The following is a 125599-nucleotide window of genomic DNA, read 5'->3' as shown; positions in this document are numbered from 1 at the left end:
GTGCCGATCATATTGCCCGTCAACCTTTGCACTTCCGGAGTCCGTATCCCTCTATTCCCATCCTATTCATGTATTTGTCAAGCTGCTTCTTAAACACCACTATCGTACCTGCTTCCACCACCTCCTCTGGCACCGAATTCCAGACACTCACTACCCTCTGCGTAAAAAAACTTGCCCCGCACATCTCCTCTATAGTTTTCTCCTCTCATGTTAAATCTATGTCCCCTAGTAATTGACTCTTCCACCCTGGGAAAAAGCTTCTGACTATCTACTCTGTCCATGCCACTCATAATTTTGTAAACTTCTATCAAGTCGCCCCTCAATCTCCGTCGCTCTAGTGAGAACAATCCGAGTTTCTCCAACCGCTCCTCATGCTTGAAACAGAACTCTTGGGAGAGAACAGGGCGGCAGGATTAATTTTGGAATTGCTTTCACACAGAGCTGATACCGACACGCCATCCTGACTTGGAAATATATCTCCGTTCCTTCACTGTCACGGAGTCAAAACTTTGGAGCTCCCTCCCTAACAGCACTGTAGGTGTACCTACACCACATGGACTGCAGCAGTTCAAGAAGGCAGCTCACCACCACCATCTCAAGGGCAAGTAGGGATGAGGCAATAAATGCTGGCCCAACCAGTGACACCCGCATCCCATGAACAAATAAATAAAAAAAGCAATACTTCTTGCCTGGGGTGAACTTTAGTGGCAATCAACCATGTTTTTATAACATATACCAAAAATCACAATGCTGACTTATACTCTAATCAACATATTTTCAAAATGATTGAAAATAAACTTTTGGGAAAACATAGGATTTCATAAATAACAATAAGCTTAGTACTTACAGTAACAAGTAATCATTTAATGTGAAGATAGAGTTGCAACAAAACAATGTATCAAAAAAACAAGAAATGGATGAATATAGTCCTTGAATAGAAGTTGATCAATCAGTGGACAAGCTCAAAAAGGCATAGTGACAATAGAATTCACCTGGCCTGCAGTTTGGGTCATTGTCCTAACTGGCTGTAATTGATTTTTATTTGAGCTACAAAAAAATTATTTGAATTCTTTATTGTTTCCACTGAAAACGTACTACAAATAGTGTGGTGAGAATGTTTCATCCTGCATGTCTGACCATTGAGGCATATCCTTCTACTCGGTACACTCGCATTTGGTGATGGATGAACATTGCCCAGAACATTTCCCTTGACCCTTCTGATACTGAGTCACAAATACTACCATTGAGCCCTTGGATAAAGAGATAACAATGTTTACAAAAAAATAGAAAACAAATGATGGAAGGAAACCATTTATTGGCTGTAACGGGAGTAGGATTTGAGAGACTTATTAACCCTCACCTCCACGAGATTTTCTTCTGGGTTGCAGAAAAGCACCTCTTTCTTCCGATTAATTGATTATTTCTGTGATAATTTATCCTGGCGCTTCAGTGGGCACTGGAAGGGATATAATTTTGCTGGGGCAGCAATAGTGGCTTCCTACCCTGCAACTGGAACTGACTGAAAACCTGGGCACTCTGGCTTGAATGATCTCAGAATCTGGACCAAAACTCCTGCTGGTTTGCTAGGGAGCTCCTTAACATAATGCTCAAGACATGGCATTACCTACATTGTGATTCTTAGCTCTCCCTCTGGGTTAATTAACACTGGTGTTTATTAACAATGGGAAATGTCCACAACAAGGGTGACATTAAGTGGGAGGTTCCTGCCCATTCATTGCCAAACCACTAATCCACCCAAAGCAAAGCTCCCACTGCGCCCCACCCCCTCCCCATCTAGTATTCTTCCAAATATAGAAACACATTAGAAGTGGGACTAAAACATAATACATCCAATTTAAAAGTTATAATCTCTACTTTCCTTTTAATTTGTTTAGATTTGTTTCCTAATTGATAATAAAATATACATTATGGCTTGGGCACATTACATAGGCAAATTTTTATAGCTTTACATATAGTTTTATATTTCAATCTCTGCAATAAAATGAATCTTAAATTTGAGTAAAAAAAGCTCTAAACTTTTTACTTGACCTGGTCATCACTCAGATTAAGTTTGTTTGCCTGTCTCAAATTCCTGGTTTGATTAACCTCACATTCAACAAGATTCCCTCTGCTTGTCAAAATACAGCTTCATTTTGTATTATTTACCTAATAAGATGTCACATTTTGCAGACGATTTCATTTCTCAGTTATTCAATCGGCTGACGGTAAAACTGTCAGCCAATACCTGAGGTATCACAGCTCCCTGGAAGACATTGCCATAACCTGTTGCATTGCTTTGCCCCCTCCAACAGACAGAAAGCATGTTCAGCTGATTAGTTGTAAAATACTGCACTACACAGCAATTGTAACAAAAATACTGTTCACATGATGAATTTTCTGGCAGATTAATTTCCTGTATGAGTGAAGAGGAGACCACTTGGAAAACAATACCACTTGCAATGCAGCAGACCCCTAAATAAAATTTTAAATGGTTTATCTTATTTTATATCTAACTGAAAGTAAATCTCATTGCAAATATGTAACACTGAAATCAGCGTGTTGTTAATTTTGTCAGTGGCCGGGTGTAGATCTTATAAAATGTCTTACAAGGTTACACTGTGCTCCAATGTTGCTCTGTGATTTATTTTTACCGTTGTTCTTTTATCTATTTATTTGGATATGTGTCTTTCTCTTCTGAAAGGGATGAGTTCTCAAAGAGAAACGGTTCCACAGCTATGAACTGCTCCCCGTTACCTTTCATAAGTGCCCAAGGGAGGCAATGGGCTGGATTTTCACCCTCGAGGTGGCTGGTGGGAGTTGGGAAAATTCCTGGCTTGACCTGCCCACCTCGGGAGAGAGTGCCAGGAAAGACGGGATTTTCTTTGTGGGGGAGCGGGTGTGGGGGGGGTGGTGGGGGGGAGGGTGCAGGCTGCAGTTGAGCCAGCCAACCTGGGAAAGAATTTGGAGGCAGTCACAGGGACTGCCAGGTGCAGAAGTGGGCTGTTTAAAAGGCCCACCTCGGTGCTGTGGGGCTTGGTCCCAGTTATAATGAAAAATGTAAGGCCCTCTAGCCCTTGCCACCCCACACGCTCCCCATGCCCCTTCCATGCCACCTCATGCCCCCTAGCCACTCCCCATGGCTCCTTATGCCCAAATGCCAAGGTTTGCCCCATACCCACCCCCAACGCCTTTCAGCCCCCATTCCAAGGTATGTCCACTACCCACCCCCTCTGACTCCTCATGCCCCCATGCCAAGCTATGGCACCTCCGTACCCATTCACCCACTGTACACTGTGTCAAACCAATGAACCCTATAGTGACAATAGGATGTGTAAAACTGCTTTTAAAAAAACAGATATTCCTTGATAGCTTTCCACTTCCTTGAAAAAAATCTCTTTTACTGCAGGTCAATAAAAGTGTCAACCATCTAGACCCTTTAAAGTATCATAGCTGAAATTGCAAGCCCTTGAGATTTCTTTATCTTGTGTATGTAAATAAGCATTGTGCAATAGACAGAAGAGATCAGAATGCCAGACCTGTCAATCAAGCAATGTTTTCCCTGTGGCTCAGGTATTTCAGCACTTTAATGGATGCCTGGGCTCTCAGCCAAGAATGCATTATGAGGCTTGGCTGTCACATTTCCTACATTACAACCGTGACTTGCAAATTACATATTGGCCTTTATTGCAAGGAGTGAGAGTACAAGAGTAAGGAAGCCTTGCAGCAATTGTACAGGGCTTTGGTGAGATCATACCTGGAGTATTCAGCTGATTTGAGTTGGTCTAAGTTGAGTGGAATGCCTGATGTGGTGGCTATGGCTGCAGCTAAGGGCAATGCGTCCCACAAAGCATCGAAACAGTCGCTGACTAAAGTCATCAAGAAGCTGCCCAGAAAGCGGAGGAAATCTCTCAAGCAGAGCTATTCCACTTACGTGTACAGGGTGCTGACCCAGGTCCACCCTTCCACCAGGATCTCGTCCAAGGCCATGAGTGTCATGAACTCCTTTGTTGTCGACATTTTCGAGCACATCACCTCTGAGGCCTCTCACCTCATTCACTACAATAAGCAGCACACTATCTCGGCCAGGGAGATCCAGAGCGCTGTCCGCCTCATGCTGCCAGGAGAACTAGCCAAACACAAAAGTGGTCGCCAAATACACCAACTCCGTTTAGGTCAACCATTCTAAAGATTAATAAAACAATCTGGAGTACTGTGTATAGTTTCAATCTCCAAGTACGGAAAGTATCTCCAAGTAAGGAAAGATCTGATTACCTTTGAAGTAGTACAATGAAGGTTCACTACATTGATTCTTGGGCTGGGAGGGCTGTCCTATGAGGAGAGATTGAGTAGGATGGGCCTTTGTTCTCTGCAGTTTACAAGGGTGGAGGTGATCTCGTTGAAACATGTGTAAGGTTCTGAGAGATTTTGACGGGGTAGCTACTGAGAGGCTGGGTGAATTTTTCCCAGGTAAGGGGAGGAAGGTTTGAGTTCATGTTGGAAGTTAAATGCCCAAAAAGTGATGTCAGGTCAGGATCACCTCGACTGGTTTGAAGTGGCAGGGTAACTCTTTTGAGTTATCAACAGATCGCATGTAACTCTTTCGAGTACATTCACAGTTCTTGGTTTCCGGGAGTGGGACATGAACCCACAACCTTCTGATTCAAAGGCAAGGGTGCTATGAACTGAGCCACAGCTGACACCTCGTTCGACTGGTTTGAAGGTGAGCCTTTGTAGCTGGTGGGTAATTGGGCATTTGAATATTCAAATAGGTCATTAAACTATGTTTTAATGAAGGATTCTGGCTTTAACAGCCAGTGGACCTGTTTTCTGAACTGTCAGCAGCTTACCAGGGTCACCAAGGTGACTGCACAGCCAGGAGAGCTTTCTCAGTGAAACTGTCAGGCTGGGAAACCTTTTGTCAGTGAAACCAAAGAGCTGCAACCATGGCCAAGTGAAAGGCTGCTGAGCACGTCACTCCTTCTCAGAGAGCGCTTTTAGTGCTTGATAGGTAATGGCCAACTTCTTGGAAGTTACTTCATGTAACTTGCACTTCATTCACCTTCGGCTCTACTTCCCTCCTGCTGGCCTTCACTATATAATTGGAGCAGCTTAAGCAGCCTTATCTTACAGCTCTGATGATGAAGTAGAGGAGCAGCAACACCAACAGCATCAGCCACAGCTGCATTCACCTCAGCCACATGCCACTCAATAGGATAGAGAAATCAAAGGAGGTGAGTCCTCTAAAGGGTCTATAGGCAAAGGATCCACTCTTTTGACATGTGTGAGCACCAGTTCTCCAAGAGGCTCAGATTTTTAGGCCAGGTCATTGTGATGTCTGCAGTCTCCTGGAATGAGACCTTCTTCACAATGGAACTGGTGGGCATGCCTTGTCTGTGGCTATAAATGTGCCTGTCACTCAACTTTCCCATCCTTCAGAGACCCTGGGTCCTCTTGGTGCACTGTCTGCAGGTTGGAGGGATCACAGTCCTGCTGCTGACTTCCTTTTTCACTCCCATCCATGCCTGCTTGGTTTGAGAGACTGTCCTTTTCTTCCCACCCTCTGTAGAGCTCATCTCACTGCAGCCCCTCAGAACCTGCAGCAGGACCCCCAGGCAAAAGTGAGACACCCAGGGAACAGCCTTACCAAGTCTCCTCACCATCTTGTGGTTGCTGCAGCCTCAACAATCCAAGTGCTGGTGTGCCCTTGTGGCCCATGTAGTGGTCCCTTTAATTAGAAATTCTTCCTTTGGCAGATCTAGCGCCTCATCCCACCTGCCCTCCCTGATTGCATGGGCAACCCAGAAGCAGGATAGCAGTACCATTGCTCAGTTAAAGACAAACAAAAAGGCACATTGAAGATTCCAAAGGGTTCCCGACCCGTTAATGGTCTCGCTATTTGTCCCGTCAGTTTAAAGGTCCTAGTCTCAGGTAAGGGGTTGGCCATTTTGGACTGAGTTGAGGAGAAAGAGGGTTGCGAATCTTTGGAATTCCCTACCCCAGAGAGCTGTGGCTGCTCGGTCATTGGTTTAATTTAAGACTGAGATCAATAGACTTTTGGACTCGAAGGGAATCAGGAATATGGTGATCAGGTGGAAAAACAAAGTTGAGGCTGAGGATCAACTCTCATCTTACTAAACGATGCAGCAGGCCTGAAGGCTGTGTGGCCTATTCCTGTTTCTATTCCATTTGCTCTTGTCCAACACAACTTCGTTCTCCAGGATGGCCTAATGATGGAGTAGGTGGAAAAGGCTGCCCACCTACAAGGGGGAGGGCAGAAAAGGACATTGACTATTGCTCAGCAGAGATCTTCATTGAAACCTTTTGAAGAAGGGAAGACCCATAAAGTGGTCTCTCATAGACAAGATGCCCACCTATAGCCAGCCAATACACTAACAGTCATGTGCATCAGTGCAGTAACTACAATGGTGCAAGCGGTGCAGTCACATCAAGGCTTATGAGGTATGGGGATCCAAGCCATTGGCAGCAGAAAGTCAGGAGTACTTAGCTGTAATATTGTGTAATGCTCTGATGCTACTGACCAATGAAACAAGGTGCTGCAGTCCCCCTCACCATGATAATGGTATGCAGCTTGTACAGGAACTAATAAAGATGCTTCAAGGCATCCCTTAATCAGTCCCTTCACCCCCCCCTGTCAGCATTCCGTAGGGACTGTTCCCTCTGGGACACACTGGTCCACTCCTCCATCACCCCCTACACCTCAACCCCCTCCCACGGCACCTTCCCATGCAACTGCAGAAGGTGCAACACCTGCCCCTTTACTTCCCCCCTCCTCCCCGTCCAAGGGCCCAAACACTCCTTTCAAGTGGAGCAGCATTTCACTTGCACTTCCCTCAATTTAGTCTACTGCATTCGCTGCTCCCAATGCGGTCCCAGCTACATTGGAGAGACCAAACGCAAACTGGGTGACCGCTTTGCGGAACACCTTCAGTCTGTCCGCAAGCATGACCCAGACCTCCCTGTCGCTTGCCATTTCAACACACCACCCTGCTCTCATGCCCACATGTCTGTCCTTGGCCTGCTGCAATGTTCCAGTGAAGCTCAACGCAAACTGAAGGAACAGCACCTCATCTTCTGATTAGGCACTTTACAGTCTTCCGGACTTAACATTGAGTTCAACAACTTCAGATCATGAACTCTCTCCTCCATCCTCAACCTCTTTCCAATCCCCTTCTTTCCTAACAATTTTTATATTCTTTTAATATATTTTTCTTTTCCCACCTATTTTTACTATTATTTTTAAATTGATTTCCATCCATTGTTTTATCTTCACCTTTCAGCCTATTTCAATCCCTTCCACATCGCACCCCCACTAGGGTCACCTGTCACTTGCTCATCCTGCTTTCCACCCTTAATGTCACCATTACCACATCCTTCAGCTAATATCACCACCGTCAACACCCCTTTGTCCTTTTGTCCATGACATCTTTGGCAATCTTTCCTTTGCCTCTACCTATCACTGGCCTTCTATCCAGTCCCACCTGTCCCACCCACCCTTAAACAGCTTATATTTCACCTCATTTCTATTTCCCTACAGTTCTGATGAAGAGTCATACGGACTCGAAACGTTAACTCTGTCTTCCTCTCCACAGATGCTGTCAGACCTGCTGAGTTTTTCCAGCTATTTTTGTTTTTGGTCCTTAATTAGTCTATTTGCCTTCATGTACATAGTTTCAATTGCATGATAACCTGGGACTACTATGTAAAACTTCTCTCAGCCGATTCAATGCAGTGACTGGAGGTGGGACATGAAAATAAAGCAACAGTGACTTGGTATCCTTGAGCTTTGACTAATTATACTGACATCTAACCACTGCACTCTTTCCCATACCAAACAGATAACCACCTCTTAGTCTCAGCATGGTAAATACTGTCAGAAGAACTTGCCGTGGATGTGTATTATATTTGTTCACCCATTCACTTAACGAAGCTGATAGGTGTGAAGTAAACCACAAGGTAGATGATTGTCAAGTCAAATCATTTCATAAAATGTTTCAAGGTTTTCAGGTTATGTTAAGGGAATGTGCCTATAGTTTTACTTTGCAGTGTGAATGTAATTGATTATAAATGTGCTTTTAATGGGTTTAATTCACACAATCAACAGCCTTGCATAATTTGTTAGGCAGAAAACAGGTGTGGAAGGGCAGAAAGCTAGTTAAGATTAGTTTTGGTTACTTAGGTTAAGCCACATTTCCTGCAAACCAGCCATTTGAATTTTATACCATGCATATGAATGATGTGGATGGAGAATTGCATACCCATGTTTACTGATGACACGGAGTTGGAGACAAAGCACCTTGTGTGGATGGTGGCAGGAAGTTAATAGACAGACCACGTGAATGGGCAAAGTTTGCAGATAGATTTCAACATGGGGAAGTGTTTCCTTTGGATCTCAGAAAGATAAATCAGAATTTTTTTTAATAGTTTGCAACCATCAAAAATCCATTCTTGGGATGTGAGCAGCCCTGGTTAGGCCAGCATTTATTGCCCATCCCTAATTGCCCTTGAGAAGGTGGTCGTGAGCTGTCTTCTTGAGCCACTGCGGTCCATGTGGTATTCATAAACCCACAGTGCTGTTAGGGATGGAGTTCCAGGATTTTGACTCAGCGACAGTGAAAGAACTGCGAGATAGGGTAAGGATTTTAGGCCCTGCCAGGGCAGGGAATGGAAGCAGATGGATAAGTTAAAAATACGAACATACATACATACAAACATACGAATTAGGAGCAGGAGTAGGCCACTCTGCCCTCAAGCCCGCTCCCCCCATTCAATAAGATCATGGCTGATCTGATTGCAATCTCAACCCCATATTCCTACCTATCCTTGATAACCTTTCACCCCCTTGTTAATCAAGGATCTATCTAACTCTGCCTTAAAGATATTCAAAGATTCTGCTTCCACCACCTTTTGAGGAAGGGAGTTCCAATGACTCACAACCCTCTGAGGGAAAAAAATTTCTCCTCATCTCTGGCTTAAATGAGCAACCCCTTATTTTTAAACAGTGACCCCTAGTTCTAGATTCTCCCACAAGAGGAAACATCCTTTCCACATCCACTCTGTCAAGACCCCTCAGGATCTTAAAGGTTGCGATCAAGTCACCTCTTACTGTTCTAAACTCCAGTGGATAGAAGCCTAACGGGGCCTAATCTAACCATAGTGCCAGTTCTCTGTCCCCATCCCACCCTGAGGCCATTTTCCTGGATGCAGAATGGAGGGGGTGTGGGGTTGGCGAGGCAAAAGGGCCACCCAACTGCAATTGGTGGGTAACCGATTGATCTAATTTAAGGCCCATTGAGGCCTATTGTTGAAGATTGACTGGGATTTTCCAGTTGGCCTCCAGGTCCACACAGGCGAGTTGTTGCAGTGGAGGACCAAAAGGATTTAGGTGTCCTTGTACACAAATTACTAAAAGCTAGTACACAGGTACAAAAAATAATCCAAAAGGCTAGTGGAATACTGGCTTTTATCCAAATGGTTTTGAATTTAATCATGAGGAGGCTCTATAGAGAGCCTTGCTCAAGCTTCATTTGGAGTGCTGATTCAGTTTGGGCACTGATCCTTAGGAAAGATGGGCCAGAACTTGCGAGGAGTGGCAATCACAGTCGGATTGCCACTCCGCTCTTTTTTACTTCTCTTAGCCGGGAGCTGTACATTTCTCACTCGATCTGGAAATGTGCAACGTACCGGCTTCTGGGACTCTTCAGTGCAGGGCAGCAGTATCGGCAGAAGTGAAGACATGCCCCCTTTTGAGGGCTCTAGCTTTGTAAAGCAGTAGTTTTAAAGTTCCAGGCCACTTTGAGAAGCCAAGGAGAAGGTCAGTGTGTAGTGGGTAGGATGGGCTCGGGGTGGGCGGGGTGGGCTGGGGAGTGTGTTAAGATGAGTCGGGTGGGGTAGGATGGGTTGGGGGGGTTTAGGTAGTCGGTCAGGCGGCGTAGCTGAGGTGATCTGGAAGGTAGACAGGGGGGCGTTGGGTGGTAGGATGGGTCAGGTATCGGGGAGTCAGTCAGGGAAAGTTGGCAGGGTAGTTGAGGGGGTATGGCGGTAGTCAAGGCATGAGGAGTGTAGTCGAGGTCTAGTCAGGGTTGGGGGCTATTCGGGAGGTGGGGAGTGTAGTTGGAGGATATGGGGGAGTCAGGGGGTAGGTTGGGTTGTGGAGGTCAGGTAGTCAGTCAGGGGAGTAGTCGGGAGGGGTTGGGAGAGTAGTTGGGGGTGGGGGGCTTGTCAGGTGGTTGTGGGGTAGGATGGGTTGGGGGGTTCGGGTGGTCAATCGAGGTGTAGTGGGGTGTCAGGGGGTGGGGGTGTAGCCAGGGATAGTCACAGAGTGGGGGAGCAGTCAAGGGATAATGGCGTGGTCGGGAGCGTAGTTGCATTGTGGGGAGTAGTTGAAGGGGACGAGAGAGTAGTCAAGGGTCGGGATGGTAGCCTGGGGTGGGAATGGTTGGAGTTGGGGAGGGTAGCCGTGGGGTGGGGTGTTGGATAGTTGGGTGGGGTGAGGGGGTTTAGTGGTAGAGTGAGGGGTGTAGTTTGGGGGTGGGAGGGCTGGGTCGGTATCCCTGGTCAGGGGGTGGTTGAGGGAGGGGTGCTCCAGTGAGGGGTTGGGGGTGTCAGTAATAAAGTTACCCAGGATTTATAAGTGGTTTTAGTCCTTGTAACTTTTCCTGGGTAACTATTTAGCTAAGGGAGTCGAAGCCATCCAAGGTCTCCAATTTAAATCAGAGTTTCGGAGAGTTCCCGGTGCAGCGTAATTGCCGATCGGAAGTGTGAATTTCCTGGGCAATTCCCACGCAGTCCTTGGATGACGACTTTGGCGGTTCCCCCAGCACATCTTCTGGGGTACCTCCCAGGTACAACCCCCCGGAGATCGGAAGTTCTGGGCAATATATTTACATGTTAGTACAGAACTTGAATATTGCTGAAAAGAGAGACATGATGCCAAAGCTTTGCATCTTGCACTCACCAGGACAAATGCAAGAATGTCAAATTTCAAATGATCACAACTGGTGAAGAGGGTGCTGATTGGTTGGCAAGTCGGCTGTAATTGGCTGAGATATTGCATAGAGAAAGCAATGGGGAACCATATGCTTCCTGGTAATCCAAAAAAGGCGCAAGGCTTGAACATCTTCCATTTGTTTGCATAGAACAGGTCCCTGTGTATGAATGTATGATGCTTCTAGCAAGCGTAAATGAGCCACATTACGAGATAGACTGATCATCTTAAATTGGACGTCAGTGTAACTATTAGCTTACTCAGGATTGTTCAGCAACTGCAGCCCAATCACGAAATCAAATCCAACAATATGCATTTTGTTTTGGATTTCGCAAGTGCGGGCTGGTTGAGTACGGTCTGTATTCTGCCTATTACAACCAGAGGAACACGCTGTTTGATCCAATCAGCCAATTGTTGGGACATATGACCTGGATACCTAGAGTCGCACTGGCACTGAAATTCATACACTACGTTGCTCTAATGTGTGGTAGGCAGAATGCTTTTTTGGACTGACGGCAGCACCATCTTTGTGGATAATACCACTGGAGTTGCTACAGTAGCAGCGTGAAAGCTGCTTGATTCTAGGAATTCTGTGATTCTGTGAAACAGCTTGTTTAAACTGTTGTTCAAATCTTTGAGATACTTTGCCTTTCCAGGCTATTTTGAGGTAGACCAGCACTTTTCAGGTCCGAACATGGCAGTGTTTGGCCCATTTGTGACTTTGTGCGATATACAGCAAACAATAATCTGATCAGGATAGCCATTGTCCCACAGGATAGCTTTGACATGCTCTATTTCTGTGTCAAGCTTGCAAGGTGAGCAAATATCTAGGGCCCTACTTTGCAAGATTGCTGATAAGGCCAATCTTATAACACATGGGGCTATATAAATTCACCAGAATAATCCCAGGGATAAAGGGTTAAATTATGAAGATAGGCCTCATAAACTTGGCTAGTTTTTCCTTGAGTTTAGAAGGTTGTGGGGTGATCTAATCAAGGTCCTTAAAATTACAAAAGGGATTTGATAAGCTAGACAAGGGGAACCCATTTCTTCTGGTGGGTGAAACCAGGGCAATGGGACAATAATAAAATCAGGGTCTGGCCATTTAGATTGAAATCATTAAGTACTTTTTCACACAAAGATAGTGGAAATTTGAAACTTGCTCTACCAAAAGACTGAGATTGATAGATTTTTAGTGGTTAATGATAGCATAAATGGAGTGGAGGTATGGACCAGCCATGGTCTAATTGAATTGAGGGATAGAGTCAAGGATCTGAATGGCCTATTACTTCCTTATGACACAATAGAAGGGCTTTTGGGGAAAACAATAAAAGGTAAAAGTCCAATACAGTAATCCATTGTTTAGCAATGTGTTCCCAGAAAATGGTGTTATAAATAAAAATGCAGTAAATGAAATTAAAAATTGCCATAAGATAACATATAATAAGGGCGGGTTATGTTCCTGACCTGCGTCCTCTTCCTGTTGGATGCAGGGATCCAACTCAGCAGAGTGGGAAATGGCAGAGAAGTTACTGGGTCTCGGTGTCTACCTCAGTCCTGCAGCACAGACGCAGAGAAGATGAGGAATGAATGCAGGACTCGAAGTCCAGGATCACAACTGGGCTTGGGATCCCAGTACCTTTACTGGCTGTTAGTGGGTGGGGCCCTGGGAAGGCTGCAAACACAGCTCTGGCCATAGTTACTGCCAGGAGAGACCGCGGGCAGATAGCCAGAGCAGGGGGACAAGGACAGGAAGAATCCATCAACTGGAAGAGGCCAGGAATCAGCCTCTGTCCCATCACGAGAGGCCAGGGGGTTCCCCATCTCACCAGGAGAGGCTGGGAATGGGTCTCTGTCAGACTGGAAGAGGCTAGGGTTGGGTCCCCGTCCCACTGGGAGAAGCTGGGAATGGGAACCCATCTCACGGAGAGGCTGGTAGTGGGTCCCCGTTCCACTGGGAGAGGCTGGGAATGGGGTCTGATACATAGAAAACACAGAAACATAGAAAATAGGAGCAGGAGTAGGCCATTCGGCCCTTCGAGCCTGCTCCACCATTCATTATGATCATGGCTGATCATCCAACTCAATAGCCTGCTCCCGCTTTCTCCCCATATCCTTTGATCCCTTTCGCCCCAAGAGCTATATCTAACTCCTTCTTGAAAACATACAATGTTTTGGCCTCAACTACTTTCTGTAGTAGCGAATTCCACAGGCTCACCATTCTCTGGGTGAAGAAATTTCTCCTCATCTTAGTCCTAAATGGTCTACACCATATCCTCAGACTGTGACCCCTGGTTCTGGACTCCCCCACCAACGGGAACATCCTTCCTGCATCTACTTGTCTAGTCCTGTTAGAATTTTATAGGCTTCTATGAAACCCTCCCTCATTCCTCTGAACTCCAGTGAATATAATCCTAACCGACTCAATCTCTCCTCACATGTCATCCCATCATCCCAGGAATCAGTCTGGTAAACCTTCGCTGCTCTCCCTCTATAGCAAGAACATCCTTCCTCAGATACGGAGACCAAAACCGCACACAATATTCCAAGTGTGGTCTCACCAATGCCCTGTATAATTTCAGCAAGACATCCCTGCTCCTGTACTCGAATCTTTTCACAATGAAGGCCAACATACCACTGGGAGAGGCTGGGAACAGGTCCCTGTCCCATCAGGAGAGCTCAGTAATTATTCAAGAACAATAGCATGAGCACTCCCTTGAGTCTTTCCAATGCGCTAAACTGAACATTGTGGTCAGCATGGCTGGCAGCGCTATTCCCATAGCCATAGCTATTAAATTTTTCAATGGATACAGCAAATATCACTGTGAAATCATGTTTATTTAAACTCTGGCCATTCCCAGTGTACTCATCTCAGTCGGTGGATTCGGAACCCCACAAGAGCCCCCAATTTGTTACAGTCTCTGTAGAGACCAATAACTTTAAAAAAGATATTCAAGTTTGCAATGACTGAAAGGATCATTGAACAACTTTAAGACTTTTATTGTAAGAAAAATCTAAAAGCAACATTGACTAAATACTATTTCGTAGATACCTTATACTCTAAACTGTAGAAAAAATCCTTGTTAATGCTTTAATGTGTCTGAAAATCTCCCTCCATGTTAAAATCTATTCTGTCCCTTAAGTAGACACTCTATTCTCCCACAACTAGTCCAACATGATTCTTAGCTCCCAAGGGCTTGTTTCCCATCTTTTCTATTTCTAGCCAGAAAACCTCTAATCTCCGCATTGTCTTTTACGGTGAGGGTTACTCTGGAGATTCCTCCCTCTAGCCAAAGCTAGGTGAATCTTCCAGCCTCATTTAAATCCTCATGAACATGGTCTCTTCAATCTGAGCACAAGCTCCCAAACGCATTCTTGCATGGTGAACCAAAGAGATTAGCTGCCTCTATCTTTTGGTTCTCTCTCATTCGCTCAGAGTCCAGCAGACTAACACCGTTCATGAGGTTCAGGGATATTTTAAGAAAACACCCTGTAAGCTGATCCTACAATGGCTTTCTATGAACTCTCCACTCTCAAAGCCCATCTCCAGGGCAATGTGAATCACATGGGTCTTGTATCCAGGTAGGAATGCTAATGAGCTATCATTTAGACTCCAAAATTCATTCTATCTTGAAACTAAATAGACAGATTAAAGTATAACTATTTACAAAACTCAACATTCCTAACATTTTCCTGGGGCTTTGGAGACCTGGATTTTCACTCCCAGATCAATTGCGCAGAGTTGGGACATTTCTGGTATCCGCAAAACCGACCCTGGAAAAAGCAGCTCAGAAGTTGGGATATTTGGTCCAGGCAGGCAGGCTGGGTTAGAAGTCCAGTCCACTGTCCTCGGAATGACTGCAGTTGCAACCGGGTGCAGAGGCGGGCTGGCAGAAGGCCTGCCTCTGTCCACTGCCACTGTGTGAAAGATTGGAAAAAAATAATAAAACAAAAAAAATCCTTCCAGCCCTCACACTTCCCATGCCCCATCCATGCAAGCCCATGCCACTTCATGCCCCCCAACCACCCCCATGGACCTCCAAAGCTCTCTACCCAACGTCTTGGACCCCCATACCCTCCATGCCAACCTATACCCCTATACCCACCCCCATGGCCCCTCATACCCCTAGGCTACCCTGTGCCCCACTATCCACCACCCCCAGCCCCTCATACCCCCTATGCCAACCTACATCTCTGCTCAATCCCCATGGTCCTTTACAGCCCCTACGCTAACTTAGTGTTACCTCAGGCCAACCCATGCTTCCCACCCACCACCCTTTGCTCTTACCCTCTGCATTTTAACTCATCTAGTATCCACCATGGGCAAATCTCAGGAGCATTGCTGATATAAAATTAAGTTATCTGTCTATTGATGACATCACTATTTAAATTTTTTTTTAAAAAAATTCAATACATAGAACTTCCTACAACTAATCTCTTAAGAAAGAAAACAATTCTTCTATAACCACTTGCAGTTGTCAATCAAATTACTCACTTAACAGGCACCCCACTGTGATAATGTTAGGTTGTAAAATCAGTAATGCAGCACAAGTCCTGTGATGATAACCCTCAGGCTCATGTCAACATACAGAGTGAAATAGCCTGCACTGATTTTTTTTAAAACTCCATTCTTTTTTAAAAAATTTAAAGCCCAACAGAGTTAAATCCCTTGATAGCTTTGACAGTTCCAATGAGCTTTGACAGTTCTTTGACAGTTTGGCAGGTCTTTGACAGCTTTGACATTTCTTTGACATCTTGATCGTTCTTTGATATCTTGACAGTTCTTTGATAGCTGCACTTTTTATGCACATTCATTTCTTTTAACAACACCACTGGTCACCTCACCTCTCCCAAAGGGTACCTTACCTTTCTGAAAGGGTACCTGACCTCTCCAAAAGGTGTCCCAGGACCATATCCAAAGGGGTACCTTACCTTTCCAAAAGGTTACCCTGGCTATCCAAACAAGTCCACAAGGTTCAGACCTGCTCCTATTTCAGGCCTTAGAGTCTAGTCACTGTCAACACAGGTGCTTTGGCCATTGTTTACAGGTGTGAACACCTTGCACCTTCCTCCCTGGCCCCCTTTAATCTTTAATCTCCAAGTCACCCGTGCTTGCTGTCAGCAGAATTCTGAACAGCTCTCATGACACCCTGAATGCCTCCATTTTACCCTCAATTGAAGACACAGTCCCAAAACATAACAATCTTATAAAACTTCACATTTGTAACTTTACAAAGTGATTCAGAATGTTCTGAGGATATGTTAGATAAAATGTAAATATGTTCTTTAAGATCAGTGCACCATTGCATTGCAGTTTTGCTACGTTAAATGCGCTACACAGATACAAGTTTTTGATTAATGTTTACTGTCTGTGATTCACATTCTACCTGTAATCCATTTATCTAACAGCACTTATCAGAAGCCATGAGGAAAGTAAGGAAATAAAATGTACACCAGGTGAGGAACTGCAATGGCCACCACCAACAGTGATTTGACTGCAGTACCACTGATGGAGCTGGCCACGTTTTGATGGACATAACTGTAAGACTGAGCCTGTGTTATGTTGTAAGCAGTATCATGACAGACCGGGCATTTACTTCCTTACAGATCACAGGGGTCTTGGAATTAGATAAAGCCTGATCCCAGAGGCTGACTCAATCACATAAACATACCAGATTCCAAAATATTGTCCTTTCAATCTATATCTCCAACCCCACCTGTGATAAGCTAGTCTGGCAGTGTCACCTTTGTGCCATCGCTTCTGGATCATCCCTGTGTATTTGCATACATTCCACGCACTGATTACATCTTATATCTGGCATCAAATTACTACCCAGCCACATTAGCCATCAGCAGCAAGCCAATTTGAGACATGTTATTTACAACAGACAGAAGTGAATCACGTCCATTCTCAGCCAGGAGTGCAAGTTCAAAATGGTTGCAGTTTAAAGGCTAGAGATTGGCTTTGGTGGCAAAAATTAACAAAACAGATTGACATTTAAACAAGCACCTGCTAATATTTTATTTTTTATATGTATTCCTCTCTCTCCTACAGTGTACTGTTTAAAACATATATGTTTTGATTATGAATCTACTGTATCCCTATTCAATTTGTTTCCAGTTCCCTCCAGATTAGCCAGAGTGGCAGACAACAACAACTTATATTTATATAGCACCTTTAAAATAAAATAAAAAATCCCAAGGTGCTGCACAGGAACATCATAGAACAAAATATGACACCAAGCCACAAAAGGAAATATTAGGTCAGATGACCAAAAGCTTGGTCAAAGAGGCAGGCTTTAAGGAATGTGTCAAAGGAGGACAGGGTGGTAGAGAGGTGGAGAGGTGTATGAAGGGAATTCCAGAGCTTAGGACCTAGGCAATTGAGGAAGTGACCACCGATGGTAGAGTGATTAAAATCAGGGATGCTCAAGAGGCCAGAATTAGAGGAGCACAGCTATAGTTATCGCATAGAGATGTGGAGCTGGAGGAGATTACAGAGCTAGGGAAGGGCAAGGCCATGGAGAGATTTGAAAACAAGGATAATAATTTTTAAATCAAAACACTGCTTGACCGGGAGCCAATGTAGGCCAGAGAGCACAGGGATGACAGGGGGCATTTGTCTCTCACTCTTCCACACACTGCCTTAGAAATGGGTCAGGCTTCAGGTGAATAAATCCACAGCTACCGCCTGTTCAAAGACTTTAGATTCAAAATGGAGGCCTTGCACGCAACTTTACTTTTCAGCATTTTTCTCAGTAAATAATTTTATTGCTTGTTAGGGCCATTTTTCCAAGTTGCAGTGCCAACAGGGAGCCTTGTCCACCCCTGGAGCACATCATTTTAATCAATGGAAAATGAAGAAGCAACACATCTCCGACTTTGTCGTGCGCAGTGTTGACAGGCACAGCTCCCCACTGGCAACACAAGCTTGGAAAATTATCTCCATGTACATTTTTATTTAGCATCAGTGATGGTAGAAACTCTTTGATCCGGAATGAAAGGTGCCAGCCATTCATTATATTTACACTTGCCCACAGATTTTCCATGGGATTTTGCACCGGAACCTGCAGAAATTAGAAATTAGAAATCCATTTCGCCAAGGAACCATACCTCGGTTAGATTCCCCTTCAACCTTCTAAACTCAGGTGGCTGAATTTTATGTCCCATGGCCGCGTGCACACACCCGACCTGATCGGGAGTAAAATCGCGCGAGAAGGCACCGGGCGAGGGTCGGAAGCGCGCCCGTCAACAATTAAGAGGGCAATTAAGCCCATTAACAGCGTAATTGTCTCCAATTTCTCATGGCCCGCCCAACCTTACGGTTGGCGGACGGGTGAATTGGCCAGGTGTCCTTTAGATTTTTCATCAAACCTCATGCATGGGTGGGATGAAATTTCCGTCACTAAATAAAATAAAAGTAAACGTGGACAGCATTTTTATCGGTTATATTTTCAGGTGCTTGATTGTGATGCATGAACATTTTTTTTTTGCAGCTTTTTAAACCTTTATTTGAGCATTTTCAGGTCAGCAGCTCCCTGAGGCAGTTGTCTGCCTTCAGGGAGCTCTCTCGAAGCGCTCACCCCTGCACCCACCCTGACAGCGCTGAACTTTTCAGCGTGCATTTCACGCTGATGGCCGTTAGTTGGCCAGCCAACGTGAAATTGCAATCGAGGCTGATCGCGGTCAGGGGCCCGTTTCCTGACCGCTCCCAGGCCCGCTGATTGGGTGTGCTCGCCAAAGGTGAAATTCAGGCCAAGGCAATACTAGCCAAGTTTATCCTTACAGTTTAGCCCTTTAAACAAGGGTTAGTAATTATTTCGGCTCGAGTGCCAGTTAACAAGTATTGGCGGGCTCTTGAGAGCAGGACACATAAAATCAATTGCGTTAACAACAGATACCGCTAAAATTTGTCAAGGCAATTATTATATAAAGAACTCTTATTGTCATTTCCATACATAATAAAAGTAACAACACTTATTAACGTGCTACCATAGCAATGTGTAGCTCTGCTTGTGGAATCTGAATCTGGGCTCACGGCTGCTCGATGTCATACCAATTTAACATGGTTTAACTTGGGTCAAGCGTTATTGGAAAGAGTGTGGGAACTGAGAGCTGAGATTGGTTTCTCTTTTTTAAAATGTAAGAAAAAAATTCTAATTTCCCACAGTCGAACGATTGGCTCTGAGTTTGCATTCGCTGCAGATGTTGTGGGTCACGTGAAAAATCGGAGTTTAAGATTGCAAGGGAAGTGGCAATTTGCTCGTGCTATGCATTTCCATGTCAAGTCATTAATGATTATACCACTCCTTATCTCCCTTCAGATAGAAAACAAGCAGTTCAGCCATTTTCCCACTTAGCGATAGATTACTGTTTGCAATCAAAAGCTGAAAAAGTACATGTCCATTTGAGGATTTTAGAATGATTAAAAATTGACCTGTCTTTGGTATCCTTTACCAAAGCTTGATGCTGATAATCCTCTGAGCTCCCCTCTGAATGAACAGAGATTTCTAATAAAGGCTCATGTCTAGATGATTTTTGTGCTGTTGGGATAAATGTACATTTGTGAGCAGACATTTTCTGTGATGAAATTCAATTGATCAAGGCATAGACCTTCGATGAGCAATGACCATCTCGCAACGATGCTTCACATGGCAACAATGGAGATGATGTCTGACTTCAATTCTCTCTGGTGAACACTTCACTCTTTCCAGTGACAGAGTTTCTTTATTTTTCTTTAATCCAGTTTTGAGCTATTATGCAATTGATTCTATACAAACTAACCAGAAATTCAAAACAAAAATTATTCTTGGAAATTAGATATTCTATATTTAAATATTGATAAATTAATATTATATTTAAATATTTTATAGTAAATCTTCAATCATTAACACATGGGGAGCTGGACTAGCTCAGTGGGTAGCTTTTACTTATTTGCTCACAGGATGTGGGTGTCGCTGGCTGGGCCAGCATTTATTGTCCATCCCTAGTTGCCCTTGAGACGGTGGTGGTGAGCTACCCTCTTGAACCACCGCAGTCCATGTGGTGTAGGTACACACATAGTGCTGATAGGAAAGGGTATCCAAAATATGAACCAGTGACAGTGAAGGAACGGTGATATAGTTCCAAGTCAGGATGATGAGTGGCTTGGAGGGGAACTTGCAGTTGATGGTGTTCCCATGCCTCCGTTTGGAAGGTGCTGTCGCAGGATCCTTGGTGAGTTGCTGCAGAGCATCTTGTCGATGGTACACACTACTAGCTCTGTGCCTTGGTGGTGGAGGCATTGAATGTTGAAGGTGGTGATGAGGTGCCAATCAAATGGGCTGCTTTGTTCTGAATGCTGTCAATATTCTTGAATGTTGTTGGAGCTGCACTCAACCAGGCAAGTGGGTTCCATCACACTCCTGACTTGTGCCTTGTAGATAGGTGGACAGGCTTTGGGAAATCAGGAGGTGAATTATTCGCCATAGAATTCCTAGCCTCTAACCTGCTTTTGTAACCACAGTATTTATATGGCTGGTTCAGTTCTGTTTCTGGTCAATGGTAACCCCCAGGATGTTAATTGTGGGGGATTCAGTGATTGTTAAGCCATTGAATGTCACTGGGAGATGATTAGATTATCTCTTGTTGGGGATAGTCATAGCTTGGCACTTGTGTTAAGCCAATGTTACTTGCCACTTATCAGCCCAAGCCTGAATGTTTTCCAGGTCTTGCTGCATATGGACATCGACAACATCAGTATCTGAGGAGTTGTGAATGGTGCTGATCATGGTGACAATCATCAGCGAACATCCCCATTTCTGAACTTATGATGGAGGGAAGGTCATTGATGAAGCAATTGGAGATGGTTGGGCCGAGGACACCACCCTGAGGAACCCCTGCAGTAATGCCCTGAGATTGGGATGATCGACCTCCAACAATCACAACCATCTTCCTTTGTGCTAGATATGACTCCAACCAGTGGAAAGTTTTCCCCTTTATTCCCATTGACTTCAGTTTTGTTAGGGCTCCTTGATGCTACACTCAGTCAAATGCAGCCTCGATGTCAAGGCAGTTACTCTCACCTCAGCTGTCGAGTTCAGCACTTATTTCCATGTTCCTCAGAGCTAGAAGGCCCTAGGTTCAAGTCCCACTCCAAGACTTGTTGGCCTCTGAAAAACCCAGCCACTGGTGCACACAAACCAGAGTGTATCAGTACTGGTCCCCAGCTCGGATAAATGGGAAGGGTTAATTAGCAGCAGAAAGGGCATCCAGCAGTAAAAGCACCCACCAAACCCAAAAATGATGTTTGACATGAAGGGTGATTGTGGTTTCCCCATGTAACATGAGAAAAGGGAAAGGAAGGTTCACTTGTTATGATATGATTTGTTTCTTATCGATTATTGTTAAAATTATGCATGGAATTCTCCCAGATTTGCAATAAGCTCAGTAGCAGGCGGGTAAAACAATGTTTTACCTGCTGGCCACGATGACGGGTTTTCACACCGTATCATCCCAAACCCACGGCATTATTTATGCATTCCTGGGAAAAGCGCCATTTCCATGGCAGGCGGGCTCCGATTCGCCTACCACACCGTCACCTCACCGCTTCATCACATCAGGCACCATATTTAAAGTACAGCTGCGCTCAGTGCTTCCAGCCCAGGACTGCAGCAAAGAAGACATGGCCCCGAAAGGGAAGAGGACTGCAGCTCTCGAGTGCCTTTTGGATGCCGTGGAGACCCGCTGTGATGTCCTCTACGCCCGCTCTGGCCGCAGGAGGGGCAGCTACATTACCACTACGGCTTGATAAGCGATGGCAGTGATGATCAGTGCCAATGCTGCACAGAAGAGGTTGGCCATCCAATGCAGATAGAGGATGAATGATCTCATCCATGCCGCTAGGGTAAGGCAACCATCTCATCGCTCTAAGCTCACACACTCAAGCACAGCACACATTCATTGGCATCTCACTCACTGCCAGCTCAAGGGACATCACCACCCATTCTCACACACACACCCTCACATGTCCATCTGGCCTCATCTCTCTGGGGACTGCCTCCTCAGACATCACCATCTTGAGGTCACTTGCACAGATCATCAAGTGCCCCCACACACACCCTAGGTTACCCTTCTACCCCAGTACAGCCCTCATCCTGCAGTCTCTTCCCGTGACTGAGGCCAAATCACCCCCTTCACCAAGAGGATCGATTGTTGTAAAAACCCATCTGGTTCACTAATGCCCTTTAGAGAAGGAAATCTCCATCTATACCTGGTCTGGCCTACATGTGACTCCAGATCCACAGCACAGTGGTAGTAGTGTGTACCATCTACAAGATGCACTGCAGCATCTCACCAAGGAGCCTGCGACAGCACCTTCCAAACCTATGACCTCTACCACCTAGAAGTACAGGCAGAGGCAAGGGAACACCACCAGCTACAAGTTCCCCTCCAAGGGACACACCATCCTGACTTGGAACTATATCACCGTTCCTTCACTGTCACTGGGTCAAATTTTGGAGCTCCCTTCCTAACAGCACTATGTGTGTACCTACACCACATGGACTGCGGTGGTTCAAGTGGGCAGCTCACCACCACCTTCTCAAGGGCAACTAGGGATGGACAATAAATGCTGGCCTAGCCAGCGACACACATCCTGTGAGCAAATAAGTAAAAGCTACCCACTGAGCTAGTCCAGCTCCCCATGTGTTAATGATTGAAGTTTTATTTATTTATATAAAATATTTAAATATAATATTAATTTATCAATAGTTAAATATAAAATATTTAATTTCCAAGAATAATTTTTGTTTTGAATTTTTGGTTAGTTTGTATAGAATCAATTGCATAATAGCTCAAAACTGGATTAAAGAAAAATAAAGAAACTCTGTCACTGGAAAGAATGAAGCCTCTAATGGGCATTCACCAGAGAGAATTGAAGTCAGACATCATCCCCATTGTTGCCATGTGAAGCATCGTTGCGAGATGGTCATCGCTCATCGAAGGTCTATGCCTTGATCAATTGAATTTGAATGTCTGCTCACAAATGTACATTTATCCCAACAGCACAAAAATCATCCAGACATGAGCCTTTATTAGAAATCTCTGTTCATTTGGAAAGGAGCTCAGAGGATTATCAGCATCAAATTTTGGTAAAGGATACCAAAGACAGGTCAATTTTTAATCATTCTAAAATCCTCAAATGGACATGTACTTTTTCAGCTTTTGATTGCAAACAGTAATCTATCGCTAAGTGGGAAAATGGCTGAACTGCTTGTTTTCTATCTGAAGGGAGATAAGGAGTGGTATAATCATTAATGACTTGACATGGAAATGAATAGCACGAGCAAATCGCCTCTTCCCTTGCAATCTTAAACTCCGATTTTTCACAACTTCACCAGCGAATGCAAACTCAGAGTCAATCGTTCAACTGTGGAAAATTAGAATCTTTTTCTTACATTTTAAAAAAGAGAAACCAATCTCAGCTCTCAGTTCCCACACTCTTTCCAATAACGCTTGACCCAAGTTAAACCATGTTAAATTGGTATGACATCGAGCAGCTGTGAGCCCAGATTCAGATTCCACAAGCAGAGTGCCCGTAATTTAATTGTTTTGCTTGAATGTAGTTGGCCACTTTTCTAACTGTGTTGACAACTTTGCTTAGTTTTCTAACACTTTTACAGAAAACCTTTTGATGCATAAAGCAATGTAAAAAAATAATTTTCTGGATTTATTTCTCTGACTTGGTTTTGAATGCTGTATATAGTCCAACATGTTCTCCTTTCAGAATTGGGCTTCCAAAGGTGGTCACACTCAGCAGCTTTTTCCATTTTACTCCTAATTTTGACATGCACTGACTTACAGCTTCCAATAAATCTTCTCCTGTTATACCTCTCAGGGACTGCATTGATGCCAATTCTTCTGTCAACTCAAAAGTTTCGGTGATTCCTCAAAAGAAGATCAACAAGGCTGTGTTTTTGACACCACAACTCTCATTGAGTGCTAATGCAATGCAGGAAAAATGTTTACCTTACTTTTCAACTCAGGTCCAGCTACTCAAGACATCCTTGCCACCTCCCACATAGTTTGTCCTGACTACCAAATATCCAGACTTGCTTTTCTTGTCTGGCACAGCATCATGGCAGATTCAGCCATCCATCCCTTCATAAATTCTCATTCAGAGAACTTGTGTGCAACCACATAGCTCATTCTTGGACTTACATCCTGTTCCACTGATTGTTTTGTGAAGAAAATTTGCTCTTTTTGCATCCAAGCAACATAGGTCATCCACTTTCTTTGCTTTTTCTTTGGCAGACAAACACTTTTGGATCAAAAACAAAAATAAAAATACTTGGAAAGACTCAGCAGGTCTGACAGCATCTGCGGAGAGGAACACAGTTAACTTTTCAAGTCCGAATGACTCTTCAACAGAGCTAAGGGAAAATAGAAGGGAGGTGAAATATAAGCTGGTTTAAGGGAGGGTGGGACAGGTAGAGCTGGATATAGGCCAGTGATCACTCTATCACTGTCCCTCTCTTCAGCTCTACCTGCCCCACACCACCCCCCACTTAAACCAGCTTATATTTCACCTCGCTTCTATTTTTCCTTAGTTCTGTTGAAGAGTCATACGGACTCGAAAAGTTAACTGTGTTCCTCTCCGCAGATGCTGTCAGACCTGCTGAGTTTTTCCAGGTATTTTTATTTTTGTCTTTGTTTTGGATTTCCAGCATCTGCAGTTTTTTGCTTTTAAACACATTTGGATGCATATTTAGTGTCAAAGTGGCAACTCAAGTTTTATTCCTTGAACGCTCGCACTTCCTTTGCAAATTAAGCGCAAAAGCTTTCCACCCACACCAGTCAAGAGTATTTTGAAGTTAATTCCTTGCTGAATATTCAGCACCTACCTTTCTTTTCTTTGATGAGCTTATTCCCCAATTTGGGTCAGTCTTCGAGTATATTATACTGGTTGGACCTGGCAACACCATAATGTAGCCACATCAAGGTCAATGAACCCCAGCGATGCTCAGTTTGTACGCAAATGCTGTAGCCCAGAGGGTCACTTTGTTATTTATATGTGCAGTGGTGACCCATTATATATTATGTATGTCCTTCAACATTTGCTAAACACAGTGGCTGGCTGGATAGAATAAATTGATGGACCAGATGTGGCCTCAGGCTGCATTTTGCCCAGTACTGCTTTAAACCCTTTTATCATTCCGGTGAATCTCCACCATATCCCATCCAGGGCTAATATATCTTCCCTGAGGTTTCATATACCAAGGGTCTGTATAAACGAAGCATTGCTCCCTCACATTTGAATTCCAAAACACTGAGATAAGGCCAATTCCTTAGGGGGAGGCGATGGCTTAGTGGTATTGTCACTAGGCTAGTAATCTGGGGACCTGGGTTTGAATCCTGTCACTGTAGATGTAGCAATTTGAATTTAATAAAAATCTGGAATTAAAAAGTCTAATGATGACCATGAAATCACTGTCAATTGTTGTAAAAACCCATCTGGTTCACTAATGTTTTTTAGGGAAGGAAATCTGCTGCCTTACCTGGTCTGGCCTACATGTGGTTGACTCTTAAATGGCCTACAGTTGTATCAAACCGCTACAAAGCCTCAAAAAAGGATTGAAACCGGACGGACCACCCGACATCAACCTAGGCACCAGAAACGACAACGGCAAACTCAAAACTCAGCCCTGTTGACCCTGCAAAGTCCTCCTTACTTCATTCCCTCCACCACTGACGCACAGTGGCAGCAGTATGTACCATCTACAAGATGCCCTGCAGGAATTCACCAAGGCTCCTTAGACAGCACCTTCCAAACCCACAGCCACTACCATCTGGAAGGACAAGGCAGCCGTTAAATGGGAACATCACCGCCTAGAATTTCCTCTCCAAGTCACTCACCATCCTGACTTGGGACTATATCACCATTCCTTCACTGTCGCTGGGGTCAAATCCTGGAACTCCCTTCCTAACAGCACACTGGGTGTACCTACACCACATGGACTGCACGGTTCAAGAAGGCAGCTCACCAGCACCTTCTCAGGGGCAATTAGGGATGGGCAATAAATGCTGATCCCAGCCAGTGAAGCCAACATCCCATAAATGAACTTTAAAAAAAATCCCATTAGCCTTTCTATTACTTTTTGTACCTGTGCACCAACTTTTAGCAATTTGTATACCTGAATACCCACATCCCTTTGCTCCACATTTCCTAGTCTTTCACGATCAAGAAAATATTCTGACTTCACTTTCTCAGTTCCAAAGTGACTGGCCTCACAATTCCCTATGTTAAACAGCTCATCAGCCATTGTCTTGGACATACTCTTAAGCTGTCCAAGTCCCTTAGTATTTTCCTGTTCCCTTTCATAAACAATATGTGCCTCCTCACTTGTGCTGTCTGCAAACTTGGATACACAACTCTTGTTTCCTTTCTTCCAAGTTATCAATATATATGATAAAAAGCTGAGGGATCCCTGAGGAACACCATTTGTCACATTTTTCCAATCAGATAGAACAATCCCTTTATCCCTACTCTCTGTCTCATGGCTCCCAACCAATTATGGGCTGAAGGAGATTTAGATCAAATGCTTACACCAAGTAAAGAGTCAGCCTCTTTCTTCAAAGCCTAAGCCACAGTGAAGGCGGGAGTCCTTTCTGTGAAACATAATCAAGGCAAATGACACTCTTTAATACTCCCCACTCTGTAATGCAATTAGCTATTTAAAGTGATTGTTTGATAAAATACTGTAGCTGTTCAATTATATAATTAGTTCATAGAGGCAATCACTTTTGACCACATACAAATTTACAAGCATCATTGTAGAATATAGGGCAGACGATTATCTCATATGCTGCTGCACATTATTATTTGGGCACTCTGCAGCTTCTGGTGTTAGTGGGTAATTTTTGGAGGTCATTCCTGGCTCTCAGCCTCACTGGCGATGAGTGCGGTTAGCAAAATGCTGTGGTCCATCTCCTTTACTACACTTGTTGATAGCGAGACTCCGCACTGGAAACAAAGCCATGCAAAGTGCCAAATATGGCACCAGGAAAATGCAATTTGCCAATATTTACCGACACATGTTTAGCACATTTTTATTTTTAAATTTTCTATTAAAGTCACAGACAGGCGAAAATCATAAAAATGCAATAAAGGTTTATCCTGCCAATTACAGGATGTGTTCCACCAGTACCTGAGCCAAGTGAATTCATCCGCTTGCAGACTTGTGTCTCAATTCCAACTTTCACACTCAAAAGTAATATAACTTAATATCTTTTTACAACAACAACAATAACATCAACAAGCTTATCAGTGCAATGACGGCAGGTAGATTTGTACATTTCACTTTGACTAGCAATTTACATTGGCTTAAAACACACTGCGGTTCAGTGGTAGGACTCTCAGCTCTGCTTCAGGTGGTTGGGGATTCCAGCCCCACTCCAGAAGCATAACCTAAGACTGTTTCAGTGCTGTGCTGGAGAGTGCTACTCTGTCAGAAGTGCCGTCTTTCAGGTGAGACATTAACCTGAGGCACCATTTTCCCTCTCAGGTGGGCATTAAAGATTTTAAAGCATTATTTTGAAGAATAGGGAAGTTCTCCCTATTCCTATTCTTAATAATGGCTTGGGCATTATTTAGCACTAAAACAGGTTATCTGGTCATTATGTGACTAATTTTTAACTATCTGTTCAAAAAACGTGGGCATCACTGGCAAGACCAGTACTTATTGCCCATTCCTAGTTGCTCTTGAGAAGTTGGTGATGAGCCGCACTCTTGAACTGCAGCAGCCCGTGGTGAAGGTACTCCCACAACGTTGTTAGATAGGGAGCGTCACCGAATCCTACGCTTAAATCAAAACTGACTGGTCTCTGCAAGTTTATGCTCGTCAATTTTCTTTGTAGCAGTCTGAGACAACTGAATGTCTTCCTAGGTTATCTCAGAGGACAGTTAAGAGCCAGCCACATTGTTGTGGTTCTGGAGTCATGTTTGAAGAACATTAGTGAACCATACATAGACAATCTGATGGTTTCATTGTCATCCTTACTGTTTTTTTTAAGGTCATCATTAGCTTTTTATTCCAGATTTATTTTCTGAAACAAATTCACAAACTGCCATGGTGGGATTTGAACTCACATCTCACGCAGATTATAAAGTAACATAACCTCCACGCTACCGCACCCAATGTTTGTGAGACTTTGCTGTGCATCAATTAGCTGCTGTGTTTCCTACATTACTATAGTGACTTCACTTCAAAAGTACTTAATTGACTGTAAAGAATTTGAGATGTCCTGGGATTGTGAAAGGCGCTTTACAAATGCAAGTGTTTTGTTTATTTTCTCATTGGCATATTATTCATTAGTGCGGGAGCTTTTCAAGATTGTTTTCCGAGTACTGCTTTATATTTTTGCTGCAATAGTTCTGGTATGCTATGGAAATCATTCATTGTCTTGTTTAATGGGTACATGTTTAATAGTATTTTAAATTAACATGCATTGGTCTCTGAAAAGATAAAACACCAAGTTGAACATAAAAATAAAAACAAAAAACTGCGGATGCTGGAAATCCAAAACAGAAACAGAAATACCTGGAAAAACTCAGCAGGTCTGGCAGCATCGGCGGAGAAGAACACAGTTGACGTTTCAAGTCCTCATGACCCTTCAACAGAACTGTAAAAATAGGAGAGGGGTGAAATATAAGCTGGTCTAAGGGGCAGGGCTGGTGGGGGGGGGGTGGTGGAAGAAGTGGGGGGGGTGGTGGTTGTTGGGACAAGCAAGCAGTGATAGGAGGAGATAACCAAAAGATGCCACAGACAAAAGAGCAAAGAGGTGTTGAAGGTGGTGATATTACCTAAACGAATGTGCTAATTAAGAGTGGATAGCAGGTCAAGCAAGGTACAGATAGCTCTAGTAGGGGTGGGGTGAAATAACACTAAAAGGGCATAAAAGGTATAGATAAATGATGGGTGGAAATACATTTAAAAATAATGGAAATAGGTGGGAAAAGAAAAATCTATATAAATTATTGGAAAAAACAAAAAGGAGGGGGAAGAAACGGAAAGGGGGTGGGGATGGAGGAGGGGGTTCAAGATCTAAAATTGTTGAACTCAATATTCAGTCCGGAAGTCTGTAAAGTGCCTAATCGGAAGATGAGGTGCTGGTCCTTCAGTTTGCGTTGGGCTTCACTGGAACAATGCAGCAAGCCAAGGACAGACATGTGGGCAAGAGAGCAGGGTGGAGTGTTAAAATGGCAAGCGACAGGGAGGTCTGGGTGATGCTTGCGGACAGACCGAAGGTGTTCTGCAAAGCGGTCACCCAGTCTGCGTTTGGTCTCTCCAATGTAGAGGAAACCGTATTGGGAGCAACGAATGCAGTAGACTAAGTTGAGGGAAGTGCAAGTGAAATGCTGCTTCACTTGAAAGGAGTGTTTGGGCCCTTGGACGGTGAGGAGAGAGGAAGTGAAGAGGCAGGTGTTGCATATCTTGCGTTCGCATGGGGAGGTGGCGTAGGAGGGGGTTGAGGAGTAGGGGGTGATGAAGGAGTGGACCAGGGTGTCACGGAGGGAACGATCCCTACGGAATGCCACCGGGGGGGGTGAAGGGAAGATGTGTTTGGTGGTGGCAAGATGCTGGAGGGGTGATAAATGAGGACAAGAGGGACCCTATCATGTTTCTGGGAGAAAGGAGAAGGTGGATGCGCGGGAGATGGGCCGGACACGGTTGAGGGCCCTGGCAACTGCCGTGGGTGGAAAACCTCGGTTAAGGAAGAAGGAGGACACGTCAGAGGAACTGTTTTTGAAGGTAGCATCATCAGAACAGATGCGACGGAGGTGAAGGAACTGAGAGAATGGGATGGAGTCCTTACAGGAAGCGGGGTGTGAGGAGCTGTAGTCGAGGTAGCTGTGGGAGCCAGTAGGCTTGTAATGAATATTGGTGGACAGTCTATCACCAGAAATTGAGACAGAGAGGTCAAGCAAGGGAAGGGAAGTGTCAGAGATGGACCATGTGAAAATGATGGAGGGGTGGAGATTGGAAGCAAAATTAATAAATTTTTCCAGGTCCCGACGAGAGCATGAAGCAGCACCGAAGTAATCATCGATGTACCGGAGAAAGAGTTGTGGGAGGAGGCCGGAGTAGGACTGTAACAAGGAATGTTTCACATACCCCATAAAGAGACAGGCATAGCTGGGGCCCATGCGGGTACCCATGGCCACACATTTTATTTGGAGGAAGTGAGAGGAGTTAAAGGAGAAATTGTTCAGTGTGAGAACAAGTTCAGCCAGACGGAGGAGAGTAGTGGTGGATGGGGATTGTTCTGGCCTCTGTTCGAGGAAGAAGCTAAGGGCCCTCAGAACATCCCGGTGGGGGATGGAGGTGTAGAGGGATTGGACGTCCATGGTGAAGAGGAGGCGGTTGGGGCCAGGGAACTGGAAATTGTTGATGTGACGTAAGGTGTCAGAAGAATCACGGATGTAGGTGGGAAGGGACTGGACAAGGGGAGAGAGAAGGGAGTCAAGATAACGAGAAATGAGTTCCGTAGGGCAGGAACAGGCTGACATGATCGGTCTGCCGGGATAGTCCTGTTTGTGGATTTTGGGTAGGAGGTAGAAGCGGGCCGTCGGAGGTTGGGTGACTATCAGGTTGGAAGCTGTGGAGGGAAGATCTCCAGAGGAGATGAGGTCAGCGACATTGGAAACAATGGCTTGATGTTCAGTGGTGGGGTCATGGTCCAGGGAAAGGTAGGAGGAAGTGTCTGCGAGTTGACGCTCAGCCTCCGCGAGGTAGAACATAGTCTACAATCACCTTCAGGGTGTCCTATTGTGCTTTATAACCTTTTGAAGTATGGATCAATTAAGCCTGAAGTTAGGAAGAATTCCTTTACTTGAAAAGCAATCGGTACTTGGAATGGATGTCGAGGAAGAACAGTCGAGGCGAAAAGCTGAGTCATTCAACAGCCAACTAGCCAGCTGTGACAAGACGACTGCTGTTTCTTTTCTTTCCAGATCATTTAAAGTGGCCAAAATGGCAATGGCCTGGATCTTGTGGTCAGCGGGAACAGATTCCACCCCTAGCGGCAGGTTTACCATGAAACAAACTATGCAGTGGCACAGGGCCCCCAAACAACTGGAGCCCCCAAATGACAGGAGCCCCCAAACGACAGGAGTCCCCAAACAACTGGAGCCCCCAAACAACAGGAGCCCCCAAACGACAGGAGTCCCCAAACAACTGGAGCCCCCAAACAACTGGAGCCCCCAAACGACAGGAGCCCCCAAATGACAGGGGGCTCCAAAATGCAGGACAAATCTGACAAATGGATTGCAACCTGCCAACGGGAAAGCAAAATCACCTTTGTCTGCTGCATAATGCGTGCGCAAGGGAGTGATGGTCTAAATCAAGATACATTTACTGGTTCCCTTTGCAAAGATAGACTGTAGGATGCGAGTTGGGCATAGGCTAAGATTGTCACATTTTGTCTTGCGGGTGCAGCACGTGGCCCGGTGATGGGGGTGAGGGAGGGGGAGCAAGGTCACGGGGTGAGAAGGGGCATGGGCGCCGCAGACATTGGGCGTTTGCCAAGAGCAGGCGGAAAATGGCTGCCATCCACTCCTCAGCATCACAACAACACTTTGCCACACTCGGTCCTGTACCACCCCTCCCCTCCCCTCCCCCTCCAAGGCCCCAGGACCCTCCCTTCCCTACCTCAAAGCTCCAGGTCTTCCCTTCCCCACCCCTTGAGGCCCCGAATCCCCCCTTCTCTCCAACCCCCCACAGGAACCCCCCCCCTTGCCCCCTCAAGGCTCTGGGACCCCCACCCCCTCCCTCCACATCAAGGCCCTAAGATAAGAGAAAATGTTCTTTTTCTTAGCTGGGTCCTGGTGGGGGGAGGAGGAAAAAAGTGCACAGGGCCCCACTAACTTTAATTCCGCCATTGGATTCTACATTGAGCCACAGAGAGCCAAAACCAGGAATATGAAGTAGGATCTTTAATTCATTGTAAAATCATGTACAGAAAACAAAATAGAGGGTATAGAAAGATGGGTTTAATAAAGAAAGATAAAAAAGACAGAAAGAAGTTTTTTTTTAAATCCAACATTAAAATATGAAGGAATGAGACTCCACACTTTCTAAATTAGGAAGTATTGTGGCTCAGTAGGTAGTGCCCCTGCCTCTGAGCAAGGAGCTCTAGATTCAAGTCTCACTCTAGGACTTGTTGGCCTTGGAAGGAGTGTTCGTGAAACAGGTTAATAATCAGCCCTGCTAAGACTTTCCCAAAAGGGAAAAAAACTGTGTGAAAATACAGAACCAAATCAAACCTTCAGTGTAAGAGAGGTTAATTATATTCAACACGGCATTTAAAAAATCACTTATACCTGAATGTAGCAGCCCTCACTTTTTCTGGTAAAAATGGGCAAGTACAGCAAATTGACATCCTTACACAAATTTCAATGCCAAGTTTATCAGTGAGGTACCAACTTGTGGAGGAACAGAGAAAATCAGGCAGCAACTTCCGTAGTTCCCTATTTAGCTGGGCACATGTGACTTTGGAGGTTGCTGTCCGATTTATTCTAAAGTAACTGTGAGCAATGATAACTTTACCATTATTCATAAGGCAAAACCAAGGCCATTTTCTGTTACTTCAAGCCTTTCCTCCGTTGCCCAGCAAAGTGAATGGCCCTTGCCTAGGAACCAGTCATAGCTAGAGAATCCCTTGCAATGGCTTCACATTCCATGCCCACTTCTGGAGTGCCGCAAGTCTCTTACAATGGCCCTGTTCTATTCCTCATCCACATGCTCCCCCTCAGTGACATCTGCTGAAAAATGTCAGTTTTTACATGTCACCGAAAACACCCAGCTGTACCTCCCCAACGCCTCCCTTGACTCTTCCATTTCCTCTATGTTGTCAGCTAAGTATTGGGAAAATTGAAGCCATTGTCTTCAGCCCCCATCAGACAAACTCTGTTCCCTAAACATTGATCCCATTCCCCTCACTGGCCACTGTCTCAGGCTGGACCAGACTGTTCACTACCCTGGTGTCCTACTTGACCCCGAGCATCTGACCCAATATCCTCACCCTTTACAAAAACCTTCTACTTCCACCTCAGTAATATCGCCCGTCTCCGCCCTGGCTTCAGCCCAATCTCTGCTGAAATACTCATCCACGCTTTGGTTATCTCCAGATTCGACAATTAGAATGCTGTCCTGGCTGGCTTCTCACCTCCCACCCTCCATGATCTTGAGCTCATCGAAAATTCTGCTGCACTTATTCTAAGTTGCATCAATTCTTGTTGCATGTTGATTAGTCTAGCTTCAGAAGGGTTACTGAGGCGTTGGTATGTTCAAACAACAACTGATTTATTCATGCAACTAGACTATGTACATCTATCCATGACTAGGTGTTATACCATTGAAGCCATGATCATTATCTTTTTCAACTCTTAGTCATGTGTCCTGTTATATCGTCATTTTGGGAGGTGCTGGTTACATAACCACACACATTAACCCTTACAAACTCTAAAAGTATAAAGTCCTGTTTACCTCTCATCCACTGTGTTTACTCACCTACATTGGTTCCTGTTCCACCAATGCCTTGATTTTTAAGTTCTCATCCTAGTGCTCAAACCCTTCCACGTCCTCACTACTTCCTGGGCCTGAATCTGAATGGGTTTTAAGTGAGTTAAATCTCTCTCCCATCTCAGTAATCTCCTTTAACCCTAATAACAATAATAACTTGCATTTATATCACCCCTTTAATGTAATAAAATATCCCAAGGTCCTTTACAGGAGCGTTATTAAGCAAAACATAACACCGAGCCACAAAAGGAAGTTTGAAGCCAAATGGCTAAAAGCTTGGTCAAAGAGATAGAGCTCTGAAGAAGAGTCATAGGCGCTCGAAACCTTAACTCTGTTTCTCTCTCCACAGATGCTGCTAGACCTGCTGAGTTTTTCCAGCATTTTCTGTGTTTATTTCAGATTTCCAGCATCCGCAGTACTTTGCTTTCATTTACTTTGGAGAAGAAAGGGAGTTTGGAGATGGAATGGTACAGAACGGTGGTGGTTTTTTTTGAGGAGAAGGGTGATGAAGGCAGATTTAAAGGAGAGATGGACAACACCTGAAGAGTCAGAGCTGTTTACAACGTCGGCTAAGGTTGGGACCAGGAGGGGAAGTTGGGCGGTCAGCAGTTTAGTGGAATAAGGTTGACAGAGCAGGAGGTGGGTGTCATGGACAAGATGTCGGAAAGGGCATGAGGGGAGACAGAAGAGAAAGATGAGAATTCAGGGGTAAGGCAGGGGCATTAGAGGAGATTTGACCTGGTGGGTCAAAGGCAGCTGATTGGATGGTCTCAATATAAGTGACAAAGAAGCCCATGAGTTCCTCGCACTTATTGTTAGAGATGAGGAGGAGGCTCTGTTGTTTTGGGTCATCTTGGAAGACGTTAGGTGGTTTATTCTCGGCAAGAGATTTGGCTGGAGGCAAAGATCCTTTTTCAAAGTAGCCTTTATCTACATACTCAACTATGTACAGGATTACAAAGCATTAGGACAGAGCCACTGCTCATCTCAGATTCCCTTCATTCCCTTCTGTGTGACATCATTATTACATAGCTCCTTACGTACATATTCAGTAGCTACTGTTAGAGTAGTGTTAGACTTAACCTTTACAGAGGCAGGGGAAGAGAGTTGAACGAGATGGTTTGTAGTAGAGAAAAGAAGCCGGGGGTCATGTTTGCGTTCCAGAAAGAGCCTGTATTAGTGAGCAGCCTTAGCAGACGAGAGCAGGTCCCGATAAGTGTCCAGCCAGGTCTGGCAGTGGATGGCTAAACCAGTTGTCCACCATGACCTTTCAAATCTGTGTCCCATGGACTTAAGAGAGTGGAGGTGGGAGCCAAACAAAGGTGAGACAGAGTAATGGTTTTACTGGGGACTAGGGTATCAAAGGTGGAGGTGAGGGTGTGGGTGAGCCAATCAGTAGCTGCAGAAATGTTGTGGCAAAAGGAGGGTCAAAGGTGAGATAGTTGGGATTTTGAAAGCACAGTTGTAAGTGAATTGAGGGTAGATCTTTTGGGGGATGAATACAGAAGGAGATACGTTTGGGGTGTGGAAGGAAGGTTTGGGTGGTGAGTGATACAAGGAAGTGACCAGGGATGGTCTTATCTGTGACTCAAATGTTGGGACTAGCAAGATCACATGAGATGGCAAGGTGAAGGGGATTGCTGTGTCTATGAGTTGGGGAGTTTACACGGAGGGAGAGATTTAGAGGGCAATAAACTCAGAACCAAAAGAGCATGAAATCACCAAGAGTGAGTCGTTCCATGCAGAGGCTGAGGGAAGAAAACAGTGAAGATTTCTCAATGTGAAAATTATTATTGTACTTGGGAGGGTGGTATATGACGAGGATTTTGAGTAAGAGGTGAGAGGAACGGAAATAGATGAAAGTGCCAGAGGAGTAGGGGGCCCAGGTGTGATCTAGTGATCAGAACCACACCACCTTGGTCTTGACAGGTCAAGTGATAAAGATATAGACAGGCAAGGAGGTGTCATCAACACTTTTGAGCGCTGTGTTCGTCAAATTCTGTTCTCTCCTGTGCGTCCTCCACTTCCTTTGTCCCACTATTGGCATCTGTGCCTTCAGCTGCCTGAGCCCTAAGCTCTGGAATTCTTTCCTTAAACCTTTCCTCTTTCTCCTCCTTTAAGGTGATTATTAGAAGTTACCTCTTTGAACATGCTTTAAATCACCTGTCCTATGTTTCCTTCTTTGGTTCTATGTCAATTTTTGTATGATCATGCTCTTGTGAAGCGCCTTGGTGTGTTTACCTATGTTAAAGGTGCTATATAAATGCAAGTTGTGATTGTGCAGTCTGAGTGAGCCCTTTGCCCACCTCACACTTCAGTAGTTGTTGACAGGCCAGCAGTATCACTAATGTCCTGCTGGTGGCAGTATTGAGCAGGGCAACTCACAACTGTTCAGTGACTGCCATCAGCAGGAATGTGATGGTATTGCAAGTTTATAATCCCGGTCAAATGCAAAGGTCATATAAGTGAAATTGAATGGTTGTAAAAAAATCGAAGTACTTATTTCAAAGAAATTATGCAATAATTATACACTCATGGCCACAGCCTGTCTGAACAGTCCATTTAAAAAATACAGGAAGCAACATGATGGTACGGCGTCAGAGCTTAATACAGGACACCAGCCATGGCAGCACATGGTTCAGGTTCTCTGTGTCCTCTACACATCACTCATGCTGCTGAGTACCTAGTGTCAATCGTGCTGCTGTGTGTATGCATAAAGGGCAGGCCAGTGACAAGCTCCAGAGTCCCACTCCACAAAGACTTGAGTGCACAATCTAGGCTGACACTTCAGCGGCACACCGTAGGAGTGCTGCACTGTCAAAGGTGCCATTCTTTCAGATGAGGTGTTAAATCACTGCCCTCTCAGGTGAATACAAAAGATCCCACGGCACTTCTTGAAGAACAGCAGGGGAATGCTCCCTAGTATCCTGGCCAACATCTATCCTTCAATCAACAACTAAGAACATTATCTCGTTATCTATCTCATTGCTGTTTGTGGGATCTTGCTGTGCACAAATTGGCTGCCACAGCTTCTATACGTTGACTGTATTTCAAAAGTGTTTTGTTTGCTGTGAAGTTCCTTACGAGGCTGAGGTTGTGAAGGTTGCTATATAAATGCAAGCTCTTTCTCCTGTAAAGGATAGAGAAACAGGAGAGCTGAATTTGTGGAAACCTGGCAGCAGGGAGGCAGTCTGACTTCCGAGGGAAGAGAGTAAAAATCGCATCATTCAACACAATTGAATTTTCCGGGCGCTGTTGGGCCGAGAGTTTGTGGGAGCGATAAATTAAACTTTATATGTGGCCAGCGTGTTCCGCAGTGGGCTCCTGAGTGGCACACAAAACAAGATGTTTGGGCCATAGTGGATAAGTGCATCACCTGGTATAGTGCCAATTCATAAAGATCAGCGCAAAGCAGTTGGTATGATTAGTTTGAAGATATTCACCCCTTGTCACCACAGATGCACCGTTGCAGCAGCAAATAACAATCTGTAGAATGCACTGCCGGAACTCTCCAAGCTTACTTCAACAGCACCTCCCAGCCCCATGACCTCCACTGCTCAGGCCAAAAGCTGCCATCTCATAGCAACACAAGGAATGGCTACTTGACCTCAGTACCAGAATATGCCCAGGCTCCATGTGCTTGTATCCAAACAGCACTTTCTCAGGAAGCAGAAGAGACATAGTGTGCATGTGTATAGTCAGATGGAGATTTATTTTAAAAATTGAAGGTGGTGAAGTCATGGGGAGGCAGTGACATCATGAGGAGACAGTGGTGATGTCACTGGACTGGACTAGTAATACAGAGGTCCAGGCTAATACTTTGAGGATATGGGTTCAAATCCCACCACGGCAGCTGGTGGAATTTAAATTCAATTAATAAATCTGGAAGTATAAAGCTAGCTTCAGTAATAGTAACTATGACGGCTATCACTGATTGTTGTAAAAACCCTCTACTTCACTGATGCCCTTACTTGGTCTGGCCTACATGTGACTCCAGGCCCACAGCAATGTGGTTAACTCAGTTCAAGGGGAATCAGGGATGGGCCTTGCCAGGTGCCTGCATCCCATAAAAAAGTAGTGAAGTTCTTAATTTTTAATCACTAATTTTTATATATATAACGATTAGGGTTGGTGGTTTTTATAAGGAGCTAAGATTGCACTTGCAATTTCACCACAAAAGAACTTAGAATTTGGAGCCAGCAGAGATGTGTAATTATAATGAAGGAGGTTTTAAAAGTTAGCTGGGCAAATTGTGCTTCTGACTTATATCGGGAGAAATTGTGGCACCAGCCAGCGATCCCCACAGGACATTTCATTAACTTCATGTCAAGAGCACAGCTTTATAAAATTTACCACTTGAAAGTTTGATTAACCCAGTGTTTATTTTTGTACCATTTGCTCCTCATGAGTCTAATTTGGAATCGTGGAAATTGTTTATTAAAGAAGTTCCAGTCTCTAATGGACTTCATTGCTTTTATTTACACTTTTCATTCAGATTAACACTCTACTGTAGTTTGAGGACGTATTTTTTAAGCTTTTCACCACTTCTGTGCTTAGATATTCAACCCATTGTCTTCTTTCTGAGACAGTGGCCAACATGCTTTATTTGTGACATCGCTCAGTGGTTCTCTGCTCCTTTATTTTCTTCTCCATTTAGGGACTCGCTTAACATCCAGTTTGCAGTTCTGATGAAAGGGCACACACAGCCAGCATCTTAACCTTATACAAGTGCCGACTCTGTGTATTTGCAGCATTTTCTCCTCTTCTTTTTCAGATTTCCAGTACTTACCAGTTTTTTTCTCTTTCCATTTGTCTTGCAGTTAAACACTTAGCGAGGGGAACCCTGAAAATGCAACTCTGGCAATGCAACGTCGCTAACGCTCAACAACACAGCATCTTTTGCTTTATTGACAATTATCAAAATTAGATTTTAAAAAAGTAACTTCAATTTTCCACCAAAGTCCAGTTTAGTTGATTCAGCATTGTGTTGTCTCTCTCAGAATTTTAACCCAGCTTTCTCGAGGTGGAGCATGGTATAAGGATAGTTCTTTCTCCAGTGTCCTGTCCACGCCTTACCATCGGTCACCATGGAAACATTCTTCTGCGTTTCAATATTTAACACAGCTTAGCTTTACAATGACACTGATTTCTAATTAATTTTTTATACACCAGTGTCTAATATGTTTTACGCTTGCCAAAAAGTGCAGCTATTTCAGCATGTATGTAAATATTTGCAAATACAAATATTTAAAATCACCGATTTGCACCATGTGTTGACACTGGCTGTGCTTGAACTGCATTCTTTTAACATTTGCTGTTGTGGTGGAAGACAATGCTATGTGCCTACATCTCTGGTACAGGAGTAGACGATTCAGCTCTTGAAGCCTGTTCCGGGCCATTCAATTAGATCATGGTTTTTTTCTGCTTGTGCCACAGCACCAGAACGACTCTTATCAAAGTCATAAATGACATCCTATGTGACGGAGAGAAAGGCATCACAGAATTGTTATGGTGAAGGAGGCTATTCAGCCCGTCATGCCTACACTGGTAAACTATCCCTCCTCGTCCTTCTCAACCTGTCTGTTGACCACATAATCCTCCTCTAATGCCTCTCCACTGTCATCCAGCTGGGTGAGATTGCACTCGCCTGATTCCATTCTTATCTAATTGTCACCAGAGAATGACTTGCAATGGCTATTTTTCCTGTTCCTGCAGTTTCCCCATGATTGAGCCTTAGCACCTCCTGTTTCTCTTCTACATGCTGCCCCTTGGCAACATCATCCAAAAGCACAGTGTCTGTTTCCATGTGTACGCTGATGACACCCAGCTCTACCTCACAACCTCTGCCGACCCTGCCATTGTCCTGGAATTCAGGCTGCTTGTAAGAGACATGAAGTACTGGATAAGCAGAAATTCCCTCCAACTAAATAGTGGGAAGACTGAAGCCAATGTCTTCAGTCTCCGCTACAAACCCCATTCTCTAGCCACTGACTCCATCCCTCTCCCTGGCAACTTTCAGAGGCTGAGCCAGACTGTTTATAACATTGGTGTTCCGGCCACATTTCTGCACCATCGTGAAGAACACCTATTTCCACCCCAGTAACATTATCTGACTCTGCCTATGCCTCAACTCATCTGCTGCTGAAACCCTCATCCATTCCTTCATTGCCTCTAGGCTTGATTATTCTAATACATTCCTGGCCAGCCTCCCAGATTTTATCTTCTGTAAATTTGAGGTCATCCAAAACAACACTGCCCGTGTCCCATTCACCTATCACCTGTGTTCATTGACCTACATTGGCTCCTGGTGAAGCAACACCTTAATTTTAAAATTCTCATCCTTACTTTCAATCCCTTCATCAACTCATCCCTCCCCTATCAATGTAATCTCCTCCTGCCCCACAACCCTCCAAAGTCTCCACGCTTCTCTAATTCTGGAATCATGTACCCCCGATTTTAATCATTTCACCATTGGTGAATGTGCCTTCAGCTGCAGAGCTCTGGAATTCTCTGCCTCTCTCTTTCCTCCTTTAAACACACTGCTTAAACCCTATCTTGTTGACCAAGGATCCTGATGTCTCCTTATGTGGCTTGGTATCAAAGTTTGGTTTATAGTTTGTTCTTCCATAACAGCTTGGGCTATTGTATTTGTATAATGCCTCAAACATAATAAAAGTTTTATTGTCACCTCTAATCCAACCTCATCTGTCACGCTCCCAACTGCCTCCTCCAGCCCCGCAAAACCACTGGCTTCATTATGATTTGACAGGGATATCAAACGTTGTCAGTTTGCAGAGAGAAGCAACTGCTGGTGAAGGTCCATATCGCCAGCTGATGGAACCATTAGGCAACAGGGCAGGCCATGGTCACGAGGGTGGGAGCAATGCATTTCTGCATTTTAAGGTACGTTATGCTGCATGCAGGCAATGAGTTTGTAGTGCCCGTTGTCCATCTAGTGAGGGCACAAACCCAAGCTTATCCAATAAATGTACAACTTTCAGGGGGTGGGGGGAATGGGGGTGGCAGAGAATAAACGTGCCTTTGAGGTCAAGGTAGCTCCAAGTTGGAAGTTTAGAACCAAGTTAAGCCTTCACAGAAAACCTGGTTACTCAAAACCTGCATCAGGCTGGACCACAGTTGATGACTGACCCCGCAGGACTGTCTCATTCATAGAACCTGTAGAGGTAAACCCATCATTAAGGACTGGGAGTTTACTGACTTTGCTCCAGGTGATCCTGTAAGGGTAGGATGGTCCTAGCTGGACAAGCAGCAGTAACTTTACTGATGATCATCTCTGGGAAGCTACACATTTTTTAGTTAATAGAACATTAGCAGTACCTTTGCACACAATTGGAGATCACCAATTCACAGCTCCTGCTGTGTCTGCACTTAAATTAATTGGCATATTTGTCCCGATGGGGAGAGATTATAGTCATTACAGGCAATCAGGACCCCCTGCAACTAGGTATAGATTTCTCAGTAATTTCGTTTGGAAATATAAACACGTTAATGGATTTCTGTATTTGCCAGGCAACTGGTTGATAAAACTAAATAAACACCACCTTTTGCTCCTGTTAAGTTCCATTTTATTGTTCATTTGTGTTGGTTGGACTTGATGTCAGAAAGATGACACCAACACTTACCTCAAATGGTTCAAAGGTTTGGGCTGAATTTTGTCCCACATGTAACAATTAATCCAAAAACTGCATGCACTTTTCTTTGGGTAATAAACAATAAGGTTCAACAACTTTAGATCATGAACTCTCTCCTCCATTCCCACCCGCTTTCCGATCCCCCCTTTTCCAATAATTTATATATATTTTTCTTTTCCCACCTATTTCCATTAATTTTAAATGTATTTCCATCCATTGTTTTATCTCTCTACCTTTTAGCCTATTTCGATCCCTCACTAGGGCTATCTGCACCTTGCTTGTCCTGCTTTCTACCCTTAGTGTCACCATTAGCACATTTCTTAGCTAATATCACCGTCAACACCTCTTTGTCTTTTTGTCTATGACATCTTTTGGTTATCTCCACCTATCACTGGCCCTCTATCCAGCTCTACCTGTCCTACCCCCTCCCCCTTAAACCAGTTTATATTTCACTTCTTTTCTATTTTTCCTTAGTTCTGATGAAGAGTCATTCGGACTCGAAACGTTAACTGTATTCCTCTCCGCAGATGCTGTCAGACCTGCTGAGTTTTTCCAGCTATTTTTGTTTTTGTTTTGGATTTCCAGCATCCGCAGTTTTTTGCTTTTATCTTAAGGTCATGTCCTGGTTTTGGAAGGATGGAGGCATCGGTTTCCAAATAATTTTCACCCATCGATGACTCCACTCGTACCTGCTACCACCCAGTCAAGCCGTTAATCCGGTGTGAATCTTTTAACTGGCGACTGGGATGGCTTGAAGAAAGTGACAAGCTGCCATGTGAAAGCAAGTTTTTATTAATTCACTTGGGTTCTTTTTTTTATAAACACTTTCAGACTCACTGAGATAAGTTTGAAAGGTTTCCTTTATTTGCTTTGCCTGTGAGTAACTTTGAAATTACATGTTAATAAATATTGTCAGCTGACAACGTACCCAAATCTCTTTTACCCAAATCCTTCTAACACGATAAACAGGTTATCAAGCTCCAGTTTTACCCTTGTGCCATCGGTGATGTTACAATCTATTGTAAGCACCATTTCTGTCAAGCTGCTAGAAACATTGGATAGATAAGGTAGATAAGCTTGTTGCCAGCAACTGTAGTTCAGCATCATTACCTAGGTACCGAGTTAACTGCTGCTGGTTTGCTGGTGATGAATTACATTTGGACCTGCAAATATTTTCGGGAGTAGGTGCGGCAAGGTGGGTGTGGACCCCCACACTCATGATCTCCTACTGACTACAACTGTATTCCTGGGACTGAGGTCAGTTACATGCACGAGGTGGGTTTCCAGCCTCCACTAAGGACAGGTGCTAGTCTGAGGATGCCGAGTTGCTGTGGGGGCAAGGGAGGGGTGGACCTGGGGGATGCAAATGAGCTGGGTGTGAAAAGGAAAATCCAGTTCAATGATGCGCTCTGTGCATAGCCTTGTTCCGACAGTATTTTCACAGGTTCCTTCTGTCTGTCAGTCCTACAGCTCAGTTCCCTTGCCCGGCCTCTCAGCTCTGGAGTCCATCAACCTGGCAGCTCTGCACTGGCATATGCAGAACCCAAGAACTCTCACAAAAGAGCAGTTACTGCCTTAAAATGTACATCTTTGATTAAAAGGTCCCAGTTTAGAAAGGATTGGTGCATTGGATGAGAATAAAATAATCTGATTCTTCTGGAATTGACATCCAGATTTAGTTTTTTTTTGAGGGGCACTGTGTTAAATCTTTAAACTGATCTTACCAACTGTCACATGTTAACTTACAACAGCAACTTCACTGCGTAAGCACCCCATTGGCTGTGAAGTGCTCTGCGAGGTCATGAAAGGCGCTATATAAATGCAGAGCCTCCTTTTTCTCAGTGTGACAGCAACGTATTTCCTAGCAAGGTGAAACTTTGCAGTTGAATCACCAGAAAATGGAAGTAAATATTTTCTCTTTTTTTTTTAAACCTCCCAACTGTTTAAATGCTGCCTTCAATTGGGATTAAAGACATTATTAATTGGGTTGTTTGTGCAGCCTGTCCCAGCCTCATGGTGTGAGAAGAGTGATAGGCTGTGCACTGCCCACCATGCCAGCGGCAAGTCAAACTTCCGCACTTGTGCGCGTATTTCAAATGTATTTATTTGCGTAGAGAATTCCATGACCACAAACTCTTAAGTAGGAAGCCCAAATGGAAAAAAAAAGGAAATGAATTTTCTCCCCAAACTTTTATTGTAAAGTTACAGCAATGGTAGCAAAGTCAAAAAAAAAACATCTTATAAAGGGCCAACGAGGAAAGACCTATAAACAATATCGTGCCATGGAGTGTACATTGCCCATGCAGCTCCTCACAAGTGAGGCAAGGAGTCAAGAAATAAATAATAAATAGCAGCTCAAAGCAAATGGAGTTCAGACAAGTGCATCATTTCCACAAGGAAGAGCAAGAAAGACAAAAGGATTTAAAAGACAGTAATATCAGGAATGTTAACAAGGCAATGTCCAACTTCTGCAGCATTTCCACCTTCAACCACTAACTTTAAATCACAGTACAGCCACAAAAAGCTCACATAGCAACAATATCTAGCAAGTTTATTGAAAAAGTGCCACAATATATTTAACATACTTTGTTGTGCCAAAATTAAATATTTTCTTAAAAAGTTCTAGTGAAATATTCATATTCCTTGTTCCCTTATTCATTTTAACAAGTATTTTATGGGATGTCACAGATAAAATATAACCCATGTTTTTAAAAAAAAAAGTCCAAGGACCCTGAAATGCATAAACTGCTTAGCGTCTACTGGGGGTGAAGTTACCATAGCTGCGTGTACACACGTGCACACAGTCAAATCAGTGTACTCCTGTAAACATGGAGAATTTCAAGAGGAACTAAAAGATCCTCTATTCTCATCCTTTCCCATGCACTCATTGCATTTTTCTTTCACTTCCCTACCCCTGGACAAATTAACTTGTTTCAAGTCCATCTTAAAGGAACCTCACTGCCATGAGAATTCATCACCAAAAACACCATTGCAGCCCTAGGCTCGGTACTAATCAACCAACCACTCACCAACGAAATAAAGGGGAAATTGGATTGCTTTGGAATTCGTTAAGTCAAACCGGATTTTTTTTTAACATAAGAAATAGGAGCAGCAGTAGGCCATTCGGCCCCTCAAGCCTGCCCAGCCATTCAATAAGATCATGGCTGCTCTGCCCCAGGCCTCAACTCCTCTTTTGTGCCAGCTCCTCATAGCCCTCAACCCCCCCGATATTTCAAGAATCTATCGGTCATTGATTTCCCCATCTGCCTCATTGAATTTTACCACTGTGATGACCACATTGCAGTACAGCACAATGTATTCTTTGCATAGGATGAAGCACAGGGGGTAGCTCATCGGCCCATCATGCCGATGTCAGTTCTTTGCAAGAAGCTTTCCAATTAGAGCCACTCTCCAGGGCTATGGGAAAAGAGCTGGGAAGTTTTCCTTTCCAACGATCTATCCAAATCCTTCTGCAAGCAGAGGGCCCCACAGGATAGAGCCAAAATTGTCTTCATTTTTGATAATTGCTCAAATTAGTTAAGGTATGGTACAGAACAAGTTGCACATTCATACTATTCTTTACTGAAAAATAAATCACCCAGTGACTTGGGTGCATCTGACCTTCAGAACTCTGGACAGAGCACCAGTAAGACTGTATAGAAGCAGAAGACATTCTTTCTCGTTAACTTGTCCTATTTCTCTCCAGTTCCCTCTCTTGAAAGTGATGACTCCTGGTTGGATTCACTTCTAATACATCTCAGTCAAAACAGCCAAACTCCATGAGCCACTTCACTCAAGAATCTCGGCAGAAACTCAGCACAACAGGCGGGTCTGATGCAGTCCACACCATGCTCATACAAGCCTTCCATTAGAAGTCACTGAACTGCATGCAGTGGTCTTTCCTCCCAAATCAAGGGGAGGGAGCCCAATTGTAATGCCCCACCAAAGCCTCAACCAAATCACCAGCCCAGGGATTGAATGTGGGGCCATTTGGCACAGTATGGCTCAGCAACACACGGCACACCTATTTACAGAAGCTTTAGCCCCACCTCTTTTTTTTTTACATTTGTGTTCAATACAAAATTTCAGAATGCGCCCATTTAGTTATATTTTCCTCATCACTTTGATCCATGCGCAAGATAGCAGCTAGAAAATTTTGACGAGTCCAATTAGCTGAACATGGGTTTGCACCCTCCCCTCCCATGCGTGAATGCAAAATGTCTGGGCAACAATCTTCAAAACTAGAACTGGACTGTTAAATTAAAGACAGCACAACAAAATACCCCTCATCGGCATCAATTTACAAAAAAAATATTCAGCTAAACAGTACAAGTCTATCAAATTAATCTGAACAGCTATATTCTTGAGTGGTAAATGGTACATGTGTGCAGCATACTGGGAATGGTGAACATTTAAAACAAGAAGATTCAAAATAGTTAAAATAAGGGGTAAAAATTGCAGTCTTAATTTGTAAACAAGCAAAATTCAAAAACATAATTGTTTTTTTTTTACAGCCATCAGTCCCATTGATAAGACACTTTGCAGACACAAAATGGGCCTGTGAAGGGCTTTTAAAAATCCCACACAAGCTGAACGTTGCCCTTTTAAGAGTACAGTGTTAGTTTTTCACAGTTAAAGAATAGATCTCGGCCACAGCACAAGAGTCCCTAACTCTTCTATAAGTCGCAGTCTCCTCCTCCAGAGAGCAGCCCGTGCAGACACATTAAAAGAAGCTAGAGAGAAAAACACAATGAGATAGATCGTCAACACAGGAAGGTAGTTTGGACACGTACAGAGGACAGGGTAACAAACAGAAATCCCGAGAAAAAAAAAAAATAATGGCTGGTGTAATGGGGCGGGCAAAGAGGATGATGAACTTTGAAAGGTGAAAACATGCAGTGCCTCCGCTCGCCATAAAAGGGTCCCTTACTAAGAAATCATTTCTCGAGGGTCACACTTTCAAATAAATAAAGACACCATAGGACTGAGGTGCAACAGCTTTTAATAGCTTAAGATATCGTAAAACATCAGAATAATCTTGTGAAGTACGTGCAAGAAAAAGCAGTGGAAAAAAAAAACTAAACCCAACTAGGTGAAGATTACAAAAAAATTCAGTGCAAGACCTGCACAGATGGACCGAGAACAAAACGTATAAAATTTTGTACATGGCATTTTTCCATGGAGTCTCTAAGCAACATAGAACCATCTCAGATTCCATCTGGCTAGAATGACTGACCTGAGGAAATACAATGTCTCACTATTAAAATACCTTAGCAAGGTTGGAATGGAATGCTCAAAAACATTCAACTTTGCCACATTTACAAAATAAATACTGTGCAATTTATTTTTAAAAACACAATACCCAAAAGCGACGCACTTAATGCAAGTCACGTGGGACTAAAAAAAAAACACATGCACTTCTTTTTTGGTGTACAATGTTAATCATTTAAATTCTGTGAAATAAAGTCTTTACTTTGAGCAATACAATACAAAACAAGCTTTTGTTGATGACAAAAAGCTGAGCACAAGTCTGGCTTCGTGTTTAAAAGGCATAGGCCACAGCCGGTGTGCCGCATCAGAAGCTGCCCCCATCTAACATTGGCCACTACTTACAAGAGGAAAAAAAAAACCAAAGGAAAACATGTTCCATAATGACTGAGGGCCTGTAATTATTCAGTGCAGAGCCAAGGGTTACTGTAAGGAAAGAGTGCACAAATATAGACAAAAATGAATGGCAAACCTGGGAAACCTGTACGAGTCAATTCACATTTATTTGTATTTTGATACCTGCATCGGCTCAAACCGTTAGTTTGCACAACATTAGTCATCCCTTCATATTGGAAGTGCAATAAAAGAGGAATTTTTAAAAAAACACACAAGCGCGCGCACACGCACACACACACACACACACACGATGCCCTTTCAAGCTAAACACTCCCACCCCACTTCACCCCCTGGCATCTAAACGTTTGGACCTTTTTCTTAAAGTAGAATTGAACAAAAAAAAGCTACACATCAGTGCCACACGCTGCCTCGAAAAAGAGAGCAGGAGCAGTTACAAAATAGCTTCACATTATTGAATTGAAACAAGTTATCAAACTGAGAGTTAACCAAAAAAAAAAATCCCGTTTTAAAAATCGGAGAAAAATAACCAACAAAAATACTACTCAGTGCCTTAGTAATAATGAGTATACCCTACAAACTTGCATCTATTGCACTTTTTACTTGGCCCACAAATTTGTAACTTCCAGATTCGCCTTCTGGGATTTTTAAACAAATGTAAATCATCTATTTTGCTCAGTATTGTTTCATTTCCCTCATGATGTTAACATGCATTTTGAAACGTGCCTGAAATGAAACTCAAGTCCTATTATGTCAAGTTAAAAAAAGAAAACAAGGATTTGTTAGATATTATTATTACATGGTTCAATAGCCTAAAACAGGAGCAGCAAACACAGGCAGCAAAAGGCAAAGAGACATAAATGATGACAATTTCATGCAATTGCTTCCTGAGTATTCTAATGCACCTGAAAACCATAAAAGGTCTTATGTTGAAATTACTGAGTTGTACACAGTCTCTGATGCTCATTTGGCAGCTTGTGTGGTACCATGCTAGTACTGAAGTGGTAAACTGGGAGTCCTTTTGTCAGTTCCATACTATTTATTGCTGGATTCCTTCATTCAGCACAGCCACAGTGTCAAGTTTGTACACATGTTTACATGGAGGTGGGAAGGGGAGGGTGGTGGAGAATGGGTGGTCAGGAGAAGGCGGGAGACAACAAGATGGGAATGGAAGGGAACAAGCGTCAGAATGCAACTGGGAGCAGAAGGGAGTTCATTCCCAACTTGCGGAGGGAAGGATTCTACAGGAAGCCTGAACTGAAAATGAAAGAAAAGTAGGATTAATTTTTCATGAGTTACTTCAAACTAGATGAATGTTCAGCCAAGTACTATTTAAATAGTAAATAATGAATGAGCGTAGTTGTACATGTTAAACATGAAAATGAGTCATTGAACAAAAAAGAAAGCAAACATCCAATACACACAGCAGTGGAACTGAGCTTGCAGGTGAACTAAGAAAGTTCTTCAATTATATGCACACTTACTTCAGCTATTCAACTATCCTAGGTCTAGCAACAAAATCAATCTTGGTCGAAAAGTGGAAGGAGGAAAAAGAAATTCTGCCTGATGTTGTGAGTTTTACTATCTCCAGTCCTGGCGGAGAGAGGTCTTCACCTCAGCAGAGTCAGGTGGTGGCAGGTCATCCCTCACTCCAGAGACCTGAACATGCACTCTAGACAGTGCTAAGGGACTGCTGCATTGTCAGAAATGTCGTCTTTCAAATGAGACGATAAACTGAGGCCTGCCCTTGAGGCCTATCAGGTGGGCACAAAAGATATGCTTCGGTTGTATAAAGCCTGGTTCAGACCCTACCTGGAGAACAGTCTTCAGTCTTGGGCACCAAACCTCCGGAAGGGTACAACGGCCTTGAGAGAGATGCAGCACCATTTACCCAAATGATGCTGGACTTAAGAGGGTTAAATTATGCAGACTGGTTGCATAGACATGGCTTTTCCTCCATGGAAATGTGATTGAGGGGTAATCTAATCTAATGTATCTATGGAGAAAGTATGGGGGGACATCAATGATAAGGGCACAGAATCCTAAACCTTGAGAGGCGCCACTCAGGGGCAGGAACAGCAAGTACTCTTCTGCATGGGGTGTAGTAGAAACATGGAACTCTTTCCATACTTCTCCCAACTAAAGGTGCTGGATACAAGGATACTCGTCACCTTTTCAAAATCGAGCTTGATTTCTTACTAAGTAAGGATGTCAAGGGGTATGGGGTGAAGACTAGGAAAATTGAGCTGAGCAGCCAATTGAATAGTGGAACAGGCCAGAGGGGTTGAATGATTTACTCCTGCTCCTATTTTTAAAATGAATAAAAAACCCATTTAACAAAAGTTGAAATGCAAGGATCACCCAGCATTAAAATGGTGTAGCAGTATTGAAAGGGGAAGGGGGCGTAAGAAAATTAGAAAACGCAAGAGGGATGTTCAAAATTGACACTTATTTTGACACTTGTTCTAAAGCTATGAAACCGCAATTACCAAGGCATCTGGATTCTTGGTGAAAGGGTGTTGGGGGGGGTTCCAAGAAACCAAGAAACTGTTAATGCACTTTTTGAAGAAAACTATTTGGTAGCAGCAATTCACCATCAAGCATAGAGATGATCAACACAGAGTTCATCATACCAGTCAAACAGATAACCAAACACAAGGGATTTGACTAACTTTTCTGTACAGAAAGGGACTGGTTATTTTAACTCAGTGGTGCAGACTGGAGCACCTCCTTAAAATGTTTCACAATGTTGCAGAATGCTCAAATTATCAACACTTAATCTTGAATCAAAAAATTCCACAACAATGGATGTCAGATTAACCACTGGGGATCAAGCCTGGACTCAGCTGGTAGCACGCTCCTCGAGTCAGAAGGTCATGGATTCAAGCCTGGCTCCAGCACTGAGAGTGTGCTGTATTATTGGTAGTGCATCCTTCAGACGAGCTATCAAATCGGAGGACCCTTCTGCCTCTCAGGTGAATCCAAAAGATCCCGTGGCACTAATCAAAGAGGAGAAGGAGAGTTTTTCCTGGTGCCCTGGTGATTGCTTATCCCTCAACCAATACCACCAAGAACAGATTATCTGGTCAATTATCTCACTGCTATTTGTGGGAGCTTGCTATGCACAAAATGCCCGTTACGTTTCTCTATGTTACAATGACTACAGTTCAACCTGCTTCACTGGCTGTTAAACTCTTTGAGACATGCTAGTGAAACACGCTACATTAGTGTAAGTCCTTTCTTCAAAGTTACATGCAACACGTTTTGAATGCAATGTATGTAGAAAACATGGAGAGATTTAATATTATCAAATCCACCAGCAACCATCTTGATTGCATTACCCAACATCAGGGTTTGGGTCACTTCATAAATAAGTCCCTCAATATAATTTTTTTTGTTAAAAAGCTATACCCGAACCAAGATACTCGCCAACAGGTTAGCATGTGCAGCGAGATGTTGGAAATCAGTCACCCTCGTTTTAAAAAAAGGTCAAAATCACCTAGGATAATGATCGCTCTGGACATCTATTAACAATTTACACAAACCAAGTAACTATAACGGAGCGCACAGTGTGCGTGATAACTGATTCCACTGCTGTGGCTGAGGTTAGTAATCAATCAAGCTTACCAGACAATATGGATCTCATGCAGCATGCAGTGAACAGCGTTAACTGTAAAACAGTACACATGCAAAAGCTGATACGGATGAACGGATACAATGGTAAATGTGTATACACAACACTCACTTGTTGTTTTCAACCCTCAAGTCTGCACCAAAAGCTGCCCTGCTCAAAAAATAGTTCTTTGGCATCCCCTATGGTGACAAGAGTCTGATGACGCTAAAAGACCTTACTACTGTACTTACCAACCATGTTGCTTGTTTTCAGAAGGGTGACAATTACTGGAAGCACAGAGGCTTCAATCTGGTACCCTAGCACTTGTGTAGCATCATTATTAAAATGCACCAGCATTTTTCATCATTTTCTGTAAGTCTGCATGCTTTTGCCACAGGCTCTCGTAGGAGAACGCTTTCTGTGCGTATTCAGATCGAGATCAGAAATAAGGTAATGCTCATTCATTCCTGTTCTGTTTTAAAACTGCTGCTTAGATGTTTATTGTAGCAGACAGTTTGTTCAGATTTCACCCACAATAATTGATCCAGGGGCCTCCCCGAGATTCCCAACACATCAAGCATAACTCTACAATACTGCTTTGTCCCCAGGCTCCATCTGAACAGCAGTGTTAAAGCAGAACACACGGGGAAAATAAAGAATAACAGACACACTGCACAGAAAAAAAGATGAAATTAGAGGGGCAATTCCAATCAATGCAGTTCTTCCCCCACAAGCCTGTCAAATGGCTTAAGGGGAGTTAGCGTCTGCACTCCTCCTTGCCCAAAGCGAATCAAGCACTACAAAGCTGGTCCAAATTAAAGCTAGCTGACAAATAAAAGAATGCAGTTACCGTGCTTTTCAGAATGCTACCATGAGCTTTTCAGAAGGTTAGTTGTCAAACAATGCACATTTTACATATCTATAAAAAGTGCATCCTATTACAACCATGGATAATGTAGCTATATGTACACTAGAGATTTCACAATCCAAAAACGTTGTGCTTCACTCAAGCAACCTTCCTCCTGACCCATAAAATGACATCCAGCTGCAATTGTACTCATCAACCTTGCATGAAAGGTGAGAAATGTGCTTTTCTCAGTGTATTTTTCATTAGATAACTCAACACTGCGCGGGTCAGGTATCAAACTTGGCCCTGTGCTGGACTAGTACCACAGCCAATAGTGCATCTGTTCACTTAGCAAAAGAGTGGCATTGAAGCATAAGTAATGCACATGAGCTGAATGAAGAGAATGAAAGACCTCCTTCTCAAATCACTAGTTCATCTAAAGCTTTTTTCATTAGGGAATACTCTTGTGCTTAATAGTAGGTTCTACTTGGCTTCACAGACACTGATGGAACTTGCAATGGAGTTAATTCCGTTGCCACAGCTCAGATTTTCACAATCCCTAATGGGATGCTTCACACAAGGGCAAAGAAAGATTACACGATGAACCATTTTGCAGCCAGTTTTCAAAGTATTGCGTTTCCCTCAGTAACAGGAAGAACGGTACAATTTTAAAAGGGGTGCAAGGAGAGAGGGGGCCGAGGGTGCTTGCGCACAAATCTTTGTTTACCTGACCTGCCACCTTCAGTGTAGTTAATAAAACTTATGGGATTGTGGACTTTATAAATAAAGAGGAAAAAGGCAGCATGTTATAATAAACCTGTACGAAACGCTAGTTCGGCCACAGCTGGAGTATTGTGTCCAATTCTGGCCGGCGCACTTCAGGAAGGATGTGAAGGCTTTGGGGAAGGTACAGAAGAGATTTACCAGAATGATTCCAGTGATGAGGAATTACAATTACGTGGATAGCCTGGAGAAGCTTAGACTGTTCTCCTAAGAACAGAGAAAGCTAAGAGGGGATGTTTAAAATCATGAAGAGTTTAGATGGAGTAAATAAAGAGAAACTATCATAGACTGAAAAGTCTTTAGCCAGAGAGCACAGATTTGAGGTGACTGGCAAAATCAGAAGTAGGATGAGGAAAAACCATTTTGTTTAAACCAACGAGTGTTTTAAGATTTGGAACACACTGACTGACATGGTGCTGGATACAGATTCAATAGTAGGCTTCAAAAGGGATTTGGATAAATTGTAGATAAAACTGCAGGAATAAGAGGAAAGAGCAGGGGACTGCGACTAACTGGGTCGTGCTTCGAAAGAGCTAGTGCAGACCTGATGGGCAGAATGGCCTCATGTGCTGTATGATTCTATGAACAGTATGCTTTTAAACTTATAAATCAGATGTGCCTAATCCAGTTAGCTAACCCATAAATACAAGTGTATTAGTGGTGATGGCAGCAGTGAAAGTACATAATGCTAAAAGGTTCTGCTGGCAAGGTAAGTTAAATAGCACTTAAGTGCAGAGAAACATCTGGGAGAAGTTCACAGTGGGTACAGAGCACAGCAAATGGAGAGGCCAAGAAGGGAAACCTTCAGTGAATGGTTAAAACAGCGAGAGAGTGAGGTGCAAGCAAGCAAATAAGACAGAAAGCAATGAGGAAGAATGAATTGAGTAGGGAACTGAAGAAGCATGGTGCTAAACAGTGATTTTGAGGGAATGAATGGCAAATAAAAATTGAGTGTTAAAGGAGCACAAGGTGTCTTTTTTCTTAATTCATTACTTAAGGAGAGATGTACTTACATTGGAAGCAGTTCAGGGAAGGTCACTCAGCTGATTGCTGGGATGAAGGTGTTTGTTTTACGAGGAAAGGTTGAGCATGTTGGGCCTGTATCCATTGCAGTTTAGAAGATTGAGGTGATCTTATTAAAACACAAGATTCTGAGGGTGCTTGACAGAGTAGATGCTGCGAAAATGTTTCCTCTCGTGGGGGGGATCTAGAACTAGGGTTCTCTCATTTATGGAGGAAGAATTTCTTCTCTCAGAGGGTCATTAGTCTTTGCAACTCTCTTCCGCACAGAATAGTGGAGGCTGGGACATTGAATATATTCAAGGCTGAATTAGACTGATTTTTGATCCACAAGGGAGTCAAGGGTTATGACAGCTGGCAGGAATGTGGATTTAAAGCCACAACCAGATTAGCCAAGATCCTATTGAAAGGTGGAACAGGCTCGAGGGGCTGAATGGCCCACTCCTGCTCCTATTTCTTATGATCTTATGAGGATGTGGTCATTGTTGGCAGGGCCAGCAGTTATCACCCATCCCTAACTGCCTGTACCCAGAAAAGTCTACGCTTGGAGCCACCTTCCTGAAGCACTGCTGTCAGTGTGGGGCTTTTCCATAACAGTTTTAATACGACTGGGTGGAGAGATAAGAGTCAACCACATTGTTGAGTCTGGAGTCTCATATCTGCCAGACCAGAAGGACATTAGTAAAAACCAGATGGGGTGTGTGTGTGATGAGAATGTGGGCTGATAGCAGAGCCTGTGCTGTTTTGACAGAAGTTCAAGTTTATGAAGGGTTGGTGTTGAGGGGTCAACTCGAAGGATTTTAGAACTGTCAAACCTGAAGTGATGAAAGTACACAGTAGGATTTTCAAATAGAACACGGGGAGAGATGGGAAGAGGCATGAAATGATCTGGAGGTGGAAGAGAGCAGGTTTTGGAATGTGATGGAAACCAAGCTTGGGTCAAGCAGGGCACCAAGTTCCGAACTAACACACAACTAATGAGTAACACACACCCTAGAAAAGATCAGAAAACTCTGGCTCCCTCCATGACAAATGCACTGGTTGGTGTGGTACCAACTCACACATACAGGTTCTTGATTCATTTCAGCTGATTCACAAAGCTTTGTTTCCAGTTATGTGCTGAATTAGCTGAAATCTGCAGAGAGATGTCTCTGCACTCAAATAACTCAAATGTCTCTACACAAGAGATGGGAAAGGCTGAAAGGCTGGATTCTCAATCCTGGCAACTATGTACCACCCCCTACAGGAAAATCAGCACAGTCGCCTGTGGGCGAGGGCGTGATTGGGCTTGGCCTCAACATGTATCCTCCCCTTGTCAAATAGTGGCCAACACTTCCTGCCCTGGATCAGCACCCTATACCTGAGCAAAGGGAGAGGGCTGTCGATGCCAATTAAACCATATCTCAGCAGTGCCTAGAGTAAAGTAGTGGAGAAATGGGTGGGGTGGGGTGGACCCAAATACTGCCAGGACTGTGTAGTTATCAGACAGATTTTCATGTTCTCTGAGCTTGTATTGGCTTTTCCACCATTTCCTCTAAATAAGAGAGGTGTATATATTTTTAAGCCTTCTTAACTGCAGCGATTTGAATTGCAACACAGCACTGAACACAGTTTCTTTTCAGTGATATGAAGGTCCAACTCAAAAGTAATCACTGCAATGAATCCTCATAATACTGTAAAAATTCCAAGCAGCAGGAACCAGGATATAAAGGACGACTAACCACCACAGGGTCACCAGGAAGTGGACAGATATTCCCAACTGCCTGGCGCTTCACGTGAACATGGTTTCCATTTATCACCTAAAGCAGACTCCTTCCCTCTTTCCCCACCCCACCCATTAAATAGTGCTGACCGGGTGACCTGCCTCCATTAGCTTAACAGCTAAAAAAAAACTCACCCGGAAATTATCAGGTGCTCGCTCACCCCTGGCTCTGAAATGCACTGCCCCAAGTTAAAAGTGTGCAAGATATTTAGGAAGAGGTAATTGTGCGGACTGCATTTCTACTGATGGGCTACACCGAGGCGATGCAACTGCTCTGTCTTGCTGTGCACTTGAAGAGATGTTTAGCTGTGTATCTTATACACAGAAATCAAATGGGTTATTTCATCTACCACCTGATAAGGACCTTTTATGGATAATGGTACATTTCAGTACCATGCATATTGATGCTATGTTTTATGTTGGACCCAGAATGGAAAGCTCAGTGTTCGCTATAGGTTGGACTAGCTGCTCAAAATGTTGAAAATAAATCACGGTGATCAGATTCTGGGCATTAAAACTAATGAGGGATAAAATGTGAAAATAAGCTTTTTTTTATAAAAAAAAGAAAGCATGCTTACTTTTTTCGCTCCTTCTCTCTTTTCAGAGTCTGTTGGCTCCCCGACTGCTGGGCCTGTGACTGAAGCAATTCGGCAGCAGTCTTTCTTTGTTTATAAGCATTAATCTCATCATCCAGGCTCTTTTTCTTATCTTCTAATTTCTTCTTTTCATCCTGATGAAGTTTCTTTAAACGGTCAAATTTATCATGCAGCTACAGAAAGAGAGAGAGAGAGATAATGAGGGAGAAAAAAGATCAAAACAATGGCTACACCTCGAAAACACATCAGCAAGTACGTGGCGTCCTGAGAGTGTGGGAGATGCAAAATACTTTCCGTAGCCACAAGCGAACTGAAACAGCCTTATTCCTATAATGTGCTCCCACGGCAAGGATCTTGCTAGTTTCTTTGGGAAAAGGGGGATTAAAAGAAAAACCAAGGAACTTTACCTCCTTCTCCGCTTCCTTCAGTTCAGACTCCTTCTCCTTCACTCTCATGACAAACATCTGTCTCATCTCCTCCTCTTTTTTCTGGAGCTCTCCAAGAAACTCATTCCTCTTTGCCTCATATGTTTCCTGCAAGCTGCAACAGGAATTCATCACTTACCGGGCACTAAGAGCTTGCGGAGCTCAACTTACGCTGCCAAAACGCTAGGTTTACAGTAAGCAATGGTAACACACCCACACACGCAGTCAGAACACAGTTGAGAAGAACATGTCAAATTAGTTCTATTTTGTGGGCACCCTTACACAGTTCACTAGTCTACCCCCTGCCAAACAAGCTGTTTTTTTTTTTAAAAGTGCGCTCTTAAGGCATTTATAACATTAACAATTCTATGTAAACACATTGAATTAACAAACCTCGTATCCTGTGTAAACACACAAAGGGGTATATGTTTATTTAAATTTCACAAGGAAATAACAGGATTAACTTCAGCAATCAAAACATTAGAACAGTTGTGGCTCTTTCAGTTTTCTCCCACTTCTCAAAAATTGGGAATCAAAGTGGATTAAGGTGGTGAACTTAATTTAACACAAACAGGTAGGGATGGAACCGAAAAACAAAAAACTACTGCGGATGCTGGAAATCCAAAACAAAAACAGAATTACCTGGAAAAACTCAGCAGGTCTGTGGAACTTTGTTGCTTCCAAACACTTAATTAAATTCATTGCTGCCCTCCACCATACCGCAGACCTTTCCACCCCAGCCTTTTCCCTGGTTCTGTACCTGTCTACAAGCTGTTAAAATTCTAACAGCTTCCAGTTCTGAAGAAAGGTCATTTGACCTGAAACGTCAATATTTTTCTCTTCTTCCCCACAGGTGTTGCTGGACCTGTCGAGTCTTTTCCTGCACTTTCATTTCCCATTTCTAGCGGCCGTAGCACTTTAGTTTTGTTGAGGAAATTAAATTCATCACCTTGGAAGTTCTTGCGTGCAGCATTGCCTTTTAGCCTCTGGCTTTCCCTACGAGAAATGTAATGCTGCCCACAGTCCTCTTGGAGGAAGAGGGAAAACCATTCCACTCAACTCTTAACATGACATGGAACAGTAAGAATTCTGAAAAAAACAGCAGCTCTTGTGCAGGTTTGAGGTGGACAAGTCGATCAAACTTATGATCCTGGATTACGTCAAGAGCAGTGAAATTTTACAGCATTCCGGGGTTATTAAGGTGCTAATTCTAACTTTTACATATCTAGGGGGAGATAATGGAAGACTACATGCAGCCTTGTTGGTGCAGGCAACATTACACAAACTCCCATCCCATGCCCATGTACCGTACCTGAAAGGTTTGTTATCAGGATCCGTGTCCTTGAATCCCATCTCCTCCAGCTTGCAGCGCCGATACAGTTCATAGTGCCGGGCATGTGTCTGTTCCCGAAGGTCTTCCATATTGACTCGGATTAGCATCTCTCTTAGCTTCACAAAGTCACAGTGGTTTTCATTTTCCACTACATTCAATTTAGCGTTTCAAGTTTTTAAGGGGGGAAAAAAAAAGCAAAAACACATTAAATTGTCAAAAAATAAAAATGTTAGATACACTTTCACAGGGAGCAAAGCCAAACAGCAACCAGGCAGATGCCACACATTGATGAATTCAAGTTGCTCCATTTGTTCCTTGCCTCATATTCTTCACTGGGCAGAGGGGGACTGAGACTGGGAGGGGGGTTAGGTGGGGTGTGCCAATAATGTTCAGAAATACACCTTTGCAATGTTGCTCAATTGTATCCACATCCAATGGCTCGCACTTTTAGCTGAAGGCATATGGTGGCAGGACAAGGGGTGAACAAAGCAAAAAAGGAACCGAAATCAAAACTTAAGCTAAAACCAGCATTAGCGGAACTACTGACTGACGTACTGGATGAACAGGCTTGATATTCTGCTCAGATGACATTTTCAGGCATTCATCCTGACATGCCAGTGGGGTTACTTGACATAAGCCCTCACTTCATGTCTTTATGATGTAGTATCACTTTTGGATGCTCGCCTAGCAACAGACTTGCTGGTTGCTATGGAAAGAGGATGCAGTTAGGGTTTCTCTCAGAGACCAGCCTACAACTCGGTGATAAGAGATCATTATCAAACACACTAAAAGCTGATACCCGTTCACTCTTCTTCAAAGTCTTCACGTTCCAAAATTTGTTCTATTTAATTCTGCCTCCCTTGGTGGGTTACCACTCTATGGACAGCAGATGCCCTTGGCACCCTAAACCAAGTTTTCACTTTTAAAGAGCAAGCCTACAGAGTGAGTGGAAGTTCAGGACAGAGCCCGGCCCCACACCCACCCAATATTCTCACTATGGTGCTTTCAGCAGGGGAAAGCAGATAACCATCTGGAGCAGAAATCCTGGACAATTAGCTCTGACACAAGAGGCCAATTGTAGTGCTTTTACTGCCTGACTGAGATCAGCTAACTCAGCAGACACTGATTAGCTAGCTACCAACTGAACACATCGAGTGGAGATAGCCAAGCAACAAGGAGTGGAACACCCCTCAATGACCCATGTGAGAGAACAGCACCAAATAAAGGCAGGTTTTAGTCACTTATCCAGAATGTATAAACAACCTGCATGAATCGCACTGCAGCTGGATAAATAACCGGTAAAATAACTTTCATAATGTTAGCAACGGTGACGTAGCTGGAGCGAGGATGCATTAAAAGTGCCAGGCCCTTCCCAAGAGGGTCATACATGCGTCCTGCAACAACCTCCTGGTCACACTATTATAAAACAGTGCCACCTTGGACCATTATGGTTAATATGTAGGAAAAAGTTCTCTTTTCGTCGGAGACAGGAAAGAAAAAAGATAAAAAAGGAGGAAGTGGGTTTGAAAGGCTTTTTTTTTTAATGGTGATTTGATCGCACTGCATTGTGCTGGTCACTTGGGGAAAGTCATTAACATCTGTTAGCTGTTGGAAGTAAAAAATCTGAAGTAATTGATCAATTATGAGCAACATCACAGAGCTCTGTAAGCAGTTGGCGAAGGTTTCTGCCATCACTTCGCCATATGCTATAGAACCAGCTTACCCTGCACAGTGCCCCAGGGGTACTGGCGTGCCTTCATCATCTTGTTCCCAATCTTTATTTCCTCTGTGCTCCCAACTACAGCAAACGGCAAGTGTGCCTGAAGTAAATAAATCAATAGAAGTGCGTGTATTAATTGCACTGATAAAACAATTTACAATACAAATCCTATTGGTTTTAACCTTAAATAATACAGCCAGTCAATCATGCCTGAAAAGGCTATCCAATTAGACCCAATCCCCCATTCTTTCTCCATAGCCCTGCATTTTCCCCCCTTTTAGTATGTGGCCAATTCCTCTGGAAAGTTCTTTTTGAATCTGCTTCGACTGCACTTTCAGGCAGTGCCTTCCAGATCATATGTTGCAGAGTAAAATAAATTTTCATCTCGCCCCGGTTGCTGACTCTCCTGTCAGTAGAAACAGTTTCTCCCTATCTACTCTATCAAAAGCCCTCATCATTGGGAGATTTAATGGAGGTGTGACCTTCAAAGACAACTCCAGCTTCTGCAATCTCTCCACATATCTGAAGGCCCGCATCACTGCTATCTTTTTGGTAAACCCTCTTTGGAGGACATTGACATCCTTTCCTAAATTGTGTTGCCCGGAATTGGACACAATACTCCAACAGGGGCCCAACCAATTATTTATAAAGGTTTAGAATAACTCCAAACCCATGACCACCACATCCAAGGCCCACAACAATATTAATAGGCTGCATACCTCTCATCATATTTGTGATCGTTAAGGATGAGAGAACTATCAGAAAGGGATAATCACAAAATAGGAACACTGCCGTTGTGTATCAGAGACACTGCAATGTTATGGGAGTAAAACTTATGCCCTTGTGATTACAACGCACAGTTAATTTAAATAGTTCTTGAAGTGAGATAGTGGCCTTATCCTGCAATCATAGTATCCAGTTTTGTGGACCATGTCATTGTTACATTACTGATACGGTGTCATAAAGAACACATTCACCCATTCACATGGATAGAGTTCAGCACAAACATCAGGCACACACGTCAGCTTTGTGACTCGAGGGTACATTTGACTGACTTTGCAGCGGCAGCTGGGGCCACGAGCGATGCACTGTGCTTTCACAAGACAATGACCTTGGTTCCTTCACCCTCCAATGAAATGCCAGTGCTTCTAAACACAAATTAAATGCAGCAGGTGCAAGAGGGGGGAAATAAAATGGCAGCAGATTTACACTTCTTTATTTAGACCTTTTGCAAGCTGAATTTCCTCTCTGAATAACCACAACATGCAACAAGGATGCTTTTCTGCAGACAAAGATTTGAAGGTGGGAAAACAGAGTGTGAAATATGTTGGGACGCTGAACAAAACCCCGGAACAGATTCTGGTGGGAGAGAGAGAAGGAGCGAGAGAGAGAGAAGAAACAAAGTTCACAGTAATTGGAACCCCTTTGAAGCTACAAAATACCACACTCCCGGTGTAACACACTGAAAAGTTGACCCTGCAACAGGACTAACATAATGGGGGCGGTGGGGGGGTGGTAAACACCACTGTCATGCAACTCAGGGAGAATGCAGATTAATGTTGCAGCACAAATTGAAATCCCTGGGACAAACGGATGATCTACACACTGCATTCTCACCATTGCCATGTGCACAACAGCTAATGTGGTAACAATAAGGAGCAAAGACCGCATTCACCTCAGGTGGCAAAGACCAAGGTCCCTGAAACATGCACAAACAAGTCATTCAGAAAACTGCTGAGCCCTTGCTCTAAGGTTCTCCCTGATTTTAGTGTCACATTACTTTTGCTCCACAGGTCTAAGAATAGCCCTGGATTTTACTATAATCACATGGTCACATCTATCACCTGGCGAGATACCCAAAGCTCATGCCACTTTACTGCATCTATTGTCTGCAGAATGGCCCCCTCAGTCTACCAATTGCTGATGGCTATATTAGCAGCTGATCACTTCTTTTAGATGGCAGGTAAATGACTCTATTCGAACAGCAGACAGTGGTACCATACAATAAGCACTTATCCACTAGCACTCGGCAACAGAGATTTCTACTCCTTTGTTGCCAACAACATCATTCAGTGTTACCCTAATGCCACTATGTCCACTACAAGTTCATTGCACTGTGAATCAGGAAGTTAACACAAAGCAGAATCAGGCCTAGAAAGAACAGCATAACAGGAGAGATTTTCCTGCCACAATGTCATTTCAGCACAGCAACTTCCCCTCCAAAACTGCTCAACAAAATCTGCATTTGCATCCATTAGAAAATAGCTGTGCTAAACTTCATGTAACCGGGGGTTGCAAATTGCTAGGTCTTAGCTAATGTAAAAAGAACATGAATAATTATACTCTGGGTGAAAGGACCACGTTTCGGGGGGGGGGGGGGGGGGGGGACTTCACAAGGTGTCGAGAACATGGGTCACAGCCCCAGCCACTGGTGTCACTGATACGCAGTCAATTGTGCTGATTAACCGACAGATACTGGGAAAACCGGAGACTAAAAAGACAAGAGCAGTAATGTCTTGTAAAAAATGTTGGAGCAATAATTTGGTAGCTCAATGGGTTACATGGCCCAACTCCTGTTCTTGGTTGGAGCCTTTAACCGTTTACCTGAACTATCGGAACTCAGGGTAAATTAGTCAGAACTTTCTCCAACTAAAATAAAAATTAAAAATGAAGAGATGTTAATATTTCAATCAGCCTCAGTATACATTTAATGCATGCAACTTACAACTACCATAGTGTGAAGTAGTGAAATTATTGAAGACCATATAGACTGAAATATAGTAAGCAGTGGATTTTATTGAACAATTGAATGGATTAAGGGATGCAGTAAATTAATGGGTTATGATATTAGCTTAGCTAAGAAACCCAGAAGTTGAGAGTGCAACTCCCAGAATGGCAGGTTGTGACATTTAATTCAATAAAGTTGATCATTCGAGGTTTGGGGCCTGAAAGAAAACAGCCATCAATTGTGATGCAAATTTAGAATATTCCGTAAGTACTTGGCAGTTTGAGGCAGCATCTGTGGAGAGAGGATCCTGAAACATTAACTCCGTTTCGCTCTCTACAGATGCTGCCTGATCTGCTGAGTATTTCCAGCATTTTGTGTTCTATTAAATTTCACATTTCCAGTATCTGCGCTATTTTGCTTCTGTCTTGCACCAGAGAGGGCACCCGTCTGTACCTGGCTCACTGTGCACCAGGGAGAGCACCTGCCTGTACCTGGCACACTGCACCAAGGAGGGCACCCGCCAGTACCTGGCTCACTGTGCACCAGGAAGGGTGCCTGCCAGTACCTGGCTTGGCCTACATGCAATGACAGCACCATGCTATATGACCGACTCTGATGTTCCTCAGCAACTAGGGATGCACAATACATCCAGCCTCGTTAAACTTTCTGACAGCCCAAGTTAAAACAAATTTGAAGCCAACAGCGTAACTTTAATTAACAACTTGCAGCATTTATGATACACCATAAGAAATTTGCCTCATTTTGATTTTAGACAGCCAAATTTTCATTACAATTTTCCAAACAATGCACAGGACATTAGTTTAGGTACATGCCGGTTTATATGCCCCTTGCCGAATCTTCACTTCAATGCCACCTTTCTATTCTGCCCCATTCTTCTTTTGAAACACATTGTTCCCAGTAGGCAACTTATAGTCAGAGCACAATGCATTAATTTGGCAGACCATAATTTCTAGCTCTGTCTGAAGTTGGAAAAAAAAGAGAAAGTCCAGAAAACTCACATTCATCGTTCCATTGATCTCTGCCACGGTCTCATCGTCTGTTGGGAACTGGTAAATCTGCACTCCATTGCTCACCAATTCACTCATTATCTTGATCTTGAATTTCTGGAGCTCATTCTTGGAGATGGAATCTGCTTTGGCAATGATTGGGATGATATTGACCTGAAGGATAAAGCAGAAAGGACAGGGTTTAAATGCTTTAAGCATAGTGTAGATTGACATAAGATGACAGCTTTGAGTCAGATGCACACAAAGGCATCAAGAATTGTGGATGAAATGATGAGCTGGAGGCACAAGTTGCTCTGGCGGTTTGATAGGAACTGGGAGATGAACATTCCCACTTACAAATTTTCAGCAGAGATGAGAGAAGAAAGGAAAAAGGGAGCGGGGTAAGCAGTCAGAGAAGATCCCATCTTTGCACTGGAACATCAGGGAGCTGGGGCCTGTGCTCATACAGGATTTATGCCAATAGCTATTAAGCAGGTATGGCAATAGTAGAATACTTAATTTGCATTCCAGGCCACAGAGCAGTGGGAGCAAGTGGAGGGTGTTCTGCACAGTTCAGAAAAGCAGGCGAGAACAACAGTGTCCAGGGAACACTTGTGAATACTGCTTTCCAGATCTGTATGTTTCCAGTCCAAAAGGAAAGAAGCATTGCTTAACTTAGTTCTGGCAGAAGCAGGAAGTCAAACATCTGATGTGAGAGTAGGGAAGCAATTGCCTGCAGACGAAGTCCGGAGTTGGCACAGAACGAGGTTATACCCATCAGGAAAGACTAAACAGGCTGGAGCTCCTTACTCCAGAAAAATAAGGTTATGGGGAGACCTAATAGAGGCCTTTAGAAGTATGAAGGGTTCAATAGGGTGGATGCAGAGATGATGTTTTCCCTTGTGCGTCAGTCCAAAACTCAGAGTTATAAATATTTTAAAAAGTCACTCATAAATCCAATACAGAATTCAAGAGAAACCTCTTTACTGAGATTGATGAGAATGTGGAACTCTCTACTACATGGAATGGTTGAGGTGAATAGACTAGATGCATTTAAGGGAAAGCTAGATAAATACATGAGAGAAAGGAATAGAAGGATATAAGCTGATGGAGGTGATGAGGAGGAGGTTGGGAGAAGGCTCGGGTGGAGTATAGAACGCTGGTATAGATCAGTTGGGCCAAATGGCCTGTTTCTGTGTAAATTTTATGTATGCCACATCCATCTGTGAATGATACTCTGGAGAGTTAGCTCTTGGAACTACAGAGGTTGAACATTGATAGCTCAACAGTTAATGATTAGAGGTATGCTGATTAAATAAAAGGAGCGGAACAATTAGTCCTGGGTGAGGCTGTTAAATGTTTGACAGAAGCTTGCATTCCTAAAACAGGTCAAGCTCTCAATTCCTGCTATTTCAACAAAAGATAAAGATGTCCTTGTCACTATAATGACAATTAGAATGCTCCAAAGAGGGCTTTTTTTGGAGATTACATGACTCTCTAAATAAACATATGTCCTCCCCGGTAACTCTTCCGAGTCTGGTCCCCAGGTCTTTGGGGTTGAGGAAGTAAGGTGAACAGCCTGTTCCTGCATCAATGTTAATGGCAATGGCAATCTTTGCCTGCGACTGGGAAGTAGATAACAGTGAGTCCGATGAGGTAGCCCACCTCAACTGCCCTTTCCTGAGCCAAAACAATTCCTGATAGCCTTGTAGGTAAGATACTGCCTAGTGCTGTATCGATAAATTGATCATCAAAAAAAAATCCAAGGTTTAATTCTTTGGGTAGAAATATCTACTCGTTCAGGAGCATTATAATTGTTTAATGTGCAGCCAAACTGGTATTGCCTGTTAATAGGATTCAAGCCTGTTGGTGTGGTCGAAAAACCAAGACACAGGGCTTTTCTTCATTGAGAGAGTTTATTGACTTGTTCAGTCTCTCAGCACACCCCAGTGTCCTAGCTGTCCCCTATATATGTGTGCTGAGGTACTTAATTAAACAATGCCCTTCCCCTGTGTATCCCCCAGACAAGCCCTCATGCGTTGTCACTTGTAGTCCAAACCACCGGTTGTGGCCTATGGCCATACTAGTCTGAAAATGCCCGATCTTGTCTGATCTCAGAAGCTAAGCAGACTCAGGCCTGATTAGTACTTGGATGGGAGACCGCCTGGGAATACCAGGTGCAGTAGGGAACTCCTAACAGTGGCCCTGTGGTATTACCATTGGGTTAGTAATTCAGAGACGCAGGGTAATGTTCCTGGGACCCGGCTTCGAATCCCACCATGGTAGGTGGTGGAATTTGAATTCAATGTAAAAAATAGATGTTAACAATATAATTAACATACCATAAACATTGCCTGGCAGAGCACAGTCTGCAAGCCAGGCACCAAGCCAGGCAATGGTTCACTCAGAGAAGTCAGAAAAAGATAACTAGCATTGGAAACAGAACCACTCACAATGCAGTAACAACGATCGTTCTAAAACTGGAGTCAGGTGCTATACCCTGTATCAGACTGGGAAATGTTTAATACTGACAGTGGGTATATAAAAAATTAATTGGAACAGTTAGAGTGATGGTGTAATCCTATGCTTGCAGGGAGCACAGGTCCCTGAGATGGGGCTCCAAAACCATAGCCCTAAGTTGTCCAAACTGCATTCCCAGTGAGTGTGATTACTTTCTGGATGCATGGAGTCACTCGTAGCATTCCATTCCCCAACACCCATCACTGCAAAAAATACAAGCATTTAATTTTGGAAAGACAGGGAAAATAGGATTATCTGGACTTCACAGCAGCAATTTTAAACTTTTAACCTCGTTATTCTGCATTAAAATGGACAGTGCACGCAAGCTTTTGTTGGTTTTCATTTTCTACATTCTAAACATTTTGATTAATCAGCTTACAAGCTGGTCTTTCACACAACACCGGAACCTCTTGGACATAGTCTTCAGAAAACCAAAATAACCCCAAGGACAAAGAAGTGAGAAGTTAGGACATAAACCAAATTGTTATTGTTTGGACATTCTTGAGAAATGTAGATCATTGGGATCAGCACATTGAACAAAGAGGAGTAAAACAGAAGCATTAGCATCTGACTGCAAACATTTGGTAAACAGCATCACTAATCAACCATGAGGCTCAGGGATTTTCTGTCCCCGCCTAAATTTTAATCAATTTATTTTCTCTCCCGAGTCTCTTTCATGATAGATACCACTCCCCAAAAGAACTTTCCCCAAGCTCTCTGCCAACACCACTTAGCAACCACCACCCTCCAAGTGCACAGGAGTAAGTTAGTGAATCTATCTTTTTGTATATGAGCAGAGGAAAGGCAGTAGAGCACCTCCAGGGTCCCAACTGCTCAGAGAAGCCAATACTGCTGTTTGAAAAGACCTGCATTCGTATAACAACTTTCACAATCTCAGAATGTCCCAAGGAGCTTTATAACCGCTGGAGTACTTCTGAAATGTAGCCACTGTTATAAGTAAGGAGAGGTCCTGTGGTGCAGTGGTAGTGTCCCTACCTCTGGGCTAGAAGCTCTGGGTTCAAGTCCCACTCCGGGACTTGATGGCCATGGAAAGTGTGTTCGTAATGTGGCCAAGCAGGTTAATTATCAGCCTGTAAATCCTTCCAATACCCAGGAGAGTTTGCTGGTCAGCCATACTGCACAAGGCAATGGCAAACTACTGTGGTACTTCGCCAAGCATAATCATGGACCAATCCATAGCCAGCAAAGCCCTCTTTGGGCATGGTACCTGAAGGAGGACGAGTTGTAACTAAGGGAAAGGTGCCAGTTAAAGTACACAGCAAGGTCCCACAAATCCTTTATGGTGGTATTATATGAGAGATAAATATTGGCCTGGACACCAAGGAAAACTCCACTGCTCTTCTTCCAAATAGTGTCATGGAATCTTTCTACATGAATGTAGAAAGATTCTACAGACAGGACCTTCACTTAAACATTCAAAAAGGCAATTCTGACATTGAAGCACTCCCTCACTGTGTCAGCCTTGATTATGTGCTTACGTCCTGGGGTAGTGACTGAGAGGTGTAGAGTGCTGCCACTTTTTATACCTGCATGGCTTCTAATGCTCTAGATGTTGTTCATGGCAACAACAGGCATCAGGAAATGAAATTATGAGGAATGGTTAAGGTGAGAGGGCTGGTTCTCAAGGCTTCAGTAAAATTTAAGATTACAAAGAAAATTGATCAAAATTAATCCAGGTATCTATGTAGAAACATCAGAAAACAAGAGTTAAATCCAGATATTAGGGGCAAAAGAGAGAGTCATGCAGAACTTGTTCACAGCCCATAGAACAAGATATTTGGAAAAGGCATTGAAGCAGATAGTAGAAATGGAAATGCCAAGGTACAATAAGAACAACTTCTGGAGAAGGAAATGACTGAGGGGTATGGACACTGAAGGAAATGAGTGGAAATTGTGGGAGCATTGGCCTTAATTTTCCAACCTTCCTTAGACTCAGGGGTGGTGCCACAGAATTGGACAATCGCAAATGTTGCACCTTTGTTCAAAATAAGGGTGCGGAGATAAACCCAGCAACTACAGGCCAGTCAGTTCAACCTCGGTATTGGGGAAGCTTCTGGAAACAATAGCTTGGGGCAAAATTAAGTCACATGGGCAAATACAAGTTAGTTAAGGAAAGCCAGCATGGATTTATTAAGGGTAAATCATGTTTAACAAACTTGCTCGAGCTCGTTGATGAGGGCAATGCTGTTCGTTTACACGGAATTCTAAAAGGCATTTGGCTTACGAGCAAAGTTAGAGCTCATGGAATGAAAGGGCCAGTAACAACATGGATACCAAATTGGCTGAGTGATAGGAAACTAAAATAGTGATGAATGGTTGTTTTTTTGGACTGAAAGAAGATTTATAGTGGAGCTCCCCAAGGACCCCAGCTCTTCTTGATATATATTAATTACCTAGATCTTGGAGTACAGGGCACAGCTTGAAAATCTGCAGGTGATACAAAACTTGTAGTGTGAACGTGAGGAGGATAGTGCAGAACTTCAAAAGGGCAGAGACAGGTTGGTGAAATGGGCAAACAAACGGCAGATGAAATTTAATGCAGAATGTAAAGTGATTCATTTTAGTAGAAAGAACATTGACAGACAATAATGAAATAAACGGTACAATTCTAAAGGGGGTGCAGGAGCAGAGGCAACTGGGTGTATATGTACATAAATGTTGAAGATGGCAGGACAGGTTGAGAGGGCAGTTAATAAAGCATACAGTATCTTAGGCTTTATTAATAGGGGTATACAGCACAAGCAAGGAAGTTTTGTTAAACTTGTATAAAACACTAGTTCAGCATTCTGGGTGCTGCACTTTAGGAAAGATGTGAAGGCATTAGAGAGAGTGCCGAAGAGGTTCACGAGAGTGGTTTCAGGGATGAGGAATTTCAGTTAAGTTGATAAATTGGAAAAGTTGGGACTGTTTTCCCTGGAGAAAAGGTTGAGCGGAGATTTAATAGAGGTATTCTAAATCATGAGTGGTCTGGATAGGGTAGATAGGGAGAAAATGTTCCCATTGGCAGGAGGATTGAGAATCAGAGGTCGCAGATTTAAGGTAATTGGCAAAAGAAGCAATGGCGACGCGAGGAAAAAATTTTTCACGCAACAAGTGGTTAGCATCTGGAATGCACCACCTGAGTATGTTGTGGAAGCAGGTTCAAATGAGGCATTCAAGAGGGATTTGGATTATTATATGAATAGGATGAGTGTGTAGGGCTACGAGGAGAAGGCACTAAATGAATGCTCTTTCAGAGAGCTAGCACAGATGGGCTGTGTTCTTCTAGGGCTGTGGTACTTAATACCGCAAATGTGACAAGGGCTGCTCCTCCTGTGCTGTGTAGGGTGTACCTACCTTGCTGTCCAATTTTTTCATAGTCACCAAATCGAGGGACTTTAAAGAATGGCCGGTGGGGGCGATGAAGTACAAGCAAACGTGGATCCGACTGTCATGGTAGTTGTGCAGCGTGCGTTTTATCTTCAGCTCTTCCTGCAGGTAGGCTTCAAACTGAGCATCGATAAACTCAACGATAGACTTGTAGCTGTAGAACAAGAGGTCACAATTTTTAATTTTTCTGCCAAACAGAAGGAAATTGCAAAGCAATTTTTTTCTTTGGACAGAACACAAAAAAAGAGATCATTCATATAAACTGACTCAAAGAAACAGCTGGACCAAGCAGAGAGACAGCAAACAGTAATCTATCAGAAAGGAAGTGGAGGCTGCAAGAGGGTCACCTGTCATGCTTCAGTCAATGAGTGTGGGGCTGGCACAAGTTGGGAACAAGTAACATGCACTCCATTCCCTCCTGAGGCTCCTGAACGACAAGGACCAAGGTGGGCGCAACTTAATTAGGGTGGTCCCCAAGTTTTCCATACTCCAAGCTGCCAATACTATCTGAATAGAGGAGTGAGTGAGGAATTGAGGCTGTTTTCCTGGAGCAAGGAAAAGATAATCAATCTGGACATTCTCTTGCTTCTGAAAATCATATTCCGCAATGCACAAGAATGCTCATGATTAGAAGTTGTTGTTGAAACTCACCTGTCTCTCTCCTTAACCATGGCACCCAATTATACCTGGAACTACCCCAATGTTGTCGTCTTCATCATCATGTTTGGAAAATTATTTTAAATGTTTATTACTCTTGCTGAGAAAAAAAGTGACTTTTTTGGCGAAGCATTTCGTCTTCAGCCTCCACTTCCTTTCTGATAGATTACTGTTTGCTGTCTTTCTGCTTGGTCCAGCTGTTTCTTTGAGTCAGCTTATATATAAATGATCTCTTTGTGTTCTGTCCAACAACAAATTTATACTGTATGAGAAGAGGGTGTTGATTGGTTGGCAAGTGGACTCTGATTAGTAGAGATGTTGCCATGAAGAATGCACCAGTTGATGGCGACTGACAGTTAACTGCCAACTGCTTGGAAGGTAAACGTCAGTCGCCATCAACCGTGCATTCTCCATGGCAACGCTTCTACCACTGAGAGTCCACTTGCCAACCAATTAACAATCTCTTCTCATACCGTATAAATTTGTTTCCCCTACATTGGTATTGTTGTGAATTGTCCTGGCGTGTGCAAGACGAAATGCCTCAACAAAAAAAGTGTCTCATTTTCCGCATTACTACCAAATGACTACTTATTACTCTGAGTAAAGTAGTATGTCCTGATAATCTCTTCTAAATTTATCACTGCCATTAGTTCCTATTCTCTGGTCCAATTTCCTCTGGGTACTCTACAGTAATAATCTGGGTTTGTCCTACCTGTAATATTTCATATTTTATCTACTTCACTGAAGTCCCCCCTTCACCACCTTTTAAAAATAATTAATTCTGTAGGCATGGTCATCGCTGGCCATACAAGCATTTATTGCTCATTCCTAATTGTCCTCAAGAAGGTGGGCCGTCTTGAACCATTGCAGTCATTGTGGTGAAGGTACTCCCACAACAATTGTTTGCAGCCAGTTGATGCAGCTCAGAGGGCAGTTAAGAGTCAACCACATTGGTGTGGAACTGGAGTCACATATAGGTCAGACCATATTAAAGACAGCAGCTTCCCTTCCCCAGAGAACATCGTGTGGACCATAAACACTGGCATAGGCACACTGGGACAAAGAGCCAGTTTCTGGGATATAAATGCTATTGCATGTGAACTACTGGGCTTGTATGACAATTTGACCATTTCGTGATCACCTTTACTGATACGAGCTTTTTATTTCCAGATTTTGTAAATTGCCGTGGTGGTATTTGAACTCTCTCTCACTGGATTCCCTGTCCAAGCCTCTGGATTCATAGTTCAGTAACATTACCACTACACCACCATAACACTGCAAACAGCAAAAGTCAAACCTGTCCAACCATTAGTCACTCCTTGACACTTGAAAATTGGGTCTCATTGTTCTATACGCCCTAAGTAGATCCCTTTTTGACAGTGTGGTATCTAAATCTGGATAATACATGCAGTAGGACCAAGATATTGTACAACTTGCATAGAATTGTGCTTTAGCTACAAATATTCTAACGATCCATTAGCTTTAATTACTTCACAACATTGCCTAGACACAGATGTGATGAGGTTCCCATTACTCCCAAGTCTCCTAAATATCCTTGTGTAACTCAATTCTTTCCGTTAATTACAATCTACAAAAAAAATCCACTGCACTTGAAAAGTAATTTGTTATATGATGCACCATGAGACATTTCAATATGGTAAAGGACTGTATAATTGAATTACTCTGCACCAGCATTCAATTTAATTTGATGAGCCTGTCAAATTGCATAACTAAGTTCAATCATTTTGTAAGCTAAAACCACATTATCCACTTCCACAATGACTCAATTTTTTTGTTCCATCAGCAAATGTGACTGGTTCATAGTTCTTCTTTTTGCTGGCCAATTGGGAGAACATTGTGAGTGAGGTCTAGTAGCAGGCTGGGTACTTGTGCATTTGGGGGAGGTTTGGTTGTGGGAGTGGTGGTGCAAGAAGAGGTCGAGTGAGTGACCGATTCACAGAATGGTGACACAGGTCAGGAATGTGTCCCACTAATAGTATCCCCACTGCTGCCTGGATCAGGTCAGCATAGACTGTGGTTGGTCCAGGGATTGATCCCAGATCCTTTCTGGTCTGTACAGTTCACTGCTATACTTGCTGATGCCTTTATCCACTGAACCACTGGTGGGAGGGTCCACATGTCCATAAATGACAGGGAACCATTACTGTATTGGAAAAATTCTCAATGTAAATGACTCATCAAGCATCCCCCAGATTAGACACTAATGAAATCCTGTATTTGTGATTTTAAATCTGCATCCCCGTCTCCATGCAATCTCTCTGCTTTGGGTCTCCATCCACAGTCAGAACATATTACACAGAGATAGCAAGGAGCTGCACAGGGGACCTCATGGGCTGACGTGCAAAGCAGTTTTGAGCTGCCAAGATGCAATAAGAACACAAGAATCGGAAGTAGGAACTGGAGTCCTTTTAGTTGTGAGTTTTTAAGTTCACGTCTCAGGATACCTAGCCTAGCAAATGCTTCAGGTTACAAATATTTCTCTCACTCTTTCCCCAAACATGGTATCATCATCCTTTAAGGACCGTTTCTCCAGTGTATCCTTGAATTTTGTGAAATTCAAGGAAAGTTTTCACAGTAAGCCGAGATAAGTGCTGTGGCACCAAAGTATAGATCCTGCAGCACATCTATCCAAGGCTGGCAGATATCTCAATATTACCATTTTAAACATACCCCAAATAATACTTTTATAATATTACTGTATACTACAGTATTATATAAAAAGGTGTGCATTGACATTTTGCGCTCTTCCAAAGCAGCTTACTGTGTTCAGTCCAAGAACCTAACACCACATTGTTCAGAGTTAAAGCTGCCACATCACATCTAACTGAACTCTTAGCTTCTTTGTTTTAAAACATCAGCGTTTACAACATTGACTCAGATCGATGTGAAAGGTTAAACCGAGCATCTTAAATCAGCTGGAGTTGTACAAAGCTGAAGTCAATGAGATTAACCCTTCACATTTAGCAGTATACAAGGCAAGGTGAATTCCACGGCTTTAGAAGTTTGGTATCAGCTGTCCGTTTGGATTTGCAACATCAGGAATTCATTCCAAAACAATTAAAATCAGAGATACTAATTGCGGGGAGGAAGAAAACAGTGGGACAAAAATTCCTTGGAATTTGGCAGAACTACTTGGGAGCACCTTGCGTGTAAACAGCCAATTCTGGGCATTCTTTTATCATGTGAAGTCCACAGGTGCTTGATAGTTGTGGATCTTCTGCAGAGGGGCAATTAATGCAGTGCCATTGCATACAACAAAGGGTCTCTTTTTACACTTGATGTTTCCAGAAAGGAAAGAACTTGCTTTTGTTTACCACCTTTCATCTCCTCTGGATGTCCCAATGCACTTTACAATGCCTCAATCTCTGGAAAGAATCCGTTATTATCTAATCTTCCCTAATCCTTTCTCATTTCCTCCTAGGTCCAACCATCTTCAGCTACTTCATCAATGACCTTCCTTCCACCATAACGTCAGAAGTGGGGATGTTAGCTGATGATTGCACAATGTTCAGCACTAATCGCGACTCCTCAGATATTGAAGCAGTCCATGTCCAAATGCAGCAAGACCTGGACAATATCCAGGCTTGGGCTGACAAGCAGCAAGTAACATTTGCACTAAGCAATGACCATCTCCAACAAGAGAGAATCTAATCATCGCTCCATGACATTCAGTGGCATTACCATTGCTGAATCCCCCACTATCAACATCCTGGGGTTTACCATTGACCAGAAGCTGAACTGGACTAGCTATATAAACACTGTGGCTACAAGAGCAGGTCAGAGGCTAGGAATCCTGCGGCAAGTAACTCACCTCCTGACTCCCCAAAGCCTGTTCACCATCTACAAGGCACAAGTCAGGAGTGTGATGGATTACTCTCTACTTGCCTGGATGAGTGCAGCTCCAACAATGCTCAAGAGGCTTTTCACCACCCAGGACAAAGCAGCCCATTTGATTGGCACCCCTTCCACAAACATTCACTCCCTCCACCACCAACAAACAGTGGCAGCAGTGTACACCATCTACAAAATGCACTGCAGAAAATCACCAAGGCTCCTCAGGCAGCATCTTCCAAACCCATGACCACTGCCATTGAGAAGGACAAGGGCAGCAGATGCATGGAAACACCACCACCTGGAAATTCCCCTCCAAGCCACTTACCATCCTCACTTGGAAATATATCCTTCACTGTCGCTGGGTCAAAATCCTGAGCTCCCTCCCTAATAGCACTGTGGGTGCACCTACACCATATAGACTGCAGCAGGTCAAGGAGGCAGCTTATCCCCATCTTCTCAAGGGTAACTAGGGATGGGCAATAAATGCTGGCCTAGCCAGCAGCGCACATCCCGTAAATGAATTTTTAAAAATCATCATCTCTGTTCTAATGAAAACAACCCTGGTTTTTAAGTATTTCTTCTCAGTTGCATGCCTCCTGCCAGGTAGAATCCTAAAGAATCCACACTTGACCCACTCCAATTGTCTCAAAATCCTTACTACAATATGGAACCCAAAATGCATACAATACAGTAACAACGGTCTTGGTAAGCTTTTACAAAGGTTCACTATTATATCTTGACTTATACATTCCATACATCTTGCCATAAAATCTAGTATCCCATCAGTTTGTTCATCACTTCAGGTCCTTCATGTGACCCTGAACTCTAAGCCTCTCTGCTTTATCAGTCACCCAAAGTACAGTCGTTACCTTTGTTCTATTTTTTAAAAAAACACCCCCTCACATTTACTGACATTGAATTCCATCTACCAACTTTCTTCCGCATTTTACCATTTTATCAATATCCTTTCGTTACTTGAAATGTTTACATACAAATTAGGAGTAGGCCACTCTGCTCCTCAAGCCTGCTCCGCCATTCAATAAGATCCTCGCTGATCTAATTTTAACCTCAACTACACATTCCTATCTAACCCCAAAAACTTTTCATCCCCTTCACTATCAAGAATCTATGTACCTCTGTCTTAAAGATATTCAATGACTCTGCCTCAACCACCTTTTGAGGAAGAGAATTCCAAATTGTCTTTATCCTCAGAAAAAATTTTCCTCATCTCCGTCTTATATGGGCGACCTCTTATTTTTAAACAGTGACCCCTATATCTAGATTCTCCCACAAGAAGAAACATCCTTTCCACATCCATCCTGTCACGATCCCTCAGGATCTTATATGTTTCAATTAAGTCGCTTCTTACTCTTCAAAACCAAAGCAATACAAGCCCAGTCTGTTCCTCATAAGACAACCACCCCCTCCAGGTATTAATCTCTGAACTGCTTCCAATGCATTTACATCCTTCCTCAAATAAGCAGACCAATACTGTACACAGTATTCCAGATGTGGCCTCACTGATGTCCTGTATAATTGAAGCATAACCTTCCTACTCTTGTATTCAATTCCCCTCAAAATAAACAATAACATTCTATTAGCTTTGCAAGTTATTTACTGCACCTACATACTAATGTTGGAGGTGTCAGCTGTGGCTCAGTTCATAGCACCCTCGCCTTTGAATCAGAAGGTTGTGGGTTCATGTCCCACTCCCGGAAACCAAGAACTGTGAATGTACTCAAAAGAGTTGAACTGTGAATGTACTCGAATGAGTTGAACTGTGAATGTACTCGAAAGAGTTACATACTAATGTTTTGCGATTCATGCACTAGGACACCCAGATCCCTCTGCACCTCAGAGCTCTGCAATCACTCACCATTTAGATAATATGCTTTTTTATTCAACCTGCCAAAATGGGCAACCTCACATTTTCCCAATTTATACTCTATTTGCCAGATCTTTGCCCACTCACCTAACCTAATTATATCCTTTTGTAGCCTCTTTATGGCCTCTTCACAACTTACTTTCCTATCTACCTTTGTGTCATCAACAAATTTAACAACCATACCATCGGTCCCTTCATCCAAATCGTTTATATAAATTGTGAAGAGTTGAGAAGCCAGCACTGATCCCTGCGGCACACCACTCATCACATCCTGCCATCCAGGAAATTACCCATTTATGCATACTCTGTTCCCTGTTAGCTAGCCAATCTTCTATCCATACCAATATCTTACCCCCTACACCGTGAGCTTTTATTTTCTGCAATAATCTTTGATGTGGCACCTTATCAAATGCCTTCTGAAAATCTATGTACAGTACATCCACTGGATCCCCTTTATCCACAGCATATGTTACTTCTTCAAAGGACTCCAACGAATTGGTTAATCATGACCTTTCTTCACAAAACCATGTTGACTTTGCCCAATTTCTTTGAATTTATCTAAGTGCCCTGCTATGACATCTTTAACAATGGCTCCTAACATTTTCCTTACGACAGATATTAAGCTAACTGGCTTATAGGTTCCTGCTTTCTGTCTCCCTTCATTTTTGAATAAAGGTATTACATTATTTATTTTCCAATCTAATGGAACTTTCCCAGAATCTAGGGAATTTTGGAAAATTAAAACTAACGCATCAACTATCTCACTAACCACTTCTTTTAAGACTCTAGGATGAAAACCATCAGGACCCGGGAACTTAGCAAATTGTTGGAACTGTGAGTTGACAAGCATCACTTCCCTAGTGATCGTAATTTTCTTCAGTTCCTTCCTCCCTTCCAATTCCTGATTTACAACTATTTCTGGGATATTACTTGTATCCTCTACAGTGAAGGCCGATGCAAAATACCAGCTCAATTCACCTTCCACCTCCTATTTTCCATTATTAATTCCCCAGGCTCACTTTCTATAGGGCCAATGCTCAATTTGCTCACTCTTTTCTTTTTAAAATATCTGTAGAAACTCTTACTATCTGTCTTTATATTTCTAGCTAGCGTTCTCTCATACTCTAATTTTTCCCTCCTTATTAATCTTTTGGCTATTCTTTGCTGTTTTTTTAATTCTGTTTAATTTTCTGATCTGCCACCCATCTTTGCGTAATTATGTGCTTTTTCTTTAAGTCTGATATTATCTTTAACTTTTTTAGTTAACCATGCATGGTGGTTCCTTCCCTTGGAATTTTTCTTTCTTGTTGGAATGTACCTATTCTGTGTATTCTGAAATATCCCCTTAAATGTCTGCCACTGCATCTCTATTGACCTATCCTTTAACCCAAATTGCCAGGTCACTTTCGTTAGCTTTGCTTTCATGTCCCCAGACTTGCCCTTAGTTAAGTTTAAAATGCCAGCCTTAGATCCACTCTTCTCTCCCTCAAACTGAATGTAAAATTCAATCAAATTATGATCACTACTACCTAGGGGTGCCTTCACTATGAGGTCATTAATTAATCCTATCTCGTTGCACAATACCAGGTCTAGTATAGCTTGCTCCCCAGTTGGCACCAGAACCCACTGATCTAAGAAATTATCCTGAAAACATTCTATGAATTCATCATCTATGCCACCTTTGCCCATCTGAATTTTCCAGTCTATATATAGATTAAAATCCCCCATGACAATCGCCATACCTTTCTGATAAGCTCCCACTATTTCTTCTTTGATACTCCATCCTACCTTGTGAATTCTGTTAGAGGGCCTGTACACCACTCCCACAAGTGATTTCTTGCCTTTATCACTACTCATTTCTCCCCAAACCGCTACTATATCCTGGTTTCCTGAACTTAGGTTATCCCTCTCTATTGTGCTAGTGTCCTCTTTAATTAACAGAGTCACCCTTCCACCTTTTCCTAACTTCCTATCCTTCAATATTCAGGTCCCAATCTAAGCCATCCTGGAGCCATGTCTCTATAATGGCTATTAGACCGTACTAATTTATCTCTATTTGCACTATCATTTCATCGGTTTTGTTTCGAAGGCTACGTGCAATTAGATATAGAGCCTTAAGTTTTGTCCTTTTATTATTTTTGTAACTTCTAGTCTTATCTGTTGATTTACTCTTAGATTTGTACTCTCTGTTCCTTCTTGTCACGGTCTGCTTATCATTTCCCACATTAGTACCTTCCATTTTTTTTATTCATTCTCAGGATGTGGGCTTTGCTAACTGGGCCAACATTTATTGCCCATCCCTGGTTGCCCTTGAGAAGGTGGTGGTGAGCCACCTCCTTGTCTCCAGTCTTTGTTATACCACATCTTCCCACATTTGATCCCTTGTCCCCAGTATTTAGTTTAAAACCCTCTCCATGTCTAGTTATGCGGTTCACAAGAACACTGGCCCCAGCACGGTTCAGGTGTAGACCGTTCCAAAGGCACTGCCCACACTTTCCCCAATACTGGTGCCAGTGCCCCACAAATTGGAACTCGTTTCTCCCACGCCAGTCTTTGAGCTACGCATTTGTCTCTCTAATCTTATTTGCCCTGTGCCAATTTTCACATGGCTCAGGTAATAATAATCCAGAGTAAATACCTTTGAGGAATTTACCATACCTCTGATTTTATTATCTGCATATTTGGATACCACCCACGAACGCTATATGTAAATCAGTGATCTTTTATATCCAGCACAATAGACACTCAGTTAAACGTGCATTCAGAAAGCAGCACACACCTCTGCTAAATTCAGCACTCACACAGTATTGCAATTATCATCAGCCTAGGTTAATGTTGAGGACCTGAAGTGGAGCTTAAGCCAAACTAACACTTAGCGCAAAGAGATTCAATTCAACATATCAAAGCACAGGAATTACATTAGTGTGTGAAAGTTGTTTCTGACCTTTCTTCCTTGTTAATCTGGTCCCCAAATCCCACACTGTTTACGATGGACAGCTTCAGGCGGACATTACTTTCCTGTAGTTCATAGTTGTTGGACTTTATGTGGACTCCTGGCTGATTGTGAGCTGCTGGATCACCTTCGAACCTGGTGTTGAACAGGGTGTCCATTAAGGTGGACTTTCCAAGACCAGTTTCACCTAAAATCAAGGCAGGTTCAAATTGTGAAATAAGCAAGTGGCCCAAAGCAAGATACTGTTAATGACCTTCTATGAATCCTGAGACACCAGCACTCCAAACTACCTCCCAACCACACTAAAACTATGGTGTCCAAAAAGGGCAAAGTCTAACTATCAGTTGTAACTTTCTCTAACAAGGGGAAGCATGCTGAAAAGATGTTCAGTTTATGCTAGTTTTTCTTGAAAAAGATCAATCCCCATCTGTAACTGGCAAAGAATTACTAACTCCAGTCGGAACAGAGGATAGCATTGTCCACAAGGGTTAGTAAGGGTGAGGACGTGGGCTAAATACTGCCACAAGCTGCCAACAGAAACAGAAGAGAAATTGCGTAAGCAGCAGAGAGCGCTAGGCAACAGAGTGACAGTTATTAAAACAAAGACACTGGTGGGATGCTTCATTCACCATTTTGTACTTACAAAAAAAAAACTAGAAATATACAGAAGTTACACTGTGGCTGCACTGCGAGCAAATCACATTTACCCCATGCCCCCATATGCTGTCAACCCATTTTTTTTTAATGCATCTACCTAATCTAATCTAAGCTAAACAATGTTGACGTTGTTATTTCCATTTCTGGGTTGGTGCAGAACAAAGGGCAAGGTGGATAAGGCTGCCTGCTAACCCTCTGCCACATTTTAATAATTAAAGTAAAACTGAATGGACAGCACCTGACAAATTAATCTTGAAATGACACAGCCGAGATAGTTGTGAGCAGACTTTGTGCACATGTGTGTATGTGAGAGACAGGGAGGGAGAGTGGAGAGCAGGAAGGAGTGTAGGGTGAGGGGGAGAGATCCAGGGAATGATTTAAACACATGTTTCACACAATTCAAGCTTCCCTCTCATCTTCCACTTGGTGCTAATTCCTGCAGGGATGGGATTCTACAAGCACTGATTATTTAACTCTCTGGTATCCTGCTCAACAGTCAGGCAAATTGAGGTGGTGATGGGGTAGGAACAAAAACTTGCAAGGGAAGAGGAGTGGGGGGAGGCGGTGGGGGGGAGCGGGAGCGGGGAGAGTGCAAGTGCGGCGCAGGGGAGGGGGGGGGGGGGTGCGGGGGTGGGGGGGGGGGGGGGGTTAGAGAGCAGGGAGGGCCCAGAGAGAGGGGGGAGCCCAGAGATGGAGAACCCAATACTTTTCACTTCTATGTTGCCTTCATCAATTCAATATTGGGAGAGCTTCAAAGCAAATTTTGAAGCCATGAAGCCCTGCTGGTGGGGTGGTTGAAGAGATAACCCTCGAGCTGAAGAGAGAAAGCATCATTTCAAACCTCTCCATATTGAACTCCATCTGCCTTGTTTCTGCCTATTTTACCATCCTGTCTATTTCGTCCTGAACTCAAATTATCCTCATTATTATCTATTACTTTGTTGAGTTTCTCAGCATCAGCAAACTTTATAATGGGCTCTCTAACTCCCGAGTCTAGGTCATTTATAAAACTGAGAAGAGTGATAGACTCAAAATTAATCCTTGGGGAACACCACTGCAAACCACCTCCCAGTCTGAAAAACATCCATCCAACACCACCCTCTGCTCCCTGTCACTGAGCCAATTTCATATCCATACCATCAATTTCTCCTTAATACAATGGGCCTCCTGTGTACTACTGTTTGTTTGAGACATTCAAAACCGGCCCAAATTGAGTTTTTCCAGATGTTCCAACCAGGATACAAGCCATGTGTGAAGGCAAATGGAAGCAAAAAACGGTCTGTATTTGAGCCTAATGGATTTGGAACACAGATACGATGGAAGTACTGAGAAACGGACTATTTGCCTTAAATCTTTAACTGGTTAGTATTTCTCCCTTAGTTCCTGATATAATGATAATGAAGAGAAGCAATAATTCAAGGGAGTAGTATTTACAAATGTATTGGTGCACCTTACTCTGATGAAGAATCTTACTTATACAAAATCCCTTCCGTTATTACAAAGCTGTTGTCTTCTGCATTTACCCAAGGGGCATGTACCCAAGAGGCACATGTTGCGTTTTGTCTGTTGGCTGCAATCCAATAGTATTTCTTTTTAAAACAGATCAGTGACCAATTGACAAAACACTCAAAAAAAATAACCTAACTGGAATTTACCGATGTTCTGAAGCTTTGCCAGTGAGCAGGTTAAGAAGGTGCATGGTACAAGCCATGGTGATACCGGCTATTTAGGTGCATCCAGCACTTAAAAAGCCAGCAACTTCAAGTAGGAATGTGTCCTTCAGAAAACCTCGTTAGGTAGTTGACTAATGGGGCAGCATTTCATGTGAACTGAAGCTTTGGGTAAAACTTGAATTTACCCATTTGGATAATCCCCTACGTATCAAACCGAATACAAATCAATTCTTCAGAAGGCAAAAAATCTAACTGCAGTTACTCTATACTGTTCTCTGAAGTCAAACTCTCCTTTTATCTCATTAGGACTCGAGCTATATTACCTTATTTATCCATTCTCCAACCTACGTGACTGAGACAGTTTTCAGAAAGATATGCTCTTTCACAAGATAAGCTCAGACAGATGAGGATGGCCTCCAAGTCCATTTGATCTTATTCTTCCAGTATACAAATCCTGCTCTTGTTATTTCTTGATTAAGTCCAGTATCCTGGCATTAACCCCTCTTCCATCGCCATAAATTAAATTTGTAAAGCTGCAATCTTCAAATTATACCCGAGTATAGTTGAAGACACTAAAAGGAAGGCTTGCATTTACGTAGCGCTTTTCATGACCATTGGATGCCTCAAAGTGCGTTACAGCCAATGAAGTATTTTTGAAGTGATCTCCAGGGTGTTTACATCCTTTTTCAATCTTTCAAACGTAGAAGGCACAGATCTCAAATTAACAATGGTGGCAATGTCTAACAATATGCTTGAATTAGTTATATACTGGGGTACAATAGTGTAGTGGTTATGTTAATAGATTAATAATACACTAGCTGGTTGTGCTGTGTTGACAGAAGAACACTCAATTATCTGTTACACATGTCAGGAATCCGCAGGGAAAAAATAAATTAATATCACCATTAAGAAAAACTTTGCAATAAGATGGCAATTTCTGGCAGACAGGGGACTCATAACAAGTGTCTGATATGGAAGAGTTACTAAATTTAATTGATGACAAGATATACTACTAATAAACTGAAACACCAACACCTCTGTTGGGCTGCTAGTATGTGCAGTTAAGCTTTGAAGTGGCTGAATTTTAAAAGTTGCTCGTCATCAATAAGTTTTCCTTTTCACCCACCCTCAGGAAAGAACACATTCATATGGTGGCTGTGGTCTTCACTGATGCAAAAGTGGCTCTTCAATCACCCGCAATCACTTTTACGTAGGACAGAAAATATTTTTGTTGCTTCCTGCCCTCACTCCAATCATTTATTGAATATTGTTCCCAATATTCACCCACCCCCTACTTCCAAGTATTCTGTTTAAATCTCTTCCCTTTCTGGACATCCCCGCCACCACCATCCTTCCATGTGCTTTCCACAGACACCCACAAGCTCACCAACTCCCACAACTATCAGCTGCTCTCTTCCCCCAATTCCACTTCCTGTATAGACTCCCCTTGTTTCTCAGATTTACACATTTGTTGCATCAGCATCAATTGCTCATTCTGAAAACGATGGTCCGAATTGCCTCCTTCTGCACTGTAACAATTTTGTGATTCTGTGAATTGATTCCATTTTCCTCACCAGAGCTGCTGAATTCTCTCTTTTCCTTAGCTGAGGTTTTGTTTAAACAGGGGTCAGCAACATCTTTTGAGCATGTCTGACCCATTTCCTTAGGCTCCACAGAGTCCACTTTCTCAACCATGACAGGTTCCTCACCATCCCCCTGTTCTCGTCTTCCAACCCATCAGCCTCTGTATTCAGGAGATTATCTCCCTTCTATATGAGCCCACCACAGTGCATATCTTCCCCTCCTCCGTCACTTTTCAAAGTGGGCAAACATTCTCTTGTGATCAGAGCACTTTTTTCCCCCCAATTCACCCCCACCCTTGCCCTATTCAATTACAGTGCTCTCTTATCTTTCAAATATCAGTCCTGAAGAACAATTCTTCTGCTCAAAGTATTAACGACTTGAAGGAGAAAAGATTGCAGGTAAATGGGGAAAGAACAGGGGAATGGTACTATCTGGATTAATCTTTGAAAGAGCTGATGCAGGCTCGATGGGCTGAATGGCCTCTTTCTGTGCTGCACTATTCTATGAATCTTCTTTTTGTTTGCAGGTGTAAGTTGTAATTAATTGATATTTCTTTTAAATTTCAATACTGCATTGCGTTTCACTTTTCCCCGCTTCAGTGCACACTATCTTACTGCTACCCACTGCAACACTGTGTGGGGTGCCCACAACATTGTGCAGGGCACCCACCACACATCCTTGACAAAAGCATCACAAATGACTGCTATAAAAGGTCATTGTCATTACAATTTTTAAAAATCACTAATAGGCAGCAGACAATTTGGCCAATTTACTTGGTGGAATTATTGAGCATTGGTCGTGGTTCAGCTGGTAGCACTCTCATCTGAGTCACAAGGTTGTGGGTTTGAGTTCCAATCCGGTGCTCGAGCGCAACAATCTACTGAGGGAGTGCTGCACTGTCAGGTGGCCCGTCTATGATGAGACGATGGACGTATGGACGTAAAAGATCATATGGCATTATTTCAAAGAACAGAGGAGATCTCCCCAGTATTTATCCCTTAATCAACATCGCTGAAAAAGATGATGACATTGCTGTTTGTGGGAGCTTGCTGTGTACAAATTGGCCACTGTGTTTCCTAAATTACAACAGTGACACTGTTTCAAAAGTACAATAGTAAAGGTGCTTTTGAGATGCCTGGTGATCTTGAAATGCTCTATAATTGCAAGTTTTTTTGTTATTTTGTAATTTTTTTTAGGGTTAACTGACTTGCTGTGTATTTATAATATATTTTATGTTTCAGTTTGGGATATGGTGATGCACTGGGAAGGTTGGGAGGTAACCTTGTTTGTCTTTTGGATCGTGCATTTCCTTTTTTGCCCATTTTCTCCCTTCTCCTAGGAGCCATGGGTCTTGCTGGGAATTGAAGCCAACTCAAGCGTCGCAGTTCCTGATCTAACCGGGCAAAGGCCAGGACAGAACCTGGGAACCTGATCTGCACAGCTCAGTCCTATACCACATCAGGCCACTACCTCCATAAGACATCACGAAACTGGGAAATGGAGGAGGAAAACCTATTATTATTTTCAGCAATTCAAATGGCAAAAAGCTGTGATGACAAGTAAAATGCACAACCGGAGTCTTCTGCCCATTTAGGCTAGAATTCATTGCGTGTGTTTGGATCAAAATAGCAAACTTCCTTTTTATGGATTTGTTTTGTGTCTACGTGTTGTGACTCTGTATCTTGAGGTATTTCTCCTTCATGAAATGTGTTAGAAATCTTTCCATTGAAATGAGTGCCTTTAAATAAAACTGAATGGCTTTTGTTTAGGAGCCAAAGTTCTGTGGAAAGTTTTTTTTAAATAACAGAGCTACAGGATACAAGTTAATACTGGGTGATCTTTAGGCCACTCTGAACAGGATACACTGCTTGTAGGAAGAGTAATGCAATCCCCTACTGCATCCCTCACCCACCAAACCCCCACCACAGGACAAACTGCATCATGTAGCACCGGGCAAGAAAATGGCTCATCGAACCACCTGTATATCTGACAATTTTAATAGGAAACAAATTTAAGAAAAAATCTCTAGAGGGCAAGCCACTACTGAGACAGAGGGGAGAAAAAAAATCTGCAAATGCTTAAAAAAAAAGCTGAAATAAAAAAAAAACAGGAACAAAAATTGCTGTCAGTCAGTATTTATAAAGAAGAAAGGCAGGTGTCCTTTAAAATGGGGGCATATACCAGCCCTGAATTAACAAAAGATATGCTCCCAAAGTATTGATTTGTTTTAAGGCAGTGCGTCCCCAGAGATTTCTGTTTTTATTTAAGTCATTTCCAGTATCTTTAACTAGTCGCTGTTGAAGAGCTTATGGATTAGGAGCCTCTGGCACACATAACTGAAAGCCTGTGGTCCTCCCATTTATTTCCCAGACCTCTATTCGCATCTTTCAAGAGAGCACATGAGCATTCATCTGATCTGACTGTGTTGGACCAAAATTCAAAACACTTACAAAAGCAAAAAATAACTTCAAAATAATCTGCATTTCCTACCCAAGTCTCAAGATTGTGTTCACACTGGGACAAATTCGTTTCCCCTGATTCTTATTGGATTGCCCAACAAAGACACATTTCAGACCGAGATCCAGACTGACACACACACACACACACACACACACACACACGCGCGCGCGCAACCATGCTGTTGTAGGGCACAGAGCTGCATTTGTTTAAAATGCCCAAAGATTTTCAGTCTTTGCTTAGCACAATCAGGAGAGAGAATGGTGCAGTTTTCCTGACAAATTCCTGAAAATTGGACACTAAAATAAAAGCAAAATGCTGCGGGTGCTGGAAATCTGAAATAAAAACAGCAAGCGCTGTAAAAACTCAGCAGGTCTGGCAGCATATGTGGAGAAAGAAACAAAGTTACCGTTTCAAGTCGAATATGATTCTTTTTTTTTGAAGAGGAGAGATATTGGATTCAAAAAGTTAACTCTGTTTCTCTCACTGCAGAAGATGCCAGGCCTGCTGAGTTTTTCAGCACTTTGCTTTTATCCCCGAAAATTAGGGTTACACTATTAGCTATCCAACATATTTACACAAAAAATATATCTGACTCAATTCACATTCGAGGAAGCTGAGATTCCAGCTCTTGTACCCTTCTTTGCATGAAAATGGCATCTTAACACCTGTCAAGAATTAATTGCAATTCAAAAAAATCTCCTGCAAAACCAGATTTGGTGAAACTTTCATTTGTTTTAGAGCTGGAGTTTCCATTTATCAACCAGCGATAGAAGATTTATCTTCCACAAGTGATGTTTCTACACTGGTGAACATAACGTACACAATTTGGTCACAAAGCAATGTTCCCAGCACAGACTCGACTCTTGACATGCAAATACATGTACATATGTTGCCCAAGTGCTAACTAAATAAATCCATTCAACTTGCCAGTGAATCACGCCATGATTGATTTGTAGCCATGAAATCAGGAATAGGCTCTCAGTTTCAAATCAACATAATTCCAACATCATCTCATGAATGCAGCTCCACTTCATTGAGAACAAGAGGGGTGGGAGGGAGTGAGCACAAGCAAGCCCTTTAATCTCAGAGCCAGGGAGCATTCACAAAAACAGAGTCTCAAAATCTTTGAATGACGGAGATAAACTCACAGCCTTAATACTCTTCCTCTCACGTAAATATCTTGACCACAATTTCTAGGAAGGGCATGAGGGATATAATATGCACTTGTTCTCTCAATTTCTTAGAAACTGTAGATCACAGTTCCAAATTAGTTCATTGGTTAAAGTCATCCATTAGTCATGATTCAGCTATTCAATAATGAACTCAAACACTGAGCCTCCACAGCCCTGTCCTGTTGCTATAGCATTAGTTAAGTGGATTCTTAAAGTGGATTCTTACACAAGAACACGTTGCAAAAATTGTTTAAATGCAAGTATGCAATCAGTTTAATTTGAGTTTATTTGCACCCCAACTTCACCTCACAAAACTTCAGCCTGTTCATAATTCTAAATCACACTCATACAGATGCCTAACAATGCTATACAGAAGCATAAGGTCATCTAACAGTCTCCAAAAGCAAATCCTGGGGTCCGGTTAGGCTTCAGTTTCCAGTTAATCACAACCTACATAATGAACCAAATATGGGAGAGATGGTGGCATAGTGGTAATGTCGCTGGGCTGGTAATCCAGAAGCCCAGGATAATGAGCAGGGGACATGGGTTCAAATTCCACCACAGCAACTGGTGGAATTTGAATTCAGTTAATAAAATCTGGAGTTAAAAACTAGTCCCAGTAATGGTGACCATGTTGTCATAAAACCCATCTGGTTCACTAACACCCTTTAGGGAAGGAAATCTGCCATCCTTACCCAGTCTGGCCGACATGTGACTCCAGATTCACAGCGATGTGGTTAACTCTTAACTGCCCTCTGAAATGGCCACTCAGTCCAAGGGCAATTAGGGATGGGCAACAAATGCTAGCCTTTCCTGTGACACCCACATCCCGTGAAGGAATAATTTTTTTAAAATTACACCATGTGATGGTGTACAATCAAGGTTCAGGTGTTCATGAAAGAGACCCGAGAATTACTAAGTCTTCAGGTCTGTAATTGTTTCCAATGTTTTAACCACATTTCTCTCTTGGTGGGAAGGTCAGGTGGTGAGAAGCTTTGTCAGTACATCACAAGCTTGATCGGATCATTAACACTCGTTTGTTACCAAATGTTCTGGTCTCAGTTCAGACTAATAATAACTCTGAAACCAACTGCTAAGATCAAGAAATCAAAATGGAAGTTAAAAATTTCAAAACATTCCTTTGTTAAGTTAAAAAACTGAAATAACAGAATGCAAGTTGACAATAGTAAAACGCCATGGTGTAGAAACCATACTAGAGAGGTGGGTGACTGAGATATGAATAGAGTGGGTTATGGTGTGGAGGATTTAGTTTCACTGCAGCAACCTTTCAACCTCAAGGTCTAAAAATAACAGGGACACTTGCGTGGTTGACCAAAGAGCACAGGGCAAGGTGCAAACCTGTAATGCAGGAGTGCCTTGCTTTAACGCTGTTCTATTTCCTCTGTGTCCCAAATTAAGTGCATTTTATTGTAACCAAAGGCTAGTCCACTCCACATGTGCAATACCTAATGTTATGAGGGCCAATGCATTCAAATGACAATTGGACTGTATTATGACTAACCGTATAGAAACGCACAGGTAGCAACAGCAGGGTTTGTAAGGCTCAGTCTATCTGAATTGTTAACTTATAAGATATGTAAGTGGCAGTTGTTGCTCCAAAGAGGTAGTTGGCATTTCATTGTCAGTTGACTGCTCTATTTTAACTTTTTCCCATTATACTTACATTTGCAAATGCCATATGACAAAGCAGTAATTCAGAAGTTACATGCAATAGATAAGGATCATTAAAGTACATTTTAAGACCTTCAGTTTCCAATTTTATCAGTGTAAAAGAAAGAGAAAAATCAGTGGGAAAAATTTAGGATCCAAAAGGTAAATTTTGGGAAATTGAGGGGGCAGGGTGGGAAGTTTTTATTTTGAATGTCATTTAAACTCAATAGGCATGGGACTTTAAGATTAACAGTAGAAAAAAAAATTTCCTAATATGTCCCCCTCATGTGACAATGTCACATGAGATGGGACATGTTCATACTTTACAGTAAAACTTTATTAAACTTTTTAGAACCCTGCATGAAACCTCATCCTGCCGGTGGATGAGGTTTCATGTTTTTTCTAGTTGCCGCTGGGGCTCCTGGCCAACCCGCCAACCTCAAGGTTGGACGGGCAGGTCCTTTAATTGTTTAAATGATCCTGTCAATGGCCTCAATTGGCCATTGACAGGTCGGTGGGCCTGCAGCTGATTTTGCTGCGCCCCCGCCTTCCTGAAAATTTAAATGGGGCGGGATGACATCGGGGGTTCTGCCCGACATCATCCCGCATCATTTTACATGTCGGCGAGCAGGCCCTGCCCCCTGCTCACCGACGGCAAAATTCTGCCCCAAGTTTGCAACAGTATGAAGAATACAGTCCTCACCACCATTCTTAATGATCCAGATCCACTGAAAAAGAAAATCCAAATAGTTTACTTTCCCACGGGTCAGAGGCACTCATGCATCAACTCAACATGCACAGTACACACATGGATTGACATGACAGATGCAATGCAGCCATCTTCTCTGGATCTGATTTCAGGGTAAAAATAACCATGGGAAATTACAGCAGTCGGAGTTCTCACACCGGGGAGAAAAATCAGTCATAGGCCTGAAAAGTTTAACATTGTTTCTCTCTCCGCAGCTACTACCAGCCCCGGTGAGTATTTCAGCAAATTTAATTTTTTTATTTCAGATTTCCAGCATCCAGAATATTTTTCTTTTGTGCTGTTGGAGTAGTAGCGAACAGTTACTTTTTGGACAGGAAGAAGTGTTATGATATGGCAGGTGGTATTTGCCAGGCTGACCAAATCCACAAGGGAAACCTGGTGCCACTATCACAACGATTTTGCAATTTGTATTTATGGCGAGAAGGTTTGTGCACTGAAGTCAGAAGTAATGAGTCCACTGCCACCTTTAGAGATTTTAAAGATCAAATTAAAACATTTATTAAGAAAAGAAAAAACTTAAACACACACAAGATTACAGTTACACAGTTATAACAGTTCCCAAAATTTCTACTTAACCAGACTCCCAACTACACACCCACTTTAAGGCAACAGTCCAAATAGTCTCCGAATTTATAAAGTCATCCAGCAATATTACCACAAGCACCCACTGGACAATGGAATTCCAAAGGCTTTTAACACAACTTTGGTTACTGGAACAGCAAACTTCTTCGGGGTGGCCAGAGGCTTCCTCTCCACTCCCACCACCCCGAAGTCTGTTTCACATGGTGCACCTTTCAAGATCTCACACAGCCATACCCCTCACACAGCCTTACATACTTCTTTAAATATATTTTATCCCTTTTGATTTGTAAATCTCATCGTTTCCAAATTAATTTCCCAGAATATAAAAATCTTTCGTGTTTTCATTATGGCCAGCACTTTTAGGAAAAATCAACGTAATAACCTTGCCTTATTTATCTTGCCAGTTGTAAACATTTTCCATGTCCCTTTGAAACTCAAACACTTCTCCACTCATAAAAAAATGCAAATTTCATTCTTACTGTCTCTGCTGAGACCTCATCCTAGTTTACTCATCTCCATTTCAAATGCCTGTTTTACACCTAACTTATTTGATAATTTAAACCTTGCAGCCTAATCATCTATAGTTTAATTAAATTAGCCACACACACAAATATAAACCTGCTTGAAAGTATCCCACAGTAATATTAGGAAAAATATAATTCCTTGACAGGAGGTACATAGTGGGTTTCAACAGGGGTCGGTATGAGGACTACTGCTCTTTTTCATACATATTAATGGCTTTGACTTGGAATTGCAGGACATAATTCCAAAATGTGCAGACAACACAAAACACGGAAATATTGTGAACTGTGAGGAGGATAGAGATAGATTTCAAAAGGACATTGACAGGCTCATGAAATGGGTTGATACATGGCAGACTAAATTTAATGCAGAGAACTGCCTGTGATACATTTTGGTAGGAAAAGCAACAGGTCATGTAAAACTAAAGAGTACAATTCTAAAGGAGGGGGCAGTAGGAAGAGAGAGAGAGCTGGGTGTATGCGTACGTGCACAGACTGGTGGAAGGTGGCAGGGAGGTTGAGAAAGTGGCTAAGGCATACGGGATCCTGGGCTTTATAAATAAATGTATAGAGTGCAAGAGCAAGGAAGTTATGGTGAACCTGAGGGAAGTGAATGTACTACTGCCAAGTTTGCAGATGACACAAAAATAGGTGGGAAGGCAAGTGGTGATGATGACACAAGGAGTCTACAGAGGGATATAGACAGGTTAAGTGAATGGGTGAAAACTTGGCAGATGGAATGTAATGTAGGAAAGTGTGAGGTTATGCACTTTGGCAGGAAGCATAGAGGAGCTGAATATTATTTAAATGGAGAAAGACTGCAGAAGGCTGCAGCACGGAGGGATTTGGGAGGCCTTGTGCATGAACCTAACATACAAGTTTAACAGGTAATAGGGAAGGCAAATAGAATGTTGGCGTTTATTTCAAAGGGAATGGAGTATAAAAATAGGGAAGTCTTGCCAAAACAATACAAGGCACTAGTTAGACCACACACCAAGAATACTGTAAACAGTTTTGGTTCCCTTATCTAAAGAAAGATATACTGGTATTGGAGGCAGTTCAGAGAAGGTTCACGAGGTTGGAGGGGTTTTCTTATGAGGAGAGGTTGAGTAGGTTGGGCCTGTACTCATTGAAGTTTAGAAGAATGAAAGGCGACCTTATTGAAACATATAAGATTCTTAGGGGGCTTAACAGGGTAGATACTGAGAGGTTGTTTCCTGCTGTGGGAGAGTCTAGGACCAGAGGGCATAATCTCAGAGTAAGGGGTCATCTATTTAAAACAGAGATGAGGAGGAATTTCTTCTCTCAGAGGGTAGTCAATCTGTGGAATTCTTTACCGCAGACTGTAGAGGCTAGATCGTTAAGTAGATTCAAGGCTGAGATAGACAGATTTTTACTCAGTAAAGGGATCAAGGGTTATGGGGACAAGGCAGGAAAGTGGAGTTGAGGATTGTCAGATCAGCCATGATCTCACTGAATGATGGAGCAGACACAATGGGCCGAATGGCCTCCTCCTGTGCTATAGCCATTCTATGATACTATAAGGCAAGGAACTTTGAGGAGGAGAAAGTACTAGAGGAGCAAAGTAAGAGACCAAGGTCTGATTTGACAACCAAACCATCCCACCAGCAAGGTGGTTTGACTTAGGCAGATGGTGAAAAGTAGAGCCTAGAGGGGAAACTTCAGCATCCAAGTTTCGATCAAAGCCAAGTCATTTGCAATCATCCACAATTAACTTTCGGAGGGAAAGGCCTACGTTTACAGTTCAATGTATAGTCTAAAAGGAAAAGTAACAAATTGGTGATCCACTGAAGATCCCAGGGGTGCAGTGGCATGCGCTGGATGAGCGTCACGAAGAGGACTTTGATTAGGTTAACCCTCAGCCAAGCGTGTTTGGCAGAAAGATCAGCAAAAAGCCGAGGATGGGACAATCGGGGTTGCTGCTCATAGGGAGGCATTGATCTAATTACATCTTTAATTTCGCAAGCCGTTAGCAGTACCACATGTACAAGACTCACCAATGTCAAATGAAGATTTAATTTCTTTAAATATTTCCCTAAATGAGGTAATTGTGCCCGTAACTGTGCGCATCAGATCAGGTTACGGAGTTTGAATTCAGCTAGCTGTTAAACTCATGGAAACCCCCAGGTTTGGAATAGGTTGTTTTTCTGCCTCACACAGTGCCAACCCTTTCTCCTTTTAAAAGGAACACAATGGATTTGTGCAACAAGACACAAAAGTGAAACTGGACACTGGCTTAGAACGCTTCAGTTCCACAGCAATTGGTGCAAAAGTCACTGTTGCGCAATTTGCCTGCAGCATTTTAAACGTTACTTCCACATTTACCTTTTATGATACTGTAATTAGGGCTTCAGTGAAGCATAATGATGTGCAAGCAAAGGAGTCAAACCTAGAAGCACAGTTAGGGATTTTGCTATTTCAAACTTGAATTGCCTGAAGACAACATTTTGAACTTGAAGTAAATAAAGGCAGAAAAAGCTGCATTTCTATAACGCCTTTCTCCGCTTCAGGATGCCCCAAAGCACTTTACAGCCAGTGATGTACTTCTGAGGTGTAGTCACTGTTGCAATGTAGGAAACTAGGCAGGCAATTTGCACCCAGCAAGGTCCCACATGCTGCTTGAAGGATTAATATTAGCCAAGAGAACACCCTTGCTCTTCCCCTAAGTGTTGGATCTTCAAAAACCATATTTTCTTTTAAAATTCAGAAGGACATTGTATTATTTGGACGCTTGGGAACTGACCTGGGTTTTCTTTAAAAAAAAAGATCATAAGTTCACCTTGGCCTGTGAGCAAGGATGCTTTTCCCAAGAAATCACATTACCTCAACTCAAGGACCAGCATGGCAATTGTGGATGAGAGCTATTTGTTTAGTTGAACTGCTGCTTTAAAGGCAAAGACCCTAGTTATTTTACTGGCAAACATCTGAGAGAAATGAGTTACATTTCGAACTTGTTTTTGTGAACTCAGTTGGGAATGAACTGAGGAGGAGAAAAGCTCCCCAGCTCGCAGCCTCCTTGCCTTGCTTAAAATATAGTGTGGTTATCGGTATCCAGCTAGGAATCCTCAACTCAGTGGAACTTGTCTGTATTTGGAAACCCGAGAGGCTGAGATGACAAGGATTGATCTGGCTCTATTCTCCTCCACGCTGAAGCTCCATTGGCGAGAACCTCCAGACAGCTGCTGGGGTAGAAATTCGTCCTCACATGAGGAAGCACCAGGTCGACAGCATCAAAACCCTGTGATCGTCATCCTTTTCATAAAGTCTTTTCTTTAACCACCCACCTCTGCAGACCCTATTTGTTTGTCCTTTGTGTGTGTACATGTGTGTGTGTGTGTATATGTATATGTGTGTATGTATGTATATATGTGTGTGTGTGTGTGTGTGTGTGTGTGTGTGTGTGTGTGTACACGCATGCACACGCACGCTTAGTTACACTTCCAGATTACAAACTGTGTGTTAACCAGTTGTTGCAACTGGTTTTAAAAAATAAGTTTTGCTTTATAATAAATAAATCAGTGAGTTTATTGAAAGAACCCCGATTAAAGCCTCTTTTATTCCGGGTCTAAGAGCTGCAAATGTAAATAATTGGTCATTTTGGTAAGCGAATTAAACACACACTAATGGTACAACCTGTGCAGCGGTGGGGCTAAATAAACTGCGCACTCCTCCCATCCTGGTTGTAACATAAGGTATAAGAGAGAGCCCATTTAATCCAGCTATCTAAATTTTCTAGAAAATGTATAGTTTCTTCATCTCAGCAGCTGCTTCCTAAACAATCCTTTGTTGCCACTATACTACTCAAAAGAACCAAAGTAGTAAATTGTTGTATACAATGAGGCACTTCTTGGCTTCAGTCCACAAACTTAGCTTTGCCCAGTGTGCACCAATATTTCTTTGACCTTCAATTGTTGATTAGCCTGAAATAACACTCCAAACAAACTTGCTCTTGTGCGAAGCATTGTGCATACCTCCAATTAATTCCCTCCGAATCACCTTTTTCTAAAGAGCTGAAGAGTCCAAGCTCTTATTGGATAGTAGAAGTTAACAGCACTGCAAAGAATCATTTAGTCATCCGAGTTTCTGCTGGTTCTCTGTTCGACCAATTGAAAACTAATCTTGTTGTTTTGCTCTCCCCCACCTACTCTGCTTCAAATGTTAGTGCATTCTTCCCGTTAAAAAACTGCAGTAGTCTCTGCATCAACCACTCTGTGCCAAATCATTAGATACACTGATAAATCTGAGAAAATTGATTTATTCTAACCCTATTCTTTATTCTCTGGTATCAATTCTAAATCGTCACTCATCACTAATGCCTCAACCAGAGGAAACAGTCTCTCCTTATTCACCCCATCAAAACCCCTCACATTCTTATGACCTATAAAAACTTCTCTCAGCCTTTCATCTTTCAATGGAAATGGCCCCAATGTGTCAAATTGCTCTTCAGAACTTCCAGCTCCTCATCTCTGGCATCACCCCAGTGAGCCTACTCTAAGCTCTACAATTTTAATAGGGGAGTGGGGGAGATGGTGGGTGTGGTGATAATGTAACTGGACTAATAATCAAGAGGCTAAGACTAATGCTCTGGGGACTTGAATTCAAATCCCATCAAGGTATCTGGTGGAATTTAAATTCAATTAATAAATCTGGAATTAAAAGGCTTGTCTCAGTCCTGGTGGCCATGGCAGCCATATTAATTATTGTAAAATCCCATCTGGTTCACTAATGTCCTTTAGGGAAGGAAGTCTGCCATCCTTACCTTGTCTGGCCTACATGTAACTCCAGATCCACAGCAATGTGATTGACTCTTAATTGCCGTAGCAAACTGAGTTCAAGGGCAATTAGGGATGGGCAACAAATGCTAGCCTTGTCAGCAACGCACACATCCCATGAAAGAATAAAGAAAAAAAATCCTTCTGAACCATTTATTCGTTGCCTTGTATAAAGTTATTAAACCTCTTTGTTCTTGGATTCTGGGCCTCTATTTATAAACCCAAAACACTAACAGCTTTTTTATTAAAATTACTCATTTTCAATGAATTGTGCATTTGCATATCTGTCTGTGCCTTCATCCACGTCATTCAGCTTTTCATTAAGTCTATATTTCCATTCCTTGTTTTACCGTTCCAGAATTTACCACCTTCAACTGTACCTGCCAACTATAAACCCATTCAGCAAGCCTGTATCATATCCTTCTAAAGTTTTTCTTTACAATACACCTTCCTGCTTGCCAAGCCCTCTACTTTTAGGTCAGTAAATTTCAATAACCAGTTGAAAATGTCCAATTGCAAGCCAACCACTTCTAACTCTTCTTAAAATCAAATCAACACTCATTAACCCTGGCCTCCACTTCTTGTCCCACAATCAACTTTGTGAATTCATACTACTGCAATTCATCTTGTACCACCTGAAGTCCAAACACATACATTACTCTCCTCTTTTCCACTTATTTGTATGATCAGTTTCTTCTTCAAAAAAATACTCAATTGTCAAATACACAAATCCATAGTGAGGCACTCAGTTAATGTCTTTAAATGCTCTATGGTCCCAAATATGGATTCCAAGAGTTTGGCCTCAATATATATGTCAGATTAACTGGTCTATAGCTACCTTATTTATTTTTCTCTCCCTTCTAGAACAGAGGCGCTGCATTCAATACTTTTCAGGCCAACATAACTTGCACGTTTAATATGTGTGGCCAGAGTCTCAACTCCCTGTTGAATTCCTTCAATTGCCTGGAGTGCACACCATCAACACTTTGTGGCTTATCCACTTTAGACAGTTGCTCTTTTCGATAATTATCCCTCTCAGTTTTTTTTCCCACAATCTCCGGGTACACTCACATTTTCACTTCTGCCATCATTTATAATCGCAGATAAAGCATTTACTTACTATCGGCTACATCATCCATCAGTATGTTCCAAACAGTGCCCCTACACCCTTGTCTGGCCCGACATACTCTAAATATTCTTTTCCTCTTAATATATTGATAAAGTCCTTATTCCTTTTAATTTCATGCAAGTTGCTTTTTTAAATAAAATTTCTTTTGAGCCCATCTAATCTCTTTTCACTTCTTCGCTACTGCACTTTCTACATTCATGATTTTCTTTATTCTTGTTAGGCCTAGCTTTATCATATGATGCCCCAAGTCTTAGTTTTGATTGTTCTATTTAACACCGGAATACTTATTTGATGCAGCCCATTTTACCTTGTGGGGATATTTAACTTATTCTCCCACATATTTGGAAACTCCTGTTAACATTCTTGTCTAGTTAATTTAGGCCAAATTGTTTCTTAGTTCAGCCTTTTTCTAGTCCAGTTTCTCTTCGTTATCTTTTCTATTTTTCTACTGAACCCATGTTGTGGTAGCTCTACCCCAAATACTTGGCTTCTCTCACAGTTATATGGTTCCCCTTACATTTTCCCTAAACTAAAAAAAGCATGATTTCTATCCTTGTTAGTGTAGAAACATCATAATCGAAGAAGTATCACTGAATACACTCTAAAAATCTGTTCTCCACTTTGATCCCCTAAGATGACAAGAGCACAATATAGATTCAGCGTGGCAACTTCAGATCGATAATATGTTTTGACAGCGCAGTTGTGCATTTGAGTTGATTTATTGATGCATGCTGGGTTGTTGCAGAGTAGCTTTGAGTCGATGGCATTTAACGTGGGGAAGTGTGAGGTCATCCACTTTGGATCCAAGATGAATAATTCTGAATATTTTCTTAATGGTGAGAGATTGGGAGCTGCGGAGAAAAGGACTTTAGTGTCCAGATACATAAATCACTAAAAGCTAGTGCGCAGCTTCATAAAAGGCTAATGAAATGTTGACCTATATCGCAAGTCAGCTGGAACACAAAAGTAATGTGATCACATTTCTCCCCAACACTCACTGAGACACACAGGCACCCCCCACCCCATAGTAGGAATCTAGCATGCTTTCCCTCCACCCCCGCTCCTCCTGTATTTCCCAGTCTACTATCCCTTACCTAATTAGATCCTGAGGTTTACTCTTTGTCAATTAATTCCTTATTCATGTCTAAGTCCTAAACTTATGACACAGCCTTTCATGTAGCACTTTATTTAAGACGCTCGGAAAGCTAGGTCAAGATCATAGGGGCATCTAATGTCGATTTAGGATGCCACTTACTCAAAAGGGTCATGGAGGGTGGGTCAGGGAGGATTTCCCCCCGCTGCTGAATCTAGAAAGACTGCTATTTCCCAGGTTATGTTTGTGCAGCTAATCCTCAATTTGGTTCCCAATGATCAATTCCGTTATTCAACCAGTTACTGATGTATGATTAATGAGTCGGCAGCTTTCTGGGCTAACAGCTACCCTATTTGATCTGAAAAATAAACAGGATGCAACACTGGGGTGTAGCAGTTTAGGGATCCTTCAAAGAATTTCAAAGGCTCAGTGGTACCGTGACCTCCACCCAGACAGATAAGGTAAGGAAACTTAATAAATGCTAATAGCTTTAAAAAAAAAAATCACCAGTAAATCAACCATTCAGGAAATTAAAATGAACTTAATAGGTCACATCTGCTCTATTGCACTGGAACAAAGGGACCTTCCAATCTCTTGTCCCCACTTCTGAAGCTACAGCAGCAAGCTGGCAAAATCAAATATAGCCAGCAGGATGCTGCTTACCATTTTATAAGTTAGCTAGGGTTCAAATGAAGGCAACAATAACCAAAGCATTTGAACAATTTTTCTCTGAAGCGTGATTGGATTTCTCTCTAGTATCTTACCTCAACAAGCTTTTAAGTGGCTAGGCAGATCCGTGTAAATGTAACCCTTGCTTTCTTTCCCAGTCGCTTCTCTGCACTGCAAGTATTTGAATTTGCTCATTTATATAAAACTGTGTTGGCATTTGCAAGATCAAACCACTACAACATTTCTATTTTACTTTTAGTAGATCATGCTCGATGCAAAGAATGCAATCGCTTTAAACACTGACTGTAAAACTAAGATCACTTTATCTCTTTTATACTGTTGAAAAAAGACCTCTGTTGAAGCTTTTCATCTGGAACTCATCAGAACAATTCACAAGAATACCAAATTGTAAAGGGAACAATTCATACTGCATGAGAAGGGAGTGATTGGTTGGCAAGTGGACTCTGGTGCATTCTCCAAGACAACCCCTTTACCGGAGTCCATCAGCACTCTTCTCATGCAGCATGAATTGTTGTTCCCTTTACATTTGTTATTCTAGCAAATCATCCTGATGAGGGCAAGACAAGAAGCTTCAACAAAAAAAATCTCTCTTTTTCAGCAATACACAGTGAATTAGTAGAAGCAAAACCATCTTGCACAATATTGTTTTGCAGCATCAGCTTTAGCAGAGGTATACTGCCAAGACGGAAAGACGCTTGAACTGGCACAGGTCCACAATGCTATCTTATCAAGCCATTAACTGTAACATCCATCAGTTTTTTTGACAACATTATTTTGTACTCCCATTAGAAATATCTGCAAGTTTAGTGGTGAGATAGCAGAAACATCCACAAAGTTGGCAGGGAGGTAATGCCACAGTGGCAATTCTCAAAACAATTCAATTTACATTAGGCAAGTGCAGTTGTAACTTGAAATGCTTTGCCTTCCAAATTTCACCAAAAACAAAAGATGTACAATGAGGGGTGTCACAGGCAACAAGCAAAACACGAAAGCCTTTCAGTCAAGATAAGCACCATTAGTGCTATGTTATTCAATGCTACAGCATAGAAAGAACTTGCGTTGATATAGCACCTTGCACAACATCAGACCATTCTTAAGAAGCTCACAGCAAATTAACTTCTATTGAAGCGTAGCCCCTACTGTAATGTAGGGAAATGCAGCAGCCAATTTAAACACAAGGTCCCCAAAACAACAATGAAATAAGTGAGATCATTTCTCTTCAGTGATTTTGATTAAAGGATGACACTGGGGTGAAGTAAACCCCACACATTCCTTGAATAGTGCCCTGGGATCCTTTATATCCACCTGATGGAGCAGATGGGAGCTTGTTTAATATCCCACTCAAACAGCCTCTGATCACCACAAGCTTCAGCCTAAAATTACATGCTCAAATCTTGGAGTGGAGCTTGATCCCTTGACTCAAATGCAAGAGCACTACGCAGTAATTAAGATATCCCACGTATTACTTATGTCAGTGTTTAAATGCATCTGACAAATTGGGTCGAGTGTTAAGTTTGTTTCGGCAAGTTAGGGTATTTTTTTTAAAACGTCAACATTTTCTAATCTAAAAATGAACCACATTCTTTGAAAAGCATGAAATTCCCATATAAAAATAGGATCATGACGCACAACCAGTGAATTAACCACGACGTGTATTAGTCCGAAGTAGAGGGAAACAGCAGTCAGTAATCAGGTTTAACCTACATTGGAACAGCTTTAACAGAATACTTTCTGAAGTTCAGCAAAGCTTAATTATTTTCAGAATCTTTGGAATTATAATGGTGGCCTACATATACCAAAGGGGAAAAAATGTATTGTAATTTAAACTCTCCTAAAAGGCAAGGGCTTTAATTAAGGTTGTTGTGAAGTAAAAAAAAAACAGTTCTGCCGTTGGGGCCTGGGTTCCTATCAATGAGACAAGGGATTTCCCTCATGATGGCCCTGAAAGGCAAGCACAATTTAATCTTATTCCATTTCCAGTGCAAACCAGGTGAGCTTACAGAACTGTTAATGTTTCCATTCTTGATATAATCATTAGTGAGGACAATATTAAGACATGCACAGTGCAAACATGCAATGCCATTGGCTGGGAACATAGGAACAGGAGTATTCTGCCCCTTGAGCCTGTCCTGTCATTCAATTAGATCCAAGCTGATCTTTGTGGGGATGAGGGAATGACTGCTCAACAGCTACTGTTATGGCAGCGAAGGGCGTATTCTCTAATGCATCTGTATTATGAGTACATACCCCGGAAAACAGTTCATTAAGACAGGGCATCATGGAGTCAACGAGCCAGCCATTATGAGATATCATGTTGGAATCCCAGCAGTTAAGTACTCACCCACACACAGGATGTTGAAGCAGAAGCCCTGGCACACCGACTTGTTGACTAACTGGTCTGGCATACTGTCAAAGCCAACGTGCCCAGACAGCGAAAGGTTGCGGGCACCTTCGGACTGGAAAATAGGAAAAACAAATTAGTGGGGGAGCGGGCAGTGATCACACGAGTTGTACCTGGCTGAAAACGTTACCTGTCATATTTAGCGGTTTCTTGCAAATTATTTACCAATATAATACTTCAAAAAAAATAAACGTGAAGGCACATTATCACAAGGGCAAAGTTAGTGATGATTGTTTACTAATCGTGTAACGAATGGCCCAACAGAAGCTACGTGTAACACAAAAATGGGAGTGACCAGCTCTAACTGGATAGCCCCAGAAGCCAGCTAACCAATCAGAATGTCCAAGTTACATCACGTCACAGTCCTTGGTGCTGCAGCTGATTAATATATTGTGACATCTCCTCCGCGAGTAGACAGCAATGACTTTGTTTTCAAATCCATTTGGTGACTTTAAAAACTGATTTGCATTGGATAGCACGTATTGCCAGATTGTGAGCCAAACAATTTTTAAAAATTGATCGCTTAAGCATCACATGGAGGCCAATGTACACTCAACGAGGAATGCCATTTGAAACAAGTCCTCCAAACATATTTTGAGACAAGGCCAATTTCACTGCTTCTCCAGAATTCATACAACCATGTTCAAAAGTCGCATTTCCCCTAGTGATTCTAAATAAAATTTGACAAATTACTGCACCACCCAATAACAATGTCCTTGGGTTGGACAAGATACCCTTAATGGTGTGATCTAATTGGAAAACAGATGTTTTCACAATCTGCTGACTAGATCCCCTCAGGGTACATTTAAAAAAAAGAACTATCACAGTTTGAAGATGAGGGAGTTTAAATCGAGCAAATTCTGTTGTTATGGTTACATCAATTACTCAGCAGGTCAGATAGGAACCTGACCGGTTACAGCATCACACAGTTAGAACCATAACAATTCGTTACATCACAACAGCAGGTAAGAACAGACTTCAAGGGTGAAACTGAAGTGCCCACTTCTCAGGTTAATATTGATAAGTAAATGGTACACTCTAACCACTTATTATACAGCAAAGCGATAGCATGTCAATTGTTTTGGGTTATGATTCACAGGCAAAGGCATCTATCAGCATTCACCAACTGAGTGAATACTTGAACCCCTTTCCTAGGATCATTTGTTAGACAAGTTGGTTTTTGTTCTTCACTATACATTGTCTGCTCCCCTTTTCCCTCATTTCCATACACAAATATATATGATACGTGGTTCATATCTTTGCCTGATCCAGGATAGATTACCTTTGGAAGACCACAAGAGCCACTCTTTATTGAAAATGCAAGCGTTCCAAAAAAGGTAGCCAAAGTGAAAACCAAAGGTAAGCTTAGGCAGAACTCTTGTCCTGTGCAGACCACTTTCCTGTCAATTCTTCATCTCTGAGGGAAAGCATCTCGTTTCTTACAGTGATATCCACAGCAGCACAAGCAAGAGCTGAGGCTCAGCCTTCAGTCCACCAAAGACATCTTAAATATTTCCCTTTGCAAAGGTGTATGAATATGTAACCCACCCCCTGGACAGCAGCCGTAATGCAGGAGTATCCAATATCCAATAACACTATTACTGAGTATCTGCCCTATCCAACCCCCATCCCCTTGCCTAGGATTTTAACTACATGCGAAAACATAATCAATTTTTCATTTGAAACCATCAGGTTCACTACATAGTCATTGTCAGTGGTACTTGGAGTGAAACCCCACATCGGTGGTTTATATTATCTCATTAAACTGCACTGCAAAGCTTACCAATAGCCAGGTGATGCCAAATCATGCCAAACCATAGTTAACTAGCTGACCAGTTGCATTACCTTGCAATCAACTGCAATTAAATCCAATACACAAGCATCCAATACTAAAAAAACAAAGTCCCAGCAAAGTATTTACAGAACCACACTGATTGACAAGGGAAAGATCAATATATTTGGTTGAATTATAAATGGATGATTGAAGAGTCTGTTAAATTAATCAGTTTGTGCCCTGCAAATCATCATTGAAGTAACCGTCTCCAGTCCAGTCACTGGGGTGCTGGCAGTGAAGTTAGAGTAACATCTATGGTTTAATATTACATCATAGTATACTATGGGCATTCCTATTTAACAAAAGGAACGAATCTCACCCAGAAAACTACAGTTTCATCAGTCTTACATTGATATTGGTAAAATAACGAAACTGATTGTGTACACACAAATAATGGCCAAAAGGAAAAGAACCTTGTGCATCTCAATACATACACACTCCATCTGATAAAACAATAGTCAGCATGGCTTTGGAAAGAGATCTTGCCGAACCAAGTTCACAGGCCTTTATTTGAGGAAGTGGCATTGTTGAACAGTGGAAAACACATTATTTTCAACAGAACCCTGCTGAAATTCCCTCAGAGTAACATTGAAACTGAAAGTAGCATTTATTAGAGGAGAAATGTCCGAGTGGAGGGAGAAATAGTGACTGGGTTGCCGTCACTTTTTTTTTTATTGTTCTCAATCTGCATAGCCATCCCGAAACCCAATGCAAAGGGGTGAAATTTACAAATGGGTTTGGGGAAGTAGCCAGGGAGCTACAAAGAAAAAGTAACAAAAAATCGTCAAGCAGGAAAATTCTTGGCAATGGAATTCCATATAGATAACTGTAAGCTACCACACACTGCAGGGACAAATGTTGGCCACAGATTTGGCAATTCAAATGTTAAATCACTGTGGAGCAACAACCACCAAAACAAATAGAGAATACTAAGTTATACTGTTTGATCAGTTGAGGGGGAACGAGGAAGGTTCCAAACATAAAACATAACATTGTTCCCTGGTCAGACCAGTTCCTGAGCTCCGAAAAGAGGTAATTGAGTGGGGATCTTATAACAGCATCTAGAGCACTTTTCAAGTCAAGTACACTGGAACAACGTACTAATGAAAGGAAAAATTCAGGACAGATGTGACAGAAAACACCTTCATGCAGATGTCAACACTTGGAATAGTCTGGCAGGATAGGGGAGACAACTCAATCATTCGAAGTGCTATTGGATGAATTAATGAAAGGGAAATATTACTTTTTAACTTCTCAATGAAGGAAATGAGCACAATTATCTCTCTGTATCGATCCTATGCGGAAATGTTCTTGGATTTATTTAACACCTTATCTCTCAAACTTCTCTGAGCGCTCACGTACAATGAATTGGAGTGTCTTCCACTGCAGCAGTTGCTCTGCAAATGGTATTGAGAGTAAGGACCAGTTAATCTGTTTTTGTCGGTGCTGGTGGAGGAGTAGCTGTTGGAAAGGATACCAGACAAATTCCTTGTTCTTCAATTGCTACCATGAGACCTTAAACATTCACCTGAACCATGAAATGAGGTCAACAGAAGAACGGTACTTCTGTGAATATAACAATCCCTCAGCAATGCAATGCAGTGTCACTCTACATTATATGGTCAAGACCCAGAGTGCAGTTTCAGCCCACAACTCCATATTTCTTATGTTCTTATCACTTACTTGAATTATCGACTGAGCCAAGATGGAAGTGAACAAAATGTATATAAATCTACATTTTCTGCTGTACCTAGACAACAAACAGATCTGCCCAGGTACTGCAGGTCAAAGAATAAGTCACATAGTGATTATAAGGACAGGATGACAATGAGCTCCAGTAGTGCAAGCTTTTTCTCTTATTCAGAAAGTCTACCCCAGTAGCTATTTAACTTCAGTTGACACAGATTGGAAAATTTTGAAATCCCTCAGTAGTGTCACTAGATGAAATGATTTGGGGCATCAGAAATCTTCACTCGTTCACAGAGAAATCAATGCCACAGTGGGAGATATATCGCCATTGTGCGCCAATCTGAAGAACTCTACCTCCCAGTCCATCCCACCTTAAAAACAGAGATGGAAGGTAATGTATGATAAACTTGAAGTCCAAATCAACTGAAAAATGTGATTCCACAAGTACCTTTTACTAGCCTTGATGTTAGGCTGGTACTGGAAATAATAATCTTCCATTACAAATAAGAATTTCACTTCACAAAAGTTTCACCTACAAAACAGATTTGCAAGACATTAAACAAGGTGATTTCAAGGCAAAACTAAACAAGAGAAGCAGACTAGGCAGAAAGACAGTTTGTGTGTGGTTTCCTGTTTCCTCTTTTCACTCCCTCCAGTTTCTGTTTTAAACAGGCGTCGCCATTACAATTTGCTTCAGAGTTTGAAGAGCACTCAACAAGAAAAAAATAAACCAATTTCCACACCAAGCCCTAAAACAGTATCGGAATTTATATAGCGCTGAAAATCTAGAAACTGTAATTTGGTTTCATCAGGTACTGTTTCCATGATGCTGCCCACAGTTTATCTGGAGTGAGGTTTTTAGCTGCTGACGTGTAACTGCACTTAACCATGACCACTGCTCAGGTGTTTGCTGCAGGAAAGTGGTCCAATGGGCACATTCAGAGGTGTATTGTTGGCCAATTACTTGGGGGATGTCTGCAATTTGGCAACTGCTTGTAAATTCAGCTCTCCTGCTCAACTCATCAAGATTAGCAAAGCAGGCACAAAATAACTGGCTGTATTTTCTCAAAAACAAAAGCTAAGTTGTGATTCGTTGATGTTTTATGAATGTCGTTAATCACATACAAGAATGACATACTTTGCCATGTGTGACACTTTCAAAAATAACGAGCATTAGATTCATTGGCTGAGTTCAGCTGCCACCCTCGCCTTCCCCTTTAAGGCCAATGCTCATCGGAGGAAGTGGTCTACACAAACCATCAGTAAGTTTAACCGCTGTTTGGTGAAGGAACTTTGCAGATTGTTTGTAAATTTCCAGCGTTGATGCTCTGACATGCGAGTGCTGACAAATCTTTTCAAAACATTTGTATTTATTTGATTTATAAAGCCGCCTTTCCAAATTCACATAAGTTGACGCATATAGTATATTTATTTTTTTACATGTTCATTCAGACAAGCGATGTTCCCAATTTAGATATTCACTGTCAAGCACCAAGAAATCCCAGGTCAAGCATAGCAAATCATGACAGGTCAAACTCATTTCATACAAGGGCCCTTACTCCTGGCTCCCAGAGGAGAAAGGCTAGTGTGTCTAACATGAGCCCCAGTTCTCGACCATATGGGGTTTTCGAAGGACTAACAAAATGGCCTTTGTATTCTGCCCAGAACTAGCTTCTCAACAGTACTTTTGTACTTTGAAAATTTAGTTCTCTACACCAAAACCGTGTGCTGTCGATGCGAAGAATTTTCACAGAGTCATGTTTATCCTAATCTAAAGTAAGACTGAAGCATCAGTCAATGCAAACTTCCAATTTGATTAGATTTTCCAGAATTAGGCAAAATGCAGGTACCACAAAGGCTTTTATTTGAAAAAAGGTTTCTCAGCCAAGCCCTCATGAGTATTTTGTTCACCAGAAGCCAGCAGGAAATAGGTCTGCTTGTATGACTCAGTGCATTTGTGCTAAAATACTCACTTCTGGATCATCTTAGATACTAATGCTATCAGAAAAGGCTGAACATGGTGAGACTCTTTTCTCTAGAAAAGAGATAGCTGAGTGATGACCTGATAGAGGTTTGTCACATTATGAAATGGGTAGACATAGAAATGATGTTTACATTTGTGGGCCAGATTAAAACAAGGGCCCATAAATAAAAGATAGCCACTAATAAATCCAACAGGGAAGGCCAGAGGAACTTGTTTTCCCAGAGAGAGATTAGAATGTGGAACATGCCACCAGAGGGAACAGATAAGGCAAATAGCATGCGTGCTTTTAGGGGGAAGCTGGATAAGTATATGAGGGAGAAAGGAATAGAAAGATTTGCAGTTGTAGGGTGGGAGGGGGGTTCTTGAGGAGCAGAGACCAGTTGGGCTGAATAGTCTGTTTCTGTGCCGTAAATTCTATGCAAGGGAAAACCCAGTGCCGGCATAACAGCATAAGAAACAGGAATAGGAGGCCATTCGGCCCTCTCAAGCCTGCCCCACTATTCAATAAGATCATGGCTGATCTTCCCCAGGCCTCAACTCCTCTTTCGTGCCAGCTCCTCATAGCCCTCAACTCCCCGATATTTCAAAAATCTATCTACCTCCTCTTTAAATACTTTAAGTGATCCAGCCTCCACAACTCTCTGGGGTAGAGAATTCCAGACATTCACTACCCTCAGAGAAGAAATTCCTTCGCATCTCAGTTTTAAATGAGTGTCCCCTTATTCTGTAACTATGTCCCCTAGTTTGAGATTTCCCCACTAGCGGAAACATCTCCTCAACATCTACCCTGTCAAGCCCCCTCAGAATCTTGTACATTTCAATAAGATCACCACTCATTCTTCTAAACTCTAATGAATAAAGGTCTAACCTGTTTAACCGTTCTTGATAAGTTAACCCCTTCATCCCAGGAATCTCTCTTTCGAACTGCCTCCAATGCCAGTATATCCTTTCTTAAATACAGGGACTGAAACTGTACACAGTAGTCCAGGTGTGGTCTCACCAACAGCCTGTACAGTTGTAACAAAACTTCCCTATTTTTAAACTAGCAAACTAGGGTGTATTAACTGTCATCTTCCAGTGAGACAACATGAATGAGTATTATTAGATGGACGTAGGAATGGTAAGAGGAGCACAGCACAGCTCAAGCAACATCTACATGTAGATAAAAGCAAAAAACTGCGGATGCTGGAAATCCAAAGCAAAAATAAAAATAAAAATACCTGGAAAAGCTCAGCAGGTCTGACAGCATCTGCGGAGAGGAACACAGTTAACATTTTGAGTCCTTATGACTCTTCAACAGAACTATGGAAAAATAGAAAAGAGGTGAAATATAAGCTGGTTTAAGGGGGGGTGCGACAGGTAGAGCTGGATAGAGGGCCAGTGATAGGTGGAGATAACCAAAAGATGTCACAGACAAAAGGACAAAGAGGTGTTGAAGGTGGTGAAATTATCTAAGGAATGTGCTAATGGGTGACATTAAGGGTAGAAAGCAGGACAGAGCAAGGTACAGATAGCCCTAGTGGGGGTGGGGTGGGGGGAAGGGATCGAAATAGGCTAAATGGTAGAGATAAAACAATGGATGGAAATACATTTTAAAATAATGGGAAAAAGTGGGAAAAGAAAAATCTATATAAATTATTGGGAAAAAAGGGGGATCGGAAAGGGGGTGGGGATGGAGGAGAGAGTTCATGATCTAAAATTGTTGAACTCAATATTCAGTCCGGAAGGCTGTAAAGTGCCTAGTCGAAAGCTGAGGTGCTGTTCCTCCAGTTTGCGTTGAGCTTCGCTGGAACAATGCAGCAGGCCAAGGACGGACATGTGGGCACGAGAGCAGGGTGGAGTGTTAAAATGGCAAGCGACAGGGAGGTCTGGGTCATGCTTGCGGACAGACCGAAGGTGTTCCGCAAAGCGGTCACCCAGTCTGCGTTTGGTCTCTTCAATGTAGAGGAAACCGCATTGGGAGCAGCGAATGCAGTAGACTAAATTGAGGGAATTGCAAGTGAAATGCTGCTTCACTTGAAAGGAGTGTTTGGGCCCTTGGATGGTGAGGAAAGGGGAAGTAAAAGGGCAGGCGTTGCACCTTCTGTGGTTGCATGGGAAGGTGCCGTGGGAGGGGGTTGAGATGGAGGAGTGGACCAGGGTGTCCCGGAGGGAACGATCCCTACGGAATGCTGCCGGGGGGTGAAGGGAAGATGTGTTTGGTGGTGGCATCATGCTGGAGTTGGCGGAAATGGTGGAGGATGATCCTTTGAATGCGGAAGCTGGTGGAGTGATAAGTGAGGAGAAGGGGGACCCTATCGTGGTTCTGGGAGGGAGGGGAAGGTGTGAGGGCGGATGCGCGGGAGATGGACCGGACACGGTTGAGGGCCCTGTCAACCACCGTGGGTGGAAAACCTCGGTTAAGGAAGAAGGAAGACATGTCAGGGGAACTGTTTTTGGAAGTGGCATCATCAGAACAGATGCGATGGAGGCGAAGGAGCTGAGAGAATGGGATGGAGTCCTTACAGGAAGTGGGGTGTGAGGAGCTGTAGTCGAGGTAGCTGTGGGAGTCGGTAGGCTTGTAATGAATATTGGTGGACAGTCTATCACCAGAAATTGAGACAGAGAGGTCAAGGAAGGGAAGGGAAGTGTCAGAGATGGACCATGTGAAAATGATGGAGGGGTGGAAATTGGAAGCAAAATTAATAAATTTTTCCAGGTCCAGACGAGAGCATGAAGCAGCACCGAAGCAATCATCGATGTACCGGAGAAAGAGTTGTGGGAGGGGGCTGGAGTAGGACTGGAACAAGGAATGTTCTACATACCCCATAGAGAGACAGGCATAACTGGGGCCCATGCAGGTACCCATAGCCACACCTTTTATTTGGAGGAAGTGAGAGGTGTTTTAACCAGGTTAGATCTTGGATATGAAAATGGATTGCTTTGGCTCCTGATTTTATTTCAAGAGATCAAAGGGAGATCGGACTGGGTATAAAGAGTGGCTAGAAAGAGATTGAAGGGAGTGGGAATGAGAGATTGATGCAATTACAGCAGCTAAATGAGATTAAAGAGTTTAGCACAGTCTGGAGAGAGAAAACTGAAAACTTAGATCAGAGATAGCAAGGGTAATTAAGTGCTGCACGTAGACCAAGCAGTTTCTTTGACATAGGAACTAAATCAGCTAGCCATGATAGCTGCTCTTTGACTCATTCCTAATTACCATTTTCTAATTAGCTTTACACTGCAAGATGGCTTAACGTACAACATTGTATTTAAACCTTGGGATAAAACGGCATACAATAAAAAAGTACACACATGCAGATTCAGTAAACTAGCTGCAAAACAGTAAACACAAATGATGAAACACAGCATCACATGAGAACTGCTCTCACAATTCATAAATATGTCCACTGTCTCTACAACCATGCTATATGGGCTAATGAGCTGATTGATTGCCATGTTTTGATCCGGCACTGCAATGGGATTGTGTAATGATACTGCACAAGGAAGGGAGATGGCATAAGTACTGCACACAGCAACATAAACAAAACCGTTGAGTGAAACAATACACATATGCAATTATTGTTAATTGAATGTGGAAAAAGAATTGAAAACAGGATACTTGGCAGTAGATGAATAGTACATTGGCTTGCTGCTATACTAAGGAGTTTTAAAAAATGGCTTAAATATCTTCCTCACTGGTAATACACAAGCTACAGAGATTTCAACATAATATTTCTTAAACATGTTTATACCTAACTTCATATTCTTGACATGCTTGAGGGTTTATCAAGTTAGTGACAAGTGCAAGCCATAAAATTGACTGAAACACTTCTGGCAATTGCTTTTCTTCCTTGATGGAAGAAACAATTTATTTACACTCTACAGCTGTTAAGAATGTGGTATCGGATATTCAGGCTCAGCCTTTTGATTTTTTCCTTTCTAAAAGTACTGTAATTTTCCCTCCCTCACCAAAAAGGTTTTGGTTCCTTGTCCATGATAATGGGTATGGCACACTAGTGCATTAACCATGTGGCAACTATGTGGGCAAGTTAACACCAACGGGTGTTGGATGCCACACTTTTCAAATACATGAAAATACATGGAAAATAACAACAGAACCCAACCTTGTTTTCACCCAACATCCATATGTACACTGCCAGCAGGAGTTACAAAATAGTAATGAGGTCAATTTTTTACTCCATTACCCCAAGGCTGTAGGGACTAAACGGCAGGCTGCTATAGTTCAGATCTTCCCCACTCAGAATAGACTAGATTAACCAAATTCAGGATTCTCCTGTATGGCTCAACTATTTCAGCATTTCCAATATCACCTTCATCCTTCCAAAGACAACAATGCAACCTTCAGTATTTAAAAGCATATCTAATTAAAGGGCATTAATGTCTTATTGATTTAATTATGTCACATTGGAAACCCACAGAAAGTCATATGCCCACAATATTGTGAAAGATTAAAATATTAAATTGATGACGGTGAATATTTTAAATACCATACATGCAAACAAGTATTCTTTCCAAATGATCTCTGCCAGTTGATACCATTACAACTGTGTTCTTCCTGCCATATAACGCAAGCTCACACAGCAAAACTTAAAAGGCAGTGGGTTAGTGGCTATAATGGAAGACTTGGCAGTACCAACGCAAGAGGCAAACACCAATGATAAAATTAAAATAGTGCTCACAGGCCAACGGTTAAAAACAAATATGCAGGCATCTGTTACAAGGCTGCAACATATCCTTGGGATGTCAGAGGACATGCAGAAACTGCTAAGAGTTAGGGTGGCACAGTGGATTTGGCATCTCTGTGACCCTAGTTTATCTACTCTTTCTGATGCCTCTGTATGAAATAAGCTTGGCAATCTCAACTCAGTATCGTTTGGGCATGATCTCACACAACAAAATGACTCATATTGACATTTTGGCAGTCTTGCCCAGAATGGCCACAAAGGTTAAAATGATGGCTAGCAGAATTTACCCCAGTGTAGGGAGAGGTGCTTCAATCTCAATCCTAGAAGAGCAACGTTGGGTCAGTAAATGGGTTTTGTTGTTCATTTGACTCTGCTACATTTGGATTAACTTGATGCGGACAATGACGGACAATAGAACTCAAGTCAGAAATGTGAAACTGCTCATCAATGCCTGGATGGCTGCAGCCACAACAGCACTCCATCAACTAATCATCATCCAGGACAGAGCAGTTCACTAGATGAATGCCTTTGGATTCAACACCCACTCCCTCCATCACTGATGCACTGCCTACAGTAAGCACTGTAGCCATTCACCAAGTCTAATGCATCAGCACTTCACTCTCCCCATCACCAAGAAGCTCAGCAGAAACAACACTGTGGAAACGTTATCATCTCCAATTCACACACTATTATAACTTGGGGATATAAATCGGTGTTCCTGCATCATAGCTGGGTCAATACCTTGAAACTCCCTGTCTAACTACATGGGAGTGCCATCACAATGACTGCACCTGTTTAAGGAGACCCACCATCAACTTCTAAAGGCAATAAATGTAGTCTTGACAAAACCACCACAGCCAAGGAACAAACTAAAAAAAAGTGAAGTAGTGCAGTAATATTAAATTTCTCAACATTAACATCTTTCACCTCGATGAACGCGAACATGGTTCTCAAATGTTTAAAATGTTTTTGTGACGATCTCGGGTTTATCATTATCACATGACTCACTTGAATGAATATTTTTGTTACTCTGACACAAATTACTAAAAGTTTTAAAGCCATCAGAACCCTTTATTACACAACTTGCATTTACAGCACCTTTAACATAATAAAATGTCCTGAGGTGCTTCACAGAAACATTATAGAATGAAATTTGACACCGAGCCACATAAGGAGATATTAGGGCAGATGACCAAAAGCTAGGTCAAAGAGGTAGGTTTTAAGCAGTGTCTCAAAGGTGGAAAGAGAGGTAGAAATGGGGAGAGGTTTAGGGAGGGAATACCAGAGTTGAGGCCCAGGCAACTGAAGACACGGTTACCAAAGATGGAGTGATCAAAATGGGGGATGCTCAAGAGACCAGAATTACAGCAGAGTAGATGTCTCCAGGGGTTATTGGCAACGTTCCCTCTAATTTTTTTTGAGTGCATCAACGATTGCTTTAAGTACACAACCTGTTTACATTTTTTTGTGCAGCCTTGCCTGTGTGGTACTTTAAAGGAGTCAACTTTTGGTGCAGTCTACATGGGTTCTCCTAGGTTGCTGTGTAGATTAGAGGTAATATTGGTTCTGGAGGCTGGAAATTAGAATCGTGAGACCATGTAAGGATTAAAAGCAAGGATGGGAGTTTTAAAAATTGAGGCACAACTTAAGCAGAAACCAATGTGGGTCAGCGGGCACAGGGTGGGGTTAATGGGTAAATAGGATTTGGTGCAAGTTAGGCAGCAACATAGTTTTGAATGACCTAAAATTTACAGTGATAGAGCCTGGATATGGATAGCTGGCCAGGAGTGAGTTACATATTACAACCCATATTAGGGGAGGGCACTATTCTTCCACAACATGCTCTGAAGTAACAGCCTAAATCAGTCCGGTTAAATTGCATGCTTCAGTTACAACCTCACAGACAACATTGATTTCGATCAATATTGCCAACAAAAAAAAACTGGACTTGAATATATTACAACTACCCTACAGATCTCACAACTCAGAAGATGCCTTAAACTGCAAAAGCAATACCCTCGACGTCCTTACAACCACGGAAGCCCTCTTCATTGATCATTCCTCACTCCTATTACACACATTTTATGTACATGGGACACACTCAGCCAGGCTGAGTCTCGCTGAAGTGTCCTGCATTCGCAGTGTACAAAATTACATTTTAATGGACCGTTAGAGTACTAACCGTGACAGCGAAACAGTGCACAGGGCAAGGGTTTAAATCGTGCCCCCTTTAATATTTAGCAAACTATATCAAATATAGAAACCGTTATATGGGTCTGAACTGCACAGAGCTGCCCATATATAGCATGTCATGATTACCCCTCAGCTGTTCATTAATCAGCCGCTATTTCAACAATTGAATGCCATTACCTTTTAAATATATATATATATATGTATGTGTGCGAAGTGGAAAGTGCAGGTGGCACATATCTAAGGAAGTCAGTGGGAAAGGTTCCCTCTCCACCTACAATTGAGTCTGAGCTACCCAGCCTGAAAATGGCGGGAGGGAAGCAGTGTCCCTCCCTTCCCCCTCATAACCTTTTCAATTTTTAAATCATTATTTTAATTGCAATTTTTAAAATTCGGCACAGAAGCCAACGCCCAGTGTCTTTCTTCCATCCACCCCCACTTTCCTCAGTGAACAATAACTGAGCTGACCAGCAACCGGGGGGGCGGAAAATAAAAACACAAAATGCAGCCTCTCTGTGCAAACGGCTGAAAGAAAGCCCCATGCATTTTAGCAAGAGCTGAATTCGTGAAGGGGGCCAAGATAAGGAGTGTGAAGGTGCTCACTCACCATCTGCCGAGCCACTTCGACCGCCGCCATTGTCGATCCGCTGGTGACAAGAAGCTCGTAGATCCCAGCCACAGGCACTGGATACATGTTGGCCGCTACTACTCAGCACAGAGGGGGAATGAGGACAGCCACGGTCTTTCCCTCCCCACCCCAATCAGAGTTTTTTGGGGAGGTTATTCATTGTCAGCCCTCACAGTAACACTACTCAGGTTTACCATCCCAATCTGCGTTGCTAGCTACCCTTTGCCTTCCCCTATGTGGTCAAAACGTTATCGGCATGTGTATGGCGTCCCCTCTTTTCAGAATGGTAGAGTCCCCGATTGGACACATTGTTGCCAGAATAGCGGAAACGAGAAGTATCTGTTTTTCTGCCTAATGTAAAGTAACATTAACTCAGTTTAAAGGGATTATTGTGTGTAGTTTTTTTTTCATTAACAGCAAACTCACGGCTTTATTGAATAGTAATTTAATTGCCATGAATTGGTTAGTTCCCAATGCATTGAACTTTAAAAAAAACTCCGCTATTTATACTTCATAAAGTCGCAAACTAATTTAAAACTGAAAAATATTTTCAATGAAAGATCTATAATGGGGCATGTTTCATAACTCGGTTTTTTTCGTAGAAATTGCAGTGCTACAGCTTGAGTCTGTAGTTGCTGCAGAGCAGGTGCGGAAATTTCAGTATTTTAATGCCACATGGGTGGCGTCATCGCAACTTCAGTGTGTTGCAGGTTGTCTTTTTTTTTAAAAACAAAAAGTTGTATTTTCACCTCCCACTGAGCCCAGTGGGTAATTTAATTGAGCAGGCGGCAACAGAGCAGCCAGCACTCACATTTAACATCAAAGGTGTTAACCTTTAGGCGCCTAACTGGATTGACGCAAACTGCAGTGTAAAGTAATAGATGCTCTTTAATGTACCTCCTACTATAAACAATGACTAACCCATTATCCAACACAATGACTCACCCTTCCACTGGACACAATAAATCATATATTTGAGTTTTTTTTATATAGTTGAATGCGTCCCTAAGTGTGAATGATCTTAATTTCCGTCCGGTTCCAATTTAAAATAAATATGATGTGTGCCGACACCACTCTACCTGAACCACAGAATGTTACAGCACAGTAGGAGGCCATAAACCACCTGTGGTGTCTGTGCCGACTCTCAGCAAGAGCAACTCAGCTAGTCTCACTTTCCTGCCCTTTCCCTGTAACAATTTTATTTTCTCTTCAAGTGCTTGTCCAATTTCCTGTTGAAAGCCACAACTGAACCTGCCACAATCACACTCTCAGCGAGTGCAGTCCATGTCATAACCATTCTCTTTAAAAAGTTATCCACCTGTCACCCTTGGTTCTTTTGCCATGTACTTTAAATGTGTGTCCTCGGCCAACATCTTCAGCTGCTTCATCAATGATCTTTCTTCCATCATAAGGTCAGAAGGCGGGGGATGTTCGCTGATGATTACGCAATGTTCAGCACCATTTGTGACTCCTCAGATACTGAAGTAGGCCATGTCCAAATGCATTAAGACCTAGATAATATCCAGGCTTGGGCTGACAAGTGGCAAGTAACATTCACAGCCACACAAGTGCCAGGCAATGACCATCTCCAACAAGAGAGAACCTAACCATCACCCCTTGACATTCAATGGCATTACCATCGCTGAATGCCCCACTATCAACATCCTGGGCATTACCATTGACCAGAAACTGAACTGGACTAGCCATATAAATACTGTGGCTACAAGAGCAGGTCAGAGGCTAGGAATCGTGTGACGAGTAACTCACCTCCTGACTCCCCAAAGCCTGTCCACCATCTACAAGGCACAAGTCGGGAGTGTGATGGAATACTGTCCACTTGCCTGGATGAGTGCAGCTCCCACAACCCTCAAGAAGCTTGACACTATCCAGGACAAAGCAGCCTGCTTGATTGGCACCACATCCACAACCATTCCCTCCCTCCACCACCAGTAGCTACATTGTGTACCATCTACAAGATGCACTGCAGAAACTCACAAAGGATCCTTAGACAGCACCTTCCAAATCCGTGACCACTACCATCTAGATGGACAAGGGCAGCAGATACATGGGAACACCACCACCTGGAAGTTCCCCTCCAAGCCACACACCATCCTGACTTGGAAATATATCGCCGTTCCTTCACTGCCGCTGGGTCAAAATCCTGGAACTTCTTCCCTAACAGCACTGTGGGTGTACCTACACCGCAGGGACTGCAGTGGCTCAAGAAGGCAGCTCACAACCACCTTCTCCAGGGAAATTAGGGATGGGAAATAAATACTGGCCTAGCTAGCAACACCCACATCCCGTAAAATCAATTTTAAAAAACTTTAAGTATGTGTCCTCTGGTTCTTGATTTTTCTTTCAATGAGTACAGTTTTTCCCTACCTGCTCTCAAGATTTTGAACAACTCCACAAAATCTCCTCTCAATCTTGTAATCTCTCAGGAGATCAGCCAGTCAGATAAGTAGTCTGATAGTTTAGCAACAGTGAAGGGAGTCAAGAGGGGTGATGCTGAGGTTAAGCTGCATGAAATCACTGTATATATGAAAATGATGCTGTGCTTTTGGACGCTGACTCTGAGGTACAGCATAAGACCATAAGACATAAGACATAGGAGCAGAAATTAGGCCATTCGGCCCATCGAGTCTGCTCCGCCATTCAATCATGGCTGATAAGTTTCTCAACCCCGTTCTCCCGCCTTCTCCCCGTAACCTTTAATCCCCTTACCAATCAAGAACCTATCTAACTCGGTCTTAAATACACTCAATGACCTGGCCTCCACAGCCTTCTGTGCCAATGAATTCCATAGATTCACCACTCTCTGGCTAAAGAAGTTTCTCCTCATCTCTGTTCTAAAAGGTCTTCCCTTTACTCTGAGGCAGTGCCCTCGGGTCCTAGTCTCTCCTACTAATGGAAACATCTTCCCCACGTCCACTCTATCCAGGCCTTTCAGTATTCTGTAAGTTTCAATCAGATCCACCCTCATCCTTCTAAACTCCATCGAGTATAGACCCAGAGTCCTCAAACATTCCTCATATGTTAAGCCTTTCATTCCTGGGATCATTCTCGTGAACCTCCTCTGGACCCTCTCCAGGGTCAGCACATCCTTCCTGAGATACGGGGCCCAAAATTGCTCACAATATTCTAAATGTGGTCTGACCAGAGCCTTATAAAGCCTCAGCAGCACATCCCTGCTTTTATATTCTAGTCCTCTCGAAATAAATGCCAACATTGCATTTGCCTTCCTAACTACCGACTCAACCTGCAAGTTAACCTTAAGAGAATCCTAAACTAGGACTCCCAAGTCCCTTTGCACTCCAGATTTCTGAATTCTCTCCCCATTTAGAAAATAGTCTATGCCTCTATTCTTCCTACCAAAGTGCATGACCTCACACTTCCCCACGTTGTATTCCATCTGCCACTTCTTTGCCCATTCTCCTAATCTGTCCAAATCCTTCTGCAGCCTCCCTGCCTCCTCAATACTACCTGTCCCTCCACCTATCTTTGTATCATCTGCAAACTTAGCCAGGATGCCCTCAGTTCCTTCATCTAGATCATTAATGTATAAAGTGAAAAGTTGTGGTCCCAACACTGACCCCTGCGGAACTCCACCAGTCACCGGCCGCCATCCTGAAAGGACCCCCTTATCCCCACTCTCTGCCTCCTGCCAGACAGCCAATCTTCTATCCATGCTAGTACCTTGCCTCTAACACCATGGGCTCTTATCTTACTGAGCAGCCTCCTGTGCGGCACCTTGTCAAAGGCCTTCTGGAAGTCCAAGTAGATAACATCCATTGGCTCTCCTTTGTCTAACCTACTCGTTACCTCCTCAAAGAATTCTAACAGATTTATCAGGCATGACCTCTCCTTGATGAAACTATGCTGACTTTGCCCTATTTTACCATGCACTTCCAAGTATTCTGAAATCTCATCCTTAATAATGGACTCTAAAATCTTACCAACGACCGAGGTCAGGCTAATCGGCCTGTAATTTCCTGTCTTTTGCCTCACTCCCTTCTTAAACAGGGGGGTTACATTAGCGATTTTCCAGTCTTCTGAGACCCTCCCTGACTCCAGTGATTCCTGAAAGATCGCCACTAACGCCTCCACTATCTCTTCAGCTATTTCCTTCAGAACTCTGGGGTGTAATCCATCTGGTCCAGGTGATTTATCCACCTTCAGACCTTTCAGTTTTCCTAGCACCTTCTCCTTGGTAATGGCCAACATACTCACCTCTGCCCCCAACTCTCTTGAATTTTGGGGATGTCACTCGTGTCTTCCACTGTGAAGACTGACGCAAAGTACCTATTCAGTTCCTCCGCCATTTCTTTGTTCCCCACTACTACTTCTCCAGCGTCATTTTCCAGCGGCCCAATGTCCACTTTTGCGTCTCTCTTACCCTTTATATATCTAAAAAAAAACTCTTGCAATCTTCTTTTATATTACTGGCTAGTTTACCCTCATATTTAATCTTCTCCCTCCTTATTTCCTTTTTAGTTGTCCTCTGTTGGTCTTTGTAGGCTTCCCAATCCCCTGGTTTCCCATTGCTCTTCGCCGCATTGTATGCTTTCTCTTTAGCTTTTATGCTGTCCCTGACTTCCCTTGTCAGCCATGGTTGCCTCGTCCTCCCTTTAGTATGCTTCTTCTTCCTAAGGATGAATTTTTGCTGTGTCTCCCAAATTACTCCCAGAAACTCCTGCCATTGCTGTTCCACTGTCTTTCCTGCTAGGCTCATCTCCCAGGCAATTCTGGCCAGCTCCTCCATCATGCCTCTGTAGTTGCCTTTATTCAACTGTAATACCGTTACATCTGATTCCAGCTTTTTCCTCTCAAATTGCAGGGCAAATTCTATCATATTATGGTCACTTCCTCCTAAGGGTTCCTTCACCTTAAGCTCTCTTATCAAATCTGCCTCATTACACACCACTAAATCTAGAATTGCCTGTTCCCTAGTGGGCTCCACCATAAGCTGCTCCAAAAAGCCATCTCGTAGACATTCCACAAATTCCTTTTCTTGGGATCCACTACCAACCTGATTTTCCCAGTCTACCTGCATATTGAAATCCCCCATGATCACTGTAACCTTGCCTTTCCTACACACCTTTTCTATCTCCTGGTGTATCTTGTGCCCCACATCCTGACTACTGTTCGGAGGCCTGTACATAACTCTCATTATGGTTTTTTTACCTTTGCGGTTCCTCAACTCTACCCACACAGGTTCTACATCATCTGACCCTACGTCATTTCTTGCTATCGATTTAATTTCATTTCTTACTAACAAAGCAACCCCACCCCCTCTGCCAACCTGCCTATCTTTTCGATAGGATGTATATCCTTGGATATTTATCTCCCAGTCCTGATCCTCTTGCAGCCATGTCTCCGTAATGCCCACCACATCATACCTACCAATTTCAATCTGCGCCACAAGCTCATTGACCTTATTTCGTATACTGCGTGCATTCAGATACAACACCTTCAGTCCTGTATTTCCCGTCTCCTTTCTCATTGTCGTCCCTTTATCTGATGTGCTTGAAGTTAGATTCCTAGCCCTTTCCAAACACTCTGTCCTATTTTGTGTTCTGGAGACTTTAATAGCCTCTCCTGGGCTCTCCTTTCTTTTCAGTTTTTTCATAATTTTCCATAAAGTTGAATCCACACCCCCACCCCCCCCACCCCCACCCCCTCCCCACCCACACACACTAACCTGCTGCTTTGTTTCCCATTAGTTATACTTCTTGTAGTTTTATCCTTCCCTCCCCCCCACTTTCTAGTTTAAAGTCCTGTTGACCACCCTATTTACCCTTTTCGCTAGAACATTGGTCCCAGATCGGTTCAGGTGGAGACCGTCCCAACGGTACAGATCCCTCCTGTTCCAATACTGATGCCAGTGCCCCACGAAATGGAACCCCTCTTTCCCGCACCACTCCTTTAGCCATGTGTTAACTTCCCTTATTCATGTGTCCCTATGCCAATTTGCACGTGGATGTGAGAATAGGAGGAGGTCAAATATGGAACTTTGGGGTAACAGAGGTAACTGAGCAGGAGGAAAAGCCTTTACAAGTCATTCCCTGGCCATGATTAAATAGATAAGAATGGGATCAAGTGAGTGTAGTTCCACCCAGCTGGGCAACAGTGGAGAGGTATTAGAGGAGGATGGTGTGGTCAACCATGTTAAAGGCTACAGACAAGTCAAGAAAAACGTTGAGGGAAAGATTATCATTGTCATAGCTCCATAGCATGTCATTTGTGACTTTGATAAGAGGCGTTTCATTACTGTGGCAGGAGCAAAAATCTAACTGGAGAGATTTAAATATGAAATTCCAGGAAAGATGAGTTTGGATTTGGGAGGCAACAACGTATTCCAGGACTTTGGAGAGGAAAAGGAGGTTGGAGATGGGACCATAGTTTACGAGCTTGGTAAGGTCAAAGGTTGTTTTTTTTTGAGGGAGGGGGTGATAACAGCAAACTTGAAGGACAGAGGGGGATAATAAAGACAGAGACATGTTCACAATACCATCTAAGATGGGGACCAGGAGGGGAAGTTGGGTAATCAGCAGTTTAGTGAGATAAAGATCGAAGGAACAGGAAATGAGTTCAGAAAGAGCATAAGGGGTGAGAGAAGAGAAAGTTGAGAAGATGTGAGTTCTGGACTAGAGCAGTCAGGAGCATTAGAGAAAGTTTGACCACATGGGCTGGTGGAAGAGGGGGATGGACGAGAGGCAGCTTATCGGATGGTCTCAGTTTTAGGGGGTTATCTTTGCGTTCATTAATGGAATAGTGAGTAGTTTTAGCAGATGAGAACAGAACCCAATAGTGCTTTATGTGGTCCAGCAAGATCTGGCAGTGGATGGCCAGATCACTTGTCCACCATATCTTTTCAAGTCTGTGTCCTATGGGCTTAAGGGAGTGGAAATCAGGCCCATAGCAAGGGGGAAGGCCAGTGTGAGAGAGTAATGGTTCAATTGGGCATCAAAGGTGGAGGTCAGGGTGCAGCTGAGCAAATTAGTGCCTGCAGAAATGTTGTGGTGAATGGAGGGCCAGAGTCTAGACAGTTATATTGGGGTTTATTTGGCACTTTTCACAACCACTGGCTATCTCAAAGCACATAACAACCAATGAAGTACTTTTGTAGTGTAGTCACTATTGTAATGTAGGAAAGATGGCAGCTAATTTGTGTGCAGCAAGCTCCCACAAACAGCAATGTGATAATTTTTTTGTGTGTGATATTGATAGAGGGATAAATATTGGCCAAGACATCATTGGCAGACACCCAACCTCTTCTTCAGAAAGTGCCATGTGATCTTTTATAGCAGCTGAGAGGGCAGTGAGATTTAACATCTCATCCAAATGATGGCACCTTCAGCAATGCAGCACTCCCTCAGTACTGCATTGGAGTATGAGCCTTAATATTTGTGTCCAAACCCTGCAGTGGGATTTGAACCCAGAATTTTATGACTCAGAGGTGAGAGTACTACAAACGGACATTACCACAATCAAACATCAATATAAGTTGGCATTATCAGAAGAGGTGAGAAAATTTGTAGGGGATGAGGGATGTAAAGGTTCAATCATATTGCCACAATCGTAATGGGATAAAGCAGTTTAAGGATTCAGAACTGACTGAAACACAACTGAAGCCAACCATTTGTGTGTGAACCCAAAGCAACCTAACTGGGGAACATAACTGGGTTTATTGACTGCACATCACACTCCAGACATATCAGCCTGAGACTGTTTCAGTAGAACTATGGCCTAAATGTCAGTGTTCTCACTTGCATACAAGTTATTTTATAAAACATCAATAGCCAGAACTAGCACTAACCTGTACCATATACAATTTAATTTAAGTTCCAGCTTCTATCAATGTTTGCCTCATCGATTATTCCCTACCATTCTAAATGGATGGGAGGTGTCGGGGGTGGGGGTGATGGTGTTACACATTTGGTCTTTGAGTATTTATGGCTATTTCATAACTTGGCCTCTGCTGGAAGTGTGCATGTACACAAATGTTGAGTGGGGCAACAATTTGGTTCAACTACAGTGCCTTCCATGACCCCTTTGATCACATTTTGGTTTGATGTTTTTAAGTTTCCTTTAAACTTTGTCCTTGGTTTTACAGCTGACCTGACTTAGGGGCTGTGCTTGATTTATCCCTTGTTATTGTTAATTTAGTTAATTGTTTTGACTCGAAAAGAGTTACAGTGCCTTCCATGACCCCTTTGATCACATTTTGGTTTAATGTTTGTAAGTTTCCTTTAAATTTTGCCTTTTGTTTTTGCAGTTTCCCTTTAAGGGACTGCCTTTTAATGTGTCCCTGATTTGTTAATTTGGTTTGACTCGAAAGAGTTAACAGTGCCTTCCATGGCCAAATACCCCGGTGACAACCAGCGCCGGCACCTGTAGCACAGTGGTAGGGGAATATAATTCCTGAGGAGTGCGGGGAGAAAGCTGGCAGGGAAAATGTTCATTTTAAAGGCTTTCAATTAAGGCATTGATTTCAGTTATAATACCAAAGACACTGCAGGAATTGTTTCCAGCACTCTAATCTTGTTTTTCCTTTTAATCCTCCTTCTTATTCTTTGCAATCCGTTCTCTATCCTGTGAACTTTGAGGATCTGCATATGATAAATAACAACAAGTGCTGCAAATGATTGCAGGATGAAATGCTGGACGGGTGCATCATAAGACTCCAGAGACACTGAGCTTGAAATTGTCCAGTTACTTTATTTCAAATCAATTGATCCTTTCGGCTCAATTCATAGATGTTGCAATCAGAGCTACATTTGTACCAAGTCTTCGCTATAGTCTTCTGAGCTTTCGATTTGATGTTATTTAAAATAGAGGAGAGTGTCTGATCGTTCTATGATCTGTTGGTGGTGCAGTGGAGATGTATTTTAAAGTTACTTCCTAATTCGAACACTGCACGTGTGGGTTTTTTTATATATATATTTACGAAATTTCTATTCTGCTTTTGCAACTACTGACAGAAACGAAAACTCGTGACTGAGTTCCACTTTAAGAGTCGACGCAGCAGATTATTTTAAACCTATTTATCAGCACCGGGTAAACTCCGAAGCCAAGTCTGTAGCAAAATAGGTTGGGGCCAGATCAGGAGCAGTGAAACACTCCCTACGTTGAGAGACAAAGGTCGGTCCAGATGCTGCCTGTCTAATTCAGAGACGTAAAGGAGAACACGGGGGACAATCCGAATGTCAGACTAGAATTCGGTTGGTGCCACACTGGGTGTATACATTTTATATATATATATATATACACCATGGAAAGTCCACGGGGGCGTGGCACGTAAAGGCACAAGTTAGGGCAGCAGCATTGCTGGTTTGTGTATCAGTTCATCTCTGAGCGTGGACTTTGCTACCAGGAAGAGAGAACAGGGGGAAGGAGCTGGACATGTTTGAGAAGCTCGGGGAGATGAGCCACAGCCGGTTGCTGGCGGCGCCCAGTCCAGGTGCCTCTTACCGCCCGGCGGGAGATACGCCGACCGTCCCGGATTGCGCCGGGAGCCTCTGTCCGCCCAAGGACAGCAACTTGCTGACCTACGGCTCGGTCCTGGAGAACGTGAACCGCTTGTCCCACCTCTTGGGCCGCTTCTTGGAGACGGCGGAAAATTCCGAGAGACGCAACGGCTTCAAGGGCGCAATCGGCGCAAACCCGGCGGCCGACCGTCCGCCGGCGGGGGCCCGGACCCCGGGAGGGACATTCCCGAACAGGAGCAGACAGGCTGAGGTTCACCTGGGGTCCAGCCGATCGTTGAGGAAGCGGGAGAATTTCGGGCGCGACAGCGGCGTAAGTGCGGCGGAACCGGCCTCGCCCGGCGCAAGGAAGAGATGCCTGAAGGAGCTGATGCGCCGCAATGGCTGGGACGGCTTCGGCGGCATGTGGAGCGCGGGCAGCAGCCGGAAAAGCGGGGAGAGGGAGCAGGAGGTGGGCGACAGGGGCTCCCTGTCCTCCTCGGACACCGACCAGTCGGCCGGCTCCTCGGGAGTGGCCCTGGAGCCCCGGGAACACGAGTGGATGCTGGCGGTGGCGGCCGGGGACTGGGAGACGATGGAGGCTCTGCTGCTCCAGGAGCCCAGCCTGCTCAACAAGAAGGACTTTGTGAGCGGCCTCACCGCCGCTCACTGGCTGGCCAAGCAGGGCAAGGACGAGGCGCTGATGAAGCTGGTCCGCCTGGCGGAAAGTCGGCGCTGGCCGCTCGACCTGAACGCCAAGGCGGGCGGCGGGGGTTACACCGCCCTGCACCTGGCGGCTATGCAAGGCCACCCGATGGTCATCAAGCTGCTGGTGGGCGCCTACAACGCCGATGTGGACATCCGCGACTACCGGGGCCGGAAAGCCTGGCAGTACCTGGGCAGCCAGGCACCCAGCCAACTCCGGCAGCTGGCCGGAGCTCAGGAGGAACCGCCGCAGCCGCCCCCCAAACAAACTCCCCTCCCAGCAGCCGAGGATGAAGTGGACAGCCCAGTCAAAAAACTCGACTTCTCCATAATAGCCTCAATACACAGATTCCTTAAACCATCCGCCTGGCTGCGGACAATAAAAGAAGCTGACAATAGATAAAACCCTGCAGGCAATAATAGACTGAACCCCTGGGGTGTGTGGGTGTGTGTGTGTGTGATCAACCGGAATTGCTCACATTTTTACTATTTTAAGAGTCTTGCCCCAAGATTATTTCATATTTTGTGCTCTGGTTTTTGGAACGTTTGCATTTCATTTTAGATAAAAACAAAAAAAATTGCGGATGCTGGAAATCCAAAACAAAAAACAGAGACACTTTTTTTTTGTTTTGCATTTCATTTTAGTCGTTCCCCTTAAAGGAAATTCCCCCCCCCCTTTTTTCAAACGGCGAATGTATTCAGGAAAGCCCCATTTGTGTTCTAACCTATGCGGGGGAATCATTGCAAAATGTGCATTACAATCTCTCAAACACCATACCGTGGAGATGTCACTGGAGTTTAGGAGTAACACCGCATTAGAAATATCGTTGCGCTGCTTTTTTGATTCTTAAAAGTAGTCACCAGAAATGGCTCGGTTTGATAATATGTTTATATGTGTATAATATATTTATGTGCATAATAGGCATATGTCGGTATGTGATGCCATCAGAAACAAATGATGGAACAGGTCACAAAGATGGAAGATTATTTTTTGTCTTTGACCAATATGTCCTAAACTTGCATTTCAGTATCATTTTCAAAATATGGTTCAGTTAAAGTTCGGGTGATAAGAACATATTTGTGCAAGGCATGTGTGGATTTGGACACTCTGCCTCAATTGAGACCGGTTATTACTGTGGAAATACTGTCTGTGCCATTTGTGTTGTTTCTGTAATTTGTATAAAGATCAGTCAATAAAAATAACCAGGTACGGAGATCAAAAATACCAGACATTATGAGAAGTGCTTTTTTTCTTTGTGAGTTGTAAACTTGAATTTGTCTTCATGGTAATGCTTAAAAAATAACTTTTCAAGTGGTGCAGATTGTTACTGATTTTCAACATATGTTGTGAAAAACTAGTGTATTCATGCAAATCAACTAATGAACTATATTTAAATGTGTTCAGCATGAGTATGTACTCCTCTTCTGCATATCCCACAGCTTTTTGCTCTGAATTTTGTCTTCAGGCATTTCAGACCATAAACATAGCCTCCAGTTACCTTACAACAGTGGTTGAGTATTCCAGTGTCTGAAGGGTTGGGGGAATGGCTTGACTTGTTGCATGTTGAACCTTCATTAGAACAGAGTTCTGATAAGGGAGTTTGCTCCTGAATGTTGACCTTTTTCTGGGACTGATGCACTTAGTACGTTTCCAAAATCTTCTATTTTTAATTTGGACCTCCTTGCATTTTCAATTTCCACCAGTATTCTCCCTCTCTTGCTTTTCTTGTGTGCGTCTTTCCCATGTCTTTTCACCATCTTGGCTAGTTTCATGCTGTTTTGTTCCTTTTATTGCCTTTTCACAGCCTCTCGACAAACATCTTTTATATCTTTTAATCGTTTCCTGCTTTTCTATTAAACAATTTACAGGTTATTCAACCCATTGACTACCTCCCTAGTCTGTTTGTCCTTTTACAACCCTACTAAGTGGCTTGCAGGAATGTATTTTACATTGCAGCTACTGATCTAAACTAGTAGTTGTAATTCAGGTAATTACATAGTTTTATACAGCTTAACTGCTCTCTGATTGGATTTGAACCATCCTTATTTAGGCAAGTACACCGCGCTCTCCTATGTATGTAGAAGCCTCTCCCAACAGTTCAAACATTACATGAAGGAGAATCCATGCTCTCTAAAGACTTAAGGTTGAGGTGAAGCAATTATAAAAGCTGCTCAGGAATTGCAATGGACTATCAGAGAATTTTGTAAACCAGGTTGGGCAATAAACTAGTTTTTTGCTCTGCGTGGTGTCAAACCAAATGGGTATGAAAATATGCAATGCCATTTCACTTCACAATTACACCCTGACTCTGGGCTTATACTGTAAATTTTGGTGTCAGTGCAAAGTGGAAATTATTAATGTAAAACTTGCAATGTTAATGCACTCTAGGGTGTCACTGCTCTACAGTTAAGGTTTGAGATTTGTACTTAAAAAGTTTCCCACCCAAGTTATACAACATTTACAGTATAAATCCAGAGTCAGGGTGTGATTGTAAAATGAAATGGCATTGAACACCTGCGGTCTGTCCGCAAGAAAGACCCAAACCTCCCTGTCGCTTGCCATTTTAACACTCCACCCTGTTCTCTTGCCAACATGTCTGTCCTTGGCTTGCTGCATTGTTCCAGTGAAGCCCAACGCAAACTGGAGGAACAGCACCTCATCTTCCGACTAGGCACTTTACAGCCCTTTGGGCTGAATATTGAATTCAACAACTTCAGATCTTAAACTCCCCATCCCCACCCCGTTTCTTTTCCCCCCCCAACCCTTTTTTTTTTCAATAATTTATATAGATTCTTCTTTCCCCACCTATTTCCATTATTTTTAAATCTAAAACTAAAACCTCTAGTCTTTCCACCCCACCCCCACTAGAGCTGTACTTTGAATATCCTGTTTTCCATTCTTAATTAGCACTTTTCTCAGACAAAGACCACCACCTTCAACACCTGTTTGACCCTTTTGTCTGTGACATCTTTGGATTATCTGCTCACACCACACCCTCAATGTGTCTCTCCCCCCCCCCACCTTAAACCAATTTATATTTCTCCCTTGTTGAAACTATGCTGCAGTTCTGCCGAAGGGCCATGGAGGCTCGAAACGTTAACTGATTTCTTCTCCGCCGATGCTGCCAGACTTGCTGAGTTTTTCCAGGTAATTCTGTTTTTGTTTTGTTGCGTAGTCTCATTCCAGTCTGGTTTCACACCACACAGAGTGTGAATCTAATTTAATGCCCAGCTGGTTTACAAAATTCTCTGGATGGTCTATTGAAATTCCTGAGCATCTT

The 125599-nt window shown here is 42.8% G+C and overlaps 2 protein-coding genes and 1 pseudogene across 6 annotated transcripts; 2 read left to right on the top strand and 1 right to left on the bottom strand.

Annotated features, from left to right (window-relative positions):
* Positions 1 to 43394: 43394 nt before the first annotated feature.
* Positions 43395 to 112381, bottom strand: LOC144683976 (septin-6). 5 transcript variants are annotated; one of them, XM_078547631.1, is made up of 11 exons: positions 112123 to 112381; positions 99071 to 99185; positions 77927 to 78122; positions 68553 to 68739; positions 62688 to 62849; positions 58944 to 59040; positions 57200 to 57368; positions 55870 to 56002; positions 55445 to 55635; positions 50469 to 50511; positions 46205 to 48098 (listed from the first exon to the last, which is right to left on the bottom strand). In XM_078547631.1, the coding sequence occupies exons 1-10, from the start codon at positions 112207 to 112209 to the stop codon at positions 50508 to 50510; spliced, it is 1341 nt and encodes a 446-aa protein (XP_078403757.1). In that variant the 5' UTR covers positions 112210 to 112381; the 3' UTR covers positions 46205 to 48098; positions 50469 to 50507. The 5 variants fall into 5 exon arrangements, with proteins under 5 accessions (XP_078403756.1, XP_078403757.1, XP_078403755.1 ...); XM_078547630.1 differs by lacking the exons at positions 46205 to 48098; positions 50469 to 50511 and adding an exon at positions 43395 to 45952; XM_078547629.1 differs by lacking the exon at positions 50469 to 50511.
* On the top strand, positions 64746 to 64864 carry LOC144684095 (5S ribosomal RNA; annotated as a pseudogene).
* An 8474-nt stretch (positions 112382 to 120855) lies between the features above and the next one.
* On the top strand, positions 120856 to 123538 carry sowahd (sosondowah ankyrin repeat domain family d). The gene has a single exon (XM_078547609.1). It carries the CDS (start codon positions 121552 to 121554, stop codon positions 122719 to 122721), a length of 1170 nt encoding a protein of 389 aa, XP_078403735.1. The 5' UTR covers positions 120856 to 121551; the 3' UTR covers positions 122722 to 123538.
* Positions 123539 to 125599: the final 2061 nt, after the last annotated feature.

The sequence above is a fragment of the Cetorhinus maximus genome, chromosome 8 (genome assembly GCF_964194155.1).
Source record: "Cetorhinus maximus chromosome 8, sCetMax3.hap1.1, whole genome shotgun sequence".
Lineage (NCBI taxonomy): Eukaryota > Metazoa > Chordata > Chondrichthyes > Lamniformes > Cetorhinidae > Cetorhinus > Cetorhinus maximus.
Note: the sequence above shows the minus strand (reverse complement) of the source record. Positions and strands in the feature narration are given on the sequence as shown.

Excerpts from the sequence above, each read along its gene's own strand:
- LOC144683976 (XM_078547628.1), bottom strand. The coding sequence starts at position 112,209 with ATGTATCCAGTGCCTGTGGCTGGGATCTACGAGCTTCTTGTCACCAGC. Across the intron at positions 59,041-62,687 it reads AGATCAATGGAACGATGAAT|GCACACTTGCCGTTTGCTGT; the intron begins GTGAGTTTTCTG and ends TATTTACTTCAG. Across the intron at positions 56,003-57,199 it reads CCTGATAACAAACCTTTCAG|CTTGCAGGAAACATATGAGG; the intron begins GTACGGTACATG and ends TTCCTGTTGCAG.
- sowahd (XM_078547609.1), top strand. The coding sequence starts at position 121,552 with ATGTTTGAGAAGCTCGGGGAGATGAGCCACAGCCGGTTGCTGGCGGCG.